At 40.7% G+C, this 108,352-nt stretch overlaps 1 protein-coding gene across 1 annotated transcript; it reads right to left on the reverse strand.

The window, feature by feature from the left end:
* Positions 1-33,892: 33,892 nt before the first annotated feature.
* LOC140686648 (serine/threonine-protein kinase Nek10-like) lies at positions 33,893-106,399 on the reverse strand. The gene is made up of 19 exons (XM_072940851.1): positions 106,266-106,399; positions 102,972-103,086; positions 102,759-102,862; positions 102,127-102,256; positions 101,540-101,610; positions 92,637-92,850; positions 83,918-84,110; positions 83,748-83,834; positions 82,222-82,276; positions 66,094-66,131; positions 65,854-65,994; positions 58,128-58,157; positions 56,152-56,252; positions 48,461-48,571; positions 41,106-41,194; positions 40,554-40,573; positions 38,186-38,238; positions 38,048-38,103; positions 33,893-33,941 (listed from the first exon to the last, which is right to left on the reverse strand). Exons 1-19 carry the CDS (start codon positions 106,397-106,399, stop codon positions 33,893-33,895), a joined length of 1,791 nt encoding a protein of 596 aa, XP_072796952.1.
* Positions 106,400-108,352: the final 1,953 nt, after the last annotated feature.

The following is a 108,352-nucleotide window of genomic DNA, read 5'->3' on the forward strand; positions in this document are numbered from 1 at the left end:
GGCTAGTTCTACTTATGTTACTGTTCTTTCATTTTATTGATATTATTTTTCATAGAACAACTGAATTATATATTAGTTGCACATATGAATTGAATTAAGATTGCAAATAACAGGCTTGACAAAGAAAGATGCATTCTTTGAGACGCTGGAGTGCTTGTATCATTCCCAGAACCATGCTAAATGCTCTAACTTGGTCTTTGTCCTGAAGGACCTGATACTATGGACCAGAAGCCCATATCTCTATTAACACATCATCAGAGGCCTGCTTGTGTGCAAGTCTGAATGTGCAACTGATCAGAGAGTGAGATCACATGGCAGGGACTAATCTTATCAGGAAGAAAGACAAATGAACTCATATACATTAGGGAACAGGCAGGATGACCTAAATATGAAGAGTAAGTAGTAGGAAGACATAGGTAAGAGTGGAGAAGGAATGGAAAATTTCTTGAAGACACGTTTTTCTCTAACAATATCCTACTGTTACCCAACACAAGTTGCCACCTCTCTAATTCAAACACAAAAGGGTGGTTCAACATACACAAATCAATCAATGTAATACATCAGATCAACAAGAGAAAGGTCAAAAACCACATGGTCATCTCAATATATGCAGAAAAAGCATTTGATAAAATTCAACACACATTTATGAAAACAACTCTCAGCAAAGTGGGTATAGGGGAACATAACTCAACATTATAAAAGCTATATATGACAAACCAACAGCCAGCATAATACTCAACAGTAAAGACCTCAAAAGCTTCCCAATAAAGTCTGGGAGAAGACAAGGCTGCCCAGTATAACCACTCTTATTCAACATAGCCTTGGAAGTCCTAGCCACAGCAATCAGGCGCGAGAGAGAAATAAAAGGGATCAAAATCGGAAAAGAAGTGGTAAAAGTGTCACTATATGCAGATGACATGATAATATAAATAGAAAAATCTAAAATATCCACACAAAAACTACTGGAAATAACTGAAGAATTCAGCAATGTAGCAGGTTACGAGATTAACGTACAAAAATGAGTTACATTTCTTTACACTAATGATGAACCAAAAAGAAAAGAAATTAAATAATCAAACCATTTTAAAATAGCACCCAAAGTAATAAAACACCTAGTCATAAAACTAACCAAGGAGTAAAAGACTTACACATGGAGAAATATAAAAACTGATTAAAGAAATTAAAGAAGACTATTTTAAAATATTGATTCTTCGAATCCAGGAACATGGGATGTCTTTCCATTTTTATAAAATAATCACACTGCCCAAAGCACTCTACACATTTAATGCAATCCCTATCAAATTACCTAGGACATAGTTCATAGAAGTAGAACAAATCATCATCAACATTATATGGAATCATAGAAGACCTAGAATTTCCAAAACATTACTTAAGAAAAAGTAAGAGGATGGAGGAATAACCCTTCCAGATTTCAGACAATCCTATAGAGTTACAGGCAACAAAACAGCATGGTATTGGTACAAAATCACACATATGGACCAATGGAAAATAATAAAGAGCTCAGAAATGAACCGACAAACTGCTGGTCAACAAATCTTCAACAAAGGATGCAAGAATAGACAATGGAAAAAAGACAGTCTCTTCAGCAAATGGTGTTGGGAATACTGGAGAGCAGCCTGTAAATCAATGAAACTAAAACAGTCCCTCACACTATACACAGAAACAAATTCAAAATGGATCAAAGACTTAAACATAAGACAAGACACAATAAAACCCCTAGAAGAAGATATAGGCAAATTTATCTGACATACATCTCAAAACTGTTCTCCTACGGCACTCTACTCAAGCAACAGAAATAAAAGCAAGAATAAACAAATAGGACCTAAGGAAACTAACAAGCTTCTGCACAGCAAAGGAAATCATAAGGCAAATGAAACAACAACGTACAGAACGGGAGAAAATTCTTGCAAATGAAGCCAACAAAGGCTTGATCTCCAGAATATAGAAGCAACTCATATGAATTAATAAGAAAAAAACAAGCAATCCAATCCAAAACTGGGCAAAAGACCTAAGCAAGCAATTCTCCGAGGAAGACATACGAATGGACAATGATCATGAAAAAATGCTCAGTATCACTAACTATCAGAGAAATGTGAATCAAAATTAAAATCATGTATCACCTCACATCAGGCAGAATGGCCATCATTCAAACTTCGACAAATGACAAATGCTGGAGAGGCTGTGTAGAAAAGGGAACCCTCCTACACTGGTTGTGGGAATGCAGTTTGGTGCTGCCACTGTGGAAAACAGTATGGAGAATCCCCAAAATACTAGGAATACACTTACTGTATGACCCAGGAACCCCGCTCCTGGGCATATATCCTGAAGGAAACCCAATTAAGGATGACAACTGCAAACCCAATGTTCATAGCAGCCTTATTTACAATAGCCAAGACATGGAAACAGCCTAAATGTCCATCAATAGATGACTGGATGAAGAACTGGTATATTTATACAATGGAATACTACTTAAACAAAAAAACAGACAAACAAACAAAGCATATATATAAAATAGAAATACACTCACAGACATAGCATATAAATTTGTAGTTGCCAAGGGGGTGAGGGGTGGGAAAACATAGACTGGGATTTCAGAATTCTAGAATAGATAAACAAGATTCTATACTGTATAGCATGGGTAAATATATACAAGGTCTTCTGGTAGCTCACAGAGAAAACCAATGTGACAATGAATATATGCATGTTCACGTATAACTGAAAAATTATGCTCTACACGCAAACTTGACAGGATATTGTGAAATGATTATGAATCAATAGAAAAAGGCTAAAAAAACAAAGACAGGATAAGGGAAATCCCACAATCTGAACATGACATAGAGAAGCAAGTGAAAACCAATGGAAGCCATGTATTTCAAACCTCAGATATTAAGATGTATGGCATTCTATGAATCAAAGGGGCACCAGATAGAAAAAAAAGAGAAAAGGTTTTGGAAAAGGGAACTGAAGGAATCAGACTAACATTTCCCAAACTGAAGAAAGAATCAGCTCTCACAATACAGGAAACACAGTGGGATCCAAACAAGAGAAACATAAAGAGACCTACAACAAGACATGTTGTCATAAAAAGGACCTCATTTCATGATAAAGAAATGATTCTAAGTGCACCAAAATTAAAACGAGTCAATCACAAGAGAACCTCCTTCAGGCTTTCAGCAGAATTCTCAACACAAACGTTGCAGGCCAAGAAGGGATTTCAAAGAGAGAGACAAATCCCTGAATGAGAAGCACGTGCAATCTAGCATAACCTATGACACAAAGACAACACTTAAGAATAACTGGAGAGATCAAAAGTTTCACAGAAATGCAAACACGGAAAGAATCTTGCAAGAAAAAACTTACCCTGCAGGAAAGACAGAGAAATTTTGACCCTGATGAGAAAAGAAGCAGGATGATCTAGAAATGAGAAAACCATCTTTGGAAAGGCAATAACGGCAAGAATTTGCAAAAGAATAAACATAAAGTTGTAAAACACAGCATCAAAATCATTAAGGATGGGAGAGGGAAGCCAGGATATAGAGATTTGTTTCCATTCTTTTCAGGATGTGTTTGAGATTATATAATTATCTGCTTAAAGACAACAGAGAGAGAAATGGGTTAATGTATTTGAGAATCAGGGTGACCACAGACCAAAAGCACACAATGGACTCACAAAAACCAAAGAGAAACCAAGGTAATAAAAAAGGAAATACTCAAAAGGCATTTAAGGTGTATTTAAGACACAACGACCCAGTATCACCGCTAGAAATATTCTTCATACATGTTAAAACAACAGATTATTACAAAAAAAGATGCATGTATAAATGTTCAAAATGTGAATTCATACTAACAAAAAATGTAGTAACCCAAATGTCTATTATCATAACAAGGGATAAGTAGTTTCTGATACACTCTTACAGACCATACATAAAGAATGAATGCATGGCATATTAACAATATGACCAGTATGAAGGTCATATTCATATAAAGAAGATGTTGCACGCAAAAATAGGACTGAGAGAAAATGGGCAGCCACTAACGTGTGAACTGGGATGGATTTCCTGTCTATGAAATTGAGATTTGCACATTTTTGAATTCCAATTCAATGGATTCACAGAATATGTGATCATAAATGTTTGTCTTCTTTCATTTAGAATGGTTTTCAAGTCCAGATATTCATTAACAAAAGGTTACACGAACTGGAAGGAAATATTCAAAAATTTTTTCTTACACATTATATATTCTCTTCGTACTTATCTATCAAACATGGTAAAACATTACCGCTATGCATTCCTAAAATTTTGAACATTCAAATTTGAATACATTTCTGAAATCAATTTGCATGTAAGGGTAAAATAGGCTAAAATTACAAAATTATTGCCAACACTAATTAAGGAAAACAGGGAGCTATCAAAATGGCTACAGCAACCAAAAGAGGATCTCATGCTCCAATCTCAAGTCTGACTATTTGGGCAACTATAAGTACTGGCTTCACCTCCAAACAGCTTCGCGTCTGAAAGACAGCTGTCTCTGGCCCTTCCCTCTCTACAGGTGGCATTTCAGGTAACATGAGATAACATACCAAACACAGTATCTGACATGCAGTGTTCACAAATGGTTTGCTTTCTTCATTCAACACAAGAGACACACTCTCATGAAGGCTGAGGTGGAAGGGAGCCTCCAAGTCCACAAGTCTCCGTCAGCTCAAAAGACGACAGGTGCTTGTTTCTACTTAAAACAACAAATCAATTACAACACCGTCAGCCTGATTCCACGGATGCTTCTGAGGGATCTGAAGTCAGCCTCGGGAGCCTGCACTTGCTTCTCCAAGAACTCCATCTGGGCTGCATACACACTGAGCACTAAAGCCTTAGAAGGAAAAGTCCACAGTCATTGTGCTGTGACATCTAGGTGCCAATCTGCTAGTAGGGAAGCTCAGTCGGGCGTAAAGTGGGGCGGTGGTAGGGGGAGCGTAAACTGATGTCAAAAACCAAAAGACTCTTTAAGAATCAAGACAGCGGTGCTCACTTACCCTTCCTAAACCGCCAACAGTACCACAGCAGAATCCATTTAGGAACTTCAGGTTTGAAACTTTCCACACTAATACTGCTGCCACTTCACGTTTTGTAGAAAGCTTACGCAGCAGAGCACCACTGGCACCTCGGAAGGTGCTGAATCAAAGCCGTCAGCGGGAAACACAAGTGAGAGGCCAAAACGAGAAGATGATCCCGGGTCTCTGCACACACGCCCCTGCCAACCGATTTCCTGACAATGGCCGCAACCGCCTTGAACATCTGGAGGAATTGGCGGCTTCATTGGGGTGCTCAAGGGAAGGCCGCGAGGGGTGCACCCTGGGGCGCGGACTCAAATTCCCGTCCTGGGGGTCACGAAGGGCCCCGGCGGGGCGCGGCCCCCACGCCCTGAGCCCCTCCCCGACTCCCCGCGCTGAGCGAGGGCCGACCTGGAAGCTGCGGGAGCAAAGCCCCAGCAAGAGCGGCCAGGCCCTGCCCCAGACTCCTGGCGCGCAGAAGACGGGGCGGTTTGGCGAGGGTCGGGGTCTGCGCTGGAATCAGGGCCGAGGGTCCTAGGCCAAGCCGCGGCTGTGAACGCCTAGGTCGGTTGGGAAGATGTGCGGGTGTGCGCGGCCGGCACACGGGGTGCGGACAATGACCACATCATGCCTCAGGATCCTTCCTCGATGCACCAGAGGTTGCTGTAGGGCGGCCCCACGTCACACGCCTTGCCTGTGTACCATCTTGGAGCCCGTGTCCGCCGCCGCCGCCGCCGCAAGCCCGGCAACCGATGCTGCCGTCTCCATGGAAACCGACGCGGACGCCACAGGCCCCGCCAACGCGCTGGGCTGGCCCCTCCGCGGCCGCCGCTCGGCTCAAGCTGCGACTGCCAAAGGGACCGCGCCGCTGCCTGTGCAGACGCCGCCGCTGGCAGGCTGAGGAGGGACAGCAGCGCTCAGAAGAGCCCCGGTCCGCTGGGAACGACTCCCTCCTGCCTGCCGGCCTGATCAAGGGGCGGGTCGGCTGCCGGGGCAGGGGCGTGGCCGAGGAGGGCACGGGGGCGGGGCCGGGCTGCGTGCACGGGGAGTGGCTCCTTAGGCCAGGGGGCGGGGCTGCGCGCTCAGGGCCAAGACACCTGTGTGAACAGGTATCCACTCTGATTTGCATTCTCCCCTAAGAGTTCTTCCTGAGAAACTCGAGCAGTATTCACAAGAACAGCTCGCCCAGCAGCGACAGCATTGGATGAGATGTCTGTGTTCCCCTGGAGTGGGTAGCAGACGGTATCCAGGCTGATGGGTGTGAATGCTTCAGTCTCCCTACTTGGGGGCTGGCCTAGAGCCCATGGTGTCAGAGCAGGGGAATTGACTGGCTCATATAGTTCAGATGAGCCATCATTGAGGGACAGGAGCCCAGCAGGGAAGCAGACCACTGCTGTGTCCCTGAACTCCCCTCCCCCCACAATCTGCCTAACCTTCATCACAGCGTGTGCAGTCCCACCTCTGCAGCCTTTCCATCTCACCCCAAATCACATACTCTGATCTTTCTTGGACATTGCTTGGCTGTTATCCCTGCTTCCCCCCTGGACATTGTGCATTTTCCAGTCTCGGAGTTCAGATTCCCAGGCAATTATAAAGGTTTTGGTTGGGTGAGTGGGTCATTGAGCTGTACGGGGTGAGGAATGTGGGCTTTTAAGATTCACTATAGGATTTCACTCAGGTGCCTGACCTGAAGGCATCCATTTCCTGAAGGGGACAGGGCAGAGGAGGTGCCGGACAGCCTGGGAGGTGTCCGTACAGTCTAGCAAGTCACCGAGGCATCTCTCATGGAAGCCAGGGTTCCAGGGTGGCCCTGACTTTACCCCTCATTTTGCAAGGACCTGGGGACCGGCAATGGTCAGATCACTCCGGGTCAAGGCCTAGCCGAAGGCAGTGTTTTTGCCTGGAGCCTGTCAGACCAGGGGTGCTGGCATGGGGGTTGCAAGGGGACGTGGAAGATTTGGTTCTGATGTACCTGTCTCCCTTTCTCTCATCTTGCCTAGACATGGTTTCAACAAATAATTTAAGAAGTATACCAAGAAAGAGTATTTAAATGCAATCAAGAAAAGACCAAAAAAAAAAAAACCAAAAAACAAAGCAAAACATAACAAGACTCAGTGTAAGGTACAAATTCTTTGCTCTGAGACAGTTCAGACAGTGAGAACATAATAATGGTTCTGGCTTCACTGTGAGGGGAGGGCTCCCTGCAGGAAGCTCAGAAGTGAGCGCTTTGGGAAAGTTAACATGCCTGTTGGGACATGACTTCAGGCTCAAAATGCTTCCCTTCCCAGTGCCCAGTCTTCTCTTAAATGCCGGCTCTTACACTGAGAGAGTGCTGATTCACTGACTGGCAAGTTACTTTTATTTTGGCTCATTGGTTAGTTTAATAAATATTATTTTGGTGAAAGAATGCATCTGTCAGCTTAGAGTTGATGGGCCTAAAGCTGCTGTTGAAAAAGACATTCATTTGCTAATTTCTGTTAGTTCTTCCTAACTTCTAGCATAATAAATGCCATTTGTAAGTTCTAAAAGGGTTAAAAATTTTTGCTCCATTTTTGGTTAATAGGGTTAACTGTACACATTTAAAAATACCTTCAAATAAATAATTTCCCTTTTCTAACCAAGGTGTGACCTCTGAATACTATTCTTTTCTACACCATTAGAGATGGTTCAAGCTTTTCACCCTAAAGCTTGGTTTATTTCTTGGTATTGGCTTCTGTAACAATGAAAATGTGTGATCCTAGGACTGTGTACAATAAAGACGTGGCCATTCCACACGTGAAAAAGAGATAAAAATATAACTCTGCAGGTTCAAATGAAGCCGGAACAGAAACCAAATTTTTCCTGGCTTTAATCAAAAGCATCACAGCTTTACGATTTCACATGTACAATTTACATGAATGTATTTGGTTGAAGGCCCAAACTGAAATTTTCATTTCTATATTCTCATCTGTTACTTTAAATTACAGTGTATTTGTAATTATTAATTTGGCTTAAAGGCAAAGATTCACTGGCAGTTTTCAAAGGCATTAGTCGAAGGGATTTTGAATATATAATTTATTTATTAAACATACTCATTTAAAAATAGTATGAATTCACACTGAGATTTTCCCATCCTATACAAAATGTTGTGTTTCAAGCACTGTAAATATACTGAACTAAATTCTATTTGATCATACTAAAAAAATACTACTTGATTATCGTACAAGAGTGTAAATATAGAATTTAGTGAGAAGTAAATAAAAAGCATAATTTCAGCTTTCAGATGACTTACATAGAATTAAAATGTTCTTAAAATAGCTAGAAGTAGTCCGATGTCACAATAATTTCTTGATATTACACCAGTTATAAGAAGCCAACTAGAGAGATTTTAGCCCAACAAGAATCTAGAGAATTTTCATCATAAATTGTCCCTACACAGGAATGGGGCGCTGTTTTGGCATTCCAAGTTCTCTTTTCAAGAGACGTCTCAATGAATAAAGAAGAAATTTATATTTTTATTATATAACTTATTTTCATTTCAAGTTCTTAAACAACAAAATCTTAACACCAATGTAGGCAATGTTAGTTACAAGGGACTCCGAATAAAGAATATCCATCTCTTTCATAGACTGTGACTCTTGAAAGTGCTCTAAAAGCACTATGAGTTTGATTAGCAGCAAAGCATTAGCCTAATGGAAACCTCCCTCCTCCCCTTACATGTGTATGTACGTATACACAAACTATAGGTCAGTATCTTCTATCGGTCCGACTTCAATGCGACAATTATTCTCAGAGACTGTTCAAGGTTACAAAAACTATCTATGCTGTCTTAGAGTTCATGACCACTAGCACCCGAGTGCTTAAAAGAAAACTAATCATTTAATTAAAGCAAACAAAAAGCTACAAAGTCATAAAGTGTGTATTTCTTTTAAGAGCAGAAAAATTGAGGGCTCAGTGAATCACCCAATATATTAACTGTTCTGGGGCCTATATTTTTCTCTAAAACTATTTTTCATACGTTGAAGGCTAGATGCCTTTACATAAATAGTTCCAGCAATTCTAAAAATACAAAATATTCCTTTGAAAAATAGGAAAAGTTTTGTTTTGTTTTGTTTTGTTTTGAACTTGGAGAACAGTTCAGCGAGGAGTGGGTTTCCTTCTCACAGATGAATTTTGCAGCATCTTCCCCCAGGAGCACTCTGACAGCTCCGTCATCCTGCATCCAACGCACCCCCGGGATGGGCCTCTAGGAAGGGGCCGTGCCGGCACCAAGGCAGGCTGGTCTTCTCTCTTCCACACTCCTCTAGCAGTTCCCCATCCCTAGGCAGCTTGCAGCAGTGTCTCACGTTCAGAACTTGAACTTGACTGGGAAAACCAGATCCATTTAAAATGCAGCATTTTCATCTGTTGTTTGGGTGATTCTTGGTGCCCCAGGGACAGGAGTGATATCTGGAAGAGTCAGAAGTAGAAAGAGTTAGCTACAGCCTCAAGTGTTTTAGTTCACACATTCAATTTCAAAAGCAGCAGCTCAGGTATATAAGCAAGCAAATCACATGGAATCAAATTGTGATTCTAAACAGGACAGAATGGGGAGATTGTCAGACAGCTGCCTTTTGCTGAAGTTCGCTGCTGATACTGTGTTTCTCCAACTATAAACTCAGTGGGAACTAATAACCTTTTAGAGTGGAAAACACCTCTCCAAAGTAGCCTGTATCTTAAATGCCTATTTCACATGTTCAACAGTTAATTACAGGAAAAATCAATGCAAGCTGATTCAATGTACTTTTTAAAAAATCTCAACACATATTTCATTGTCACAAAATTAAATGTTAATGCATACCCCTAAGTATACAAGGATGATATGCTGGTCATCTCTTCACTTATGAAACACGACGCTTTTACTCTCACAAACCACGCTGATCAAATTAAGGCGTGCCAGGCAGTAACCTTCTGGTAAGGAAGCTAACTGTTATGTCTGTAACAGATGTAATTAATGAGACAAGCCTGCAAATGATCAGGAGTGGAGCCCTCCTGGGGCTGGCCCAGCTTGTTTGAACCCTGTTTCATTTTCTTACACAGCTGTCTTCAGTTCAACTCCATACTACCCCCTCTTCCCAAAGCCCTCATTCTGGCTAGGGTCCCTCACTGCTGTTTCTGTTTCTTCTACCATTTTCTTTAACTAATGCAGCATTTTGTGCCTGAGACAGTCTCTCTCCTGACTGCCCAAGCCATCTTACCATTATTTAAACAATTCTCGGTAACTTCCCCGAAGAAAGCTAATAGCTAGATAATGGCCTTGTCCTGAGATTCAGTTTGAGAATCACATCTCTCTATCCCTAACTACACATAAACTCCATGATCTAAGCTGAAAATGTGCCATATCTTGGCTTAATGCTTTAGCTGTTGTCTGGATGCTTTGTACACATGTGTCTAAGATTGAACCGACAGACTTAAATTGTACACTTGAGTTATACAGGACTTGGCATGTAATTCTCTGTCCATGGTGATGAACCAAGACCATTGAATACTATTTTGCAGTGATGACAATGATGATTAAGAGGATGATGGGAACAGTAGCAGATCTGGATTAATACTGGTGGAGGAGTTAAAACAACGCTTCCTATTTCTAACTGTACTTCTAGGGCAGGTATTCTCAGTTTGTGTTCCAAGTAAAAGATGAAGATTCATTGGGGTGAACAAGGTCAGCAGACTTCTTTCCTACAGTGCACCTCAAAGTCCTTAATATATTAATAAATGTTAACATTCTCCAAAAATGGAAAAATAAACACTCAGAATTTCCCAAATATATTTGGTCATCGAATTTTATTTTTCAGGGAGCATCTATTAACATCTTTGAGGATATAGGATATTTACAAAACCTATTCGGGAAAATACACTCTACTGATGCTAAGTACTAATTATAAATACTTCTGTATGTCCTGTGATGTTTAGCATCCTCTATCCTTTGACTATGGATAAATCATGACTGTCACAGCTGATATGATTTGTATTTGGAATTATGTGTGTTTTCAGCTTGTGAAGTGTTAGGTGTCTATGTGGAGACTGATTTACTCTTGGAAATTAACTGGGGACACCAGTAAACAAGTAATGGCTTTAAGCACTACCATGGGTTATTTTTACTAGTAAACCATGAAAACTCTCTCTCAGTGATATATACTTTTATTGCTATTAGAAACTGAAGAGGGAATGTCATGGCCATGTGGCTCTTTAAATGGATTATTCATTTTAACTTGGAGCATTTTAAGAAAATTTCATGTCATAACCATCATATATTGCTTTAACTTGATCATTTAAATCATGTCGTCATATTGTATTCACAATTCTGAATATAACTAAATAATTTCATCTTCATTATTAAGCATCTAATTGTCTATTTACCATAATAAGAAAATCTGCAATGTCTTTTAATACAGGAATATATCTTGGAAAATAGAGTAGCATTTGATTTTTTAAAAACTCAATCATAATAGAATTGAAAAGGATAACCATGCATTTGAAAGTAAAACTCAAATTATTATTTCTAAAAAAGGAAAAATAAGACCTCTTGTAAGAGCCTCCCTAAGTTCTTTACACCGTTACTTAGTTGATTCTCTGCAAAAATTTGAAGACAGTCATAGCACATGTTCCTGAGTCTCTGAGAAAATGCAGATGTAACAGTGTTAAGTATGATTTTTGCCCCACCACAAGCAAGGGCACTTGAAATAAGAAGTTGCCAAAAGTCAAGAACAGAGACATTCACACCATCCGTGGAAGGCTGAATTTATTCAGATCAAGAATAGAAAATGAGCATTCCAAATCCCTCCAGGACGGTGGGAGAAGAGTGATGACGGAGAGGGTGATTTCTATTAACAATATGCCTTCATTTCTCTGAAGTTACAAATCACAGCAGAACTAAATTTACAAAGGTAGAATTTTGGAAATATATTGTCAAGCCAAAAGAACAAGCATTTGAATACGCTTATGTGTGATTCATAAGAATAACTTGTTGAAACAGAAGGGAAAAAAGGCTGGAGACTGAATTAATGTCAAAAAAATGAATCTAATTTCCATATAATGACCGTAACAGGTTGTTCTTAAGACTCCTTTCTCTTTCCGTGGTTAATAATTATCTTTGGGTAAGACATTGAGAATAATTTAAATAGTGGTCACCTGACAGCTTCATCAGCTGGACAGAAAGGCTTTATCTCCAGGCAGACAAGGCAACTTTGGGAGAGCAGAATCTACAGGACTCCTAAAGCAACTTTAGATGTACACGATGTGTAAGTGGTGGCTCACCGTCGACCTGATTATTCAGTTACCAGTGGGCTGCTAGACAAAGCCCAGAGAAAATTCATTTATAGTAGACACTGGCAGCACCCATATCCCCTCATTCAAACCCCTTCAAAATATGCTGGCCTGACTTCCAACCACCAGCATCTGCATTCCTTTTCCTGAGGATTTCTCTGGCCTCTTGGATCTGCTTTGCCTACTCTTAGAGGAGGCCAGAAATGCCAAGGAACTAATGTCCCAAGAGGAAAAAGGCCTCCAGCAAGGACTGATGGGAATCAGAAATCAGTATCCCAGCTACCTGAGCCCTGGAGTGCTCAGAGTCCCAATGGGGTCAAGTTCCAGCCGCCACAATGGTAACTTGCTTCATTGATTTCAATACCCTACCAGAGTTTTCTGGGATTTCTTCTCAAAGAAACTAATGTAAGCACATTTTGGCAGGAAGAACTCTCTGTAGGAAGTCCCTTTGTCTGGTCACTGACTTTAAATCTGTCACCCCCATGCCCTGCTCAAATCCAGGTCTAGCGCACCTTTCAAATATTTTGATCACACAATACCTTGCTTAACATGTTGGTTCCTTCCTAGATCAAAGAAGAAGAAATGGTGACTAAGTAATTAACAAATGACCAGATCACTTTCCTAGCTTCCCCTTCAGTCATCCCGTGAACAAACTATGTGAAAAAGATGGCATCTAAGGAAAAATCACAAGAGGTCGACAAGCCTGCACATGAAGGAATGGGGAGAGAAATGACTCTGACCCCCATCTCAGTGACTTACCTGAAGTCACTTCCTTTTTCCCTTTAAAACATTCATGATCGAGCAGACCCTTTGGAGTTGTTTTTTGTAGACACTAAGTCCACCACCTCCCCAGACTGCCAGCATTCGAACAAAAGGCAACTGTCCTTTCTACCAAAATTTGTCCCTCTCGAGTATTGATTTTTGAGTGGCGAGCTGCTGGACCTGAGTTTGGTAACAGATTTTGATGCCCAACATGGGGCTGCACTCTCTCGGCATTGAGAGTCCTCTGGGCTTCCTGGGCTGCTGCTGCCGGCTGTGGCAACACACAGGGTTGAGTGTGAAGAGCCATCCACCTGTGGCAAGCTGGCCAGAAGTGGGTTCTCAGGAAAGTCCAAGCAGTTGCTGGAACTATTCATCCTGGGGATTCTGTCCATGTGTCCCCTGCCCAGCACTGGCTGCCAGTTTTCACTTAAGTTTGGTGGGGTGAATTCTAAGATCTAAACTGAACTTTAATATTTGAAAGCAAACCCTGGATCTCACCTGTTAGAAATAAAATTGTAATACACACTATCCTCTAGGACTTCTTCAATCACAGTCTAAAATGGAAAAAGAAATCAGGTTAGATCTGAATTAAAAGCAACAAAATAGAATCATTCAGAGGCGCTGCAGAAACCTCATCTGCATCTGTGCATACTTGATGCCCTCCTCCAGATCAAAGCTGTGGGGTAGACCTGAAATAGACAAATTATTTCGTCTGGTACTTGGTTCATGTTTTCTTTAGTTGGATTTTATTGGCAATTATAAGCGGGCAGTGAAAATGGTCAATTTCTAAATGATGAAGATGAGTACTTAGAAACACATTCCAAATTATCTTGGCTTTGAATACTCAGATGCTTCGTTTCTCTTCCTTTAATAGCTTTCCAGTTTTGGAGTGGCCATCAAAAAATTATACTCAAGATTTAAAGGCATCAGATAAACTTGTCAATTAAGTTGTGTGTGTGTGTGTGCGTGCATGTGGGTGGGTGTGTGTGTGTCTTATGAACAGGAAAGGAGGGACTCTAAACACAAACTACCTGGAAGGTAAAGAAAATGTTAAGAAACTCTCCCTCATTCACAAGACAAAAAGAGTGGAAATGTACTAGCAAGGATAAATTCTTAGTGGTGGAAGTAATAGCCAGTGAACCACAACAAAGATCTGACCCCTTCCGTTGGCTGCCAGGAGGGAAATAAAATACATTTAAAGCTAGAAGACAATATTTCTTTTGCTGTTTAGTCTGAGTGACAGCACTTACCCTACTCCGGTGCCACCCAAAGCAGTGTTGACCATCTTCCACTCAAATCAATCAACACGTAGAGGCCAGGAGTTCCCCTGACACTCAGGAGAAAGAAGAGAATGGGTTGAAGGCTGAGGGGAGGTGTGAGGATGTGAATCCTGACTTAAAGCCCAAAGTGCTGCATGGTTTTGCTGTCTTCCCTTTTGCCCAGCCTGCTGTGACAAGGGACACACCCAGTCTCCTCTGCGATGGTGTGTCCAGCTTCTGGAAAAGCCTTTCAAGTTCCTCTCTGGCCACTGAGAGAATTCAATCAGAGCTCTTCCCTCAATGGAGCTGCTGCTTTGAAAAGTCTGGCCTGTGACTGACTGACCTGCCCTGGGAGATACTTTTAAAAGCAAGAGGCTTTTTCCATTCTGAGTATGTTTCTGTTTTGTAAATAAGTTCAGCTGCCTTGTTTTCTTTTTAGATTCCACATACAATTGATGTCATGTAATATTTGTCTTTCTCTCTCTGACTTACTTCACTTATTATGAAAATCAAAATGTCAATCCATGATGCTACAAGTGGCATTATTTTAAAATCTTTTTATGGCTGAGTAGTATTCCATTGTGTATATATGCCATATTATATTAAGTGAAGTCACTCAGAGAAAGACGAATGTTCTATATCACTTATATGTGGAATCTAAAAAATTATACAAATATTTACAAAAGAGAAATAGACTCACAGACACAGAAAACAAACTTATGGTTACCAAAGGGGAAAGACTGGGAGGAGAGATAAATTAGGATTATGGGATTAACAGATACACACTTCTGTATATAAAATAAACAACAAGGATTAACTGTACAACACCACGAACTATAGTCAATAGCTTGTAAACCTATAATGGAAAGGGAAAATAATCGGAAAAGGAATATATATATATATCTATATCTGAATCAATTTCCTGTGTACCTGAAACTAACACAATACTGCAAATCAATGATACTTCATTTAAAAAATAAAGAAAGCAAATGACTTTAGACAACAGTTTATCTTATAAATCTTATAAATTTCTCAGGGGCTATTTTAAATGAAATTCTGCCTACCCAAGATAGCTTTATCCCAGGAGTCCAAGTCTTAGGGAAAGTCTGATAATTATTACATGAAATGATTTGCCTAAAGTAGGCAACAGCAAAAGCACACCAGCAATGAGCGATGTTCTAGGCTAAGGAAATGGCAGGTTTTCATTTAACCCGAAAAGGTTCACATCTGTTTCTGCCCCACTGAGGGACGTAACTGTAGTTTACATGGATTCAAAAATTATGCAGGAATTCTACAGCCTCAGAGTAACCTGAAGATCTCTTCTGAGAGTCACATGTTACAAGGAGAGTTACATTACACTCAGCCTGTAGGCATACTGGCTAAGCATTTGTTATGTACTTGCACTGATCGTTGCAATAATCCTAAAATGCAAGTAACATTTTTATCCCCATGTTGCAGGCAAGGAAACTGGGGTTCAGTGAGGTCAAATAGTTTGCTCAAGGTCAGCTACTCAGTGACTGAGTGTGCACCTTTAATCCCTAAGTTACATTGCCTCCCTATGTGAAGTTTTTCCAAAAAAGAAAAAACAAATTAAATATGTTTGATTTGATACTTCAGCTAAGTTTCAAATTTTCTGTTTTATTCAAACTCTTCCCTTTCTGCTTTTTATCTCCCTGGATGCTTTTGGGCATTTGATTTCCCATCATCAGATAAGAAGAAATAAAAGGAAATACTATTTAACCACATAGATTCTCTTCGCTTCTTTTATTACTTATAATCAAGGAAGCTGTCCCAATTGGGTAAAGTAAATCTCAGGGAATTGCCAGATTCCTACTGCACGTCCCTCTCAACTACCATCACAGATAATAAATATAACATCTATTTTCATTTTAAATTGAAGATAATCTTTTGAGGATAGCTGTTGATCCAAACAATCCGTTTCTGTTTTTCTTTTTTTTAATTGAGTTACAGTCAGTTTACAATCTTGTGTCGGTTTCTGGTGTACAGCACATTTCTTCAGTCATAATTGAATATACATATATTCATTTTCACATTGTTTTTCACCATAAGCTACTACAAGATCTTAAATATATTTCCCTGTGTTACATACAATGGAATACTACTCAGCCATAAAAAGACAATGTAATGCCATTTGCAGCAACATGGATGTCCCTAGAGAATGTCATCCTAAGTGAAGTAAGCCAGAAAGAGATAGAAAAATAACAGTCAGTTTCTTCATGAAAGCCAGATTCCTGTCTTGAAGACTATTACCTGTTGAGTTATTTGGGGACAGGATGTTTTCACTTGATGAATGATGCAATAAATGGTAATCTGCTGTGAAAAAGCTAGGCTCAATTGGTTCTGGAGATCCCTGAGATAACTGAAACAGAAAAAGGAAAACAGTGTCTTATTTCACATTCAGAGTCAAGTGACATGAGACCTCGGTGCATGTCTCTGCAAGAGGGACCAGAGCTCTTTCGCTGTCAATCCATCTGACACAGAGAAAGACCCATCTTTGTCCTTTCAAAAGGACTTATATAAGGGGAGGGTGTAGCTCAAGTGGTAGAGCACATGCTTAGCATACATGAGGTCCTGGGTTCAAGCCCCGGAACCTCCAATCCCTGGTACCTTCTCTAAGAATAAGTAAGTAAATAAACTGAACTACCCCCCAACCAAACCCCCCATAAAAAAAAAGGGAAGGTAGGCAAATTACAGTGAAAGCAAGCAGACAGTTACCTGGTCAGATGAAACACACACAGAGTCTATACTTTACAATCTTATGAGAACAAAATTTAAATGGATAGAAAAATAATGGTGTAGGGTCTGGAATACCAAAATATAATTTTTACCAGGTGTGAGAGGAATAAACTCCAATTATTCAACAGAACATTATGTATAGCCCTAATCTATACTTTTTCATATATCTGCTTTGAAAATGCCTTCTTGTTTGGCCAAGGCAAACAAGTTTTTTAATACATCTTTCTCAATCATCATTAATTAATTTTAGTTTCCACACATTAATACTCAACACTGCAAAGGAAAGGGTAATTCACTAAAGCCAGAATTTATTAAAGTTCCAATCATTTAATTCCCTTCTATAAAGCTGAACTTTTTGAATGAAATTTTCAACTTCCTTTCAACTTTCATTTTAACCAGCACTTGGGTTTGCCAAGATTTGTGCCTGTGTAATACAATATGCTTTAAAAATGTCGATTCATATTAATAAACCAGAAACAAAAGGAACAACGAAGACTATGCCACAGTAGTTACCTTGGATTCATAGACTCTGTTCATTAAATAAGGAATTTTGAAATGAGTTACTGAGATAGAAACTTGCACACAGAAGGATGCTAAAGCTATGAAGAACAATGTGGTTTTTTAAATTATTTTTTAAAATAACTTTATTGTGGTATAATTTCTGTACAGTAGACTACAAATATTTCAGACGTACAATTTGATGAATTTTGATAGACCAATAAACCAAGAAAACCATCACCACCTAACATTTCCATCACTCCCTGAGAGGGGCAAACTTCCAACTCCCAATTTATCCCTTCTCACCCCCTTTACCAACATGGTTTTCAGAAGCTCTGCAGAGGGGTCACTGGAGCTGAACCTCAAAGGATGGATTTGGGTGGACACAAGGAAGCCAAGTGGACATTCATGGTGAGGGGACTTCGAGGGCAGAGGCTGGGTGCTGCACATTATGGGCAGAGTGATACAGGGCTAGGACATTAACCCCATGTTCTGGAGGCATGCGGATTTAGGCTGAAGAGAGGAAGGCAATTGCTGTTCATTCATTCAGGGAGTAGTTTTTAAACCAACTTCTGTGTACCATGCACAGCTCCAAGCAACGAAAACAACCATTGATGGCCAAAAACTTTATTCTTGGAGCTGACTGCATAATTAGGGAAAAATATTTCTGTGAAATACCCACCTGGATATATGTAAAATTGCAACTGAGCTGAATGCACTGAAGGCCAGGGCGGTGGTTCTAGGAGGTCACAGATAGACAGAACTGAGACAGGGAAGGCTTTCCTGAAATAATGCTTCTGCTGAGAGACAGAATAATGAGCAAGAGTGAGTAAAGGACGGAGTGGGCAGAACATCGCGGGCAGAGGAAAGAGCATCTGCAGGCTGGGGAGGAAGCAGCATTGTAGGTGGGCCCTGTGGCCGGTGAGGAGACAGCAAAGGGCGAGAGCGGTAAAAGGTGAGGGTGGGGAGAGGGGTCCAGGCTTGAACCAAACAGGATATGAACATCGTGGTGAGAATTTTGGTATTTTATACTCAGAACCATGAACAGTGTCTGTGTGTGTGTGTGTCTGTGTGTGTGTGTGTGTGTGTCTGTGTGTATGCATGTGTGTGTATGAGGTAGACAGAGAAAGAGAGACAAAGACAGAGAAAGACATGACCACATTCTCTTTTAAAAGGATCACTCTGGATGCAATATATATGTAACAGTCTGAATGGGGCTGGGGCTGTGGGGTGAATGCAGACAGATCAGGAGGAGGCACCTGCAGAGAGCAGAGGCCAAGGCAGCTGGATCCAGAGTCAGATGGGGAGTCAGGAAACTGGAAGCAAGTGATTAAGAACACTGCCAAAGTCTGGCAAAACTGACTGGAGAAGACATCCAGATGGCCGACAAGCACATGAAAAGATGCTCAGCATCACCAATTGTAAGAGAAATGCAAATCAAAACTACGATAAGGCATCACCTCACACCGGTCAGAACGGCCATCGTTCAAAAGTTGACAAATGACAAATGCTGGAGAGGGTGTGGAGAAAAGGGAACGCTCCTTCACTGCTGGTGGGAATGTGGTTTGGTGCAGCCACTGTGGAAAACAGTATGGAGATTCCCCAAAAGACTAGGAATAGACCTAACACAAGATGCATTAATCCCACTCCTGTGCATATATCTAGAGGAAAATAGAATTCAAAAAGACACGTGCACCCCAATTTTCACAGCACCACTATTTACACTAGCCAAGACATGGAAACAACACCAATGTCCATCGACAGATGACTGGATAAAGAAGCTGTGGTATATTTATACAGCAGAATACTATGCAGCCATAAAAAATAATGCCATTTGCAGCAAATAGATGGACCTGGAGAATGTCATTCAAAGTGAAGCCAGAAAGAGAAAGAAAAATGTTGTATGATATCACTTATATGTAGAATCTAAAAAAAAACACATGAATGAACTTATCTACAAAACAGAAACAGAGTCACAGACATAGAGAACAAACTTACAATTACCAGGGATTAAAGGGAGTGGGAAGGGATAAATTGGGATTTTGAAAATTGCAGCTCTTGGGGAGTGCTGGAAATGTTAACTTTCATGAGTGTGGCAGTAGTTTCATGGGTGTAGACTTCTATCAAAATTCATCAAAGTGTACATCTGAAATGTGTGTTGTTTACTGTATATGAACCATACCGCAATAAAAATTTCTTTAAAAAATAAAAGGAAATCAACATGAGAAGGATGCCAAGACCTCAGACTAGGTGATAACCAGAAGGAAGGAATGGCCACTGAAGATCAAATATACTTAATTAACAACAGTAGCACCTACGGCCACTAGTTGGTGCTTACTGCATTGTAGATAGATTTGATGTTCTATTTGGTTCTTACAACTACCCTGTAAGGAAGGCATTATGTCCACTTTACAGATGATGAATCTGGGATGTAAAATAATTCGCTCCTAAGTGGCAGGACCAGGGCTATAATATCAAAGGCCAAGCAAAACAACCTACACGTTAAAGACCCCCAGGTGTTAATGAGGTAGAAGATGCAAGAGATAAAGTGGAACAGCTGGAGGTGACCGCATGGTTTGAAGACCGAGCAGAAGGAAAATGGATGCTTCCAGTGATATTTGATGCAAAGAAAGGAGGAAGATGGTGAGTTCAAGCGTGGGCATAACAGATGTCAAGTAAATGTTCACCCGGCAGGTGGAAATCTGGCTGATACAACAGAAGCTTTCTAAGCAGTGGCCTCTTCAGGCGGCTGAGGCCACGAGGTGGGTCTGCAGTCCCAGACCAGCACCGTGGGGCCCTCTCTTGGCTCGTGAATATTGAGCTGAGGGGCACCTCCCGTCTTCAGCATTATGCTCTGCTTGGAAGAATGTGTATGATCCTCTTTCTGAACTGATATAAAAGGGCTCTTCTGCTCTGAAGAAATACCTGCAGTTCCAAAGGGAAAATGGTTGTGTGTACTTTTGAACTAAACAAGTCGCTATTAAAGAGAAAAAGCTCTATCACTGTCACTACTCTCCCCCTCCCCAAACACACTGATGTTCAGAAAATATTGAATAATTTTACCCCCTTATTGGTCAACTGAGAACCCAGTTACTTTCTGGGCAAAAACTAAATAAAAGAAAACAGAGAGAAACTACAAATGTAATCCTCATTAAATTCCCCAAACTGTATCTCCTGTCCGTATCATAAAATAAGGTTATCTTTGCTGTGGGACAACTATATAAACAACTTCGATGCTAATAAACTGAGGGACTCGGAAGGAAATTAAGCCAAAATGAATGAGATTAGGTGTCAGAAGTGAGAAAAGTTTCAGCTTTTCTCATCACACTTCACTCGCCAGGCCTCTGATCTGTTTTTCTTTAGGTTTTCCTTGTCCTTTTTCACTGAATCATAAAACATGTTAAGTCACAAAGTATTACCTTTCTTTTTTCATTTCTTCTAACCTACAGCTCCTCCTTCTATTAGGATTTATTAGGCTTTTGAGGCCACTTTGTTAACACAAATGTCAGTATTTACACTCACTGTTTTCTAATACTTAAATTTTAGAGGCTGATCAGATGTAGGTTCAGGCATTTATTTTACAGTTAGTTTCACAGAGGGTGCTACGCACGCCCATGAGGAAGCATGGGATGCACGGCTGTCCCTCTTCAGTGATGTCAGCAGCCACGAAGGGTCATGCCTAGACCTATCACTTCTTTTAAGCGGCTGCAAAATTACAATATTTTTACATCTTCAGTACTTATTAGCTGAAGGAATTCTGTAATGAGAGAATTTCCTTTCATCAATTAAGTTACAATGAGACAGAATTCACAAGGTAAAGACAGAATAAATGTTTGATTCTTTCCTTCTGTAAACAGTTTTTGAAATAAGGTGTTGGTCACTCACTGTCTTCCAAAGGTAACAAGTAAGTGATTTTCTTTTTCCCACTATCATTAAACAGTAGTTGGTGCCTTTGATCCACTGTGTATATCATTCTCTTCCATGCTCTAATTATCCAACAGAGAGCAGTGGGCTCCTGAGTCCTCTGACACACCCTCAGGAGACCTGGACAGCATCCCTGCCCTGCACCCTATGATGTTAAGATATTCCAGCCGAGTATTGTTCAGTTTCTGCTCTAGAGCTGCCAGTGGCTCTATTTCCAAAGCTGTGGGTGCAGAGGTACCACAAAGCTCCTTGCTTAGATTCTAAATAATATTAGTGAAATTTTTGGAATTATGAATATTTTTTAAAAGATAAGATTTATCATGAATTCATACTCATTCATATTGATCTTTCCAGTTCTAATTGGAATTAATACCTTCTAATTTGTCTCTGCTGCTTTTCTCTCCCGTATTGAATATTCTGGTCCTCAGAGACACCTATCCAGTTACTCAGATGCTTTATTTCTCCTGCAATTCTAGCCAAGGTTGAGCAGGCTGGATGGAAGATAACTCACATTAGTCAAAAATTAAAGAGCTTCGTTTTTCAGAAAAGGGCTCGTCCATCTTTTGGCTCATCTGTATACCCCAGGTCTCAGGCTGTTCATAAGTAAGGCACAGTCATCCCATGAAAACACCTTCAAACAGCAGGCACGGAGTCACTGGATTTCAGGGGGAGCTTCAGAGTGGGAGGTGGAAACTGAGTGCACTTTGTGTATTGTTACCACTGCTTCCATGGCCATGGTGTGGGATGGCTGTGGAAGTCAAAAGCAAAAGGGACCCACCTCTGTGATGCCACAGTGGATGAAAAAGCCATTTCTGAACATAACCCATTGCTAAAGATTACATCGTAAATGGGAAAAACAGGTCAAAAACGCCTCATTTATGTTCCAGACTAGGGACAAGGTTGCTTCTTTCTGCTCATGGTGAAGTATACAAATGTATCAATACTTACATCTCAATAAAGAATAGAACCAGCATAGGCCATGTTACACAGCATACAGGTGCACAAACCTACAATCTATTTGATACTCAACAGTATTAACCATCAGACACCTACCAGGCACTGGGTACGACCCTGGGGAATCAAAGATGAACAAGACACACTCACTGCCTTTGGAGAAACCATAATAATGCAAGTCAGTTGAATGATGAGCTACTTAAAACAACAGTAAGAGTGAAAACGCATAGAGAAAGGGGAGATTAATACTTGATGCGGAAACAAATTTCAGTGGAGGAGCTTGTTAACATGCCAAGCGGAAGCTTTCTTTAGCTCACAGGGGGCAAGGCCTGCCTCCCTGATCGTACGGTTTCATAAGGGCATAAACCACCACGGCTTAAAATGTCAGACATGGGGGCAGAGCACCTTTCAGCGGCTAACTGAATCTGCCTCTCAGCCAGGTTGAAAGCAAAGATGATCCTGTGTCCCTACAGGTGTCGAACAGGACAAAGGGACTACTGTCACCAAGTTGTGCAACCCAGAGATAAGCAATTCTCCTTCTGCCTGGTTTATATAACCTGCTGGTGATTTGGTTTCCTTATTTAAGAATAGAAATATCTAACAGCACCCACAGTCTAGGAGACTGCAGAACATTGATTATGGAAAGAACCTTAGAAATGGTTCATTCCATCCTCATAGCTGAGAAAAATCATGGCCTCAGAGGTTAGCTGAGTTGTTCCAAGTTGCAAAGCTCAACTCAGTGGTTTGTTGAAGAATATTCAAATAAACATTGGACTAGACTGTCTAATATGTGTCTGTGTCTGTGTGTGTGTGTCTATCAGATATTAAATTACATATATTATATATTAAATATATATATAGATACACACTTAGAAATATTTAATAACATTTTTTAGGAAAACATGCAATAATATTGAAAGAACTTTCTATTACTCTTCTGAGACTGATGGCTTCAGAAATGAAGGTCAGAAAATTAGAGGAAAAGGCATACCCATGATTTACTATCTCAAGTGATGCTACAGTCTGAATTTTGTGCCCTCCCCGAAGTTTTATGTTGAAACCTAACCCCTGAGTTGATGGTTTTGGGAGGTGGGCCCTTTGGGCAGTAAATTGGACCAGAAGGATAAATTTCTTATATACGTGTTCCTATTTTTAAAAATTCCCATAAAAGGATGCTTGGGAGAGCTCCCTTGCCTCCTCTCCTATGTTAGGACACAGGAAGGATTCAGCAGTCTGCAACCCAGAAGCAGGTCGACGCCAGACCCACCGTGCTGGAAACCTGATCTTGGGCTTCCAGTTCCCAGAACTGTTAGCAAAAATTTTCTGCTGTTTCTAAACACATCATCTTATGGTATTTTTACTATAGCAGCACAAATGGACAAAGACAACCATGTACAATGCCCTAGAGGACGAAATCTCAGGAGGAAGACAAATTAATTCCTACGATGTATTTTTTTTGGTAGCCAAAGAAGAATTCCTGTATGTAGAGCACCATAGCTTTTGAATTTCAGATTTCAATTTGCAAAGGTTACTCTGCTGGCTGAAGAGGTTTTTCTAGAACCTCTCTATAACCTTTCTTTTCAAATTGTGCTGCAGAGCTGGAGGAAGCTGCATAAAATGAGAAAATCTTTATCAGCAAGTCATTAGCAATGCATAGCTGAATCCCAGCAAGCATTACTGAGGGTCAATCACAGTACACTCTGCATGGGACTAAATAAGAATTAAAATTTTACCCTAACTTGCATGACTTGATGTTACACTTGTTCATTCTACAATCCAGAACAAATATAATACTCTGTTCTCTTTCAAAAGGCTAGTTCTACTTATGTTACTGTTCTTTCATTTTATTGATATTATTTTTCATAAAGCAACTGAATTATATATTAGTTGCACATATGAATTGAATTAAGTTTGCAAATAACAGGCCTGACAAAGAAAAATACATTCCTTGAGATGCTGGAGTGCTTGTATCATTCCCAGAACCATGCTAAATGCTCTACCTTGTTCTTTGTCCTGAAGGACCTGATACTACGGACCAGAAGCCCATATCTCTATTAACACATCCTCAGAGGCCTGCTTGCATGCAAGTCTGAATGTGCAACTGATCAGAGAGTGAGATCACATAGCAGGGACTAATCTTATCAGGAAGAAAGACAAATGAACTCATATACATTAGGGCCCAGGCAGGATGACCTAAATTTGAAGAGTAAGTAGTAGGAAGACATAGGTAAGAGTGGAGAAGGAATGGAAAAGTTCTTGAAGACACCTTTTTCTCTAACAATTCCCTACTGTTACCCAACAGAAGTTGCCACCTCTCTAATTCAAACACAAAAGGGTGGTTCAACATACACAAATCAATCAATGTAATACATCAAATCAACAAGAGAAAGGTCAAAAACCACATGGTCATCTCAATAGATGCAGAATAAGCATTTGATAAAATTCAACACCCATTTATGATAAAAAAAACTCTCAGCAAAGTGGGTATAGGGGAACATATCTCAACATTATAAAAGCTATATATGACAAACCGACAGCCAGCAGAATACTCAACAGTAAAGACCTCAAAAGTTTCCCAATAAAGTCTGGGACAAGACAAGGCTGGCAAGTATAACCACTCCTATTCAACATAGTCTTGGAAGTCCTAGCCACAGCAATCAGGCATGAGAGAGAAATAAAAGGTATCAAAATTGGAAAAGAAGTGGTAAAAGTGTCACTATATGATAATATAGATAGAAAAATCTAAAAGGTCCACACAAAAACGACTAGAAATAACTGAAGAATTCAGCATGGAAGGAGGTAAGAAGATTAACGTGCAAAAATGAGTTACATTTCTTTACACTAATGATGAACCAAAAGGAAAAGTAAGTAAATAAACAATCCCCTTTAAAATAGCACCCAAAGTAATAAAACACCTTGTCACAAAAATAACCAAGGAGGTGAAAGACTTACACATGGAGAACAAGAAAACACTCATTAAGGAAATTAAAGAAGACTATTTTAAAATATTGATTCTTCCAATCCAGGAGCATGGGATGTCTTTCCATTTTTATAAAATAATCACACTGCCCAAAGCAATCTACACATTTAATGCAATCCCTAACAAATTACCTAGGACATAGTTCATAGAAGTAGAACAAATCATCATCAACATTATATGGAACCATAGAAGACCAAGAATTTCCAAACATTATTAAGAAAAAGTAAGAAGATGGAGGAATAACCCTTCCAGATTTCAGACAATCCTATAGAGTTACAGGCATCAAAACAGCATGATATTGGTACAAAATCACACATATGGACCAATGGAAAATAATAAAGAGCTCAGAAATGAACCCACAAATTTTTGGTCAACTAATCTTTGACAAAGGATGCAAGAATACACAATGGAAAAAAGACAGTCTCTTCAGCAAATGGTTTTGGGAATACTTGACAGCAGCCTGTAAATCAATGAAACTAAAACAATCCCTCACACTATACAAAGAAACAAATTCAAAATGGATAAAAGACTTAAACATAAAACAAAACACAATAAAACCTGTAGAGGAAAATATAGGCAAATTTATCTGACATACATCTCAAAACTCTTCTCCTACGGCACTCGACTCAAGCAACAGAAATGAAAGCAAGAATAAACAAATAGGACCTAAGGAAACTTACAAGCTTCTGCACAGCAAAGGAAATCATAAGGAAAACGAAACAACAATGTACAGAACGGGAGAAAATTCTTGCAAATGAAACCAACAAAGGCTTGATCTCCAGAATATAGAAGCAACTCATATGAATTAATAAGAAAAAAACAAGCAATCCAATCCAAAACTGGGCAAAAGACCTAAGCAAGCAATTCTCTGAGGAAGACATACAAATGATCAATGATCATGAAAAAATGCTCAGTATCACTAATTATCAGAGAAATGTGAATCAAAATTACAATCAGGTATCACCTCACATCAGGCAGAATGGCCATCATTCAAATGTCCACAAATGACAAATGCTGGACAGGCTGTGGAGAAAAGGGAACCCTCCTACACTGGTTGTGGGATTGCAGTTTGGGCAGCCACTGTGGAAAACAGTATGGAGAATCCTCAAAAGACTAGGAATAGACTTACCGTATGACCCAGGAACCCCGCTCCTGGGCATATATCCTGAAGGAAACCCAATTCAGGATGACACCTGCAACCCAATGTTCATAGCAGCCTTATTTACAATAGCCAAGACATGGAAACAGCCTAAATGTCCATCAACAGATGACTGGATGAAGAACTGGTATATTTATACAATGGAATACTACTCAGCCTTTAAACCGACAACATCATGCCATATCCAGCAACATGGATGCTCCTGGAGAATGTCATTCTAAGTGAAGTAAGCCAGAAAGACAAATAAAAATACCATATGAGATCGCTCATATGTGGAATCTAAACAAACAAACAAACAAACAAAGCATATATACAAAATAGAAATACACTCACAGACATAGCATATAAATTTGTAGTTGCCAAGGGGGTGAGGGGTGGGAAAACATAGACTGGGATTTCAGAATTCTAGAATAGATAAACAAGATTCTATACTGTATAGCATGGGTAAATATATACAAGGTCTTCTGGTAGCTCACAGAGAAAACCAATGTGACAATGAATATATGCATGTTCATATATAACTGAATAATTATGCTCTACACACGAATTTGACAGGATATTGTGAAATGATTATGAATCAATAGAAAAAGGCTAAAAAAACAAAGACAGGATAAGGGAAATCCCACAATCTGAACATGACATAGAGAAGCAAGTGAAAACCAATGGAAGCCATGTATTTCAAACCTCAGATATTAAGAAGTATGCCATTCTATGAATCAAAGGGGCACCAGATAGAAAAAAAAAGAGAAAAGATTTGGAAAAGGGAACTGAAGGAATCAGACTAACATTTCCCAAACTGAAGAAAGAATCAGCTCTCCCAATACAGAAAACACAGTTGTATCCAAACAAGAGAAACATAAAGAGACCAACAACAAGACATGTTATCATGAAAAGGACCTCATTTCATGATAAAGAAATGATTCTAAGTGCACCAAAATTAAAACAAGTCAATCACAAGAGAACCTCATTCAGGCTTTCAGCAGAATTCTCAACACAAACGTTGCAGGCCAAGAAGGGGGTTCACAGAGAGAGACAAATCCCTGAATGAGAAGAACGTGCAATCTAGCATAACCTATGCCACAAGACAACACTTTAGAATAACCGGAGAGATAAAAGTTTCACAGACACGCAAACACGGAAAGAATCTTGCAAGAAGGAACTTACCCCGCAAGAAAGATTGAGAATTTTAGACCCTGATGAGAAAAGTAGCAGAATGACCTAGAAATGAGAAAAACATCATTGGAAAGGCAATAAGGCAAGAATTTGCAAAAGAATAAACATAAAGTTGTAAAACACAGCATCAAAATCATTAAGGATGGGAGAGGGAAGCCAGGATATAGAGATTTGTTTCCATTCTTTTCAGGATGTGTTTGAGATTATATAATTATCTGCTTAAAGACAACAGAGAGAGAAATGGGTTAATGTATTTGAGAATCAGGGTGACCACAGACCAAAAGCACACAATGGACTCACAAAAACCAAAGAGAAACCAAGGTAATAAAAAAGGAAATACTCAAAAGGCAGTTAAGGTGTATTTAAGACAAAACAACCCAGTATCACTGCTAGAAATATTCTTCATACATGTTAAAACAACATATTATTACATAAAAGATGCATGTATAAATGTTCAAAACGTGAATTCATACGAACAAAAAATGTAGTAACCCAAATGTCTATTATTATAAGAAGGGATAGATAGTTTCTGATACACTAGTACAGGCCATACATAAAGAATAAATGCATGGCATATTAAGCAATATGACCAGTATGAAGGTCATATTCATATAAAGAAGATGTTGCCTGCAAAAATAGGACTGAGAGAAAATGGACAGCCTCTAACCTGTGAACTAGGATGGATTTCCTGTCTATGAAATTGAGATTTGCATATTTTTGAATTCCAATTCAATGGATTCATAGAATATGTGATCATCAATGTTTGTCTTCTTTCACTTAGAATGGTTTTCAAGTCCAGATATTCATTAACAAAAGGTTACACGAACTGGAAGGAAATATTCAAAAAATTTTTCTTACACATTATATATTCTCTTCGTACTTCTCTAGCAAACATGGTAAAACATTACCACTATGCATTCCTAAAATTTTGAACATTCAAATTTGAATACATTTCTGAAATCAATTTGCTTGTAAGGGTAAAATAGGCTACAATTCTAAAATTATTGCCAACACTAATTAAGGAAAACAGGGAGCTATCAAAATGGCTACAGCAACCAAAAGAGGATCTCAAGCTCCAATCTCAAGTCTGACTATTTGGGCGACTATAAGTACTGGCTTCACCTCCAAACAGCTTCGCGTCTGAAAGACAGCTGTCTCTGGCCCTTCCCTCTCTACAGGTGGCATTTCAGGTAACATGAGATAACATACCAAACACAGTATCTGACATGCAGTGTTCACAAATGGTTTGCTTTCTTCATTCAACACAAGAGACACACTCCCATGAAGGCTAAGGTAGAAGGGAGCCTCCAACTCCACAAGTCTCCGTCAGCTCAAAAGACGACAGGTGTTTGTTTCTCCTTAAAACAACAAATCAATAATAACACCGTCACCCTGATTCCACGGATGCTTCTGAGGGATCTGAAGCCAGCCTTGGGAGCCTGCACTTGCTTCTCCAAGAACTCCATCTGGGCTGCATAAACACTGAGCGCTAAAGCTTTTGAAGGAAAAGCCCACAGTCATTGTGCTGTGACATCTAGATCCCTATCTGCTAGTAGGAAAGCTCAGTTGGGCTCAAAGCGGGGCAGTGGCAGAGGGAGAGTCAACTTAGGTGGAAAACCAAATGACACTTGAAGGAACCAAGACAGCGATGCTGACTTACCCTTCCTGAACCGCGAACAGTACCATAGCAGAATCCATTTGGGAACTTCAGGTTTGAAAATCTTTCCACACCAACACTGCTCCCACTTCATGCTTTGTAGAAAGCTTTCGCAGGAGAGCACCACTGGCACCGCGGAAGGTGCTGAAGACAAGCCCTCAGTGGGAAACAAAGGTGAAGGGCTGAAAAGAGACAATGATCCAGGGTTTCTGCACACACGCCGCTACCAACTGACTTCCCGAACAAGGGCGCAACCGCCTTGAACATCTGAAGGAATTGGCGGCTTCACTCGGGGTGGTCAAGGGAAGGCCGCGAGGGGTGCACCCTGGGGCGGGGGCTCAAGTTCCCGTCCTGGGGGTCACGAAGGGCCCCTGCGGGGCGCGGCCCCCACGCCCTGAGCCCCTCCCCGACTCCCTGAGCTGAGCCAGGGCCCACCTGGAAGCTGCGGTAGCAAAGCCCCAGCAACAGCGGCCAGGGCCTGCCCCAGACTCCGGACACGCAGAAAACTGGGCGGCTTGGCGGGGGTCGGGGTCGGCGCTGGAATCAGGGTCGAGGGTCCTAGGCCAAGGCCGCGGCTGTGAACGCCTAGGTCGGTTGGGAATCTGCGCGGGGGTGCGCGGCCGGCACACGGGGTGCGGACAATCACATCATGCCACAGGAGCCTTCCCCGATGTACCAGAGTTTGCTGTAGGGCGGCCCCAAGTAGCAGTCCTGCCCGCAGACCATGTCAGAGACCGTGTCCCCTCCGCCGGCATCACCATCGCATTCGCTGCCGCCGCCGCCTCCACCTCAACCGCCGCTGCCGCCTCCATGGAAACCGACGCGGACGCCACCGGCGCCGCCAACCCGCTGGGCTGGCCCCTCCGTGCCCGCCGCTCGGCTCAAGCTGCGAATGCCAAAGGGACCGCGCCACTGCCTGTGCAGCCGCCGCCGCTGTCAGGCTGAGGAGGGACAGCGGCGCTCAGAAGAGCCCCGGGCGGCTGGGAACGACTGCCTCCTGCCTGCCGGCCTGATCAAGGGGCGGGCCGACGGCCGGGGCAGGGGCGTGGCCGAGGAGGGCACGGGGGCGGGGCCGGGCTGCGTGCACTGGGAGTGGCTCCTTAGGCCAGGGGGTGGGGCTGCGCGCTCAGGGCCGAGACACCTGTGCAAACTGGTATCCACTCTGATTTGCATTCTCCCCTAAGAGTCCTTCCTGACAAACATGAGCAGTATTCACAAGAAGAGCTCGCTCAGCAGCGACATCATTGGATGAGATGTCTGTGTTCCCCTGGAGTGGGTAGCAGCCGGTATCCAGGCTGATGGGTGTGGATGCTTCAGTCTCCCAACTTGGGGGCTGGTCTAGAGCCCATGGTGTCAGAGCAGGGGAACTGACCCGCTGATATAGTTCAGATGAGCCATCATTGAGGGACAGGAGCCCAGCAGGGAAGCAGACCACTGCTGTGTCCCAGAACTCCCCTCCCCCCCAATCTGCCTAACCTTCATCACAGCGTGTGCTGTCCCACCTCTCCAGCCTTTCCATCTCACCCCAAATCACATACTCTGATCTTTCTTGGACATTGCTTGGCTGTTATCCCTGCTTCCCCCCTGGACATTGTGCATTTTCCAGTCTCGGAGTTCAGATTCCCAGGCAATAATAAAGGTTTTGGTTGGGTGAGTGGGTCATTGAGCTGTACGGGGTGAGGAATGTGGGCTTTTAAGATTCACTATAGGATTTCACTCAGGTGCCTGACCTGAAGGCATCCATTTCCTGAAGGGGACAGGGCAGAGGAGGTGCCGGACAGCCTGGGAGGTGTCCGTACAGTCTAGCAAGTCACCGAGGGATCTCTCATGGAAGCAAGTGTTCCAGTGGGGCCCTGACATTGCCCTACATTTTGCAAGGACCTGGGGACCGGCAAAGGTCACGTCACCCCGGGTCAAGGCCTAGCCGAAGGCAGTGTTTTTGCCTGGAGCCTGTCAGACCAGGGGTGCTGGCATGGGGGTTGCAAGGCAACATGGAAGATCTTGCTTCTGATGTACCTGTCTCCCTTTCTCTCATCTTGCCTTGATATGGTTTCAACAAATAATTTAAAAAGTATACAATAGAAAGAGAATTTAAATGCAATGAAGATAATACCAAAAAAAAAAAAAACCACCGAAAAACAAAACAAGACTGAGTGTAAGGAACAAGTTCTTTGCTCTGAGACAGTTCAGACAGTGAGAACAAAATGATGGTTCTGGCTTCACTGTGAGGGGAGGGCTGCCTGCTGGAAACTCAGAAGTGAGCGCTTCGGAAAAGTAAAGATGCCTGTCCAGACGTGACTCCAGGCACATAATGCTTCCCTTCCCAGTGCCCAGTCTTCTCTTAAAAGCCGGCTCTTACACTGGGAGAGTGCTGATTCACTGACTGGCAGGCTACTTTTATTTTGGCTGATTGGGTAGTTTAATAAATACTATTTTGGTCAAAGAATGCATCTGTCAGCTTAGAGTTGATGGGCCTACAGTTGCTGTTGAAAAAGACATTCATTTGCTAATTTCTATTAGTTCTTACTAACTTCTAGCGTAATAAATGCCATTTGTATGGTCTAAAAGGGTTAAAAAAATTTTGCTCCATTTTTGGTTAATAGGGTTAACTGTACACATTTAAAAATACCTTCAAATAAATAATTTCTCTTTTCTAACCAAGGTGTGACCTCTGAATACTATTCTTTTCTACACCATTTGAGATGGTTCAAGCTTTTCACCCTAAAGCTTGGTTTATTCCTTGGTATTGGCTTCTGTAACAATGAAAATGTGTGATCCTAGGTCTGTGTACAATAAAGACGTGGCCATTCCACACGTGAAAAAGAGATAAAAATATAACTCTGCAGGTTCAAATGAAGCCGGAACAGAAACCAAATTTTTCCTGGCTTAAATCAACAGCATTACAGCCTTATGATTTCACATGTACATTTTACGCGAATGTATTTGGTTGAAGGCCCAAACTGAAATTTTCATTTCTATATTCTCATCTGTTAGTTTAAATTACAGTGTATTTGTAATTATTAATTTGGCTTAAAGGCAAAGATTCACTGGCAGTTTTCAAAGGCATTAGTCCAAGGGAATTTGGATATATTATTTAGGTATTGAACATACTCATTGTAAAACTAGTATGCATTCACACTGAGATTTTCCCATCCTATACAAAATGCTCTGTTTCAAGCACTGTAACTATATTGAACTAAATTCTATTTGATCATACTAAAAAAATACTACTTGATCATCGTACATCAGTGTAAATATAGAATTTAGTGAGAAGTAAATAAAAAGCATAATTTCAGCTTTCAGATGACTTACATAGAATTAAAATGTTCTTAAAATAGCTGGAAGTAGTCCGATTTCACAATAATTTCTTGATATTACACCTGTTATAAGAAGCCAATTAGAGAGATTTTAGCCCAACAAGAATCTAGAGAATTTTCATCATAAATTGTCCCTACACAGGAATGGGGCGCTGTTTTGGCATTCCAACTTCTCTTTTCTAGAGACGTCTCAATGAATAAAGAAGAAATTTATATTTTTATTATATAACTTATTTTCATTTCAAGTTCTTAAACAACAAAATCTTAACACCAATGTAGGCAATGTTAGTTACGAGGGACTCAGAATAAAGAACACCGCATCTCTTTCATAGACTGTGACTCTTGAAAGTGCTCTAAAAACACTATGAGTTTCATTAGCAGCAAAGCATTAGCCTAATGGAAACCTCCCTCCTCCCCTTACATGTGTATGTACGTATAAACATACTATAGGTCAGTATCTTCTATCGGTCCAACTTAAATCCGACAATTGTTCTCAGAGGCTGTGCAAGGTTGCAAATACTGTCTACACTGTCTTAGAGTTCAAGACCACTAGCACCCGAGTGGTTAGGAGGAAACCAATCGTTTCATTAAAGCAAACAAAAAGCTACAATGTCATATAGTCTGAATTTCTTTTAAGAGCAGAAAAATGGAGGGCTCAGTGAATCACCCAATATATTAACTGTTCTGGGTCCTATAATTTTATCTAAAACTATTTTTTATACTTGGAAGGCTAGATGCCTTTACATAAATAGATTCAGCAATTCTAAAAATATAAAATATTCCTTTGAAAAATAGGACAAGTTTTGTATTGTTTTGTTTTGAACTTGGAGAACATATCGGCGAGGAGAGGGTTTCCTTCTCACAGATGAATTTTGCAGCATCCTTCCCCCAGGAGCACGCTGACAGCTCCATCATCCTGCATCTAATGCACCCCCGGGATAAGCCTCTAGGAAGGGGCCGTGCCGGCACCAAGGCAGGCTGGTCTTCTCTCTTCCACACTCCTCTAGCAGCTCCCCATCCCTGGGCATCTTGCAGCAGTGCCTCATGTCCAGAACTTGAACTTGACTGGGAAAACCACATCCATTTAAAATGCAGCATTTTCATCTGTTGTTTGGGTGATTCTTGGTGCCCCAGGGATAGGAGTGATACCTGGAAGAGTCAGAAGTGGAAAGAGTTAGCTACAGCCTCAAGTGTTTTAGTTCACACATTCAATTTCAAAAGCAGCAGCTCAGGTATATAAGAAAGCAAATCACATGGAATCAAAATGTGATTCTAAACAGGACAGAATGGGGAGATTGTCAGAAAGCTGCCTTTTGCTGAAGTTCACTGCTAATACTGTCTTTCTCAAACTATAAACTCAGTGGGACCTAATAACCATTTAGAGTGGAAAAATCACCTCTCTAAAGTAGCCTGTATCTTAAATGCCTATTTCACATGTTCAACAGTTAACTGGAAGGAAAATCAATGCAAGCTGATTCAATGTACTTTTTAAAAAATCTCAACACATATTTCATTGTCACAAAATAAAATGTTAATGCATCTCCCTAAGAATACGAGGATGATATACTGGTCATCTCTTCACTTACAAAATGCTTTTACTCTCACAAACAACGCTGATCAATTCAGGCATGTCAGGCAGTAACCTTCCGGTAAGGAAGCGGACTGTTATGTGTGTAACAGATGTAATTAATGAGACAAGCCTGCAAATGATCAGGAATAGAGCCCTCCTTGGGCTGGCCCAGCTTGTTTGAACCCTGTTTCATTTTCTTACACAGCTGTCTTCAGTTCAACTCCATAGTACCCCCTCTTCCCAAAGCCCTCGTTCTGGCTATGGTCCCTCACTGCTGTTTCTGTTTCTGCTACCATTTTCTTTAACAAATGCAGCATTTTGTGCTTGAGACATTCTCCTACATCTGCTCAAGCCATCTTACCATTATTTAAACAGTTCTCAGTAACTTCCCTAAAGACAGCTAATAGCTAGATAATGCCCTTGTCCTGAGACTTAGTTTGAGAATCTCATCTCTCAATCCCTAACTACACATAAACTTCACGATCTAAGCTGAAAATGCACCATATCTTGGCTTAATGCTTTAGCTGTTGTCTGGATGCTTTGTACACATGTGTCTAAGTTTGAACAGACAGTCTTAAATTGTAAACTTGAGTTATACAGGAATTAGCATGTAATTCTCTGGCCATGGTGATGAACCAAGATCATTGTATAATATTTTGCAATGATGACAATGATGATTAAGAGGATGATGGGAACAGTAGCAGATGTGGATAAATACTGGTGCAGAAGCTAAACAATGCTTCCTATTTCTAACCGTTATTTCTCAGCAGGTACTGTCACTTTGTGTTCCAAGTAAAGGATGAAGAATCACTGGGGTGAACAAGGTCAGCAGATTACTTTCCTACAGTGCACTTCAAAGTCTTTAATATATTAATACCTGTTAACAAAAATGGAACAACATACACTCAAGAGTTTCCCAAATATATTTGGTCACGGAACTTTATTTTTCAGGGAGCATCTATTAACATCTTTGAGGATATTGGCTATTTACAAAACCTATTTGGGAAAATACACTCTTCTGATTCTAAGTACTAATTATAAATACTTCTGTATGTCCTGTGTAGTTTAGCATCCTCGATCCTTTGACTATGGATAAATCATGACTGTCACAGCTGATCTGATTCATATTTGGAATTATGTGTGTTTTCAGCTTGTGAAGTGTTAGGTGCCTATGTAGAGCCTGATTTACTTCTTGGAAATTAATTGGGAACACCAGTGAACAATGGCTTTAAGCACTACCAGGGGTTATTTTTACTAGTAAACCATGAAAACTCTCTCCCAGTGATATGTTCTATCATTGCTATTAGAAACTGAAGGGGGAATGTCACGGCCATGTGGCTCTTTAAATGGATTATTCATTTTAACTTGGAGCATTTTAAGAAAATTTCATGTCATAACCATCATATTTTGCTTTAAATTGATCATTAAATTCACTTCTTCATATTGTATTCACAATTCTGAATATAACTAAATAATTTCACCTTCATTATTAAGCATCTTATTGTCTATTTACCATAATAAGAAAATCTGCAATGTCTTTTAATACAGGAATATGTCTTGGAAAGTAGTAGTAGTATTTGATTTTTTAAAATCTTAGTAATAATATAATTCAAAAGCACAACCATACATTTCAAAGAAAGACTGAAATTATTATTTCTAAAAAGGAAAAATAAGACCTCTTGTAAGAGCCTCCCTAAGTTCCTTAAACTGATACTTCGTTGATTCTCTGCAAAAATTTGAAGACACTCATAGCCCATGATCTTGAGTCTCTGAGAAAATGCAGATGTAACAGTGTTAAGTATGATTTTTGCCCCTCCACAAGCAAGGGCACTTGAAATAAGAAGTTGCCAAAAATCAAGAACAGAGACATTCACACCATCCGTGGAACGCTGAATGTATTCAGATCGAGAATAGAAAATGAGCGTTCCAAATCCCTCCAGGATGGTGGGAGCAGAGTGATGACGGTGAGGGTGATTTCTATTAACAATATGCCTGCATTTCTCTGAAGTTACAAATCACAGCAGAACTAAACTTACAAAGGTAGAATTTTGGAAATACACTGTCAAATCAAAAGAGCAAGCAGTTGAATAATCTTATGTGTGATTCATAAGAATAACTTGTTCAAACAGAAGGGAAAAAAGGCTGGAGACTGAACTAATGTCCAAAAAAAGAATCTAATTTCCATATAATGACCATAACAGGTTGTTTTTAAGACCACTTCCTCTGGGAAAGACTTTGAGAATAATTTAAATAGTGGTCACCAGATAGCTTCATCAGCTGTACAGAAAGGCTGTATCTCCAGGCAGAAAAGGCCACTTTGGGAGAGCAGAATCTACAGGCCTCCTAAAGCAACTTTAGATGTACACGATGTGTAAGTGGTGGCTCACCATCGATCTGATGATTCAGTTACCAGTGGGCTCCTCGACAATGTCCAGAGACAATTCATTTATAGTAGACACTGGCAGCACCCACATCCCCTCATTCAAACCCCTTCAAAATATGCTGGGCTGACTTCCAACCGCCAGCATCTGCATTCCATTTCCTGAGGATTTCTCTGGCCTCTAGAATCTGCTTTGTCCACGCTTAGAGGCCAGAAATGCCAGGAAACTAATGTCCCCTGGGGAAAGACGCCTCCAACAAGGGCTGATGGGAATCAGAAATCAGGATCCCAGCTCCCTCAGTCCTGGAGCACCCAGATTCCCAGTGGGATCAAGTTCAATTGTGGTTCAATTACCACAATGGCAATTTGCTTGAAAATGAAATCTTCATTGAGTTCTTCAACACCTACAAGAGTTTTCTGGGATTGCCTCTGAAATAGACTAATGTGAAAGCAGCTTTTGGAAGGAAAGAGCTTTTTGCAGGCGCTCTCTTTGTCTGGTCAGTAACCTTAAATCAGGCATCCCCATGCCCTGCTCAACCCCAGCCCTAGAGCACCTTTCAAATCTTTTGATCACACAATAACTTGTCTAACATGTTGGTTGCTTCCTAGATCAAAGAAGTAGAACTGGAGACTAAGTAATCAACAGATGACAAGATCTCTTTCCTAGCTTCCCCCCCTTCAGTCATCTTATGAACAAACTATGTGAACAAGATGGCGTCTTAAGAAAAATCAGAAGAGGTCGACAAGCCTGCATATTGGGGGGGAGGGGAGAGAAATGACTCTGACCCCCATCTCAATGATTTAACTGAGGTCACTTTCTTTTTCCCTAGAGAACATTCATGATCGAGTAGACTCTTTGGACTTGTTTTTTGTAGACACTAAGTCCACCATCACCCCAGACTGCCAGCATTCGAATAAAAGGCAACTGTCCTATCTACTAACATTTGTCACTCCTAAGTACTAATTTTTGAGCGGCGAGCTGCTGGACCTGAGTTTGGTAACAGATTTTGACGCCCAATGTGGAGCTGACTCTCTCGGTGGTCAGCGTCCTCTGGGCTTCCTTCTTGCAGCTTCTGGCAGTGGGAACACACAGGGTCGAGTGTGAAGAGCCAGCCGCCTGTGGCAAGCTGGCCAGAAGGGGATTCTCAGGAAAGTCCCAGCAGTTGCTGGAAATGTTCATCCTGGGGATTCTGTCCATGTGTCCCCTGCCCAGCACTGGCTGCCAGTTTTCACTTAAGTTTGGTGGGGATGAATTCTAAGTTCTAAACTGAAATTTAATATTTGATAGCAAACCCTGGATCTCACCTGTTAGAAGTAAAATTGTAATACCCACTTTCCTCTAGGACTTCTTCAATCACAGTCTAAAATGGAAAAAGAAATCAGGTTAGTACTGAATTAAAAGCAACAAAATAGAATCAGTCAGAGGCGCTGCAGAAACCTCACCTGCATCTGTTCATACGTGATGCCCTCCTCCAGATCAAAGCTGGTGGGTAGACCTGAAATAGACAAATTATTGCAAGTCTGGCACTTGGTTCATTTTTTTTAGTTGGATTTTATTGGCAATTATAAGCGGGCAGTGAAAATGGTCAATTTCTTAATGATGAAGATGAATACTTAGAAACACATTCCAAATTATCTTGGCTTTGAATACTCAGATGCTTTGTTTCTTTTCCTTTAATAGCTTTCCACTTTTGGGGTGGCCATCAAAAAATAATACTCAAGATTTAAAGGCGTCGGATAAACTGGCCAATTAACTTGTGTGTGTGTGGGCGTGTGTGTGTGTCTTATGAACAGGAAAGGAGTGACTCTAAACACAAACTACCTGAAAGGCAAAGAAAAGATTAAGAAACTCTCCCTCATCCACAAGACAAAAAGAGTGGAAATGTACTAGCAAGGATAAATTCTTAGTGGAGGAAGTAATAGCCAGTGAACCACAACAAAGATCTGACCCCTTCCGTTGGCTGCCAGGAGGGAAATAAAATACATTTAAAGCTAGAGGACAAGATTTCTTTTCCTGTTTAGTCTGAGTATGATATGCCAGTGCTTAACCTACTCTGGTGCCACCCAAAGCAGTGTTGACCATATTCCACTCTAACCAATCAACACGTAGAGGCCAGGAGCTCCCCTCACACTCAGGAGAGAGAAGAGAATGGGTTGAAGGCTGAGGGGAGGCGTAAGGATGTGAATCCTGGCAGTGTGCTATTTAAGCCTGGCTTAAAGCCCAAAGTGCTGCATGGTTCTGCTGTCTTCCCTTCTGCCCAGCCTGCTGTGACAAGGGACACACCCAGTCTGCTCTGCGGTGATGTGTCCAGCTTCTGGAAACGCCCGTCAGGTCCCTCTCTGACCACTGAGAGATTTCAACCAGAGCTCTTCCCTCAACGGATCTGCTGCTGACAGAAGTGTGGCCTGTGACTGACTGACCTGCCCTGGGAGATACTTTTAAAAGCAACTGACTTTTCCATTCTGAGTCTGTTTCTGTTTTGTAAATAAGTTCAGCTGTCTTATTTTCTTTTTAGATTCCACATACATTTGATGTCATGTGGTATTTGTCTTTCTCTCTCTGACTTACTTCACTTATTATGACAATCTCTAGTTCCATCGATGATGCTACAAATGGCATTATTTTAAAATCTTTTTATGGCTGAGTAGTATTCCATTGTGTATATATGCCACATTATATTAGGTGAAGTCAGTCAGAGAAAGACGAATGTTGTATGAAATCACTTATATGTGGAATCCAAAAAATTATACAAATATTTACAAAAGAGGAATAGACTCACAGACACAGAAAACAAACTTATGGTTACCAAAGGGGAAAGGCTGGGGGGAGGGATAAATTAGGAATATGGGATTAACAGATAAACACAACTGTGTATAAAATAAACAACAAGGAATTACCATACAACATTGGGAACTATAGTCAATATGCTATAAACCTATAAAAGGAAAAGAATCTGAAAAGGAATATATAATATATATATATCTGAATCACTTTGATGTACACCTGAAACTAACACAATATTGCAAATCAATGATACTCCAATTAAGAAATATATGAAAGCAAATGAATTTAGACAACAGTTTATCTGATCTTATACATTTCTCAGGGGCTATTTTAAATGAAATTCTGCCTGCCCAGGTTAGCTTTATCCAAGGAATCCAAGTCTTGGGGAAAGTCTGATAATTATTATATGAAATGATCTGCCTAAGGTAGGCACCAACAAAAGCACACCAGCAATGAGCGATGTTCTTGGATGAGGAAATGGCAGGTTTTCATTTAACCCTAAAAGGTTCACATCTGTTTCTGCCCCACTGAGGGACCTAACTGTAGTTTACAGGGATTCAAAAATTATGCAGGAATTCTACAGCCTCAGAGTAGCCTGAAGATTTCTTTTGAGAGTCACACGTAATTAGGAGAGTTACACTATGCTCAGCCCGTAGGCATACTTGCTAAGCGTTTGTTATGTATTTACACTGATCCTTGCAATAATCCTAGAATGCATGTAACATTTTTATCCCCACATTACAGGCAAGGAAACTGGGGTTCAGCGAGGTCAAATGGTTTCCTCAAGGTCAGCTACTCAGTGACTGAGTGTGCACCTTTAATCCCTAAGTGACATTGCCTCCCTATGTGAAATTTCTCCAAAAAAGAAAAAAAAATTAAATAGGTTTGATGTGATTTTTCAGGTATGTTTCAAATTTTCTGTTTTATTCAAACTCTTCCCTTTCTGCCTTTTATCTCCCCGGATGCTTTTGGGCATTTGATTTCCCATCATCAGATAAGAAGAAATAAAAGGAAATACAATTTAACCACATGGATTCTGTTTGCTTCTGGTATTAATTAATGATCATGGAAGCTGTCCCAAGTGGGTAAAGTAAATCTCAGGGAATTGCCAGATTCCTACTGCATGTCCCTCTCAACTACCATCATAGATAATAAATATAAGATCTATTTTTATTTTAATTTGAAGATAATCTTTTGAGGATAGCTTTTGTTCCAAACTGGTCTTTTTCTTTCTTTTTTTTTAATTGAGTTATAGTCAGTTTACAATGTTGTGTCAGTTTCTGGTGTGCAGCACAATTATTCAGTCATACATGAATATACATATATTATTCCTTTTCATAATCTTTTTCACTGTAAGCTACTACAAGATCTTGAATGTATTTCCCTGTGTTATATACAATGAAACACTACTCAGCCATAAAAAAACATAATGCCATTTGCAGCAACATGGATGTCCCTAGAGAATGTCATTCTAAGTGAAGTAAGCCAGAAAGAGAAAGAAAAATACCAAACAATCTGTTTCTTCATGAAAGCCAGATTCCTGTGTTGAAGACCATTACCTGTTGAGTTATTGGGGACAGGCTGTGTTCCCTTGATGAATGATGCAATAAATGGTAATCTGCTGTGAAAAAGCTGGGCTCAATTGGTTCTGGAGATCCCTGAGATAACTGAAACAGAAAAAGGAAAACTGCATCTTATTTCACATTGAGAGTCAAGTCACATGAGATCTCCGTGCGTGTCTCTGCAAGAGGGACCGGGGCTCTTCGGCTGTCAATCCCTCTGACACAGATAAAGACCCATCTTCTTCCTTTCAAAAGGACTTTTATGAGGGGAGGGTGTAGCTCAGGGGGTAGAGGGCATGCTAAGCATGCATGAGGTCCTGGGTTCAAGCCCTGGTACCTCCTCTAAGTATAAGCAAGTAAATAAACGAAACTACCTCCCCCAACCACCCTCCCCACCGTCCAGAAAAAAAGGACTTATAAATTAGAGGCAGGCAAATTACAGTGAAAGCAAGCAGACAGTTCGCCGGTCAGGTGAAACACACACACACACACACACACCCTACACTTTACAGTCTTATGAGAACAAACTTAAAATGGATAGAAAAATAATGGCATGGGGTCTGCAATGCCAAAATGTTATTTTTATCAGGTGTGGGAGGAATAAACTCCAATTATTCAACAGAATATTATGTATAGAGCAAATCTATACTTTGTCATGTATCTGCATTGAAAATGCCTTCTTGTCCGGCCAAGGCAAACAAGTTTTTTAATACATCTTTCTCAGTCACCATTAATTAATTTTAATCTCCACAAATTAATTCTCAACATTGCAAAGGAAAGAGTAATTCACTAAAAGCCAGAATTTATTAAAATTCCAATCATTTAATTCCCCTCTATGGAGCTGAATTTTTTAATGAAATTTTCAACTTCCTTTCAACTTTCATTTTAACCAGCACTTGGGCTGGCCAAGTTTTGTGCCTGTGTAATACAATATGCTTTAAAAATGTCGATTCATATTAACAAACCAGAAGCAAAAGGAACAATTTAGACTTTGCCACAGTAGTTAACTTGGATTCATATTCTCTGTTCATTAAATAAGTAATTTTGAAATGAGGTGCTGAGATCGAAACTTGCACAGAGAAGGATGCTAAAGCTATGAAGACCAATGTGGTTTTTATAAATTGTTTTTTAAAATAACTTTATTGTGGTATAATTTCTGTAGAGAAAACTGCACATATTTCAGATGTACAATTTGATGAATTTTGATAGACAGATACACCGAGGAAACCATCACCACATAACATTTCCATCACTCCCTGAAAAGGGCAAACATCCAACTCCCAATTTATCCCTTCTCACCCCCTTTACCAACATGGTTTTCAGAAGCTCTGCAGAGGGGACACTGGAGCTGAACTTCGAAGGCTGGATTTGGTTGGACACAAGGAAGCCAAGTGGACATTCCAGGTGAGAGGACAACGAGGGCAGAGGCTGAGCATTGCACAAAAGGGGCATGGTGATACAGGGCTAGGACATTAACCCAATGATCTAGAGGCATGGGGATTTAGGCTGAAGAGAGGAAGGCAAGTGCTGTTCATTCATTCAGGGAGTATATTTTAAACCAACCCTTGTGTTCCCATGCACAGATCCGAGCTACGAAAACCACCAATGGTGGCCAAGAACCGTATTCTTGGAGCTGACTTCCTAATTAGGGAAAAATGTGTCTGTGAAATACCCGCCTGGATATATGTAAAATTGCAACTGAGCTGAATGCACTGAAGGCCAGGGCGGTGGTTCTAGGAGGTCACAGATAGACATAACTGAGACAGGGAAGGCTTTCCTGAAATAATGCTTCTGCTGAGAGACAAGAGTGAGTAAAGGACGGAGTGGGCAGAACATCACGGGCAGAGGAAAGAGCATGTGCAGTCTGGGGAGGAAGCAGCATGGTAGGTGGGCCCTGTGGCCAGTGAGGAGGCAGCAAAGGGCGAGAGTGGTACAAGGTGAGGGTGGGGAGAGGGGTCCAGGCTTGGACCAAACAAGACATGAACATCGTGGTGAGAATTTTGGCATTTTATACTCAGACCCATGAACAGTGTGTGTGTGTGTGTGTGTGTGTGTGTGTGGTGTGTGTGTGTGTGTGTGAGACAGAGAGAGAGAAAGAGAGAGACATAACCACATTCTGTTTTAAAAGGATCACTCTGGATGCAATATACACATAACAGTCTGAATGGGGCTGGGGCCGTGGGGTGAATGCAGACAGATCATGAGGAGGCACCTGCAGAGAGCACAGGCCGAGGCAGCTGAACCTGGAGTCAGATGGGGAGGCAGGAAACTGTAAGCAAGTGATTAAGAACACTGCCAACGTCTGGCAAAACCGACTGGAGAAGACATCCAGATGGCCGACAAGCACATGAAAAGATGCTCAGTATCAACACTTGTTAGAGAAATGCAAATCAAAACTACGATGAGGTATCACCTCACACCGGTCAGAATGGCCATCATTCAAAAGTTCACAAATGACAAATGCTGGAGAGGGTGTGGAGAAAAGGGAACGCTCCTTCACTGCTGGTGGGAATGTGGTTTGGTGCAGCCACTGTGGAAAACAGTATGGAGATTCCTCAAAAGACTAGGAATAGGCCTACCATATGATGCATTAATCCCACTCCTAGGCATATATCTGGAGGAAAATAGAACTCAAAAAGACACATGCACCCCAATTTTCACAGCACCACTATTTACACTAGCCAAGACATGGAAACAACACCAATGTCCATCGACAGATGACTGGATAAAGAAGCTGTGGTATATTTATACAGCAGAATACTATGCAGCCATAAAAAATAATGCCATTTGCAGCAAATAGATGGACCTGGAGAATGTCATTCAAAGTGAAGCCAGAAAGAGAAAGAAAAATGTTGTATGATATCACTTATATGTAGAATCTAAAAAAAAACACATGAATGAACTTATCTACAAAACAGAAACAGAGTCACAGACATAGAGAACAAACTTACAGTTACCAGGGATTAAAGGGAGTGGGAAGGGATAAATTGGGATTTTGAAAATTGCAGCTCTTGGGGAGTGCTGGAAATGTTAACTTTCATGAGTGTGGCAGTAGTTTCATGGGTGTAGACTTCTATCAAAATTCATCAAAGTGTACATCTGAAATGTGTGTTGTTTACTGTATATGAACCATACCACAATAAAAATTTCTTTAAAAAAAAAAAAGGAAATCAAATGAGAAGGATGCCAAGACCTCAGACTAGGTGATAACCAGAAGGAAGGAATGGCCACTGAAGATCAAATATACTTAATTAACAACAGTAGCACCTACGGCCACTAGCTGGTGCTTACTGCATTGTAGATAGATTTGATGTTCTATTTGGTTCTTTCAACTACCCTGTAAGGTAGGCATTATGCCCATTTACAGGTGAGGAATCTGAGATGTAAAGCAATTCGCTTCTAAGTGGCAGGACCAGGGCTATAATATCAAAGGCCAAGCAAAACCACGTGCACAATGAAGACTCCTCAGGTGTTAATGAGGTAGGAGATGCAAGAGATAAAGTGGAACATCTGGAGGTGACCGCATGTTTTGAAGACCCAGCAGAAGGAAAAAGGATGCTGCCAGTGATATTTGATGCAAAGAAAGGAGGAAGATGGTGAGTTCAAGCCTGGACATACCAGATGGCAAGTAAATGTTCGCCCACCAGGTGGAAATCTGGGTGATACGACAGAAGCTTTCTGAGCAGTGGCCTCTCCGGCCGGCTGATGTCACGAGGTGGATCACCAGTCCCAGACCAGCACCATGGGGCCCTCTCTTGGCTCATGAATATTGAGTTGAGGGATACCTGCTCTCTTTGGCATTATGCTCTGCTTGGAAGAACGTGTACGATCCTCCTTCTGAACTGATATAAAAGGGCTCTTCTGCTCTGAACAAACACCTACAGTTCCAAAGGGCAAATGGTTGTGTGTACTTTTGAACTAAACAAGTCGCTATTAAAGAGGAAAAGCTCTATCACTGTCACTACCCTCCCCCTCCCCAAAAACACTGATGTTGAGCAAATATTGAACAATTTTACCGCCTCATTGGTCAACTGAGAACACAGTTACTTTCTGGGCAAAAAACTAAATAGAAGAAAACAATAAGAAACTACAAATGTAATCCTCATTAAATTCCCCAAACTGTATCTTCTTTTCATATCATAAAATAAGGTTATCTTTGTTGTGGGACAACTACATAAACGAGTTAGAAGCTAATCAACTGAGGAAGGACTCGGAAGGAAATTAAGCCAAAATGAATGAGATTAGGTGTCAGAAGTGAGAAAAGTTTCAGCACTTTTCTCATCACACTTCACTCGCCAGGCCTCTGATCTTTCTTTCTTTAGGTTTTCCTTGTCCGCTTTCACTGAATTATGTGAACATATTAAGTCACAAAGTATTACCTTTTTTTTTTTTCATTTCTTCTAACCTACAGCTCCTTTATATTAGGTTTTATTAGGCTTTTGTGGCCATTTTGTTAACACAAATGTCAGTATTTACACTCACTATTTTCTAATAATTAAATCTTAGCGACTCATCACATGCAGGTTCAAGAGTTTACTTTACGGTAAACTTCACAGATGGTGCTACGCACGCCCATGAGGAAGCATGGGATGCCCAGCTGTCCCTCTTTTGAGATGTCAGTGGCCAAGAAGGCGCATGTCAAGACCCATCACTTCTTTAAAGGGGCTGCAAAATGACAGTGTTTTTACACCTTCGGTACTTATTAGCTGAGGGAGTTCTGTAATGAGAGAATTCCCTCTCATCAATTTAGTTACACTGAGATAGAATTCACAAAGGAAAGGCAGAATAAATGTTTGATTCTTTCCTTCTGTAAACAATTTTTGAAATAAGGTGTTGGTCACTCACTGAATTTCAAATGTAACCAGTAAGTGATTTCCTTTTTTTTTCCACTACCATGAAGCCTTAGATTTAAACATTAGTTGGTGCCTTTGATCCACTGTGGATATCATTCTCTTCAATACTCTAATTATACAACATAGAGCAGTGGGCTCCTGAGTCCTCTGACACACCCTTGGGAGCACTGGACAGAATCCCTGCCCTGCACCCTATGATGTTAAGATATTCCAGCCTAGTCTCATTCAGTTTCTGCTCTAGAGCTGCCTGTGGCTGTATTTCCAAAGCTGTGGGTGCAGAGGGAGCACACTGCTGCTTGCTTAGTTTCTAAACAAACTTAGTGAAATTTTTGGAAGTATGAGCATTTTTTAAAAGATAAGATTTATCATGAATTCATACTCATTCATACTGATCTTTCCAATTCTAATTTGAATTAATACCTTCTGTTTTGTCTCTGCTGCTTTTCTCTCCCATGCTTAAAATCCTGGTCCTCAGAGACACCTATCCAGTTACTCAGATGCTTTATTTCTCCTGCAATTCTAGCCAAGGTTGAGCAGGCTGGACCGAAGACACATCAGGTGAGTCAAAAAATAAAGAGCTTCATTTTTCAGAAAAGTTCTCGTCCATGTTTTGGCTCATCTTTATACCCCAGGTCTCAGGTGGTTCATAAGTAAGGCTCAGTCATCCCATGAAAATACCTTCAGACTGCAGGTGCAGAGCCACTGGATTTCAGGGGGAGCTTCAGAGGGGGAGGTGGAAACTGAGAGCACTTCGTGTATTGTCACCACTGCTTCCACGGCCATGGTGTGGGACGGCTGTGGAAGTCAAAGCTAATGGGCCCTTCCTCTGTGATGGCACAGTGGATGAAAAAGCCATTTCTGAACAAAACCCGCTGCTAAAGATTACATCACAAAGGGGAAAAACAGGTCAAAAATGCCTCATTTAGGTTTCAGACTAGGGACAAGGTGGCTTCTTTCTGCTCATGGAAAAGTATACAATTGTATCAATACTTACATAGCAATAAAGAATAGAACCAACATAGGCCATGTTAGACAGCGTGCAGGTGCACCAACCTAGAACCTAGTTGATACTCAACAATATGAACCATCAGGCACCTACCAGGCACTGGGTACGACCCTGGGGAATCAAAGATGAACAAGACACACTCACTGCCTTTGGAGAAACCATAATAATGCAAGTCTGTTTGAATGATGAGCTACTTAAAACAACAATAAGAGTGAAAACTCATAGAGAAAGGGGAGATTAATTCTTGATGCGGAAACAAAGTTTCAGTGGAGGAACTGGTTAATATGCCAAGTGGAAGCTTTCTTTAGCTCACAGGAGGCAAGGCCTGCCTCCCTAATTGTACAGTTTCATAAGGGCGTGAACCACCACGAGCTTAAAATATCAGACAAGGGGGTAGAGCACCCTACAGAGGGTAACTGAATCTGCCTCTCAGCCAGGTTGAAAGCAAAGATGATCCTGTGTCCCTGCAGCTGTCAAACAGGACAAAGGGGCTTCTGTCACCAACTGTGCTAACCAGAGATAAGCAATTCTCCTTCTGCCTGGTTGGCTTAACCTGCTGGTGATTTGGTTTCCTTGTATAAGAATAGAAATATCTACCAGCACCCACTGTCTAGGAGACTGCAGAACATTGATTATGGAAAGAACCTTAGAAATGGTTCATTCCATCCTCATAGCTGAGAAAAATCATGGCCTCAGATGTTAGCTGACTTGTTCCAAGTTGCAAAGCTCAACTCAGTGGTCTGTTGAAGAGTATCCTAATAAAGATTGGACTAGAACTATCTAATGTGTGTGTGTGTGTGTGTGTGTATGAGATATTAAATTGTATATATTTTATAGTAAATGTATATATAGATACACACTTAGAGATAGTTAATAACATTTTTTAGGAAAACATGCAATAATATGGAAAGAACTTTCTATTACTCTTCTAAGACTGATGGCTTCAGAAATGAAGGTCAGAAAATTTGAGGCAAAGGCATAGCCTTGATTTACTATCTCAAGTGATGCTACAGTCTGAATGTCTGTGTCCCCCACGGAGTTGTATATTAAAACCTAACCCTGAGGTGATGGTATTGGGAGGTGGGCCCTTTGGGCGGTAAATTGGGCCAGAAGGATAAAGTCCTTATATAAGTGTTCTTATTTTTTAAAATGCCCATAAAAGGAGCCCTGGGAGAGCTACCTTGCCTCCTCTCCCATGTAAGGACGCAGCAAGAAGTCAGCAGTCTGCAGCCCGGAAGCGGGTCCACGCCAGATCCGACCATGCCGGCACCCTGATCTTGGGCTTCCAGCTTCCAGAACCATGAGCAATAAATTTCTGCTGTTTATAAACACATCATCTTATGGTATTTTTACTATAGCAGCCCAAATGGACTAAGACAACCATGGACAATATCCTTTCATAGTGGGCAGAGCTTAAGTAGATGACGAAAGCTCAGGAGGCAGACAAATTAATTCCTACGTTGTGTTTTTGTTTGGTAGCCAAAAAGAATTCCTGTATGTAGAGCACCATACCTTTTTAATTTCAGATTTCAAGTTGCAAGGGTTACTCTGCTGGCTGAAGAGGTTTTTCTTGAATCTCTCTATAATCCTTCTTTTCAAGTTGTGGTGCAGAGCTGGAGGAAGCTGCATAAAATGAGAAAATCATTATCAGCAAGTCATTAGCAAAGCATAGCTGACTCCCAGGAATCATTAGTGAGGGTCAGTCACTGTACTCCCTGCATGGGACTAAATAAGAATTAAAATTTTACCCTAACTTGCATGACTTGATGTTACACTTGTTCATTCTACAATCCAGAACAAATATATTACTCTGTTCTCTTTCAAAAGGCTAGTTCTACTTATGTTACTGTTTTTTCATTTTATTGATATTATTTTTCATAAAACAACTCAATTACATATTAGTCGCACATATGAATTGAATTAAGTTTGCAAATAACAGGCTTGACAAAGAAAGATGCATTCTGTGAGATGCTCCAGCGCTTGTGTCATGCCCAGAACCATGCTAAACACGCTAATCTTGGTCCTTGTCCTGAAGGACCTGATACTATGGACCAGGAAGCCCATATCTGTGTTAGCACAACATCAGAAGCCTGCCTGTGAGCGTGTCTGAATGTGCACCTGATCAGAGAGAGAAATCAGACGGCAGGGACCAATCTTATCAGGAAGAAAGAGAAATGAACTCGTATACATTAGGGCCCAGCCAGGATGAGTTAGATTTGAGGAGTAAGTAGTAGGAAGTCACAGGTTAGAGTGGAGAAGGCATGGAAAAGTACCTGAAGGCACCTTTTTGATCTGACAATTCCCTACTGTTGCCACCTCCCTAAATCAAACACCAAAGGGTGATTCAACATACACAAATCAATCAATGTGATACACTACATCAACGAGAGAAAGAACAAAAACCACATGATCATCTCAATAGATGCAGAAAAGCTTCTGATAAAATTCAACACTCATTTATGATAAAAATTCTCACCAAAGTGGGTATTGAGGGAACATATCTCAATACCTAAAAGCTATATATGACAAACCTACAGCCAGCATAACTCTCAATGGTGAAAAACTCAAAAGCTTCCCACTAAAATCTGGGACAAGACAAGGCTGCCCACTATCACCACTCCTATTCAACATATTCCTGGAAGTCCTAGCCACAGCAATCAGGCAAGACAGAGAAATAAAAATAGAAATAAAAAAGAAATAAAAGGGATCCAAATTGTAAAAGAAGAGGTAAAAGTGCCACTAAATACAGATGACATGATACTATATATAGAAAACTCTAAAAGGTCCACACAAAAACTACTAGAAATAATCGAAGAATTCAGCAAGGCAGCAGGTTACAGATTAACGTACAAAAATCAGTTGCATTTCTTTACGCTGACAATGAATCAACAGGAAAACAAAGTAAAGAAACAATCCCCTTTAAAATAGCACCCAAATTAATAAAATACCTAGGAACAAATCTAACCAAGGAAGTAAAAGTCTTATACAAAGAGAACTATAAAACATACATTAAGGAAATTAAAGAAGACTTTAAGAAATGGAAAGATATCCCATGCTCCTGGATTGCAAGAATCAATATTGTTAAAATGGTCACACCTCCAAGGCGATCTACAGGACATATTTCACAAAACTAGAACAAATCATAATACAATTTATATGGAACCACAAAAGACCTAGAATTGCCAAAGCATTACTGAAGAAAAAGAAAGAGGCTGCAGGAATAACCCTCCCAGACTTCAGACAATACTATAGAGCTGCAGTCATCAAGACAGCATGATATTGGTACAAAAACAGACATGAAGACCAATGGAACAGAACAGAGAGCCCAGAAATGAACCCACAAACCTTTGGTCAACTAATCTTCGACAAAGGAGGCAAGAACGTACAATGAAATAAAGACAGTCTCTTCAGCACATGGTGTTGGGAAAACTGGACAGCTGCATGTAAGTCAATAAAGCTAAAACATCCCTTACACCATACAGAAAAATAAATTCAATATGGATCAAAAACTTAAACATAAGACTAGATACAATAAACCTCCTAGAAGAAAACATAGGCAAAACATTATCTGACATACGTCTCAAAAATGTTCTCCTAGAACTGTCTACTCAAGCAACAGAAATAAAAGTAAGAATAAACAAATGGGACCTAATGAAACTTACAAGCTTCTGCACAGCAAAGGAAACCATAAGTAAAACAAAATGACAACCTATGGAATGGGAGAAAATTTTTGCAAACAATGAAACTGACAAAGGCTTGATCTCCAGAATGTATAAGCAGCTCATATGACTCAATAAGAAAAAACATAAACAACCCAATCCAAAAATGGGCAGAAGACCTAAACAAGCAATTCTCCAAGGAAGACATACAAATGATCAAAAAGCACATGAAAAAATGCTCAATATCACTAATTATCAGAGAAATGCCAATCAAAATTTCAATGAGGTATCACCTCACACCAGTCAGAATGGCCGTCATTCAAAAATCCACAAATGACAAATGCTGGAGAGGCTGTGGAGAAAGGGGAACCTTCCTACACTGCTGGTGGGAATGCAGTTTAGTGCAGCCACTGTGGAAAACAGTATGGAGATTCCTCAAAAGGCTAGGAATAGACTTACCATATGACCCAACAATTTCACTCCTGGGCGTATGTCAAGAAAGAACCCAAATTGAAAAAGAAACCTGCACCCCAATGTTCACAGTAGCACTATTTACAATAGCCAAGAGATAGAAACAGCCTAAATGTCCATCGACAGATGACTCGATAAAGAAAAGGTGGCATATTTATACAATGGAATACTATTCAGCCATAAAAATTACAACATAATGCCATTTGCAGGAACATGGGTGTCCCTGGGGAATGTCATTCTAAGTGAAGTAAGCCAGAAGAGAAAGAAAAATACCATATGATATCACTCATATGTGGAATCTAAAAAAAGAAAAGAAAGAGACAAATGAATATAAATACAAAAGAGAAAGAGACTCATAGACATAGAATACAAACTTCTGGTTGCCAGTGGGGAGGGTGTTGGGAAGGGACAGACTGGGAGTTCAAAATTTGTAGATACTGAAAGGTATATATAGAATAGGTAAACAAGATTATACTGTAGAGCACAGGGAAATATATACAAGATCCTATGGTAGCTCAAAATGAGAAAGAATGCAACAATGAATATATGTATGTTCATTTATAACTGAAAAATTGTGCTCTACTCTGGAAATTGACACAACAGTGTAAACTATAACTCAATAAAGTAAAAAATGTAAAAAAAGATTACTGTCTTATTTTTAATGAAAACAGATATCCAATCAGTGAAGGTTGGGTAAGGATTCTAACATCCTTTTACAGTTGCTTTTAGATGATTTCCAGACTTATCTCTGGAAACTGGATAGGAAAGGCCACCACCAACACAAGGTTAGCAGTTTCCCATTTCAGGTTACTTGCTGGTTGTCAGGAGGGATCTGGCCTTGCAATTCAGGATGGCTACCTCAGCCTAAGTTTGGGAGAGTTTGTCTAGTAAATAAACATGTGAACAAGAAGGGCTTTTTGTTTTGTCATTTCAGTTTTACTTCAGAAGTTTCCTTTGCAATTAGCAGAGAGGGAAATCTGACCATGGTCTTCAACCTTCAGGAAATATATGAGTGTGACCTTTAGACTTGTACTTATCTCCTTTATTTGAAAGGCTCTGACTTTGGTTAGCACTGTAATTTAGAGTTCTCCCGAAGAGCCATCATTTCTTACTTTGTGCAATGTCATAAACTTTCAAGTATTCTGGAAATACACTCTTACAACCAACATGGTTCTAGCTGAACTTGTAACAAGTAATGCCATCTGGCCAAAAATATGAAATTGTGTGTTATACTGGCACTGTAAAAGCAACATAGTATCTGTGATTGCTTCATTCTGGCTTTAAAATACTTCGAAATCCAATAAAGAAATGAAACACTTCCATTAAGAAGGGTTTTTTTTATTACATAAAAATGATCAAGACATGGATATGGAAACTGTATCTAAATTTCAGAAGGTATCTTTTCCCAACTTAGTAGTTAATCATTAAGGTAACCAATAAGCTATTTGAAGTTATTTCCATAACACTGAAGTTAAGCATGCTCCCCACTATGTCTATATCAGTATTTAAATGGAAATGTATTTTTGAACATAATCTCTTTACTCAGTACAGACATGGCAGATTGTATTTTGATTTATTGACCAATTTTCTGCTCCCCCATCACATGTCCTTCACCTGCTTTCATTTAATCAGGGAGACAATTCTGTGGGATTGCCTAAGAGAGAGGTTGACAGCAGAAAATGGAAAAAAGGTAATCAATTTTAGATTCTTGAGTCTCAAAAAGGCTGGCCCTCAGAGCAATGAAAAGAATAGCAGATTTGCTAAACACACACACACACACAAAGCCCCAGACACGACAGATAAGAGCCTGGCTACTCCCCAGGCTGGGCAGAAATCAAAGGGGAACAGTGAGAAGTCAGAGATGCGCAGGCCCCCAAGAAGGGAGCCCCTTGCCTGGTCCCCCAGGCTACTGGTGCCACTTGTCAATTTGTTTCCCCTTGGCTCCAAGTCCACCCTTCCTTGCCCTGCTTGTGATACTGGAACATCTCTCCCTCACCAGCCGGCAGGATGTTCCGCTCCATCAGCAGAGGGCGCTAGCGGAGGACGGAGGTTCTTTCTGGTTCCAGGGATGCTCCTGCCTGGCCTCAGTACGACAGCACTGAATGGTCAGCAGCAACAGGAACCCCTAGCCATGTTCACCCCCAGCCAGATGCAGTGCCACGAACCCTGCAGGCAGCTTCCCAGAGTTCCAAGGAGCAGCAGCCACCTGCGGGCAGCCTCCCCTGGCCCCACAGAGTGCTCTCCCCAGCACATCACCCTATCATGCTGATTTCCAGCAAGTTCCACAGAGCAGCTCCTCAGTAAATTTCTCTGACCTTTCCGGTGAGGTCTGGACCTCAGCCCTGTAAGTAGTGACTTCCCTGTCTGCTCTTCTTACAGTCTTCAGATTTCTCTTCCTCTCCTTAGGAGATAATACACTGTTATTATTATTAATTCCTAAACAGTCCTTTATATGAAACATTCCCTGTGGAAATCACTGTGTGGTTTCTGTCCCCCGACTGGACCCTCACTGGAACAAATCTGGTACCAGGAATGTCCAGGAGAAGGAGCCACACAGCTGCATGTGGAAGCTGGTTTGACTGAACCCTTGGAGCTGAGCCCATTGCCGGGGTTTCTGCCAGTAATCCCCAGTGTCACAGTTAATCCACGGCATCACGGTTAATCAGGCTGTCACCTGGATGAAGAGCCAACTGAAGCGACTGCCCTGGAAGCTTGAGCGGCTGCTGCACGCGGCCAACAGGACATGTGAAGGCCGTGGGGACTCGGGGTGGAGGGGTGCGTCCTTCAGATGCACTGGGGCACTTACAGAAAGAAAATGACCAGCTTGGGTCCTTTAACTCTCAGCTCAGGTCATGGCCCAACACCTAGAAAGATTCCACAACAGCCCTAACAGAATGTATTTTCTTGCTACCATAGCACTGATAAGGCTGACAAAAATTTAATTAAGCAGGTTGCTAAATGACAGTGTCAGCTGAATGCACACTTCACCAAGATTCTCATGTGCCAGTTAGAAAAAATAGATTAGGATACTAAAACTCCAAGTAAGGACATGTTGTGGGACCCAGGTGAAATGGACAAAGTCAAAACCCAAGTCACTGGGAGCCATCATTGCCAGTGGAAGTAGCTTGAAACTTGGCATCTGAGAAGACAAGCCTTCTTTTTGCTTGAAAACTCTATACTAACCTCCCCTGGGACAGATGAGGGGTACTGCCTTTAAAAGGGGTGCTTATCCCTCTTAGATGCACAACAGGGAGCGTCCAGTCAGTAACTAGGGACACAGCTCAGTACGATCCAGGGGAACTGGTGCACAGTAAGACCCAGGAGGAAACAGTTAGCACATCAAGGAAATTGCAAGACCTGGATATTATGTATCAGAAGCATCCCAGAGACCACGTGCAGGAGTGGATTCTAAGGGTGTTAGGCCGAGAAGGACAAAATATAGGACTCGATCAGGCTGAATTCATTCATACATGTGCACTTACTACAGAGTCCAGATTTAATCTGTTAGTTTGTGAAGCCGGAGGTGGTAAATTGATTGGCTGGGGCACAAAGACTTGGACTCAGTCGTGGTCTGTGTTTAATGAGGATAAAATGCCAGTTTCCCTGGCTTGTAGAGGAGGGGGATTCAAAGGCATGGAGAGACAGGAATGTTGGGGTGGATTTACCACGTGTGACCTGCACACTCACTCCCTGAGTATTCAGCAAGAACACTCAGAAGCTGCTCCCTGCACGAAGGCACTGAGAAAGACATCCAGGAGGGCAGCACCAGCATCCCTGAACACCTCTGTGGCTGGTCTCCTTTGTAGGCTGGGTAAGACACGGTCAGTATGTGATCCCAACAGGGATGATGTGACCCCAGAGAAGCAGGGGCCAAGAGGCGGCACCTGACGACCAGTAACAAGTTGGGGGCATTTACCAGAAAGGGTGGCAGGGATGTATCCTGTTAACTAGAATGCGTGGCCCACAGAGATCACTGATGGCCCTTAACTGGTTGGGGTGTTCTTGTGAAGGAAACAGTGGTCCGCCTACTAGAGCATTCCTTAATCCATATGACAGAAAAGGAACTCTAGGTCTGCCAGACAAAAATGTGACGTGAGTGGCTGCTGCCTCAGTGGAGAGTCACAGCCTCTCACGCAGTTTCCAGAACTCAGTCAGTTCCAAGACCTACAGCCCCTCGATTGGCGGGAAAGCTGAGGCTCCTTGTGGAAGGACCCTGAGCACTGCTGTAAGTATGCAATATAAATTTTCCTCCAAGCCTTCCCGAAATGTTTACCAGAGACCCCCCAGATGTTTACCAGAGTGACTGTTCGCTGAGAAGAAGGAAATCCACAGGGTTTTAGGGAAGCTCAGACACCAGCAATCAAGTGACTCTAAGTCCTACGGTCTTATAATGTCACTGCAATACACTAATCCAAATAGTTTCTTGTTTGTTTTGTTATGTTTGCTTTTGGGGGGCAGTAGGCATATTAGCCTGAGTTAGACTTACAATGGGCCCAGCTGTTCCACTTGCCTGGCGGGATTTCTCTCTACTACTTGAATGTTTAGTTGGAGTCGCCACAATTGGCAACAGACAGAATCACCAGACTGGTTCTCTGAAACTTAGCGTGAGGCAACGTTTGTACGTTTTGCTCATCGATATGCCTCAAGTGCCTAGAACAGTGGCTGGTACATAGCAGGCACCTAATAATTGTATGTCAAATTAAAGAAAATGAATGAGTGAAGATGTATAATCTTAAACTTCAAAATAATAGTCACTTTCTTGTCCAAATGTCTACACTTATTTATCTCTAAAAGTTTATTTTCATATTAACAGGACATTACCTTTGGTAAATGACCATTCAAGTTGCTTATCAAGACACAGATTTATGTAAATAATGTGTAGCCAGTGCTTGCTTTCCCAAGGCCTAAGGGTCACTGAGATTTAGGAACAGTTTTGCTAAGCCAAAATGTTCCCAGTCATATGCAGTTGGAGGGAGTAAGAACAAGCATGGCTCTAACTGAAAGTTCCACAAAGCAGTTGTGCCCCGAACATGTACGTAAAATGAAAAGGAAGGAAGAAGTTAGCACACTGACCTGAGTGATGTAGATGATTTTGTGCAGCTGGATTAAGATCTGCTGGATGGGGTCACTGATCTGACGTACTTTCCTCTGGGACACGGCAATTCCTGCAGATGCTGTGGATGACAAATTCTCCAGTTAGTTAAGACCCTGTTTTTCCCCTTCAAAAGTGGCATTTGTGGGAAATGGGGTAAAATTCTGAAAAAAATAAATAAATAAAAGATTTAAAGTAAAAACTTTCATCCTACCAGTGAGACAGTATGTAGAGACCTTGTAACACTTCAATATCTTACGACACTGGAGGTGTAATCCCTTCCCTCTATCTCTCAGACTTCTAAGTAACATAATGATGTCATCATTTATAAAATCTGAAAGACTGTTTATCACTTGGGAATTTTGCCTGCAATTACATTATGCTGCCACCAGGAGTCAGTGGTGTCTTGGATACTGTGGTCATTGAAAAGCTAGGTTTCACATATATGCAGTTAAGAGACTATCATACTTAAAATTTTTAAATTCATTATGCCCTCAATAACATAAAAAACTAATTTATTGAAACTACCCAATGAAAATATTGAATAGGCAATCTTAGCAAACAAAAACCCAAAAAATTCTGATTTATAATAATCAAGGGTTTGAAAATCATGTTACTTTCAAACCTGTGATTATCACAAAGTATACTTTTCACCTTCATTTCTCTTCAGGTCTAAATAAGACACATATAATTTTTCCTGAATTCTCATCAGAGCACCACATCACGTTCACAGTTCAAGACTAGCCTGGTGTCCAATTGCATATAAGCTGCTTTCCCAGATTCAAATGTCAGAGTCACACGTGGCCTGTTTTTAACTTTGAGGAATGTAAAGCTATTTAAAGGAATGACCTAGGCCCCTAGATCAGCCACAAGGCCACCTCTGCCTCCCCTCGCCCTCAGATCCACACTGGAGTAAGTGGAAGACACTTCAGATACATGGATGTAGGCTGTCCTCTCCCCACCTTCATGCTCTTTCCCTTCCTCCCCAGAACCAGTTGCACACTTTCTGAAACAATGCTTTTCTTGCCAGTTTCTCTTCATTCAAAGAAAAGGTGCAAGATCTTTCTTTCCTTACCTCCACACAACCTTGAAATTACAACCTTGAAATCAACCAGTCTGTATAAAATTAAATGTGAATACAATCATTGCTTCAGCAACAGCTAGGATTTTGAAAAAATGATTCTTATAGAAATGATTTCTGGGAAAGCTTGCATAAAAACTTTAGTTTTCAAAACATTTAAAGAGAAAATTTAAGGTAGTCATTAAAAGAGTCAACTTTTTTTTTATTAGCATAGGAAAATTTATATTTAGAAGACAAACCACAAAAGAGAAAATAAATGCAACATTTAAAGAAATGTTATTTTCTTCATGGGTATCTTTCCTGAGTTTGTTGAGAAATTCATTCAAGAAATAATCTAGCTCTAGTTTGTGTACATTTAATACCCTGTTTAAATGTTTGAAATTTAAAGGATCTACCTCTGCTAGGCACTGTATCTAACTCCTTTTAAGTATCAACTACTTGATCGTTTAAAAGATGAGGTTTAATAAATTACCCTTAGGGTAAAAATGTGATGGTAAACCAGAGAGGATTAAGGTAGCTCAAAAATAGAAAGCAGAGAGCTGGAGGTATCTGCTCTGGCCTGCAGAGATGGCAAAGTGTACGTACATTGTATTTCCCACAGTTGTGCTCCTTTGCAGAAATAATTCTTAAAATGTAATTGTCTAGACTGATACCCAAAACTAATGTGGCCAAGTTGACGCTGCTACAGGAACATTAGCTCTGCATTTTCAGAAACCAGAGGGCTTGGTTTTTGATCAGTTTTATGCTGACTAGTTTATGTTCCTGGCATGTGGACTTAATGTTCATAGGTAATGAGTTAAAATCTGACAGCATGGCAGAGAGTTCTCAGATTTGTGATGACACTTTGAGTGGGGTGTCTCATGGCTTTGACTCTACCTTGCCACAGGAATGTGCTCATCTGTGGCCCTACATGCAAAAACAGAGATTGTTAGCTGGAACGCCTGCCTTCTGAACTGCTCAGTTATGCAATGTAACTTAAAATCATGTTTCTTAAGGCCCTTGACCACTACGCTGTCAATCCCAGTAAGTCTTTGACTTTTGAAAACAGTTTTGATTGCTTACTGTCTAAAAAAATAACTGAAAAATATGTAATTACACATGCCCACTGTAAAATGACCAAACAAATGTGAAACAACGTTAAGTGTCACAGAAGCAGCTCGAGGCTCCCTGCAGCCACCACCCACCAGCCACCTCCCCCGGAAGAAATCTCTGCTGTTAGCGTGGCGCATTCCCTTCCGGTTGCTCTTCTGTCCATTGACATACTTAAGTGTGTATCTTCAGAACAGTATTTTTCAGTCTGTGGTTGAGTCTTAAAATCTGTTTAACGAGTCATGACCAGCATTTTGAGAAAAAAAACAAAGGGAATGGAATGGGATGAAAAGAAATAGAACAGGACAGAAAAAATTCAGAGTGCACTGCATGAAGTAAGGGCCCACTCAGTCATATAAACTGTGTATCTTACTGAGGGTCATTTCCAAAGTGACTTTGAAAGCCACTGCTGTAGAAAATCTATAGTATTACCTCATGTTTTCCTTTCCTCTTTTGCAATAAATGGTGACACATCATAAGACCGTTTTACAATTTTTTAAAAAAATATTTGGGGGGGTAATTAGGCTAATTTATTTACTTATTTTCTTACTAGAGGTACTGGGGATTGAACCCAAGACTAATGCAGGCGAGGCATGCACTCTACCACAGAGCTATACCCTCCCCCATTACAGTTTTCATCTTCAGTATGTCACAAAGATTCTTCTTGTCAACACGCAGTTACAGCTCATTATTTATAACTGCTACTGAGCAGTATGATGTGTTCTGAATGCATCATAGTTTCTCAGCCACTTCTGGGAACTTAGCTTGCTTTAAATTTTGTTCTAAGTGATGCTACAGTGAGTATACATGCACATGCCGCATTGTGCATAAGCACAAGAAGTCTTTTAGAGTAAATGAGGAGAAATTAAATAGCTGAGTATAGATATTTCCTATATTAACAAATACACTCTATAGTGGATAAATCAATTTGCACTCTGACCAGAAGACAATCCATTTTTCTACACCTTGATCAACACTATTATCAAATGCTTCGATTCTGCAAATCTGATTTTGTTTTATTTTGCATTTATCTGAATGCTGATGAGGTTTACTGCACTTTGGTGAATTTTCTGTTTGGGTCCCAAGCTTCTTTTTTCTTACTGATTTGTAAATACTCTTTACATTGTCTGATTACTACTCCCTTTATTGTATTTTACACTTTACCTGTGTTTTTACCTAATCTGCTATTTCTTTTCAACTTAAAGGGCAGTTCCCAACCCCATTACCTAGACTACAGGCAATTTGTAATCTCGCCACCAAAACAGTGTCTCAGCTCCCTGCTGCTGCCGTATCGTGACAAGACAGGATGACATGACTACTTCAGCACTCTGGGCTGCTCTGGCAGGATTACTGAGATGTGAGTGATCACAGGGGTTAGAGTTGGGGAGAAAGAGTTAAATCTGAGACTGGTAGTGATGGGAGTCTGGCTGTAACATTTGCAAGTCCTCTTGATTTCCTGAACAACTTCAGCTAATACTGGGTAGGAGAATTATTATTCCTCCTTTTCTATCTTATTAAATCATTGCTCTTTTTTATATTCCCCATCCCAAAATGTGTATTTATTTAGGTCTTAATAATTTTAGGAAAGCAAAAATGATAAAAATTCAAATAGATATCTTTTAAAATTTGTGTTCTTTAGTTAAATATTAGTAACTACCAAGATTGCAGCAAACGTTAGCCACATCATTTTGAGTTTTAAAGCATTCTCTCAATCTTTCAGTTTAGCACACTGAAAATACTATGCATCCTAAATACTCAAAAACATTACAAGCCGTGTTTACATAGACAATATTATTCAATTTTTATTAAAACAAACTTTCCTTAAAAAGACATCATAGAAGCTGACCATATTGCAATGTCAGATCTACAGAGTATGTCCATGATTCATATCTATGTGGTTCCTATTGCAAAAGATAGACAGTATTTGGTCTCATTAAAATTTAAATAAGATCCAAGTTTAAAATTGGAATACTCCATGTTCCTTTTATAGTTTTGTTAAAATAGTGAACCTTATTACGTTTTTAAAACTTAGAAGGAAACTACGAAATTCACTGTGAGAGGCAATTTACTTAAAGTGTCAAAAATTGTATTTACTAGCATGAGCATGACATTAAACAGCTAGCTTTTCCCTCTGGGGTGGCAGGAGGACCCGGAGGAAGACCAGTGCTTTGCTAGCATGGACGTGGGCAAGGTGCGGGGGAGGGTTTTACACATTTCGTCTCATGTCATCCTAAGAACCGTTCTGAAGGGTAGTCATTTTTATCCTCATTTTATAGATGACTGAGATTAAGAGAACTGTCCAACCAAGGCTGCAGTGCTGGGATATGAAACGAGGCAGCCCCTTAACTCTACCCTGACTCAGCCTCCTGACTCAGCACTGGGAGACTGTGAAATCATGGACATTTCCTCTGGTTACTTCAAATATGAAATAATATTTATGCTCCTTCCCAGGCCTGAAATACTATTCCTCTTCTAAAAAGGAGTTGCTGTGTTTAACATGTTTTACCTGTACCTTTGAACATTTAATGGTCAAATCTTTTTGGAAAGCAGGTACATGTAATAAACTGGAAGCGTGGGGTCTCTGCCGCTGTGCAGTGCACTCCAGTCTGCCTTATCGTCTCATGGCACATTACGGTAGCCAAGTTAGTTGCCCATTCCTGGTGCTTTGAGGCATGATTTATATTATATAACCCATCTCCTGAAACTACAATTCACAACACAAGCCCGGAGCTGTTAAGTACTATAAGTTGAATAAAAGATGGATTACATACATTCCCCCAGTTGACCAAAGTGTAGTACCAGCCTATTTCTGAATTCTCTCTGCTAAGCGTTGGGAATTTTTGAACAACTAGGGAAGAGAGTTTCAAGCAGGAGCTCCTTGAAAAAGTAAAAAATATTTTCCCTTTGTGAATGGGGCCAAAACATACATGGGTTTCTCAATATGGGACGAACCACCCTGCTGAAAGACCGTACAACCTTGTAAACTTAAGGACGGTGAACAGATTTGCTCTGGCCTCTTTCCTTTCCTTTTGTAAAATGCAATAAAGGAACTCAACTGTAGTTTAAATCTACAAATGCTCAGCAGTCAATCTCTGCACAACAGTGTGGAAGGCACCAGAAGTTGGGCCAAGAACACTGAACTCACAAGGGGTTCTCGGGAGGTCCACCTGGAGAACCACTGGATGGGGGACAGAGAGTTGATGCCAAAGTCCCATTTGAGAAGACCATGAAGAATGAGTACAATTTTAATAGGTGTATGACTGGGGTTTGGTGTGAGGGAAGGTCTATTTTAGTGGCAGCTTCTGAGTGAGAGGAAGTTCCAGCAAAGGACAGGAGTCAGCCAAGTGCCCAGTCTGTCCTGCGTTCAGGACCATGGAGAGGTACAGTCCTGGGTGAGCTGAAGGGGTAGTCAGGGGCCTTATGAGACGGTGACGTCAGACAAGATGATCTCATGAGAAGAGGCTGGAGCCGAAGCCAGGCCCGTGTGGAGCAGCACATGGTGACTGTGGGGAGCAGGAGCCCAGGAGGGGCTGAAGCTCCGACCTGAGTCACTGAGAGAATGACTCTCTTGGAGGAGAGTGGGGAGGAAGTGAGAGAGATGATGGCGGGAGTGGAGGTGGGGGCGGCATGGAATCCTACCCAACACAGACCACCAGTAGCTCCACAGTAAGGAGAAATGATAAGCAAGAGACTCGACGGTCTGGGCCCAGTGCCCCCACCGCGTGCTCCCTGGCAGACCTTCCCATGGGACGGCAGGAAGCTGCATCAAAGCCTCAGCCCTTCTGTTTGGTATCTAGACAAGTGGGGGCACTGGGCAGATGGGTGGGGAGGGGGAGGATGGTCCAGAAGATGGTGTTATGCCCACCTCCAGCATAAAGGGGTTTTACTTCCTCTAAGTGAGTGCCAGCAAGGAACCGGTTAGAACCCAATGGTGTAACTGCATGGCAGTGACAAGGACCTAACCTGACATGACCCGGTGCTCACTGTAATATAATTGGCACTGCAGCTTAGGCCCCCCCATGGGTTTCTCTGTGTGTATCATGGTTAAGGACATGTGCAAAGGGGATAAACATGACTGGGCATTCCAGGGGCAAGAGCTGTCAATCAAAAGATCACCTCTAAGTGAGGGTAAAAGAGGAGGGACAAAGACCATTGCTATCTGCCCTTGGATCAGCCTGCCTCCTGTTCTTAGGGGTGTACTTTCCCTTCCCTAAATAAATCCTTTACAATCTTTTCTGCACAAAACACCATCTACCGTCTGTATTCTTAGATTTCGAGTAATACAAGAACTGGGGTCTTTTACCTGCCCCTTTGGGAGTAACAGCTCCTTTCATTCCAGCCTCAGGAACTAGCTGTTTAAAGGCCAAAGAAGCAAGGCTGCTTTGAGGCCCTTCAATCTTGAATTCTGGCAGAATCATCTTTATACAATGGGCTGAATCTGTGAGTGTGTACGGATTAGGGTTTCCTCCAGTTCCAAACTCTGTGTCTTTCGTTATTTTTTTTTCAAAATATATCATCTGAGCATTTTTAAAGTTGCTAAGTCCCTTAAAATGACTACCTAGTACACATGGCAAGATGCTGTGTGGAACATTCACTGCTGTATTATTTCTCACACTCACTTTTGACCTCAGGAGACTCCCATCATCAAGAAGCAGAGCGTGAGGCTAGCACCTCCCCAAGATGGGGAGGCAGAGAGGAGCCAGGGAACAGAGAGGGTACATTCCTGGGCTTTAAAAAGCAATGTCTAAGCAAAAGGCAGAGAGAGTCAACAGACCTACAGCTGAACAAACTCTTCTTCCTGCCCCTTCTGGGTAAGAGAAAGTCTCCGAGGAGGGAGGATGAAGGAACAAGGAGAAGAAAAGAGAGTGTCAGAAAAGATTCAAGTTCCAGCTCACTTTGGGCCAAGCCTGGGGTGGGGGCAGTGAGAAGGGCAGAGTGGCTGATGGGATTCTCTCTAAGTCTGGGGGTTCAAGAGTGGTAAGTCTGGGGCCTGGTCCCCACAGGGAATTCTGGGGGGTCAGCCATGCAGAAGTGCCCTGTGTCATATGACACGGGATGGAACAGGGCAGTAAAGATGGCTTCCTGGGGTGTCAGAGCAGCAGGGCTCTGCTCAGCTCCCACATCTCCACGTCTGGAGAGGTGGGGAAGAACAGGCCAGACCTCCCAGACCCTGGGGAGGTGAATGGACAGAGTAAGTGCTACAGAGGTCCTGCCTTCATGTAAAGGGGACACAGGCCCGAATGGAAACGTGGGCTGTGATTTGCCTGTAGGCTAACTGATTATGTTTTCTGATGTGTGAAATAGGGTCTCAATAGAAAAATTAAGTTCAGTTTTGGGGAAATGTTTTACAGACAGGTTTATTTCCCCCCCCCCGAATTTGTGATCAAAAAAGAACATATGCATTTGGTTTAGTTCATATCGCCTGGCCCCTGCCAGGCCTAGTTTTTCCTGGGATATGCTACCATCACTAACAGAGTCGTACTGGCTCCCGTTATTCCTACTAGAGGGAACTTTTTTCTCTGAAAGTCAGTTCTCTTGAAGAAGCTCAGAATTCTCCAGGAGAAAATACTGTGGTGGGAAAATACTACGTTCAGCACTACAGATGCAAAAGCTAACCAAGCTACGGGAGTTTGGCAGTGCACAAAGTTCTGCTGTATCACCACAGCATGAGCCAGAAGTGCGCATTTACAGGTCAACACAGGCAAGATCACGTTCCAACACAGCCACCTGGCCCTCTAAGAGAACAGTTCCCACCTTTGTTCACACAGAAAATGATGCTCATGCACTAGATACAGTCTTGGGAGCATGTCCAGGTTTTGACAAAATTCTCTCCTCCCCAACACGTTTTTTTCCCCCCAGAACATTCAGGCAATACACGACCCTAGCTGTTGGTTATGCATAATGGAATGAAGTCTGGTTTGCAGATGAGGACATCGAAGTGGAAGGGGCTGGTACCAGTTTTTTATGACTTGATAAAGCAACCAATAGTCCAAGTTTACCTGCAGCATTTAAAAATGTATGACTTCTATAATATGGAGAAAAACCATTTTGTATTAAGATGAAAGAAAACAAAGACTTTGGCTTTTTTATTTGAAAGTGAGATAATTCATAGATAGTAACCCAAATTTTCCCATATGCATCACAGTGTATTCTCTAGTATTAGTAGAAACTAATCATTCTTTATAGGGAAACTTTAGCATTCACTGACAACAATTAAGATGCTATATATATATATAATATATAATATATATTTTATATATTTATGTATTATTTTAAAGAAAAATACATGAGTCAGTAAATTTTTAAAAATTAGACAGTATTACAAACTGTAGGTCTAAGAAATATATTACATGTGAACTGTGCTAAATGGTTTGTTTAAATATCCAGAGATCGCTGACATCAAGCCAAGTCTCAAACCCAACACTCCCTTCATTAAAAGCAATTTCTATTAGGAGTAACAACAGAACTTGAAATTGCTTATCTATGTATGTGTTCTGTTCTCACTATTATAAAGCCAATCAACAATCATTTTAGCTTCATAATTATGTTATGAACTTACCTTATGCCAAAATAGCAGGCGTAGAGCATGGTCAACAGATAGTTTTGAACATCTTAATAACAAAGCCATATATTTTTCATCTATGCTGATGGTGTAAATGGCCCCAAACTGTCAGTAACTCTTCCAAAGCACATTTAATAAATGTGGAGACACGGACTAATATTACAGTAAATCAATTCACATCTCCTATGTTCACTATACCTGTTAACTCTACAAAAAAATGTGAATTAAGGAAGCCAAAGTGAAAACAGTACCCAGAAATAATTCTGAATTAACCAAAGTAGTAAAATAGAACATTATACTCGACAGTCATACACTCATACATATGTTTAAAGCACAATCACTAATTTTTTTCCCTGAATTGTCCAGGTTTAGCTAAAAACTTACTATTACTGTTGAACTTTGGTCCTCTTTAACAGAAATTAGAAATATTAATTCACATAATTTTTTCTCAAACCATTACTGTAAAACTTTATATCTTAAGAATCCATAAATTTTACATTCCTTGAGAAACAATATATAATATTGTTTTAATCAAATTTACTAACTGTAAAGAAGTATCTGTGTCAGAGTAAAGGAGATAAGAAAAAGATACGCTTTACTCTCTTGTATCATTAGGTGTAGGGCTCACATAAGTATGTATGTAAAACACAATTACTACTTTTTGTTAGTAGGTATGCACTGTCAGCCTCAAAATTCAACTGGCTAACATTCCTACAAGGCAAAAATGCAGCTTTTAGAAAAACAACCTACACTAGCTCATTAAATAAGTGAACACAGAAAGCATTTAGACTCTGTTAACTTGCCAAACTAATAATGGTGGAAAACGAAACAAAACTCTCCTGCTCTTTGTAGGAAAATTACCTCCCAAGCATCATTCAGACATTTCAGGCCCAACCATCAACCTTCTCCACCCATGTGCATCTGACATCAACTTGACCTAATGGGTACTACCATGGTTTCTGAGACTGCGAAGAATCACAGCAGGGAGGCTGTGGGCCTGCCACCCTGTCACTACCTCGGCCTCTAGCTCCTTAACGTGAGCCCTGAGCATGAGGGGTGGCACTTTCAGAAGCAGGTCAAGAGGCAGCAAAGCTGAAGAAATAAAAGGGGGAAAGATATGAGACTTTAAGATACAATACATTGAATTTCAGGGAGGTATGGATGATTTTACTGCCTCCAACACTAAATTACCTGGTCTTGGTCTTGATCCTATTCCACCAGTGAAGTCTCTGAAAACAGAATTAGAAGGATTTATTTGACTTGGATTGTGACTAACACTTACTGAAAACCTATACCCTACTATGGTTCACGTGTGAACATAAAGGTACTTTTCTCTGAGGAGGCTCTCAAGAGTTCAATAAAGAGTGAAAATAAACATATTTGAAACCAGAGCAGAGCAGACACTCTATGACCAAGGCCTTTTCCTGCCACAGTTCTTTATAAGCTCTAAGAAGGATTCCGAGCCTAAATCTTACTACCTTGAGTGATTTTCTTGTCACATTTAAAATCAAAACAACTTATTTTGTATTAGAAAGAAATGACATTTAAAATTTTACATTTAATATTTTCCATGCTTTAGTTCTGCTGTCTTGAAGAAGAAATTATCACTCTTCCTATAAAATGAGATGAGTTTTGCATTTAAGATGACTATATTTTCCTTAATTCCCCAGTGTTATTAACATCACTCGTTTGCCCTACCCTAAAATTCTCGATTTCCTGATCATTTTGCAACTTGGTCTCAGCGCCTTCCACCTAGTGGAAGAGGCATTAGACCCTACAAAGGGGAGCCATGAATAAACTTCAACCTTGTTTTTTTCTCTACTGTAATCAAGTCAATTTATATTTCTTTTTAAAATTTTTAATAGACTTTATTCTTTTAGAGCAGTTTCAGGTTCACAGCAGAATTGAACAAAATACAGAGCTCACACATTGCCCTCCCCACCCACACGTATATACCCCCCTTCCCTCAATATCCCTCATCAGTGAGGCATATTTGGTACAGTCGATGAATGAACATGGGTACATTATTATCAACCAAAGTCCATAGTTTACATCAGGGTTCACTCTTGATGTTGTACATTCTATGGGCTTTGACAAATGCATAATCACATGTAGCCACCACTATAGTATTATACAGAATAATTTCATTGCCCTAAAATCCCTTGTGCTCCATCTATTCATTCCTCCCTCCCTCCCTCTCCCCAAACACCTTGAAACCATGATCTTTTTATCATTTCTGTATCTGTGCCTTTTCCAGGATATGATTTGGTTGGAATCATACAGTTTGTAGCCTTTTCAGAATGGTAGAGCCAATTTCTTATCAGTTTTTTTTGGTTTTTTTTTTTTTTTTTTTAGTGAGAGAAGAATCACCTATGCTCTGACAAGTTATGAGAAACATACTTCAACTTAATGCAATGCAACAAAGGTGCATCAAATATCTGAGAGGAGTGGCAGATGCCTACACAAGCAGTGCACTGAACCTCTGTCCATATATGGACCACATCTGCTTCAGCTATCCACTCCTCTGGGGCAAAGGGCCTGTGCAGGGAGGAGGGGAAAAATGCACTTACAGGAACAGAGCCAGCCTAAGCTTGACCCTCAGGACTTCTGCTATGGCAACTTGGGAGCGGACCCCACCCCTAACAGGGCAGTGATGACCACTAAGCCAAAGGATGTCCTGCCTCAGATCTGGTGCCAGCTGTAGCTCCTCCATCTCCAGCCCCACCTCCTACCAAGCTGATAGCTACCAGTACACCCTGAGGAAAGGTCTGAGTTGCAACAACATCAAATCCAGCTCTCCCACAAAAGGCCCTGGGCACATGCAGTTTGCATGGGGATGGTCCCACACAAGAACACCCATTTCAAGACTGCAGTGGATAACTGTCTCATCTCAGCTTGTAGAGGCAGAGAGAAAGTTAAGCAAAATAAAAAGTCAGAGGAACTACTCTCAATTAAAAAGCAAAAGGAACCCTGTGAAAATAAATAATGAAACAGAAATAAACACTAAATCAGATATAGAATTCATATGTAGGTAATAAAAAAGTTAACTGAATAAGGGGAAATAATTGATTTCAACACTGAACATTTTAACAAGAAATTAGAAAATATAAAAAAAAGACTCAACCAGAAATGAATGACTCAATAGCTTAAATAAAAAACACACCAGATGAAATAAACAACAGACTTAGTGATACAGAAGACACAAAAATGAACTGGAAGACAGAATAATGGAAATCACTGAATCAGACAGCAGGAAGAAAAACACATTTTAAAGAAGAGTGTAATTTAACAGATCTCTAGTATAAAATTAAGGATTCCAACTTTCACATTATAGGGGTTCCAGGAGGAAGGGGGGGATCAAAAAATACTTGAGGAACTTATAGCTGAAAACTAAAAAAGTGAACAGATATTTAGGTACAGGAGCACACAGAGTCTCAAACAACATGAAACGAAACACCAAAACATAGCATAACTAAAATGGCAAAAGTTAAAAATAGAGTTTTCTAAAGGTAGCAAGAGAAAAGCAGTTGTATACAAGGGAATACCCATAAGGCTATCAGCTAATTCTCTGCAGAAATTTTGCAGGTCAGAAGAGAGTGGCATGATATATCTAATGTACTGAAAGGGAAAAACCTGCAACCTAGGATACTCTGCCCAGCAAGATTATCATTTAGAATAGAAGGAGAAATAAAAAAACTTCTCAGACAAGCAAAAACTGTAAGAATTCAGTAATACTAAACCTACCCTAAAAAAAAATGTTGAAGGGTCATTTCTAAATGGAAAAGATGCAAGAATCCACCAGAAAAGGAAAATCACAATAGGGAAGGCAAATAAATAAAAGGATTGATGATACTTAAATAAGAGAGTACAACACAGATTCAAAAAAAGTAAATTATTTTTGTGAAAGCAATTATAACTACAATTAACAGCAAAAGGATAAACACCAATATGTAAACTAGGACACTAAAATACATAATTTGGGGATAGGGTGGTAAAAATGTAGATCTTTTAGAATGTGTTTGAATTCACATGACCATCAGTTTAAAAAAAGTAGATACAGTTATGGGTCAACAAACTTGAAAACCAGGGTAACCACTAACTGAAAACATACAGAAGATTCACAAAAACCAGAAAGAAAGGAACTCAAGCATAATACAAAATGAAATCATCAAACCATAAAAGGAAAAACAAAATGAAGGAATGATGAAAGAAGAATTACAAAGTGAAACAGAAAACAGGGTTTAACATGAAAAAAGCACATACCTATCAACAATTGCTGTAATGTCAATTGATTAAATGCTTCAATCAAAAAATATACAGTGGCAGATTAGATTCTAAAAAAAGGACCAACAATATGCTGCCTACAAGGGACTCACTTCAGGGTGAAAACCATACAGACTGAAAGTGAGGGGATGGAAGAAGATATTTCATGCAAATAGAAACTACAAGACAGTGAAGGTAGCGATACTTATATCAGACAAAACAGGCTTTAAAACAAAGTTCATAAAGAAAGGCAAAGAAGGATATTGCACAATGGTAAGGGGTCAATAAAAGAAGAGGATATTATACTTGTTCTGCTATATAGACCCAATTTAAGAACATCCAAATACAAATACTAAAAACAAATACTAACAGACATAAAGGGAGAAACAGACAAGAAAACAATAACAGAAGACTTTAACACCCCACTCACATCAATAGACAGACCTTCCAGACATAAAATCAATAAGGCAACAGAGGGCCTAAAGGACAAAATAAGCCAGTTGGACTTAACTGATATCTTCAGGGCACTATGTCCAAAAAAGCCCAGAATGCACATTCTTTTCAAGACTGCATGGAACATTCTCTAGAATAGACCACATATACTAGGTCACAAAATAAACCCCAACAAATTTAAGAGGATAAAAATTGCAAGCATCTTTACTGACCACAACAGTATGAAACTAGAAATCAACCACAGAAAGAAAGACAACGGGAAAAAATGAACACATATACACTAGATAGCATTCTACTACAAAACCAATGGGTCAATGATAAAATCAAAGAAAAATCAGAAAATACCTCGAGACAAATGACAATGAAACACAACCTCACAAAATCTCTGGGATGCAGCAAAAGCAGTTCTAAGAGGAAAGTTCATTGTAATGTAGGATTTCCACAAAAAAAAAAAGGAAAAATCTCAAACAACCTAATATACCCTGTAAAAGAATTAGAAAAAGAAGAACAAACAAAACCCAAAGTCAGTATAAGGAAGGAAAGAATAAAGATCAGAGAGGAAATAAACAAAATAGAGATGAAAAAAAAATACAAAGGATCAATAAAACCAAGAGCTAGGTTTTTGAAAAGCCAAACCAAATCAATAAGCCTCTAGACCAGCTCACCTAGAAGAAAAGGGAGAGGACCCAAATAAAATAAGAAATGAAAGAGGAGAAACAACAATTGATACCACAGAAATAGGAAAAAAAACTGTAAGAAAATACTACAATAGTTACATGCCAACAAATTAGACAACCTAGAAGAAGTGGGTAATTTTTTAGAAACAGCCTGCCAAATCTGTGTCAAAGAGAAACAGATTAATTTGAATAGACCAATCAGTAGAAGTGAAATACAATCTGTAATAAAAACAAAACTCCCTGAAAGCAAAATCCAGGGCTGAACAGCTTCACTGGGAAATTCTACCAAATAAACAAAGAAGAACTTATATTTATCCTTCTGAAACTTTTCCAAAAGATTGAAAAGGAGGGAACACTCCCAAAGTCATGCCACGAAGCAACCATCATTCTGATACTAAAACCAAAGACTACAAAAATAAAGAAAATTATAGGCCAGTATTTTTTTATGAATATAGATACAAAAATCCTCAACAAAATATTAGCAAACTGAATCCAACAGAAAGAGGGTCATACACCATGATCAAGTTGGATTCATTCCCAGGATGGTTCAACATACACAAATCAATCAATGTGATACAGCACATTAACAAAAGACAAAAACCACATGATCATCTCAATAGATGCAGAAAAAGCATTTGATAAAATTCAACATCCACTGATGACAACTCTCACCAAAGCAGGTATAGAGGGAACAAATCTCAACATAATAAAAAGCCATTTACAACAAACCCAGAGCCAACAGTACACTCAACAGTGAAAAGCTGAAAGTGTATCACTAAATTCAATGAACAAGATGAGGATGCCCATTCTCACCACTTCTACTCAACATAGCATTTAAAGTCCTTGCCACATCAGTCAGACAAGAAAAAGAAACAAATGTATCCAAATTGGAAGGGAGGGGGTAAAACTCACTATTTGTGGGTGACATGGTACTCTATATAGAGAAACCTGAAGACTTCACACAAAAATCATTAGAACAAATGAATTCAGTAATGTAGTAAGGTACAAGATTAATATACAGAAATCTGTTGCACTTCTTTACACTAACAATAAAATAGCAGAAAAAGAAAGTGAAATAACAGTACCACTTAACATCACACCAGAGTATATATCTGGAGGGAACTCTAATGCAAAAAGATACATGCACACCATTGTTCATAGCAGCACTGTATACAACAGTCAAGACACGGAAGCAACCTAAATGTCCATCAACAGATGACCAGATAAAGAAGTTGTGGTATATTTATGCAATGAAATATTACTCTGCAATAAAAAAGAATAAAATAATACCATTTGCCAGCAACATGAATGGACCTAGAGATCATCATTCTAAGTGAAGTAAGCCAGAAAGAGAAAAGAAAAATACAGTATGATATTACTTATATGTGGAATCTAAACAAAAAAAGAGAAAAAAGGACACTACGAACTCATCTACAAAACAGAAACAGACTTGCAGACTTAGTAAACAGTCTTATGGTTACTGGGGAAAGGGGGTGGGAAGGGATAAATTTCAGGGTTTGAGATTTACAAATGCTAGCCACTGTATATAAAAATAGACTTTAAAAAAGTTTCTTTTGTATAGCACAGGGAACTATGTTCAATATCTTGTAATAATGCTTAATGGAAAAAAATTAAAATGAATATATGTACATATATGCATGACTGGGACATTGTCCTGTACACCAGAGATTCACATTGTAATTGATTGTACTTCAATAAAAATAAAATAAAATCATACCAGATTATAAAATAGAATAAAATATAGCTAGGTATAAACTTAACCAAGGATGTGAAAGACCTATATGCTAAAAACCATAAAGCACTGATAAAGGAAATGCAAGATGATACAAAGAAATGGAAAGATATCCTATGTTCTTAGATTGGAAAAATTAATATTGTCTAAGGGCTGTACTACCCAAAGCATTCTACATATTTACTGTGATCCCTACTGAAATACTCAGAACGTATTTCACGGAACTAGAACAAATAAACCTAAAATTTGTGTGGAATCACAAAAGACCCAGAATTATCAATGTAATCCTGAGGAAGAAGAAGAAAGCTGGAGGCATAATCCTTCTAGACTCCAGACAATACTACAAAACTTCAGTAATCAAAACAGCCTGGAATTAGCACAAAAACAGACATACAGCTCAATGGAACAGAATAGAGAGCCCATAAATAAATCCACAATTGAGAAAAGAGTGGTGCTGGGAAAACTGGACAGCTACATGTAAAAGAATGAAATCAAAACAGTCCCCCAGACCATGCATAAAAATAAACTCAAAGTGACTTAAAGACATAAATATAAGACATGATACCAAAAAAATTCCTAGAAGAGAACATAGGCAGAATACTCTTTGACATAAACTGTAGCAATATCTTTTTGGATCGGTCTCCTAAGGCAAAACAAAGAAAAGTAAAAATAAACAAGGAACATAATCAAACTTAAACACTTTTGTCCAGCAAAGGAAACCACAGACAGACAAAATGAAAAGACAGCCTATGAAATGGGAGAAAATATTTGCAAATGATATGACCAACAATGGGTTAATATCCAAAATATACAAAAAGCTCATAATACTCAGCATTTTTTAAAAAGCACAAACAACCCAATTAAAAACAGGAAGAGACCAGAATAGACATTTTTCCTAAGGAGATATTCAGATGGCCAACAGGCACATGAACAGATGCTCAACACTGTTAATCATCAGACAAATGCAAGTCAAAACCACCATGAGATATCACCTCGCACCTATCAGAATGGCCTTTATCAAAAAGTCTACAAATAACAAATGTTGGACAGGATGTGGAGAAAAGGGAGACTTCATCAATGTTTATAGGAATGTGAACTGGTGCAGCCCCTATGGGAAACAGCATGGAGGTTCCTCAAAAAGCTAAAAATGGAACTACCATGTGATACAACAGTTCCATTCTTGGGCATGTATCCAGAAAAAAAAAACATTGAAAAGATACATGCATCCCAATGTTGAAAGGAACACTATTTACAATAGCCAAGCAATCCATCAACAGATGAATGGATAAAGAAGATATGGGGTGTGTGTGGGGTGTGTGTGTGTGTGTGTGTGTGTGTGTGTGTGTGTGTATTCACATATATGAATATTAATCAGCCATAAAAAAGAATGGAATTCTGCCACTTGCAGTAACATGCATGGATGTGGAAAATATTATGCTTAATGAAATAAGTCAGATACAGAGGGACAAATACTGTATGCTATCCTTTTACGTGGGATCTAAAATATAATATAAACATTTATGTAAAACAGAAACAGACTCACACATATGGAAAACATACTAGTGGTTACCAAAGGGGAAAAGGAAAGGGGAGGGGTAAATTAAGGGAATGGAATTAAGAGATACAAACCTCTATGTATAAAATAAAAAATGAGGACATATTGTATAGCACAGGGAATTACAGATATTATCTTGCAATAACTTGAGAAGTAGTACAACCTACAAAAATACTGAATCACTATGCTGTACAGCTGAAACTAACACAATATTGTAAATCAAGTGTACTTCACTTAAAAAGATACTTTGTTTAAGAAAAAAATGTGCTACTGGGTATGTGTGAAATAGACCTCTCTGGCTAGGCTGAGTTGCTTTCAACTTTGCTGCCCCTTCATAGAATTCTAAGTTATGCTTTAAGAAACTTCAGGGAATCTTTAAAAATAACTATCACATATTCATTCATTCATTCATTCAAAAATATTTTGTAAGCGCCCACTGTGTGTAGGCAGTGTGCTAGACACTGGAGATGGGGTGCTGAAAAGAAACAGTTTCTATAATCTTGGAAGTTACAAGATTGCACAGGTCGAGCAGAAAAACTTCATATCTCTGGGAATTATATCACAGATCACAAGAAAACAGTTATCTGTAATTTCAAAATAGATCAAACTCTTAATCAGAAAGGACAACTTTTAACTATAAAGTTGTTTGGTCCACAAGGGTGGACAAAAGATGGAAATTATGCACAGCCTGAGGACAGTCTGCCTCTAGACTGGACCAGATTGAATGTTTATGTCCAATATAACATTACGGTTGTAGAGGGTAGTTTCCATGACAACGCAAGCTAGAAAAGATAGAAATGGTTTAACACAAAGAGGACATTCCAGAAATGTTTTATGGTGAAAAAGCTTATCATAATGAAGCTTGTGTCCTCTGAAAGTTTGGAAATGGGCATTGACCAACAGCACTTCAGACTGATAAAACAGAATTTCAGAGAAATGGAAGGTTACAAAAATTCTGAAAGGTCATCACTTCCAACTCTCTTCAGCCCTGGTGCGACTTATGCAGAATTCATAAGCCACACCAGAAACTGAAGCCCTGACTATGAGTGTTAGCCTACGACTCCCACCCCAGACCACTCCATGTAAGGTGGCAATTGGAGGTACTAGCTTTGTAATGTTTAAAACCAAGTTTGCAATGATTGTTTCAATGGGAGGTAGATTATCTGGATAATTATCTTGTCTGGGGAGTCTTGGTCATGAAGGAGATGGAATCTAGAACTTGATACCTCATAAATTCTTTCAAATATCTCTCCGAAACACGGAAATATTTTCACATGCATTGTGAGTGCAGCACATCATTTAATTCAATCTTGTAAAGCAGTCAACACACTAACGCTGATAAAAAGAAGAGACATTTAACCTTATGAAATGAGAGACGTGCCTTACACATTAAGATGATGCAACTGCACCATCTGAGCTAACTAGGGTTTTACAGTAGCAGAGTCTCTTTCAGGTGGTGATGCTCATAAACACGTCCCATGTGAAGAAGTGACACTATGGATAGTTGCCTTCTCCGGCTCAGTAAGGGCCTCTTATCCACCTATAACGTTAATGGAGCTGGTACCACTACAGGAAGGGGTATGGCACTCCTGTGGCTCTCCACCTGTCCTCCACTGACAGCTAGAAACTAATAAGCAATAAGCCAGGGAATTTTAGAACTGTCTTACTGACAGTAAATTGTTTTTGTAAAACTGCTTGATTGTGACATTGGCGGATAGGCCAAGTCAATTCTGGCAAGTATTTATTCAACTTAAATGAAACTAGATCTGGGCTTTGAAAAAGGAGTTGAGGGGAGAGAACAGCAGCAAGTCAAAATAAGCACGATTCTGCTACCGACAGGCCAGATCCCAAGGTCCTGAGGTTACACAAGGTCTTTCGAGTCACATGTATGATACTGGATGGTCACAAACGTTCACAATCATCTTTATACATAAAGCCTGCAGTCAGGGTCACATCTTTGAATACAGTTATGCATACCCTGATTTATCAAAGAAGCTGTGAACCGCAGGCATCTCTGATACCCCCAACTATTCCATGTCTCAAACCAGCCTGCCCGTGCTACACTGTTGCCTTGGCAACAGGATGCAAACATGCATGGAAAAATCTTACTGCCTGAGCAACAGGATCTTTAAAAAGGTCTTAATCTGTGACTATGGCAAAGGCTGTAGGTTTAAGCCAGTAGGTAAGGTTTTAGTCATATTACAGAGAGAGACACAGAATTTACGCTAAGATAACGGTCATTTATCTATTAAATGACAAGTATTTGTGACCTGGGGAATGCAAAGATGGGCCAGCCATAGTCTGGTTTCTGCCAGCACATGGTAATAAACACTAATTGATGAATCAACTGATGTTCTTAAGAGGATCATAGTACAGTGACCAAAGCTTACTGGGACTTGAGTGCATGTATTAAAGAGGCTGCAGCCTCTGTGTGTATTACCAAATTTTACTCTGTAGGATAATTTCTTGTAAATTGAAATAAAGTGCTATGATACACTGAATTAGAATTATCAACACATATATCAACTAAGTGAGACTATAAAACCCAGACAAACTGATAAAGACCAAGCCCATTTGTAATTTTCCCCCAGCAAACTGAGGCAGGAAATTTTACATCATTTAGATCATTGAAAATGATTAAAGTTGTAAATTTCAAAGACCATCCTAATTGTTGAACTTTTAAGCACTTTTTTCATGACACAGACATCAACTCAGCTTTTGGTTAACTCTGTCTATATGCAAATAAAAAATCAAGTAAACATTAACAATAAGGATATTTATTCCACATAATTATTGTAAAATAGATAATATTTTGTGCTCATTAAGACTTTGACCATGAAAAGTCAATTCCATTTTCCTTCTTAACTTCTTCTAATTTTGGAGATGTACATATCAAAATAAGAGACGATTTCCACAAATACTATAATTAACTTCAACATGTGAGTTCAAATCTCTCAAACTGGGAGTGTAAAAATGCTACAACCGCTTTAGAAAATACTTTGAGTTTCTTAAAAAGTTAAGCATACACCTACATACGACCCAGCCATTTCACTTATAGGTACTTACCCCAAAGGAAAAAAGTGTATGTCCATACAAACACAAACGTTCATAGCAGGTTTATGTGTAATAGCCAAATACTGGAACTCAAATGTCCATTAACAGATGAACGGATAAACAACCCAAGGTATATCCATATAATGGACTAATAGTTGACAGTGAAAAGGAATGAACTGTTGATACACAAAACAACACAGACAGATTTGGAAATAATCATCCTGACTGCAAGAAGTCCAGACAAATGGCAGTATGTACTATATAATTCCATGTTTATTAAATTATAAAACACAAACCAATCCACAGTGCAGCAAGCAGACCAGTGATTGCCTGGGGTGGGGGGTGAGCAGCAGGAGCAAAGGGGACAAATGGGCACCAGGACACTGTTGGATGGATATGTTCACTATCTTAATCGTGATTTCACAGGATGTGCATACTCAGAACATCTATTTTCACACTTTAAATAAGCGCAGTTTATTTTGTGTGAATTTTACCTCTTTGAAGTTGTTGAAACCAAGTAATTTCTCCCATTCTCATTCAAGAAAATTTATTCAAAAACACCATCACAAGATCTGCTTGCATTCATTAAAAGCAATATTATGAGAAGCATACCATTAAGTTAATTTTCATCTGCCTTTTGTTACTTAATGGATGGAACTTAAATGTAAGGGAGATGAAGTTATCTTACAGTCCTGTATCTTTAGGAGTGCTAACCAGTTAGCCCTCGAGAGAGTATGAGTGACTGTAGTTAAATCAGCTACTCGGTGACAACTCAAATTGATAAAAATCTGTAGGAGTATCCCAAGGGGCACTATTTACAACTCTGCAATCACATGTGAAGAATAAAGATGTAAAATCAAATCTCTGTTCTCGCAAACCAAAGGCATAACTAAAAGCAAATTATCCTGAATGAATACTGAATGACCTGTTTATTGTCAGGAAACGTGGGTGACCTGGAAGTTCTCCACGGGCTACTCATATACTATACTATTAGAAAAGCTACACTGACACCTCCAGGTCTTTGGGGAATGGCTGCTACACGACATCCTGGTACAGGAGACTTAGTACCTGAAGCCCTGGGAATGGAGATTGGAGACTCTGCTTTGAATGAGTGAAAGGCTGCAAATCCAGAGCCAAGGAATGCGGCAATTGCCACTGATCCAATACCTCAGCTTTGCGTATGGCTTCCAGTACTTTTGGAGATTTAGGGACGAAGAGTTGAGATCTGGGAGGAGGTTGGCAAGAAAAGGAGCCCAAACAAATCATTTTCTGGTTTCAAGTGACTTCTGCTAAATAGTTCATAGTAGGAATATGGACTTCTAAGAGCTGGAGCCGCTTTCCGGGCCTTGCCATTAATTATATTCCTGAAAAAATTTTACCAACTGACAATGTCTTGGATCGCATCACCATGGTCCCTTCCAGTTCAATATCAATCTTTCTTTCATCAGCCTTGAGAATCCAGTAATTCCCGGAGGAGGCTGGAGTTCCCCTTCCTAGTTCCATTTGCTAATGTTGTATCCGTTTGCCTGGTCCATTTGCTCAAGAGAGTCTATCTCAAGTGGCTAGGGAGGTGCCTTGGTTCTTTAGCAGGCAATTGGCTTAAATCTAGCTCCTGGTATCTGAGATGACCGAAGCTGAGCGTATATGCTTACACTTTCTCTCTGTACTGTTCAGCCTCAATCAAGACTGGATTCTAAATCCTTGAAGTTGTGCTCAGATCAAGTGTGCTCCTCTCTGTGACTTCTTCTCATTGGGACCAACTCCCTTGTCCTAGGGGCCAATGAGGCTCATCCAGGGTCTCGTCAAAACTCATTTTCCACTGAATGCGTGGCACAAAATAGGCAAAAGTTTCCACAGGCTTTATTTTCCATTTATCTTTATTATATTTTGTAACTCTGCCATCTTCTTTTGGATTCTAACTTTTCAATTAGCTTTTCAATACAGTGCGGGAGGGGTTTACATTTCATACCAATAAACCAAGAAACCCAGGATAATTCTAAATAAATTAGGTTGCAAATAACTTCAGCCTTATTTAATGCCTTTTAAAGAATTATAAATGTATGTTGGAGTGGTCTCCTTTTAATTCATAGAAGCTCTGGGGGTAACCTGGAAGGAAGTCAAAAAGTTACTCACTTTCTCTCCTCTTATTTGGTATGAATTGTAGGCTATCTCTTGCCATGTATTTTCTCGTCAAGTCTGCCTGTGTCTCCCCTACACTGTGAGTTCCCTGAGAGGCGATAGCATGCCTTAAACCAGCCCGTGCTCCGTGATGGGTGTCACACTGGCCCACACACGGCGCAGCTTTAGCTCAGATTCTATTCACCGGTTCACATATGCACACGCCTTCTGACTCTTCAGCCTCAACACTGGGGCCATTTCCCCCTGTTGACTTGGTCATTAACCCAAGTTAAAGCCCACTCTGTAGTGTCCCCGTTTCAGTGAGCTTCAGATTACACTTCCGCTTTCTGTTAATTCTAGTTTATTCAATTTGCTAGAAATGTTTAGACAATGATGTCTATAGACATATAGACAGCAAAGTCTATTTCAAGCTCTAACATACATACTATATATGTTTCTTTTGTTTTTGAAGGGTTGGAGTTCAACTGAACTCTTGCAAATAAGACAACTTTCCATGCATCCTTTCAGGTAAAAAGGACTAGAATTATTTGGCAATGCTAAGATTCCTAAATTCACCTGACTGAAAATTTCCAGCTTAATAAAAATTTCTCTTAACTGGGGAATGCACCCATATGTCATAAATTATTTTTGTACTAAAATACTTGTTTTCTATCTCTTCTATGTACTTAAGCAACTTTGTATTACTGAGTAAAGTATCCAATAATACAGAAAAAAAGTCTTTTGAAGATGTTCTAAAAAATATAAGTAATCACAAAATTTAAAGGGAATAGTTAGATTCCAAAGTGCACTTGTTAATTCTTTTAGGGGAGGACATGGAACCCTCTCTCACGTGCAGACAGACCAGCTCACAGAAGTCTACTGAACTCACAATGTGGTCGAGGTACAGAAACTCTGGTGCTGGAGTTGAGGACACAGATACTCCATGGTGCCAATCAGACCCCCAGCTCCATGGCCAAGCTCACATCTTCCACTCCTGTCCCCTTACTTGCTGGGCTGAGCCAGCAACAGCTCCCATGTTCCAGGCTCCTGCGTGTGGCGTCCTTGTCTGCAGCAACTGGAAGCAGAGCTGCTGGGTCAGGGATGGGGACCCAGAGATGGGGGATCTTCTAACCCAGGCCCAGTCCCTACCATCATTTATTCTGGTTCCCTTGAGGGGCTGGACTGTCTCTCTCCCCACTGCTCTCTGTCTTCTAACCACTGCTTCTCCGCACCTTGGCCCACTGAAGAACACTGTGGGCTCCTACGGGATTCCTTGCTGACGTAACTGGTATATTTCACACTCTGATACATTTTTTGGATTTTGCTACTAGCAACACTGGAAAAGATTTAGGAAATAAAAAGGCTGTACCCTAACCCTTCCTGACTTTCACTTGGAAAAGATAAAGTTATCAGTGAGGTGGTATCTTTGACCCAACAGAATTGATTTTCCACGTGCGCCTTCCTTTGCCGCCTAACTGAAGGCCTCGGGACTTTGCCAGGCAGGTTCTCCATCCTGAAGTTCATTTCCACGATGCTTTTCCCAGCACTCTCTAACCCAGCACTGATTGTGGCCCCATCTGGACTGCTCGGCATGCACACAGCCCCTGGAGGGACCTGAAGGGACTCGGCCCTCCCCACAGCAGTGACAGGGCCTGATCCAAGCCAGGCCGACCCGACTCTCTCGCATTGGATCCTAAGAGAGGTGACAGAGAGAAGGAACAAATGAGCTGGGAGATCGTTTGGCCCAACGTCACAGCCTTCACAATTCTTCCAGGAGTGCCTCCTCCACAGGCTTCCTGGGCCGACCTGGCTCCTGCCCATTGGTAGGTTGATTCTGTGGGTTCCTAATTCTGTGAGCCCCCATGGCCTTCTAATGAAGCCTGTTACACAGGTCAGCCCGAGTCAGGATCTCCTGCTGCACCCACAAAGCCCGACTGGTAAAGCAGATCCACAGCCTCAGCCTTTTATCACCAGCCCTCAGCCACTGCCTCGGCCAGCATCACCCGCGGCTCCACGCCTGCGGGCTGTCACCACCACTGACACGGACCCAGCCTGCACTGGTGCTGCAGACCCGGAGCTGCGGGCAGCCCTTCAACCTCTCCCTGCTTAGTCTCCTGCCACCTCAGTACCGGCTCTTCATAGTTGACCATACTCCTGAGTCTAGATCATCCTCTCGGCAGCAGACCTGGAACTTCACGTAATAAATAGAAACCACCAAGCGTAATCATCCTCTTCTTTGCCTCCTGGGCTGAGTGTTATCTTTGCCTCCTTTTCTTCAGACACAGATGAAGTGTTGTCCCTCCTGCCTTCCCAGGCCTGCTCTCTGGCTCCAGCTGCTCAGTTCTCCTCTGTCTTCAGTCTCCCCTCAGGCCACTCACCCACAGTCATCCTGATTCTAGAAGGCCTTTCCCATCAAACATTTCCCACCAGGTCACGGTCCAGCTCACATCTCACCTTCTCCAACTTGCTCCTCACCCCTGCCTCTGCAATTCACAAAAACCACCAGTCAGGGTTCTGCTCCCACCAACCTCAACTAAGGCCACTGAATTGCTCTTGTGAAGGTCACCAGGGACTTGCAAAAAGCCAGATCAGAGAGTTTCATTTTAGTCCTTAGCCCAAGAGACAACTGTGGCAGATAGTGCTAAGTTGCTGCAAAATAAAAATCTTTTAGAACCAAATGCCCCAACTGTCCTCATTCTACCTTGCAGTTAAATGTGTTCACGTGACTAAGTCCTGGTCAGTGACCAGAAGGGAAGGGAATGACATCTGGGTCACATCCCTAAAAGGAATGGCATTTCCCGACTTCCACATCCAACTGCCTGCCACCTGGGTTGTGGCTGTGACACGGTCCACCTCTGACACATCTGCCATGAACGTGAGACCTACACCCTGGGGATGTGGAAAAACAAGACGTAAGGAGCCAGGGCCCCAGTGATCTCAGGAAGCACAACTGCCCTACCTCCCTGAGCTCAGAGAGACTGACTGAGGGGCTGAGGATAACAGGGCCAGTTCAAGCCCCAAGCCCCAGCTTAGTACCCCTCCCAGTATGCTCCATGGTAGAGTCAGCTCTGGCAGGGTGGGCTTCAACAGCCTCCAGGACCGCACGCCCATGGTAGCCTCTGTAATCGGGTATCAGTCTAGCCACCAAAACCTCAGCTCGGCAGAGTCTAGAAGCAGAAACTGACAGGTATATATAGAATAGATAAACAAGAGAAGATTATACTGTACAGCACAGGGAAATATATACAAGATCTTGGGGTAGCTCATGGTGAAAAAGTATGCGACAATGAATATATGTATGTTCATGTATAACTGAAAATTGTGCGCTACACTGGAAATTCACACAATGTTGTAAACTGACTGTAACTCAATAACATAAAATTTTAACAAAAATTTAAAAAATAAAAATAAAAATATTTCCAGGAGCTCAGTGTGTACATACTTACTTTGTTTGGGATTGTCCTTCTCCTCCTGAAGCACTGAATCTTATCTTTAAAGTGCCTGAAACAAGAAAATAAAAATATCTTCACATTTTCCTGCTGCAAATGTTTTATTTATTTTCTCATTCATTTGTTTAAATAATCTCTAAGCAACTGTACTTACTGTGAAGACTGTCCTCCCTTAGGAAAGCATCAGCTGAAATATCACGTTTCAAATTACTATTTACTTGACAGGTTTTTTAAGGGTCTATCCCTAAAGAAAAGGTGCTAAAGAAAGAAACACCATTATTATCAGCTAACAAAGTACAATAAACTATTTATGTCAGAATCATCCTAAATCCCTTGCCAAGCAGCGATAAGTAACCACATGCAAATTAAGGGTCCAGCTTTCCCTTCCTCACTTCCCCACCGACCCCTTGTCCTTGTTACTGGGGATGGACAACCCTGAGTTCATCTCAAAACAGTCAGTGATTAATTGCTTCCAGGTTTTGCTACATATGTTCAAATGCATGAGTATTCTTATTGCAAAATATTTATGTTTTCCCAGTTGGAAATCAAGATATTTTATTTAGCAGCCTGGAATTTATAGGGAAAACAGAACAGGGTGTTGGAAATCGTGACTGTCCCAGAAAAACCAGAACATCTATTCTCCATTTTGATGAAACAATTAATTTTGGAAAGGGATGAAGAATGAAACAAAATCCTTAGGCTTTTATTCTGATGCTCAGAGAGAACATCCTAAACCTTCTTTTACGAAATGTTCACAGTGTAGTCACTGACGAGACGGGATTATTTACACTTAATCAATTTCAGAGTATTTCTACTTATCCTCTTTAATATTCCATCAACTTACTCTTTAAAAGAATCATTCTTATCTCTCCATTAACTATTTTAACTGGTCTTTTCTTTCAGTTTCAGATTTGTTGGGTGAGATTTGTTGAGTCAACTGAATCCTATCTTTCTATAAGGAACATTCTTTACACTCTATTTAAATGTATCTTGACAATTTTCTTTACTGTTTCAAATTAAGAGTAAAGATTCACTTTTACTGAATTTACCTAGCATTTTCCTGTAATTCTACACAATTAAAACATTTATTTTACTTTAGAGTTTTAAGTATAATACATCCCTTTGCATTACTTTAAATAAAGTTGTATGAAACAGTCTACACCAAGACGAATTTCTTCTCCAGGTTTCTAACCTCCAATCAACAGACTCATAGAAGGTCACCTCCATTATTCCTTGGGTTGTTAAGTCTGTTTCCAAATAAGTTATCTCCACTACCCAGTTAGAACCTGCATTTGCTGCAAGAAATAATGAAACTATTCATTTGACAGGAGGCAGTGGAAGACCACAGTGCTGTTGGCCTCAGGGCTTTGTCGGAGTGACAGACACACATGTCCTAATTAATGTGCACTGCACCTAGGAAGCAAACCACTCAGTTATATGTGTGGTGACAACTACCTGACTCCTGGGTACCAGTCCCAAACCACTACCTTCTGGAACCCTACAAACAGAAAAAGAAGCCTTACTGAATGTAGATTCCTTCAAAGGGCTTGAACTGGAGATGCTGGAGTTATCCAAAATGTCCAATTCATCATCGAGCTCTGAATATATATCTGCACATTAATAAAAAATAAAAAGTAAATGAACCTTGAAACAGAAGGGAGTCAAGGGTTCATTCATGCTATAACCTTTTCACTAGAAATAACTTTGTCAATATTTTCCAGGTTGAAAGTATCATCTGACAAGATTCCGTCACAGGCCCTATCTTCGTCCTTCCCACAGGGGGCCTGGAAGCCCTCAGGGAGCAGGTCTGAGCTTTCTGAAAGCTCACTTTTCAGGCTGCCTGCTCCACTGCTGCTGCTACTCAAGCTTGCCTTCTCGAAGGTTTCCTGAAAGAGAAATTCTGTTTTTAATACCCACTTCTTTCTTTCTTCTGTGGGACCTAAACCTCATTAGAATATATCTTAAAAGGGCTAAAGTATCATTACAAATATTGGTGCAGAAGTCACATCAGTGGGTCCACTGACACATATGCTATAAAGTTCATGGAGTCCATGATGACAAAAAAAGTGGGTCTGCAAGCTACCACTGGACAAAAAAGAATGGGTGTGGCAAAGTGTTTAGTAGCAAAGGTCTGTGCTGTCTGGTGAAAGAAAAGTTAGCACTAAGGAATAGATGTGCAGAACAATTCTGGACGTAGGTGGCCAAGATGCAAGAGTAGAAATGTGCTGTTCTCACCTCCTCCCTAGGCATACCACAATGCCAAGCACTTACAGAGCAACTGGTGGTGAGAAAGACTCGAATCCAGAAGAAAATATGTTCTACAACTAAAGGTATAAATAAGGGGCAGTTGGATCAGGGTGACAGACTAGAAGGATGTGGAACTCATCTCCTCACATAAATACATCAAAAACACTTCTACTTTTGGAATATAGTGCTCACAGAATGCTTAACTCTGACAGAATATCTCATACAATCAAAACTTCTCATATGAGACAGATCACCATGTAACTGGGTGGGACAAAAAAAAAGAATCGGGATGGCACCTGTGCCCCTGGGAGGGAGCTATGGAAGAGGGAAAGTTCCCTCACCTTTGGAAGCCTATTCACCAGTCGGGAGACTAGCTGGGACAGAAGGGAATTTCAGAGGCTCAGAGGAGAGAGCAGTCCTCGATATGCAGCAGACAGAACAGGGGGCCCAGCACAGAGGATGTGTGCCATCTTGCTCATTCTCCAGCCTAAGACACATGTCCACTAGTGTGTGGTGGCTAGGTGCTGACCTGGGCTTCAGAGGAAAGACTCCAGGGAGAGAAGTGGGGTTGGCTGGGTGGAGACAGCCTGAAGGGGCTGGAGTGTGGTACAGGCCACAACTGAGAGAGTGTGAAAGGGAGCCTGCATCTGCCATAAAGAGCCCCACAGTTAACAAGCACACACAAAGGGAGGGGCAGGACACTGACTGCAGCAGAAAGAATGAAAAAAGATGAAGGCAATATAAGAGACCCATGGGAAAATATAAAGCATGCCAATCTATGCATGATAGAGGCCCGAGAAGGAGAAGAGAAAAGGGGGTCAAAACATATTTGAAACAATTATGACTGAAAACTTTCTAACGCTGTAGAAGGAAACAAATATCTAGGTACAGGAAGTGGAGAAGGTTTCAAGCAAGATGAACCCAAAGAGAAACAAGGCATATTAAAATTTAAATGGCAAAATTCAAAGCTAAAGGGAGGATTCAAAGGCAGCAAGAGGAAAACAAAGAGTTAGCTTCAAGGGGTCCCCTCCTATAAGGCTATCAGCTGATTTCTCTACAGAAATGTTGCAGGCCAGAAGGGAGTGGCAAGGTACATCCAAAGTCCTGGCAGAGAAAAACCTGCAACCTAGGATACCATGCCCAGAAATGTTAATATTTAGATTAGGGGAGACAGATAATTTCTCAGACAACTAAAAATTAAAATAGAACAATACTAAACCTATCCTAAAATAAATATTGGAAGGTCTTCTCTGAGTAGAAAAGAAGCAAGAATCTATAGAAAAGAAAACTGTAACTAGAAAAGCAAATGATAACTACCATGAACAGCAGAAAGATAAACATGAAGATGTAAAAGAGAACATCAAATCACAAAATGTGGACGAGGTGAATAATAAAATGCAGATTTTTTCTTTTTTTTTAATAACGTATTTGAGCTAACATGATGACCAGTCTAAATCAAGTATATATAATAATGGGTTAACATATATGAAAAACATGGTAACCACAAACCAAAACCATATAATAGAGTCACAAAAACCCAAAAGAAGAGAACTCAACTATAATATGAAAAACATCAAACCACAAAAGAAAAAGAAACAAGGAAGAAATATAAAACCAACAGGAAAACATGGTTTAAAATGGCAATAAATACGTATCTATCAATAACCACTTTAAATGTCAATGAACTAAATGTTCCAATCAATAGGCAAAGGGTAGGAGATGGATAATAAAATAAGAGCCTACAATATGCTGCTCTTAGACTTCAATACAAAAAATATATAAAATACACTGCTTACTAGACACTCACTTTAGGGTAAAGGTCACACAGATTGAAAATGAGAGGATGGAAAAAGATATGTCATGTAAACAGAAATGAAAAGAAAGCAGGGGTAGCAATACTCGTATCAGACAAAACAGACTTTAAAACAAAGGGCGTAAAGAAAGATAAGGATGGACACTAGCTAATGATAAAGGAACAAGAAGATGAGGATATTACACTCATTAACATATATGCACCCAATATAGGAGCAGCTAAATATATAAATAAAATACTAACTGACATAAAGGGAGAAACTGATGTGAATACAGTAGTAGTAGGAGACTTTAATACCCCACCAACATCACTGGACAGATCCTCCAGACAGAAAACCAGTAACACAATGGAATACTAAATGACACAACAGATCATTTAGACTAATTTAAATTTTCAGGATATTACATTTGAAAAAGAAAAGCCAGAACACACATTCTTTTCAAGTGCACATGGAACATTCTTTAGACTAGAACAAACACTAGGTCACAAAACAAGCCTCAACAAATTTAAGAGGACAGAAATTACATCAAGTATCTTTTCTGATCACAACTACATGAGATTAGAAAACAACTAGAGTGAGAAGAAAAACAGTTGCCTGGAGACTAAACAACATGCTACTAAAAAACAAATGGGTCAACAATAAAATCAAAGAGGAAGTTTAAAAATCCCTTAAAACAAATGACAACGAAAACACAACCACATAAGATCTATGAGATGCAGCAAAAGCAGTCCTAAGAGGGAAGTTATCAGTGATACAGGCCTTCCTCAAAAAACAAGAAAAAACTCAAATAACCAACATAACCTACCACCTAAAAGAATTACAAAAAGGAGAACAAATAAAACCTAAAGCTAGTAAAAGGAAAGAAATAATAAAGATCAGAGAGGAAATAAATAAAATAGAAAATAAAAAAAAACAATCAAATCAAGAGCTGGTTTTTTTTAAAGACTAAACAAAATAAAAAACCTCTGGCCATGTTCACCAAGAAGAAAAGAGAAAGAGAAATCAAAAAACAAATTAAGAAATGAAAGGGGAAAATCCTCAACAAAATATTAGCAAACAGAATCCAAAAACACATAAAAAAATTATACAACATTATCAAGTTGGGTTCATCTCAGGGACACAAGGATGGTTCAACATATGCAAATGAATCAAAATGATACACCACATCAACAAGAGAAAGGACAAAATCACATGATCATCTCAATAGACGCAGAAAAAGCATTTGATAAAATTAAAAACCTATTTATGATAAAAACTCTTATCAAAGTGGGTATAGAGGGAACATATCTCAACATAATAAAACCTATTAAAAACCTATAGCAAGCATAATACTCAAAGGTGAAAAGCTGAAAGACTTCCCACTAAAATCTGGAAAGGGACAAGGATGCCCATTCTCATCACTTCTATTCAATATAGTACTAGAAGTCCTAGCCATAGCAATTAGACAAGAAAAAAAAAATAAAAGGGATCCAAATTAGAAGAGAAGAGGTAAAACTGTGTTTACATGCAGATGACATGATACTATATATATAAAAACTCTAAAGGCTCCACACAGAAACTACTAGAGCTGATAAAGGATTCAGCAAGGTAGAAGGATGCAACATCAACATACAGAAATCGGCTATATCTCTTTACACTAACAAAGAAATAGCAGGAGCAGAAAGTAAAGAAACAATCCCTTTTAAAATTACATCCCCAAAAATAAATACTTAGGAATAAACCTGGCCAAGGAAGTGAAAGATTTATACATGGAGAACTACAAAACACTGACTAAGAAAATTAAAGATGACTTAAAGAAATGGAAAGATATCCCATGCTCTTGGATTGGAAGAATCAATATTGTTAAAATGGTCACACTGCCCAAGACAATCTACAGATTTAATGCAATCCCTATCAAATTACCCAGGGCATATTTCACAGAACTAGAACAAATCTTAATAAAATTTATATGGAACAATCAAAGACCTAGAATTGCCAAAGCATTACTGAAGAGAAAGAAAGAGGCTGGAGGAATAACTCTCCCAGACTTCAGACAATACTACAGAGCTACAGTCATCAAGACAGCATGGTATTGGTACAAAAACAGACATATAGACCAATAGAAAAGAATAGAGAGCCCAGAAATGAGCCCACAAACTTTTGGTCAACTAATCTTTGACAAAGGAGGCAAGAACATACAATGGAATAAAGACAGTCTCTTCAGCAAATGGTGTTGGGAAAACTGGACAGCAGCATGCACATCAAGAAATTAGAATACTCCCTCACACCATACACAAAAATAAACTCAAAATGGCTTAAAGACCTAAATATAAGACAAGATACTATAAACCTCTTAGAAGAAAATACAGGCAAAACATTATTGGACACAAATCTCAGCAATGTTCTCCTAGGGCCGTCAACTCAAGCAATAGAAATAAAGGCAAATATAAACAAATGGGACCTAATTAAATGTATAAGCTTTTGCACAGCGAAGGAAATCATAAGTGAAACAAAAAGACAACCTATGGAATGGGAGAAAATATTTGCAAAAAGTGAGACTGACAAGGGCTTAATTTCCAGAATATATAAATAGCTCACGCATCTTAATAATAAAAAAGTAAACAACCCAGTCCAAAAATGGGCAGAAGACCTAAACAAACAATTCTCCAATGAAGACAAACAAATGGCCAATAGGCAGATGAAAAATGCTCAATATTGCTAATTATCAGAGAAATGCAGAACAAAACTACAATGAGGTATCACCTCACACCAGTCAGAATGCCCATCATTCAAAAGTCCACAAATGATAAATGCTGGAGAGGCTGTGGAGAAAGGGGAACCCTCCTAAACTGCTGGTGGGAACGCAGTTTGCTGCAACCACTGTGGAAAGCAGTATGGAGATTCCTCAAAATACTAGGAATAGACTTACCATATGACCCAGGAATCCCACTCATGGGCTTGTATTCAGAGGGAACCTTAATTCAAAAAGATTCATGGACTCCAATGTTCGTAGAAGCACTATTTACAATAGTCAAGACATGGAAACAATCTAAATGTCCATTGAAAGAGGACTGGATATAGAAGATGTGGTATATTTATACAATGGAATATTAATCGGCCATAAAAAATAATGAATATGCTATTTGCAGCAACATGGATGTTCCTGAAGAATGTCATTCTAAGTGAAGTAAGCCAGAAAGAGAACAGAAAATATCATATGATATCACTTATATGTGGAATATAAAAAAAAAAAAGACAAACAAACCTATTTATAAAAGAGAAACAGACTCACTGACAAAAAATAAACATTGTTACCAGGGAGTAAAGGGGGTAGAAAGGGGTAAATTGGGAGTTTGAGATTTGCAAATACTATCTAGTATTATACAAAATAGATAAACAACAAGTTTATACCATATAGCATAGGGAACTATATTCAATATCTTGTAGTAACTTAAGATTAAAAAGAATATGAAAAGGAATATATGTATGTTCCTGTATGACTGAAGGATTGTGTTGTACACCAGAAATTGACACAACATTGCAAACTGACTATACTTCAATAAACGTATATTAAAAACATATATTTATAATAAAAAAAACCTTCAGAAAGTGGGTATAAGAGGGAACATACTTCATCAAAATAAAGGCCATATATGATAAACCCACAGTTCACATCCTACTGAACAGTGAAAAGCTAAAAGCATCTCCTCTTGGATCAGGAACAAGAGAAGAATGCCCAATCTTATCCTTTTTATCCAACATAATGTTGGAAGTCCTACCCACACTGATCACAAAAAGAAATATAAGAAATCCAAATTAGAAAGAAAGAAGTAAAACTCACAATTTGCAGATGATATTAAAAATAGAAAATCATAAAGATGCCACCAAAAGACTACTATAACTCATCAATGAATTCAGTAAAGTTTCAGGATGCAAAATTAATATTCAAAAATCTGTTACATTTCTGTACATTAAGAACAAACTATCAGAAGGAGAAATTAAGAAATCAAATCCATTTACCACCCATCAAAAACAATAGAATACCTAGGAATAAATCTAATTAAGAGGGCAAAAAACCTGTACTTGGAAAACTATAAGATACTGATGAAAAGAATTGAAGAGAGGGGAGGGTGTAACTCAGTGGTAGAGTACATGCTTAGCATGGATGCCGTCTTGGGTTCAGTTCTCAGCCCCTCTTATAAAAATAAATAAACCTAATTACCTCCTCTCTTCACTAAAATAAAATAACAAAATAATAAACAAAAATTGAAGAGGACACAAAACAATGGACAAATATACGGCATTCATGGATTGGAAGAATTAATATTGTGAAAATGACCATACCAACTAAGGCAGTCTACACATGCAATGCAATCCCTATCAAAATACCAACGGCATTTGTCACAGAGGCAGAAGAGATAATTCTGAAGTTTGTATGGAAACACAAAAGACCTCAAATAGCTAACGCAACCTTGAGAAAGAAGGTCAGAGCACTCATGTTTCCTTCAGGCTATAATGAAAAACTACAGTCACCAAAACATTATGTTTTGCCACAAAAACAGACACATACTTTAATGGAACAGAATCGAGCAAGGAAATAAACCCATGCACTTATTGTCAATTACTCTACAACAAAGGGAAAAAGATACTGTCTTCAATAAGTGGTGCTGGAAATACAAGACAGCTCCATGTCAAAAAACAATGAGACTAGAATATTTTCCCACATCATATACAAAAATAAAATCAAAATGGATGAAAGATCTAAATCTAACACTGGAATCCTTAAAACTCCTAGAGGATAACATAAGCAGAATTGTAAAGAAAAGGTGGTATATATACACAATGAAATACTACTCAGCCATAAACAAAGAATGAAATCCTGCCATTTGCAACCACATGGATGGACCCGGGGGTGTTATGCCTAGTGAAATGACTCAGACAGAGAAAGACAAGTATTGTATGTTATCACTTACATGTGGAATCTCAAAAAATTAAACAAACAAATGAATATAATAAATAGAATCAGACTCACAAATATAGAGAACAAACCAGTGGTTTCCAATGGGGAGACAGAAGGAGGAGGGGCAAGATAGGGTGGGGAATTAGAAGGCACAAACTACTAGGTATAATTTGAGTAAGACACAAGAATGTAATGTAAAGCACAGAGACTACAGCCAGGATTTTATAACAACTTTAAATGGACCACAATCTATAAAAATACCAAATCACTAAGTTGTACACCTGAAACCAATATAATATTGTAAATCAACTATACCTCAATTATATAAAAACATGTAAAGTGAAAATGAAAGGCATGGTTGTACTAAGAAAAATTTAAAAATAAAATAAAATCCATAAAAAAGAAACCAACAATGGAAGTTTAATTTCTGGATACCAAGTATGGAAAGAGAAACCCATCAAACAGTAGTGCTTTCCTTCTTGTGGGAAAAAAAACAGAAGAGTTTGCTGGAAATGCTGTTACTTGAGAAACCAAAACTGACTCTTCCTTGAGACCGATTTGTCACTTCATTTTCCCAGCTGAGCCACAGCAGGTCCTTTGGATTCTGGAAAAGAAATGGATGACCAGGTATCCTGATCAAGGATGCCTTATGACCCTACTGCACTGGGCCCACCTCCAGGAGGGTATTAAAGAACACTTACAGGTTGGAGGGTCCCTTACTAAACCCCTACTTTCGGGGACCCCAGAGCATGAGCGAAGGATGGATTACGGGTCATGACAGAACAAAGGCACAGAGGAAGGAAGATAAGGGACACCAACAAGGGGGTCACCGGCACCACCACTTGCCCTTCTGGGTATTTGTAGCTCTGGCATCCCTTTTCAAACAACACTCAGAAATCAACTTATGTATCTAAATAATTTAAAGGTTACTGGCAAGAAAAATAACAGCGCACATTCTGATTTATACCATGGCAAAATTATTACCATCACCAAGACTAATGAAAGCAATTACATAGACTAATAAAAAACATTTTAAGACAAATACGATTTCCTTCTCTAAATCAACATACAGCATTTTCATCCGTATTTCCAGATTGCTGAAGAAGTTAATTATAAGCAGTCTCTGCTATTCATACAGAGATTATAAACGAAGAATTTCTAAGAGATCTTTTTGATAACTCTGGTTTTATAATTTACAACAAATTATGCATTACACCTTTGGAACATCAATTATAGTGACTTATTTTAAGGTATCAAAATATATGCAAATATATAACTATATAATGGTGAAATATTATATGTAGCAATGAATATTTTTCTAACTTAAGACGAATCTTCCTTAGCACAAGCATGATAGGCCTCAGAGAGTGTAGCAGAAAGCATCCTGAAGAGACTGAAAGGTTGTCACTTACGTGAGACAGCAGGGCAGGCTCATGCTGACAGGTGACGGCGTTCCGGTTGGCTTCCATAAAATACCGCTGTGTGCGCCTCCGTTCCCCTTCCAGCTTCTTCTCCAGGGCCAGCTGGGATGTGGATAAACTGTCTAAATATTTCATCATGACATCGGCTATCGTGGAGCTGACTTCTACAATATCTGGGCGGGCTTCTGCATCCAGCGTGAGGCATCTAAGAGAAAATAAGCTAATCACAGTCAGGACCAGGCCGCGGGGTGTGGAGGGTCAAGGGTAAATGCCGCTGTGTGTCCACCACGGCGTCTGCACCCAAGAGAAACTGGGGTGAGACAGACCTCGAGCACAGTGTTCAGTCTGAGACTTCTCAGAAGACATCTGGAAAGTCTGGGAAGGAGAAGGGGACAGCACTTTTCTCCTTGCAGGGGGGCTGGTGGGCAAGGGTCAGAGGACACACAGGAAGCTGCTCCTCGGTCTCAGGAGGGGTGGGCGGGGTCTGCTTTTCCTGGGTAAGTGGCTCTTTTCCAAAACCACACAGCCTCGCTGGCCAGTGAAACAAAGAGGGGTCCCAATAACATCACACGTGATGCACCACAAGGAAGGAAGGATTCTGGTGGTGGGGTGGGGTGGGGCATCACAGCTTAGTGACTTTCCCAGCTGTGCGGGGGTAATGTCAACACGTCTTGATGAGTGATTCTTAGAAAACACGACTTCATAAAAACAAAATTCAACCCAGTTACTTGGTGGTTTAAGGTGTGTGGAGTGCTCTTTTTTAAAGCAGCTAATCTGACACACTGCATGCCGAAATTTTCTCAGATTTTGGAGGTAGGAAACACCAATCAGCCCACTAAAGTGAGGACTGCTCCCGTCACAGCCAACCCCCAGCAGAAGGCTACTCCAGGTGCCCGGGGAGCCGGTTATCAAGATCAATGCTTAGCATAATTTAAATACTTCTGGCACTCACTGTACTATTTAGTCTATTTTTTAAAAAATCAAAAGCTCTAATTTCACTGAATCATGTGTACTTCTCAATAAATTTTAACTTATTTGGACTTGGAGAAAAAGATCTAATTTTCACACCTTCTATTTGATTTAGCAACCCATAGTTAACACAACTTTCACCTATAACGATGTCTCCAGGCAATGCACAGGAATTACTACACAAAATTGCTATCAGTAACAGAAGAAAAAATAACACTCTAATTTATAATTTTCCTTATTATTCTTTCTTGTATTTATTTATTTGAGGGTTTTTTTATTTTCTTTTTTCTTTTATTTTAAGTGATAGATGATTTACGATGTTAAAATAGCTTCAGGTATACAACATAGTGAGTTTTTATAGATTATATTCCATGTAAAGTTATTACAAAGTATCAGCTATAGTCCACGTGCTGTACAATACATTCTTGTATATTTGTATACACATATTTACAGTCCGTACCTCTTCACCCCTCTACCCACTGGTAACCACTAGTTTGTTCACTTTATCTGTGAGTCTGTCCTATTTTATTATATTCCTTCGTTTTACTTTTTAAATTCTACCTATAAGTGATAAGTATTTGTCTTTCTCTGACTTATTTCACTAAGCATTACAGGTCCAGGTCCATCCACGTGCGTGCTAATGGCAAAATTTCATTCTTTTCGATGGCTGAGATTATTCCTAGCTATTTGACTCTTTCTGATGCAATTGTAAAGAGCATCGTTTTCTTACATTCTCTTTCTGATAGTTCATTAGTATTTGCTGTGTATAGAAAAGCAACAGAGTCCTGTGTATTCATCTTTTTGGAGATTTCAGAGTATTTTAATGTTCATTTCTTCACTGGATGCACTTTGAAATAATTCGGGTTAACAATTTAAAGAGGGTAGAGCAAAGGAAAGATGGAGAATGCAAACAGTTGGTTCTCGCTGATTTAATTTCAAATTCTAGGCGTGGCGTGTTTTTCTGAAACAACCACCACAAAGTGCTTACTTCAGAAATCCAGAAATGCAAACCGGACGGATCTCTGGAGCTACACATCACTACAGCCCACGTAACGAGAAGCGCGCGGTCCTCTTGCTCTGCAAATCAGGTGCGAATGTGCACGTGTCTCCATGGTAACAGAGCCGTGGGCAGGCGCTGCATAATCTATGTGGCTCCATTATGGTTTCCTAACAGATGCTCTGCATTTGTTCTCATTGGATACAATTATGTGTGCTTGTTTATATATAGATATGTATATATGTATATGTAATTTGATCTGACCTGAAGCCAAGATGCAAATAGCAACTATAACTGAAAGCAACTATTAGCAACTCAATAGCAAGCTATTGGTTCTAATAGTCTATTGGTGGAGATTTCAGGGTTTTCTAAGTACAGTGTCATGTCATCTGCAAATAGTGACAATTTTACTTTTTCCCTTCTGATATAGATTCCTTTTATTTCTTTTTCTTTTCTGATTGCTGTGGCTAGGACATCCAATGCTATGTTAAGTAGAAATGTAGAAGGTGCAGATCCTTGTACCTGATTTTAGAGGAAAAGTTTTCAGTTTTCCACCATTGTATATGATGTTAGCTGTGGGTTTATTATAAATCTCCTGTATTAGGTTGAGATACGCACCCTCTATAAATCATTCTTCTTTAGATTATTTAATATGAATGGGTGCTGAATTTTTCAAAAGCTTTTCTGCATTTGATCTACAGCCTTTACCAGTGGGATTTTCCCCTTCTTATAATTTCTTCCTTCTTATTGTAGCCTTTTCTTTCCACTTAAAGAAGATCCTTTAATACTTTTTGTAAAGTCTGTTTAGTAGACACAAACTCTTTTAGCTTTTGTCTGAGAACCTCTATCTCTCCTTCAGTTGTGCATAACAGCCTTGCTGGGTAGAGTATTCAACTTTGTAGGGTTTTTTCCCTCTTTCAGCATTTTAAACATATCATGCCGCCCTCTTCTGGCCTGCGATGTTTCTGCAGAAAAATCAGCTGACAATCTTATGGGGATTCCCTATAACTGACTCTTTGTTTTCCTCTTGCTGCCTTTAGAAGTCTCTCTTTATCTTTAACTTCTGGAGTGGAGAGGTCAATCACCCTTCCCACAGTCGAGCATCCGAACTGCTGGTAGACAAGAGACCCCGACGAGATTGCAACCTCCATGCCAACAGGAAGCAAATGGCACAGTCCTCCCGTGCTGACACATCCAATGCCCACCCTGGGCAGAGGGCAGCAGCGATGGGACAGGGAGAGGGAGATGGAACTGGAGGCCAGGCAGAGGCCCGGAGGGCTGTGGGCAGATTGCTGAGTCTAAGCTGAGTGCAGGGATCTGGCCAGACCATACATGAGCTAGGGTCCAAGCCCCCAACTTGTAAGTTCCTCCCCCATCAGACTTCACTTCCCACATATTTACACATTCAAAGACAATCCTACTAAGAATTTCGAGTATTCAAGCTTCTTACTTTTTTGCTCATAATCTCAAGATAAGCTAAGTGTTGAACTTCACTTTCAAATTAAATCAGGTTCCTCATCTACCTTCACTTATGGGCAAAAGAGATTAAAGCTGATAAAAATAATAAGAAGAAAACTGATAAAAAAATGCCTGGCTGCCCAAGTGTTGCACATGAATACCATGTGAGCAAAAAGCCCAGCATGTAAGCCTTCATCAGTGCAGATATTCTCAAGTCTTAGTCCGTGAGTATTTAAACTGATTCGTGGACATATCAGTTGAATTATCATCTGAGCTTTATTTTGTTAATAAAAAAGGAAATGTAAGCTAGTGTTACACATTATGCAGTTACATATTATGGTAAATGGGAACCAGAATGACCTCTGTTCTGGCATTCAGTCATCTCCCCTCCCAAAGTCACTCCCTTCCTGTGTTTGCAGTCACTGGCGTTGGAAAAGGCGCCACCCAAGAGATACAGGTTAGCTCACAGTTAGGCCTGCAGGCTCTGAGTCAGAGAGCTGGGGGTTAAATCTCAGTTCCCCTTTATTCACTCTGATCTTGGGGAAGCTTTAGCTTCTGTGTCTCAGAGAGCCTATCAGCAAAATGGGATAATCGTAGTATCTACAACGTCAAGCCATCTCTGTAAAGTGCTGGCACGCTGTAAACACTCAATAAGTTAAAAAGAAAATACATAACTTCCTTTCTCTTCCATCCCCTCCCTCACTGAACCCACACCAGCTTCGGTCACTTCTGCCTCCTCAGTGTTTCTGGGATCCGGGTCCTTCCCTCTGATCCCACAGCTAAGGCCCATTTCATCATCATCTGTTTGGAACACTGACACCATCTGCTAGATGACAGACACGTCTCTTGTCCACCTCTGACTCATACTGTAAACTGAATACTCCAAAACTGACCACCATACTCCTCAACTCAGAACTCCTCAGCAGCCCCTCAGGGCCCAAGAGGACAAAAAGAAAATTCCTGGCATGCTATCTCAGCCCCTCTTCAGCTAGCCTGACCTCCTTCCACAGCCTGAGCCCCGCTTCCCCCTACCAGCAACACACCGAAAGCTCCTCCACGTCCTTTGCCGACCAGCCTAGCACCGCCCTGTGTGCCCGCCTCTGCTTAAATTTGTGTTTTGCTGACTGTATCTATTCTTTCACAAAAGACATGCCATATCTGCTCATCCCTCTCTTCCAAACCTCATCAGGAAGGCTTCTTGGACCATCTTCAGACAGACTTACTCTCCCCCTTTCACGTTCTCATTGTCTGTGTATATTTAAGTCCTTAAAACTACTACAATCATTGTATAGTTCGGTCTGTTTCACCACCAGAAACTGGAAACTTCTGGAGAGGAGGGGCCTGTCTCCTTCACCGTGGACCCCCCAGCATGTAAAATGGAGTCTGGGTCCTGATGGGTATTCAGCAAGTGAATGAATGAATGAACAAATGAACGAACCGATGAGTGAGCATCTAAGAATTTACCTGTCCCTAATCTAAAATATTTGGGCACAGCGTTTTGGAATCTCAGGGCATCTCCTACCGGAAGGTCCAGTTCAGCCTCATTGTTCTGAAATGCCTCCCTGCTTGGATATTTCAGAGGAATTCTGAGGAGCAACCGAATGCTTTAATGACGCTCTAATCAAATAAAATGTCATGTTCTAAAAAAAAATCTGGGATGTTACACTCATCCTACCCACTTTGTCTCTGCTCTGTGGTGAGAGACCAGGTGAAAATAACGTTCAACTGTAAACATTTCATGTTCTAAGAAACAAAGAGTTGAGGGGAGGGTGAAAATGTAAAGATCCACATGTCCTTAGAACAAGCTGAAGGCATTCACTGCCTTGTCATTATGATTGCCTTTGACAAAAAGCACCAGACGGCTTATGCAACCAGGCGTAGTAAGAGAAAACTTAGGCAACTGGGATATTTTGTGCAGAAAAGGAAATGTTCTTCCTTTTTAAAAAGTAAACACTCTCTTAACAGTGGACTGGGAGGCAAAAACAGCAATGCTGGTGTTGGGTAGAGCAACAAAAATCGTATTTTCTGCCCCAGACTCTTCTGGGCTACCAAGCTATTCTCCCAATTTAAAAGCCTGCTGAGAAACTAAGAAAACAGGATATTGAATTTGTTCCCTAGTTCTTTTTAAATTTAATTTTTAAAGACTACAAATCCAAAGCAATTGGAATATGTAACTGCATGCAACTCACAATGGGTTTTGGTTGTATGTCAAATTTTCTAAAGATAAAATTTGGGATATGAACCCAGGCACTGAGTCTTGAACAACTTTCAGTGAACACTGTATCTGTTACAGGCTGCATGCTGCAATCTGAATTTGTAGTCAGTCATAAAATTTCAGGCTCAGTTCCTACTAATTATGGGCACCCTAATATTTTGAATTAGAAGTGTACTCAAAACATTTACTGCGTTGTCCCCTACTGGTGATCGTCCATCCTCTTAAACAACCTGGTTGACAGGGGACTCACCACCCACCCAGCAGCCTGCTCCACTGTGGAAACTCTAATTCTGACACACACTCCCTAACGGTGAGCTAACCCTGGCCTCCCCAGAACTTCTACTCCATGGGCTTGGTTCCATTTGCTGAAGTTCCACATCACAAATCCACTTGTTTTAATATTCTCAGTGTCATTCCATTTTCCCAGTTAACTTAAGTATTTTTTCATCCTCGTATAACTGAACTCCAACATTTATTGACTCAACTTTCAACACACAGCAAAACAACCCCACTTCTCTCCATCAACACCACCACCAGTCCAGTCAAAGCCACCGTCACCACTCAGCACAGGTGGACCTGCTTTTCCCTCCCTTCTCACACCCCCTGCTCTATTCCCTAGAGGAATGGTCCTTGCTGAAGAAGAAATCTTCACTATGTCTCAACCCATTAATAGCCCTTCAGTCCACTCCTCAGTGCTGGAGATATAAATTCAAGCCCTCGATGTGGCCTACAGCAGCTAGTCAACCCTGGCCCCTGGCAGCTTCCCAGACCCACTCACTGTCTGTTTTCTTCTTTGCTTGCTGTTCTGCATCTCCAGTTTCTTCCAGTTCTTCAGACCAACAAGCTGTCCCGCTGAGGGAAGCCTTCAGAGATGCGGGTCTGTGAAGTGCTTTCTCCGCTCTGCTCACTGAAAGTTACTGAATGTCTGGGTCTCAGATTATATGTCCTTTCTTCAGAGAAACTTTCCCCGATCCCCAGACTAGACCAAGTCCTTCTGTAATCTCATTTCCCCCTTTACCATCCTTCATCAAATACATCTTAATTTTTATATGCTTCATTCCATAAATAATATTATTAATAATGCCAATACCTAATTTTATGGAGGACTTACTATGTGCTGGGTACCGTGCTAAGAGCATCAGAAGCCCGATCTTATTCCAGCTTCAAAGCAAGCCCGTGAGTGGTTACTACTGCTACCCATACATGACAGACGGGAAGAGTGGGGCTCGGGAAGGTTAAGGTGAGTGGATGAGGGGATTAGAATCTACTTGATTCTAGAACCTACTAAGGTTCTTAAGCTTTTCATGATAATGCTGGGATCTAACGCTGACTCTGCTACTAAGAGGCGTGGATACCAACAGCCAAGGGGACGATCAGGAGCAAGTGAAGGCCCTGTCTGCCCAGTGCCACAAGGTCAGAACAAGGTCTCTGTACTTTTTCTCCACACTACGTCCCCCAGACTTTGTGGCAATCAAATACCTAAGAAAAGGAGAGCTTCAATGAGTCAGTTTGGTTCTCCTGGTTTGACATCTCTGGAGACTTCCTGAATTTTTAAGGCATTTCCCAGAAAGCAAATAGCAGAGAACAGCAGACGAGCATTTTAAATACGTTTGTCTGGATTCATCAGCAAGAGGGCAGATCTGGTAAACATGGAATTCAGATGATTTAGAAAGGGATGTGAGCTCACTGGCCGGGACATTAACAATGAGAACTGCCAGCATGGCTCCAGATTATCCGCAGCCACGCTCTGTGCTAAGTGATTTGCACGTGTTACTTCGTATAATCACCACACCAGCCTGATGAGGCTGGTACTGCTGTGATCCCCACTTTATCAGATGAGGAAACAGGTGCAGAGAAAATAGTCAGACTGCTCAGAGTCCACAGTTAGTGAAACTCAGCCACTGCTGGGCCTGAGGTGCTTAGGACGTAGGGCAGCGTCGTGCTGAGCGAGGAAGGATTCAAGATACAATCCTACAAACACATGAGGAGTATCCATTATGCCTGAACAATGGGCTGGGAGGGGAAGCCAGAGGGAAGGGGCGCAGCCATGGCAGCGTGTCTATTCCATTACGTCAGAGACGGTGCTGAGCGAGGACAGACACAGAAATGAGTCTGAAGGGAACTGGCCAGAGGGACGATGAAGATTCTATCTGAGGTGACCCTCGGATTTCTATTACAATAATAAGGATCTGACTTGGCTTGATGGGGCGGAGTAATACTCTGGGGCCAACTTTAGAACAGAAGATGGTCCAGAAGTAACAGTCAGGCAGGTAAAGGTCACTTATGCATACAACCAGACAATTGTTAAGCGTCTGCTTTGCACTGGGCATCGCTCTGGGCACTGAACAGCTGTAAAGTAAACTTAAAAAGCCCCTACTTTTGTGGAGTTTTCCTTTTGGTGGGGAAGAGAGACAACAAAGAAACAAGGCCGCAGGCACATGCATTAGGTTAGTGGTGGTGGGGTCCATGAACTCTGCAAAGCGGGCAAGTGCTGGGAGGCTGGGAGGCCTCAGGGTGCCCCGGTAACACAGAGCTCCAATCTCAGCAGCGACCCAGAGGAAGGGAGGGCCTCTACCACACGTGTATCAGAGGGAAGAGAATGGGGTGGAGGGGAAGGGGAGGAGAGACGGGCCAAATGGAGGGTGCTTACTGAGACGCACAGGGGCTCCCTGTGGATGGGGCGGAGGGGGCAGAGAGCATGGGAGAGGTCAGCTGAGACAAGCCCTGTGGGGACAGAACTTTGAGATTCCAAAGGGATAAGGACTTTCATTACACTCCTCCTACCTGGCTAGCTGGAGCACTTCTTTCTGACTTTCTTTGAGAAATTATTATATAACATTATCAACTTAAAAATAGAATATTACCAACTTAAAAAAAGGAATAAAAAAATGCTTGTAATTTTATCATCTGACGTGGCCTTTTTTAGTTTCCAGTGTTCTTGCCCAGCCTTTTTTCACATCTACAAGTATTTTTGTCTTTGTTTGTTTTCCTAAGCTTCAGATCACACTTGTTTCACAGGCTGATACAAAGTCTTCTGAATCATCAATCTAATGGTCGCAGTATGTCAAGTCAATGTCCTACGTCTTCTTGGACACTTGGGTGACTTCCAATTGGTCCCCGTGACTGGTGATGCACAAACGTTTTTCTAGGCTTGGGTTCTTTGTGATCCCTTCCTCTTTGTAAATATTTACATAGTGACTTTGTGAGGTATTTCTTGGTAATCCCGACAGGTTCGCAGTTGTGAGACAAAACTACCTGCTGATGGTGGTGGTCACCTTTTCAGAGTAGATGCCTTCCGGCACTGGTTCATACACCGCCTCCACGATCTGCCAAACAGAGGAGAGTGATGTACATAAAGGACCCACGGTGCCTCTAGGGGGTGGTCCTTGGCCACAAAACTAGTTACTCAACAAGCATCATAAACTCATGCACACATTTTCATCAGAAACAAAACAGAAAAATTCATATAAATTGAAAGTTTCTGAGCAAAAAATTGGATTTTTCAAGCTGACTTAAAGTTAAATTCACGTTCATAATGATGTGCAGGATAATATAATATGCTGGGTTGAGGGTGGTCCAAAACACAATTAAGAATAAAAGCAAAGTGGTATATTTATTTTGATAATTTTCTAGGATAAATTGGAGACAATTATAGGGGAATGTGGGCCACAGCACAAGATGCAGATTTGGAAGAAACAAAAAATAAACTGGGTCAAGCGGCTAATAAAACAATGCCTCTTTTCATCGACAGTTGCATTCAAATCACAAAGGTTCTATCTGAGAAGAAAAGGAATGGTAGTTTTGGCAACATGAGATCCTGCCTGCCTCCCAAGGTTGCTTACCTTTGTAGCCAGGGAGAGCATGTTGGTGCTGTAGAAGGGAGGGCTCAGAGTCGCCATCTGATAAAGGATGCAGCCTGCTGCCCAGATGTCCGCCTTCTCCCCATACAGCTCACTCTTCAGCACCTTGGGGCTGCAGGAAAATGACGATGGTCATGAACAGTGAAAAAGGAAGAAGTCAGCACGGGAAAAAGTTCCACTTTCAAGCTATAGTTGGAGACGCAAAAAAAAAAAACAAACTCTGGGTCACTAATTCAAATAACATACTAAAAAGTGTCTTTGAATACTCTCAGACTAGGTGAGTTGAGCAGCACAACTAAGCAATTTTATTTTAAGCCACAAATAAAAATGAACTGCATAAACACCTCTCGAGGAGTGATGGAAATGTTAACTATCTTGATTGTGGCGATGGTTTCATAGGTGTAGACATCTATCAAAATTCATCAAGCTGTACATCTGAAATATGTGTAGTTTACTGTACAGGAATCATACCAGAATAAAGTTGTTTAAAAAAAAAGATGAGAGATTGGAATCCTCATACACTGCTGATGGGAATGTAAAATGGTGCAGCCTATTGGAAAACAGTTAGGCAGTTCTTAAAAAGTTGAACACAGAGTTGCCATATTAAGGGATACCGCTCCGGGCCAAATCCTGTGTGTGATCTTTCGGGTCCAACCACAGGCTTTGCCTGGCAGATCTCCCGGGAGGGACCTGCCCTCTCCACACCAGACATGGCACTCTGCCAGTGTCCCACAGGTCCCAGAGGGAGTTGCAGTAACGAACTCGGCTTCCCTGTCAACCCCAGTCAGCCACGTGCACAGTCACAGCTGCGCTCCCAGACCAGGCACCTCCGATCGGTGCCCGGAGGCCTTGGCAGAGCCACCCGCCACAGCCTGGGCTGAGACCAACTTGTGAGGGTCTGGCTGAGGCAGACCGTTCAACTGCTGGTGACACTTCTGCGTGCTGTTAATGAATGGTTACGCACATTACAGAAGCATGAAAACCCAGACAGAAATGGTATACGTCAACTTCAGGGTAGTGATCACCTCTGGGGAGGAAGAGGAAATAGAATGGGGAGGGGTCTTCAATTGAATGAATACATAGCATAACTTCTTCAAAACATTTTTCCTAAGTAGATATAATATAGCTAGAATATATTGAAACCAGTGTGTATAAATGGATGTTTATTAACTAATGAAATATTTCACAATAAAAAACAATTAAAAAAAACAAAATAATGGTTAGGGATAGGTGGCAGAATAATATGATTCTAAATTCGTGATACATTTATATATTTTTCAAATTCTTCCAACCGTCATGAATTTATTTCATAATGATAAACAGCACATGTATTTTTTCAAAAATCTATCATGATCAGTAAATTTACTTATGCAGAGAGCTTGAAAAAACTAACCAGTATTAAAAATCTCATTTTGGTGTAAAAACCCTAAACAAGAGTTTTTACTAGGCCAGTGCTGAGAAACTTTTTCTAATGCAAGTCAATATTTAAAGGCGAAATTTAGATGTATCCAAATTTTAAGGGATACTTAGGAAATGAAATGCAAATAAATTACAGCTATAATTATTATTCCTGTCGATGTCCTTTTGAAAACATGACTCTAAATAAATCTGGATTCTCTGAATGTGTTTATTCAATCTTTTCCTAAAAATAACTCTGTGTAGAGCTACAGCTAATAACAGATTTTTTAAAAGAGCTGGAATATATAATTCAACAGTTTTCAAAAATATTCTAAAACTCTCTTCATATTAAATAATGTGTAAAAGCCCCCTCACTGTTCAGACGACATCAGAATGAAGGCACTTTGTTGAAGCAGGGGTCTTGATTTCTTGCTCCACAGATACATGCCCTCTCTCCCTTCTTTACCTCTCCCCATCAGTGGCTTCTTCTGCTCTGGACACCAGCATCCTCAGCTCTGCTGGCCTCTCACCACCACCCTCATTCTCACAGTTCACAGCACACTTCTCCACGAGCTGTTGCTGGTTCTACCTGTGACTGCTTGTCACCTCCCCCCCACCCCAAAGCCCTTACCATTCCCCCAAAACCACTCCTAGTAATCACTGCCTATCTGCAGATCTAAGGGGTGTCCTTTGGTCCTTCCCATTGAGTCATGAAATCATCCCATGGAAGCGACAATTCTCAATGCTTGGCCCTTCTGCATACAGGATGCTGTGACCTAGGAAAAGCACTGTGCTCCTCCTCGGACACTTTCTCATGTCTTGTTTGACTCTAGTTTCTCTTGGCTCTCTTTCTTCTCCCTCCTCCTTGCCTGCTCCTCCCAAACCTCCGCAGGGCTTGCTCCCTCTGAGTCTGCCCCTGAAGCGCTGTGACCCCTCAAGGTCTAGCTCAGTACTTGTCTGCTTCACAGCCAGTCCCACCTAGACGCCCACGAGCCTCCCTACCCCGGGGCTCCCACAACATATTTGGGTTGCTTATTGGGCATGACAGCCTTATTGCCTCAAAAACAACCCGAACGTTATGGAGATGCTGCTGTGGGTTGAACTGGGACCCATAATATATGTTGAAGTCCTTAATCCTGATACCTATGAATGTGACCTCATTTGGAGATAGGGTCTTTGCAGATGTAATCGGGTTAAGACGAGTTCATACTTGATTGAGGTGGGCCCTAATCCAGATGACTAGTGTCTTAATGAGAAGAGGAAACAGAGTCACAGCCATAGACAAGCGGGCAAAATACCGTATGGTGATGGAGACAGAGATGAGAGGGATGTACCTGCATGTCCATTCCTGATCTGTCCTGGTCCACCTGCCTCCTGGATGCCCCCCAGCTTATCCAGTAGAGAGCCCCGTTTCCTAACAAGGACAGCTGTCTGACTCCCCCGGGGTGAATTCTGGATTTCCTCTTGCTAGCCCTGATGAAAGCTCCAGCAGCTTCTGCACCCAGGTGGAGGCCACCTGCTCTACAGGGTGACTCTGGCCATAGGTGACCCTGCCCCACAACACTGCCAGGAGGGGTGGGGAACACAACCCGGAAGTATGGAGAAGTTAGGGCCTATGGACAAACTCTGACCAATGAGAAACAGAGATGAATTCTCCCTCCTTATTTCCCCCAATGGACTCTTCTAATGCACACAGGTGCTTTAAGATCCACCCAGAGACATGCCCCTTGACCAATTAACTGATGGTTTCTACTGAAGCTGTGGCCAGCTTGGCAACACACCACACTGTATTTTGACCTCCCTTCCCTTCCGTGTTTCTCAATTCATCTCACTCTCAATGCCCTGGGACCACCACCTCCCACAAAAGGGCTAGCATTTATGCTCCATTTTCTGTGGAACTCAGGATAAGACTAGGTATTTAACTTCCTTCTGTCCCATCTAACAGATGGGACAACGACAGTCCTTCTCATACGACTACTGAAAGTATTATGTCAGAGGAGGTCTCGTGCTCAGAAAACACTACTTGTTAAAATTAGCAATAAATACAGAGAGAGCCACCAGCATTTCTGCATTTCCCTCCCACTGGGGTTGGGGAGGAGGGAGTCAGAGACTGTGTGTATTCCTGATGCATCTTCTTTTCTTTTGTTCTTTTTGTAATTAAAAGCTATTACTACTGCACCTTATCCCACAGAGGCATGGAAGCTCATTTAGGCAGAAAAGGCACTTACTAAATGCCATTAGGAGACTCACAGGGTTTCTGGGAGGACCCAAGAGCCAGCCTTGGGGGCTTTTCAGTGAGAACGTCTCCCCGGCACAGCCTTCACCACTGACACTGGACAGCAGACACCAGGACGCCAATACCACCGTCTTCCACCACCACCCTTGCCCTGCCTCCAAACTGGACTCTGCCCAGTGCATGCTGTCTCCCATTCACCACCTGCAGTTCCAAGTCTTGCTGAGGCCACATGGTAGCCACCTGGTACAGCTGCAAGGGCAGCTAAAAGAGCACTTTTCTTTCTGGTGCCTTCTTTAACGAGAGGACATTCAAAAAGTAGGAAGCTCCCCAAATACAGAAAAGGCATTCAAAGGTCTTCAGGACAGCCAAAAATATGACAAATGCCCACTCCACAGCTGTTTGAGGAATCAACCCAAATCAAATAAAATACGGTTCCAAATTAAAAAGAAAGAATAAGAAGGGAGGGCTGGACTTACAACCTACCTACTGAGGGGATTCCTGAAAAGTGTGCCTCGTGTCCAGGTCATCTGTGATGCTTAGGGCCTGGGGGGAGCTCATGCTGTTTTCTGAGCTGCTGCTGGGGCCACCATAGCACTGGGGTTCTCCTCTACACAAGCTCATACTCGGGGTCGCCTCTTTCTAGCCCTCAGACAACTTGCCATTGTAATTAGAACTCAAAGTGAACATGAACAAGTTCTACTCAAGCCTAGTATTACTCATCAACCCTCAGGAGGAAATCTTAGACAATTACCCCGTCAACAAGGAGATGTAATACTCAGATGACAGAGTCTCTTTTTCTTAGAAGAAAAGTTACGTGATAGATTGAAAATTAAAATATCTGAAGCAAGACAATGAATCACTTCTATTAAGTATATCCATCCATTGTCCCATCAATTACAATTACAGGCTACTTCCTCTCTTATGTTACTCATACTGGTGTCCCTTGAACAACACAGGGCTTAGGAGTACAGCCCTCTGCACAGTCCAAAATCTGTATTTAATTTATAGTCAGTCCTCAGTACCCGCAGGTCCGCACACTGGGGCTCAGCCTACCAGGTGGGCAGTACTGGGGTATGCATGGAGTGAATAAAACCGGACTGTAAGTGGACTCACGCAGCTCAAACACGTGTTGTTCAAGGGTCAGCTGTATGTGAACGAAGTCACCAAGAATTTATGTTTTCCTTTGAAGTTTATAGACTACCTCTCACATTTTGAAGACTTATTCGTTTTTTAGAGCCCTTTAAGTTTACAGCAACACTGAGGAAATTATGGAGATTTTCCATATACCCCCTTCCCCTCCACAGCCCCTTTCTCTTTTATTCTCGTTAATGCAAGGCTCGTATCAGCCCACCCCCGGATTATCACAGAAGCCTTCTTCTCTTAAGTGCCTTCACATTTTCAGTTACTGAGCAACTATTTCCTGAGCACCTACTATGTGCCAAGTCCTATCTTCCAGACAGTTTTGCTATGAAAGAACAGAGAAAAGTGGGTTAGTAGCTGGAAAAGAAAGAGAAGAATGTTGAGTGTGCTTGTTTTTTAAGATAGGGACAAATGGCAGTATGCTGGCTGATGCACAGGCATGAGTCAGTGGAGGTGGAGAAACTAGTGATGCAGCATGAAGAGGGCTTGCCTGCACGACATGGAGACACAGCAGGGGACTGGCCTCCATGAGGACTGCAGGAGCGCACGTCATACAGGGTCATGGGTGCAGGTGGGACGGGGGAAGGGGGCAGGGCACGATGACTAAAGGAACGACACAGCCATTGAGGACACGACGAACACTGGCCAGAACCAACCGGGCCCAAGATGGTGGAAGATTTGACTCTGAGTGACCTTGAGCCTCATTAGACACTCACTGTAGTACATTAACATGCTAAATGACACTCCCACAGGTGCCATGACAGTTCCGAGGGTGCCCGAAGGCCAAAAGATGGGCGGTGGTCCAATTCCTGGAAATCCACCCACCCTTTCCCCCAAATAGTTGGACTAATCCTCCCACGTGTCAGCCCATGAAATTACCCAGCCCATGAAAACTAACCACCCCATACCCGGGGGCAGCCTCTCTGACCTTCTGAAATGGCCCACACTCTGTGTACGGAGTGTGCCTCTCCCTGAATAAAGCTACTTTCGCTCTACTGTGGCCCGCTCTTGAATTCTTTCCTGGACATAGCCAAGGACCCTGACTCGGCGGCCTGTCCCAGGGACTCGTCCAAGACTTGGGGCATGACCATCCTCTCGCACCCCCTTCTCCTGGAGCACAGGGAGCTGGGAAGACATGGAAGCAAAGCTTGTGGAAGTGCCTCCACGATGGCTCCTAGTTTCTCAGGGAAGCAGGCAGCAGAGTCGCTGGTGTAGAAGATGGAGATCAAACTCTTGCTATTAACCCAAACCTTACTCAAACACCTCCTCTACACAAGCCTCCGCAGACACTGATCCCCCACTTCACTAATCTCTTGACACCCCTTCAACGACCTGTGTCCTTCACCGGGCTTGCCCTGCTGTACCCCACTGAGGGGCAGCAGAGGGAGTCATGATAAACACTGAATTCCACCAAAATATGTTAATTATGAATGA

The sequence above is a fragment of the Vicugna pacos genome, chromosome 17 (assembly GCF_048564905.1).
Source record: "Vicugna pacos chromosome 17, VicPac4, whole genome shotgun sequence".
Classification (NCBI taxonomy): domain Eukaryota; kingdom Metazoa; phylum Chordata; class Mammalia; order Artiodactyla; family Camelidae; genus Vicugna; species Vicugna pacos.

Bases quoted from the DNA above. Each gene is read 5' to 3' on its own strand.
- LOC140686648 (XM_072940851.1), bottom strand. From the start codon at position 106,399: ATGAGCTTGTGTAGAGGAGAACCCCAGTGCTATGGTGGCCCCAGCAGC. The intron at 84,111-92,636 runs GTAAGTGACAAC...TTTCTCTTTCAG, and splicing joins AGCCTGCCCTGCTGTCTCAC to GAAACCTTCGAGAAGGCAAG. The intron at 48,572-56,151 runs GTCAGTGTGCTA...CATTTTATGCAG, and splicing joins AAATCATCTACATCACTCAG to CTTCCTCCAGCTCTGCACCA.